The following is a 144,179-nucleotide window of genomic DNA, read 5'->3' on the forward strand; positions in this document are numbered from 1 at the left end:
TTTTTTTTTTTTTCTGAGCAGGGTTATGCTTTACTGTCTGCTTTTGTCTACAAATGTAATTCCTGGTACTGAAAAAGTATGTTTAATTTAATTTTGTTCTCTGCAGAAATATAGCTTCTTTCAAGTGTGAGCAATTGATCTAAAGCAGTTTAGCAGTTTAGCTGTTCTTAACGTATCACCATCACATTTGCCAAATGCAAAACTGATACATTTAACCTGTGTTCTTTCATATATGTTATCAAGGGAGGAGTGGTTTCTTGTGTATTTGTTCATTTATTTGCAATTGCATATACATGCACATTCTTATTTAAGTGTAATGGGATGGCACTAAGACTCCTAGGAAACATGCAGAGACAGATATATGTATAACATCGTTGATATACAATAGTAAAATTACAAACATGCAGCTAAAGCAAATGTCAGAGTAAACCCAATGTATAAAAATGTTATTTACTTGTAAATGCAGGAAAATATATGATTATTAGATGGGAATCAAACAACAAGTTTTTGGAATTGTTCATTACATTTATGGTGCCCTTATTACTGAATAGAAACTAAGAAATGGAAAGACAAAGGAAAAGAGAGATCTGGTAACTTTCACATTACTATTACTAAGGATGTCTTGCATAGCAGTGTTGTGTTTACAAAGTGTAATGACTTATATCTGCAGGTAAACTTTAACAATGTTTAAGACAGTACTAACAGAAAAATAACAAACAACGGACTGACTTAGAAAGGGGAAATCCACATAATAATTTTAGTGAAGTCAAATAAAGATATTTTCTACTACATTTATTTTCACAGTACTATATGGAAATGATACCTTTTGTCCAAATCAGAGGAGACCTGATCTACCAAAAGGCTTCTGCTTGGTTGTGTTAATACTCCATTATTGCCAAAAAGCACACTGTCTGTTCAGGCTGCTAAAAACTTGATAGGTGATCTGAAAAATGCTACCAGTAATCCATAAAGATTTGTCTCCATGGTTGTTTTACTTATTTTCATAATCATTAGATAAGCCATAGACAAGTTTGTATAAAATATAGATGTTTTATTGACATCCTTCTTAGTAATTTCATATTTTCTGTGTCGTCTTTTGTATGAATTATGTTCTATTTATAACATGTTTATGGATATTTTCTAAGTCACTATAAAATTTAAGGTTTACTGTACTAAAAACTCACTTGTAGCATCAGAACATTTGAAAGCTCAGATACATGAGTAGGAGGGCAGATGATTTATAAAAACAAAATAATTCTAGAAAATACCATCATGCACGCGCTCTGGAATAACTGCAGTGAATGAAAGAATGGGTAGTTGATTCTTTGGAGATAGCTATGTACTTACACTTTCCAATAGTTGGAAAAAAATATATGTTTGGGTTAAAATGAGATGCCAGAAACTCAAAGAACTCAAAAAATTTCCTTGTTTTGTTTTTTTTTTTTTTTTCCATCACAATAGATCAAAGTAGATTTATAACAGAAGTCAGGGCACTGCAAGGCATTGCTGAGACTGTATGGAGAATTAGAGGAAATGCTGTTATTGTCAGAGTGGGAGATGCAGTTAGTATGAACATTACTGAATGGAATGGTGTGGTAATGTTGCTTTTAGAAAAGTAACATTTTGGACTGGGTACTGCTCTGGTAATTTTTTTTTTTTTTTTTTCCTAATGCATGTACTGTGAAATATTTTGCTCTTCCTTCCTTAATGAACAACCTTTTGTTCCTACTACTGTCTATGTGTTCCTCCAGAGCACTTAGGCTGTTTGACAAGGGAGTCTCTGCATCTTTATTTCCACCACCTCTCTCTGCTATTTTCACTATTCTTACCCTATATATGTTTTGTTGTTTTTTTTTTTTTTTTACTTAATTACCTTTTTATGTTGTGCTGTCCACCCTTTCATGTCTTCATTCTGGAAAAAATGCCTCTGTGTGGGATCTGCTGTTGACATATTTTTGTCCGTGTGGTATCACGGAATGGTTGGGAGTTGTAAGAGACCTCTGGAGGTCATTTTGTTCAACCCACCCCTGCTCAAGAAAGACCACCTAGAGCCAGTTGCCCAGGACCATGTCTAGACATCTCCAAGGATGGAGACTCCACAACCTCTCTGGGCAACCTCTGCCAGTGCTCAGTCACCCTCACAGGACAAAAGTGTTTCCTGATGTTCAGAGGAATCTCCTGTGTTTCAGTTTGTGCCTGTTGCCTCTTGTCCTGTCACTGGGCACCACTGAAAAGAGCCCGGCTCTGTCTTCTTTGCACCCTCCCTTCAGGTATTTCTATACATTGATAAGATTCCCACTGAGCCTTTTCTTCTCTAGGGTAAAGAGTTCCAGCTCTCTCAGCCTTTCCTCATATGTGAGATGCTCCAGTCCCTTACTCATCCTTACAGCCCTTTGCTGGACTCTCTCCAGTATGTCTATGCCTCTCTTGTACTGGGATGCCCAGAACTGGACGCAGCACTCCAGATGTGGTCTCACCAGTGTTGAGTAGAGGGGAAGGATCCCCACCCATGCCCTGCTGGCAATACTTTGCCTAATGCAGCCCAGGATACCGTTAGCCTTCTTTTCAGCTACGGCGTATTGCTGGCTCATGTTCAGCCTGGTGTCCAGCAGAACCACCAGGTCCTTTTCTGCCTTCTGAGCAGCCCCCAGCATGTACTGGTGCCTGGGGTTGCTCCTCATCAGATGCAAGACTTTTCACTTCACCTTGTTGAACTTCACAAAGTTCCTGTCAGCCCATTTCTTCAGCCTGTTGAGGTCCCTCCGGATGGCAGAACATCAGCCACCCCACCCAGTTTTGTGTCATCTGCAAGCTTGCTGAGGGTACACTGTGCCCCATCATCCAGATTAATGAAGATGTTAAATAGAACCATACCTGATACTGATACCTCAGATATACTGCTAGCTACTGGCGTCCAACTAGACTTTGTACCTAGGCTTCTAGAACATTCATGGTCACTTAATGAATGAGTAATAAAAATTTCAATTAATGATGTCATGCAGTCATTGTAAAAGAGCACAGCTAAGATTTCAGATCCAAGTTTGCACAACTTAGGAAATGTTAAAATTATTTGCTTATCCTACCACTAACATGTGGTGCGTAAGAATCATATTTTGCTATAGTATTATATTGAAGGCATATGTTTTCTTAATTAAGAACAACTCTGCTTCACTGTCTTTATTCACTGTAGTTTATGGCTTTGTTTGAGGCACACTTCAAATCCTACTTTTGTATAACTTTTTTAAGTACTTCTGTAGTGCTTAACAGTATAATTGCTGAATGTTTTCCAAACATTACCTTATCTTCTCAGTGTCTGATACAGGGCCACAATGTTTATCCTTTTATGCAAACCAGAATTTGAGGCATAAAGAGAGACCATGGTCAGAAGTACAAGCTGACTTAGTGACAAGACACAGAGCATCAGATTTCATTGTTACAATTTTTCCTTTTATTATAGCACAGTGTGTGCTGAAACTGAGTGATCAGTACCTCTTCATATCAGACACAGCACTTCAGTCAAAAACCTAGAAATAATAGGACATAACAGGAAAACACCAATGAAAGAAATCTGATTCAAGTGACAGGTTCAGCATCATACAGGCATAGGTGGCAGAGGATTAGATATAGTCTTAGTTCAAAAGATAATGTTTTCATTGTGAAATATTCTATTTTCCTATCCATTCAGCTTCATTCACTACAAATTTTCTGGCTTCTACACCATAAAAGATAATCTTTTCCAGACAACTGTTGCTGTGCTTTGACTTACCCACAGACCAGCCTATCTTATGTAATGAGGAAGGGTATTTTTGGGAGTGTATGAAGGGATATGGAAATTAATGGAAGTTGTAGCTGCCCCCTCCTTGGAAGTGTTCAAGGCCACGTTGGTTTTGAGCAGCCTGGTCTAGTGGAAGGTGCCCCTGCCCATGGCACTGGGGTTGGAAATAAATGATCTCTAAGGTCCCTTCCAACCCAAACCACTCTATGAGTCTATGATAAAACTGGTGTAATAAGTTGGCTTATTTTCATATATGCACTATAATTATTTTTTGTTTGTTTTTAATATATAGAAATAACAATTCTGCCTTTGTTAATTTTGGAGTAGTTGGGTTTTATTGTTAGGTTTCTGTGTACAATCTTACAGAGGTTAAAAATGTATCAAACATGGAAAAACAAACAGGGAGAGACGGGATCATCAGTTTCCATACATCTCATTGCTAGGTTTAGAGTCTTTGAAAACACCACATCGATCAATATTTCATGAGCTCATGAAGCATCTAATGTGCTCTCTTACTCCATGTGGGTCAACACTGAGCAGAAAGAATTCCAGTAGGTTTGACAGACATTTGTTAATAGTAATATTTAGGAAAATGGGGTCTAATTCCCGATTTTTTCTTTCTCATCCTTCTTACACCTCATCGTCTTCCTACAAATGCAACTGTTGGCTCCTGGGATCTCTGCCAAGTTTGTAACCAGAAATGAAAAGCAAAGAAAGTATCTCTGCTGTAGTCTAAGTACATATCATGCTAGACCTATCATTTCAGAGGATGAAGCTGCCTACCATGAAGACAGAGATGGCAAAAAGCAACACAACTGTCTCTGGTAAGGTCTGTATCTCTCTTTCTGACTTGTTACCCTGTGTGCTTTGGTTTATTATTTTATTGGGGGGTGGGGGGTGGTGGGGGGTGTTCCTTTGGGGTTTTTTTTGGAGGGTGGTGGTGGTATGTGTTTTGTTTGTTTTTGTTGTTGCTTTTTCCATCCCAGGTTTCCTTGTTCAGCCTCTATGAATTTGTCTTTACCCCTATTCTGCCACTGTTTCTTCCTTCTTGCTTCTTTATCAGAAATATGTCTTTTTTTTCTTTGCTGGCCAAGAAGAATACATCCTTCAGCCTCCACTTCTGCTTCTACTACTGTTCCCTTATTTTAATGCTCCTTGACCTAATCTGTCCCCACTGGTAAGCTTCTCTGACTCAAAGGCCAGCTGTACCCTGTGGAATTTCACATTCTGCCTGCAAAGCATCAAGGTTATTTTACTCCTATGATAAAATTCCAGCTGTATAATTTTTCCTTGTTCTCTGAAATCTCAATATAATTTTGGCTGAAAAGTTTTTAAATTATTTCTGCCTGAGGCAGACCATCAGTGTAGAAAATTTAATCCTAAATAATTTGTTTGGTAAATTTATAAGCAGCTATAAAGGGACTCTTCTAATGGGAAGTATTAGGCAGTGTTAAAAATAGGTTATGATGCTACCTTGTTTTACAGTTACTGTCATGTGTATGAATAAGTAAATGGTAGAATAACAATTTAGCCTGATATCCATGTGCTATCAGTATAAATAAATACAGTCTTTTAAATAACTGACCATACTAACAGAAACAGGAGTTAGTGACAAAGTATGGCTTTTCTAGATTTAAATCTTAATTCTCAAAGTTAGTCCAATTTAAGGGTGCAAGTGTGACTTGCAGCAACTATGCCTGACTAAATTAATATACCTCTAGGACAAGATTGGTTCATTCCAGCTGAATAATACCCTAGCACAAATATACCAAAACAATCTGCAGAAAAGGAAGTAAGCACACATTCAGTGACTCTGAAGTTCTTGTTTCTGAGTACTTCCACTAGGTCATTTATTTTATTTGACTTCAGAATTTGGCTTACCTCTGTATGTATGTGTATGTGTATGTGTGTGCACATGCATAGAATAAACTTTTGTATGTATACCCAAATTGTCATTTATTTCATGGTTGCAACTTAAATAACAGAAGACAAAGTGTTTAAAAGGAACTGAAGATTTAAATTTTCAAGACTCAGTATTTTGTTCATCATCCAGAAAGCAGTCCAGCTTTAAAGAACTACTTCCCAGCCATGTATATATATTTCCACATATTTTTTTCTCCTTTCACTATAGTTTAATTAGTCAGTATTACCAAATTGACAGTGCAACTTTTATTCTAAGACAATCTTTAGCTTTCTACTATAGGGTCCAAGCCTAGATCTAATATTTTAGAAGGCAGAAGCACAGTTGATATAGCCAGAAAAGAAAGTTCCATGAAATTTACTTTCAGGTCAATGTGAGAGGATTTGCCCAAAATAAGAGAATCATGCTTCCAGTTTTGCTCTGGAATATATAGAGGTTAACTTAGAAGACAGCAAAGATATTGTGAGTTCCACATGGATCACTGGGAACCGTGAATGTATCTTTACATAGTGTAATGTTGAATGGTGGCAGAGATTAGGAAGCTTGAGTTAGATTCTACAGTCTCTTCCTTTCCTGTGAAAGGACAAAATTAAGGTCTTTGGAAACCAGGAACAGATGGACCTAAGGCAATTTTAATTTTTGTATTGATACAACAATGGGAAAGGGAGATGGAATGCAATGGAATATTTTTTACAGATGTGTTATACATTGCACTGTGTATTTTTTTTGCCCAAGTACAGCCAAAGCCAGGGAACTTCATTGTCTTTCCTTGAAAGATTAAAAATCTGTCATGGTATTTTTTTTTTTTTTTTTTTCCAAAAACAAACCATTTCATATACAGTAGTAAAAAGAGATTCCTCACCCCACCCTTTGGCATTTTGCTGCTTTGCTAATCTATCTCCAGATGATGCATTCACGTGCTAGTATAGTATGTTACTTAAATGCTGACTTGCCCATCTGCCAAAAGGTTGTGTTTAGGTGGTGGTTCATTTCTGTTCCTATAGATGGTTACATATCTGGGGAAATGACAGCAGTTGGTTACATTAGGAAGTGATACTAAGCACGAGAAGAATCTTGCCTTTCTTTTTTTATTGTCTTTTTGACTGATAGCAGCTGAAAACAAGCAAAATAGTTACTACTGAGCAGCCTAACAACAGCCAGTTATCTATCTACTCATGTATTAGATTTTCTAATAATGGAATAGTTTTGTTACTTTCTTCCTCACTCCCAAAGAAAATATTTTCCAGCTCTTCTTTAATAGAATTTCGCTTTTATTATTTTTAGGAAGACATTTTTGCAACCAGAGAAAGTCCCTTATGACAGTTTTTAGATAGAGCAATACTGACATCCATTGGTTTAATCTTACGTGACTATTTGTTAAATCTCTCCTAACTGATGTACACATAACCCTCTACAGTATCACAGTGAAAGGACTGGACTTGGTATGATCCAAGGAGGATTGTGCTATGTCCAATTTGCTGTATTAGAAACATGAAACCAACACAGATTAACTTGATGAAAAGGAACATACTGCAAAATGTGAAGTCCAAATACAGTGACTGAGATAAAATAAAATCAGGCATCACCAGTATCAACTGGGGAAAAAATATTAATGGGGGATTTGTAGTGATGCTGTGACATTATTTTTTGATAGCTTCTGGAAATATGAAAATACCTAATATTACATGAACCTGTCTTGTTTTATATTAATCATAAAACTGGTGAAGCATGAGGAAAAATGTTTCTAATCTAATAGCATAAGCAGTTCAATGAAGAAAATAACTACTCTCTGTGGTTTCATCTGAGCTCTCTGAGATCGTAATTTAACTTGGCACCATGCTATTTTTTTTTAAATGTGTATATATATATATATACATTTTATAAACATTACTGTAAGATCACTGGCGGTGTAGGAAAGTGGTTATATTTCATGAAGAAAAATACACAACAAAAAGCAGCGCTGTTTTCAGTATTTATTATTATGACAAGCTAAGCAGATGAGGCGCATTACCTTAGACTTCCAAAACAGAGAACCGTTCTGCCGGCGAAGGGAGGGCGATAGGCTTTAACAAAAAAGCTCTCCGCTTGCTGTACCCTCCCACCGCATTCACTTGCAAATCACTGTGTGCTTGGAAAAGCCGGCGCATCCCCAGCTCCAGCCTTCCCGGGGTAAGTGCTGCGGCCCCGGCAGCGGCGCCACTGCCGCGCTCGCCCTCGCGGGGAGAGGCCGTGGCCGTGGCCGTGCGTGCTGCGAGGCCGTGCGTGTGGTGGTCATGGTGCGTCTTTTTTTTTTTTTTTTTTTTTCTTTTTTTTTTTTTTTTTTTTTTTTCCAATCAGAAGCTCTGAATGAAAGCCAGTCAGAGGGAGAGCTCCCCCTTAGCTTTGGTTCCCGGCTGTCCAGAGTTAAGTGATGCTGGGAGAAGAAGCCTGAGTTAGATCCAAGTAGGATCAGTCTTAGAAAATAACAGGAGAAAACAAACAAACAAAAGGACTCTAATAGCTCGGTTTGCAGTTTGGCTGGGGTGGACACTACTTCACTTTCTCAGAAGCAGAATAAAAGGTAGGAGCCTTTCTTATTTCCTTAAGCTCTCAGTAGTTGTTGTTATTATTACTGTAGCATGAACAGTATGGTGTTTAATACAATGCACAGAATTGTTCTACTGCATACAACTTTTTACATTTTATAAATATGCTTCAGGAATAGAGAGACAAGGGATAGGAAATAACAGCTGTATATTCTCTCCTCAAAGTAAATCAATATCATTTATTCATGATTGAAAAACTAAGAATTTTTGTTTGTTTGTTTGTTCCTAGTAATCAGCCTATCTTTTGAGCAGCAGTTCCATCTGTATTCAGTTGTGCAAATTTGGGGGGGGGGGGGGGGGGGGGGGGAGGGGTGTGGAACAATACTACTTGAACTGAAAAAAGCACGATGTTTCATAGTGTAACTGTTATGAACATGGCATGAAGCATACACATATGTGCCCTCACTTTCTGTATACCAAAGCAAGTCTGCTGCAGCTTTCACTGCTATTTGTTCTGCCTTGAATTGAATTTCAGAATAATTATGCTCACTCAGAGCAAGGTTTCTTATGATGGAAATCCCTTTAGAGAGGGATAACAGGGTGAATACAGGCAATATTTCAAATATCTGTATAAAGGTATATACAAATGGGGAAAATATTGTCAGGTCTGACATTTCCATAAAGGAAGGGTGGGGGAAGAAGAGAAAAGGTGGAGGGAGGAAAAATTTCATCTGCACCTATGTGAGCATTTATTGTCAGTGCTGCAATAAAATCCATATTTGATGTGGTGTTAAATTAATGCAGCACAATGGAAGTCTAAATCCATGTTTTCAACTACTAACTATTGATGCTATTTTCAGCTGCATTAGAAATTTGCTATAGGCTAACACTGTAGATGATACTAGTTGTAGCTGTAAAAATCTAACAGTCCTTCAGTTTAAGAGAAGGCATCTGCACGTGCAATCAGTGACAAATAGCAACGAGCATTTTAAAACTGACCTATCATGTCTGTTGCTTCCACACAAATGGAGCTGTTGCCTGTAATCTTCATCTTTCATTTCAGTAAAAGCCTCTGTATTACCCCAACTGCACACCCGTTGCTTTTAAGGTATTTTTTGAATTATACAACTTGTTGTGTATGAGGGTACATATGCATGTGTGAGTGTGTGCATGGTATGAGGAAGCAGGCTTGTAAAAAATTATGTGGGTTTCTTTGCTGTTTTTTTTTGTTAAGCTAGTAGGCTTTACATTTACATGGCAATATTACTGGAGGGGTAAAGCAGGGAGTGGGAGACTGGAACGTACTTCGGAATCACTAAATCCTTTGAAATATGCCATTTAATAGGAATATTATGAGTCCAGTACAAGCATTTATTAACATCTTCCAGTTACTCAAACTTTTCTATTAATTAGTTACTTTTTGAATGTAATAGTAGTCTGTGTTATTTTAGAGGAGGAGATGAAAGAATGAACTTAGAGAACTGGGAAAGGCAAGTAGGAAAAGCAAGCTTTCTTTCTCAGGAGTTGAAAAAGAGCTTTTTAGAGTCAATATGGGTTTACATCAAGAGAGTAATACTTCTTGGATTATAAACTGGTAATCTAGTTTTTGCCTGAGGGAGTCTTCTCATATTTTTATATACTCTGTTAGATAAAAGTGTGAATGAAGAGGTCATTTCTGTAGAAGCTTCTGTTAATTTGAGTTTAACTTTATGTCCATGTTTTCATTGTGTAGCACCAAGAATATTTTGTACACTTAAATAGGTACTTTATAATGTTTGAGGAGTGTTGATTGTATACGGGTATTTAAATTTGAAACTGATAATGATTTTTTTTTTTTGTCATTTTGCATAGCATCGGAAAATATGTCTTGCTTGCTTTTACAAAGAATTATAAATACAAATTGTTGGCACTGTTAATGGAAAATAACTATGTATCTTAAGGGGACTGCACATAGAACCCTATATATTCTTAAATGGTCTCGTTGATGTTGTGTTAGAGTAAATGAGTGTAGATATACTAAAACTTTGTATTTGCATGTTCTCAATAGACAAAGGATCTGTGAAGAAACTGATGAAATACTGAAATGTGCTCACAGTAGACACTATGGTTACTGTTCTTTTCTGTGCCTAGCTGTAGCTGAAAAAGGCATAAAAATAATGTTATATGTCAAAGTCAGTGAGCTCATCATTAATTAAGTGTAGAGATGTTCACAAGATACACATCTATACATGCACACCAGTAAAAAAATTTCAGCTTTTTTTTTTTCCTTGTTAAAGAATTAAATGTAAAAGGCAGAAAAGGTTAATTTGAAAATAATATCTCCGATTCTGAGAAAGTAATTTCCTAAACTCAACATAGTTTCTCAACAAAACAAGAGAATGAAACAGAGCCTGTCTCATCTGGGTAATTCTGTGCAGGTGACTTAGTTTCTATGTCTATTAACCACATTTACAATCAGGTTGCAGGTTGAAGCAATGTAATTTTATATCACACCACTAGGATGCAGCACTAGTGCAGGGGGTCAAATTAAAATTGAAATATTGTTGAATTATATCAATGGGGTGAATTTTCTGACTGTTATCATAATATAATTTTTAATTAATTCATTATTATCACTTGAAACCAAGTTTGTAAACATCAAGGCATCTTAATTGGACTTCACAATATGTTCTTGTTCATAGATTTGAAAAAAAAACTAATGTACAGTTAATTCTTTGATATTACATGACAGAAGTAGAAGGAAACACTGATTATTTGAGCAGAGTATAAGGGTTTAAGAAACATTTTGTGAGTGCCTTAAGTGAACCACATAAATATATATTCTGTATTACCATTGTATTTGCTCTGAGCTTTTTAATAACATACTAATTGATGTATCATTTATTATGAAGGAAGAAAATTGAAATTCAGAAATAGAACTTCTTTTCTTGTAAGTAGTTTAAGTATGCCAAAATAAAATGTTATGAAGGGTGACTTCACTGAACATATGGATGACATGCTATAGCACATTTTCAATTGCTCTATGCAACTATCAATGAAAGCTCATGCAAAGTAAAGGTACACTTCACTTAAACTTTGGCTGACTGTACAGCACTGACACTGCGTATTCTGCACCGTCAAATCTACTAATGTGAACACTTGCTTTTTGAGAAACACATGCTTCCTCTACTGTCCAACTTCTGGAAAAACTTGAAAGAAAGGAACAATGAAGAAACAATGGTATTCTGAATTCTGTCTTGAACTAAATGTTCCCCACATCTCCTCTCCAGGCCAAGAGGAACTCCCATGTTGAATGTAGCTTGCTTTTATCTCCCCATATTTACAGTTCTTCAGCTTTCAGTTCTTGGCATGGCAACTTCCTTAACTTGCCTGTTTCTGTGGGTTAGCAGCTCTACAATAGAGCAATAGAAAGTAATCTTCATTTCTGGGGAGCTGAATGTGTTATCAGGCTGTATTACTATACACAGAAGAAAACAACTAGACCTGAGCACTGGTTTGTTTGTTTTTGTTTTTGGTTTGTTTTTTTTTTTTTTTTTTTTTTTTTTTTGTGGTTTGATTTTGGTTTTTGTGTTGTTTGTTTGTTTAGTTGTTTGGTTTTTTTTTTTTTTTTTCTGTTTTCATCTAGTGGGAAGCCAGAACACCACCCAACCAAACAGCCATTGAGTTTATACATTCTGTTTACTGGTTTATCTGTCTAACTTTTAGTATGTGGAGGATCTGCCAAAAATCTGCCAGTTGATGCTTTATTCACATTTCTTTGTACATTCAGTCTTACTGATTACTAAACATCAGAGCCAGTTACCTCAAGTGTGTGTGTGTGTGTACAGTAGAGGCAAAACAGGGAAAACCATTGTTTTGTACAGGGATTGCATTCTAGCAAGCAGAATACTGTACAATTTATCTCTTAATTTGTATCTGCTTATTATTACTTCACATTTTCTGTAACCTCCCACAACCATTTCTTGTCTCCACTACCTTACATGTTCATCACTTTTTTGAAAAAGAACCATGTCCAGCAGGAACCATAAAGCTCTAGTAGTATCTCAGGTACTCCGTAGTATGTACTGTGACAGGACATCAGATGTGGGATTTAAACTCAAGTCTGCTAGTTGGAAGTGTGTAGTACCATGTCTGTACCAACAGGCTTCATGACGGGAATACAAAGATTTAGGAAGTTAACTGGGTATAATGAAAAGCAACATGGCAGGTGCGCTTTTTAATATTGTTCACACATGCACATCATTCTTCACACAGTGGTGGTGGTTTTTTTTTTTTTTTTTTTTTTTTTTTTATTTGTAACTTTATTATGGCATCTCTTAATTGTAACTCAGTGATCTTTGAATCATATTTCAAACAGTAAGAAATCATGTAAAGAGAGCATATGTGTGTTTATGTAAATGTAATGATTAAAAAATGAATTGAAAATAGACGTTTCCAGAATTCTGTTGTTCAGAAGCTAGAATTGTGTGCTTCTGTGTTTTACAAAAATAAAAAAACCCTCAAGTATTTTTCTCATGAAGAACTGTATATTATGTGATGTGATTATATGTAGGTTTTATTATTTTGCTTTTAATATTCCATCACTTGCCACATGACAGATTGGATTTATTGTATTATCCTATTTCAGTGCTTTGCATTACTGTGTAAAGAACATGACACACCATCACCCAATCAAATCACGATCCCTAAAAATGAATGCAAACCTCTTAAACTGCAATGCTATAATGTCCAGAATCTTAAGACATAAAGAACAGATGCCCATATAATTTACAGCACTGTGACCAAGGCTGAAAACACAATGTTCAACAGGACCATTATTTTTTCCCTCCAAATTAACAGGAAGTAAAAATGTGTATAAGTGAACTGTTACTGTGTGCTTGTGTCCACCACATGTCAGGAGTTCACATGATAATTACAGCTGTTTAATGAATGAAAAGATTATGTTGTTAATTGTTATGCTATCCTAATAATAAGCACAAATAAAACAGATATGCCTGTGTCTAGGAAGCTTAGATGCTGTGCATTTTGTCACTGGTACCTCTAACTATCAAAAGTGTACAGTAGATTTTTGCTTCCACTGGAATCAAGAGAGTTTTATACGTAGATTTTTTTTTTTTAAATACATTTCATATCTTACACGTAAGATAAGACAAAATATATGGAAAAAAATCCTTGAGTTTTTAAATGGGAGTGAGAAAATAAAAAAGCATATGAGTTACTTAAAGGTAATATTCAGGACAGAGGGAGGATGGTCAAGTTTGTCCGGCTTCTAAGATTTATAAGAAAAATCCTGTAAATGTATAAATTCCTTTCTCTTACAAATAGTCACTTGCCATTTTCCTGATGCCATTTCTATGGTGAATCTGTATCAGTAATGTTGCTGTATGTACAGTGTTAGCATCCTTGCCTCTGTCCCCTGTCTTGTGCTGGTGACATCTCCAATGCTCCAGTAACCCTGCAGATGTCTTTGTACTGGTCCTGGTAGACACAGATGATGTTTCCTAAAAAGGGGTCTGGACACACCCTTTTCAAAATAAGTGATGAAAGATGGAAGAAAAAAGACCCCTTCCTCTTTCATGAGAATGAGATTTTCCTGACTCTGTCCACATGATTTAATAGACATCCTATTTTTTTTTTTTCTTGATATGGTTATCATTCTCATAATGTTCTTTTAACAATACTATCCCTCACTAGACCTTAAAATGATGTCAGATGTGGCCTTGACAGGGTTATAGGCTTCAATGAAGAATTGGGACTGTAGTATGTTTTGTCTACAAGTTCCTATTTTTTGAGGGAAAGACTGTGATCTTTTCTCCATATATCTTTCTATGCCTTTGGCAGAGAGAAAAAGAGAAGAAACATGTACCTAACTTTCTTGTAGTCTAGACTGAAAACTGTGGATAGTATTACTATACTTAATTTGAAATAAAATATGTCTTCTTTCAGTCTTTGGGTTGTTTTCTCTATTTTTTTAAATACATGCACTTACAATCATATTTTCATGTTTCTTTATTTGTTAGAGAAATATCTGAGCCTAAACATATCAAAGAAGGTATGAATCCAAAAGTTTCTATTTGGGTCCCTCTCTGTTTTATGGTAAGAAGATTCCTTGAAGAATCAGACACACAGCATTTTATCTGTGTGTCACCAGCAAATTAGTTAAAAGTAGACTTAAATGTCACTGTTATAGCTAAATCATGAAGATTCTAAGTAATATTCACTAGAAGTGTACATGTGCTAATTAGACGAAAAAGATTTAATTATTAAAATAACATGGAGTGTGTGGGGGTTTTTTTAATGTTGAGGCTAGCCTGAAGATGACATAGATTTTCTGTAGCAGACTGTCAGTTGTTAGAAATAATTGCAAAACAAAACCCAAGAAAAACAGAAAGAATACAAAGAAAAGAAAAAAAAAAAAAAAAGCAGAGTGTGTTTAAAACAGAAAAAAAATCCAAAACATGATGTAGCAGGAGAATGACAGTATTTCATCTGTTACTTTCTTTTGGTCTGTAAGAATAAATTTTAATAACAAATAATGCAAATAACCTTTCACAAAAATTTTATATCATGCTATAGATCACATTTTCATTATCAGTATAGATGTCTTCTAATTTTATTTTTTTTTTAATTTCATGCAGTCAGGAAGGATTTTTACATGTCAGTAAAGTAAAAGATGTAGAGCTACTAGCCTGCTCTCATAACTTTCTGCTAAAAATATCAAAATTTGTTAATAGCTCTAACTGACCTGTGGGTCATCTAGTAATGAATTACAGTTAAATATATAGTTTAAGTTTAAAACAGAAAACCAGTAGAATCTATAAACATCAGAATCTATAAAATTACCATCATAGAATAAGGGGAGTTTCAGCCGAAATCAACAGCATTCAACCATTTAATCATCAGTCTTTAATCAAAATAGTCTTGTATTAAATGGAAAGTAATAATGTAGGCCTCAAATTATGAATGAGTTACTGGAATATAACCAGTCATTTTGCAGCTATATGAAAAAAATTGCTCGTTTCTAAGATTAGGGAAGCAAGACATTTCATTATGACATGGAAGATAGATTAAAATCTTCTTAAGCATATTACATCCAAGTTTCCTAAATGTACTACTGCTTCCCACTTCCCAAGACCCTGTTTTAAATCATACTTTTGTCTCCTGTTTCCCCTTGGAATAGTTTCCACAGGCTTTTGGCAGAAATCTGTAGTGTCCATAAAAAAGTAGGACGTAGAACACTATTGTGAGTACCATTTTAGGGAAGTGTGATTTATTTTTTTTTCCCTTTGTTGGACAAAGTTTTTTTCTGTCATTAGCGTGCTGAGATGTGCTCTTTCCCTTGAGTAAGAGTATAGTGCTCATACTGAAGCTGACATCTTGATTAAAATGGGTTAACCAAGCCCCAGACATATTAAGTCCACTTGCTTCTCTCCATGACAATATCTGGAGTAGTTTTATTGACTGTGATTAAGAAGTTAACAGCATATTTGTTACCTATTTTTCCTGGTAGTTACAGCTGAATGGCAGATGTACAGATGCAGATGAATTTTCCTCTGTAACATTGTTCTTATATGAAAGATACACTTTTTTTCCTTGCTTATACAATTCCTTCAAATTTCTTAAGTGGTTTCAAATGAAGTAGTACCCTGGTTTGGCTAATTTGAGAAAATCTGTCCTAAGGTGGAATTGTATTACTTTATATTATTTAGACAGTTGTTAATCATTCTGATGATCAGAAGAAACTGACCTCTTATCTAAAGTTTAAGTATGTGTGTGGAATATGTGGACAGAATGGAAAATTAGGATCATACATTTCTTCTTTCTATCCTTGACTAGCAAGGCATCTGAACCTAGTCTGAAATACATGTTCTATTTGTGAATATATCCTAATTGTGTCTAGTTTCCTCTACCTTTTTACTTGAGGTCAGAATAATGAGAATTAGAAAAGAAAGATGAAATAAGACGTAGTGTATTATAGTAATAATCCCATTAGAGTTTTGATGAGCATAAATCTTCAAGAGAATTTAGGAATCCGTAATGTGAGTAAGAAAAGTCACTGGGATTGGGCTATTCAAAATTGGATACCTAAAAGTTTGTGACAAAGAAGGAGAAATCAATTATTTAAGTACTGAAATAGAAAGGTTTTTAAAAAGAAAGAGTATAATTATAGTTCATTACATTCAGGGGTTTAAATTATACTTGTTATGCTAGCATTTTAGAACAGAACTTAGAAATAACCATCTACAAATGCATTTTTTAGCTGCAGTTAACTTAGCTGGAGTTAAAGAAAAAATGATAAAGCTCAAAGTAGTTCAGACTTCTAAATTACAGGACCAAAAAAACCTGTGTTAACACAGCAGTGACTTCTTGTTAAATTTTGGGTTATGTACATGCAGGAGAGGGAATACCTATCTTTTCCTTCCTCCATGGCTGCAGCCATCAGGATCCAACCAGTAAGTGATTATGTACATAGAGTTGGAGGTGTTTTGCCACTTTGACAGGCTGTGAAAGGTGTAATGGGATAAAAGCAGCCTAGGTGGATCAGTCCCACAGCTGCCAGTTAAATTGTTCCAGATCAGTCTCTGGAAAAGCACCCAGATGGTCTTGTTTTACAGTATATGTGACTATGGGGTCATTTTAGTGATGTGACAGGTTGCTTGCTACTCTGGACGTGTTGATTGGAGTCCATTTCTAGCTCTAGCATATTAAAATCCTTATTTCCACTCAAAAAAGGGCATATCAGTGAAATCATGATAACTCAGCACTAAAATATGGGTTTCTGGACTAATTCAGAAGCTATTTTGTTGTTGCATTGAATTAAAACTGGACTATTGATTATCAGGACAATAACATGAAAAAAAATGTGGTGTCATAAAGGCACGGTGTCTGCAAAAAGAAAAAATATTTTAAAGAATTAAATTCAGTTGTAGTTGAGTAAATGGAATTCATCTCAATGATTCTAATGTGTAATCAAACACTGACTTCTCAAGGGCAATCCATTAGTGTTAAAATATATGAGCTAAAATGAAGTGATGCACACAAAAAATACTTGAAGGTAGTTTGATACATTTTTGAACAGTCAGAAATGCTGGCAATAAAGATCAGGATAATACTGACACAAAAATTCTTTTATAATCTTGACGTTGATCGAGATCTTTTTTCTTTAAAGGAAGAAATTGTAGTGACTTAAAGAAATTTGCTGGTGCATTAGCAGTTTTATGTTCTGAGATGTTTGGTTTCTTTCTGGCTGAAGGCTGTGAACACTTTTAAATTGTTGTTTTGCTGGATTTTTTTCTTTTTAATAGATAAATAAAATGTACTGCATTAAATAATTGCCAGTGAAGTAATTAGGATTTGAAGTTTTTCATCTCCCAGAAGGCTTTGGGATATTGTTTTTTTTTCATGCAGACAGTGCATTCTGACCTGTTGCTATGATATAATATGATTGTTTGTGAAGGATGAGGTTTTGCTGTGGGAATAGAAAATCATTCATTACACAATGAGATACTCTATTTGCTAGAAATACAGTTTCTTCAGTATTTCTCACATTATATACCACACATCTTTTTCAAGAGTTCACTAAATTTGAGATAAACTTTTTTTTTTTTTGTATTATTATTGCAATTGAGAGGGAAAATTGAGTGGAGTAAAAGAATAATTCTTGGTGTATAAGTTGTTGAACTTTACTTTGATAAATTTTTCTTTAGGGGAGACTATAAATTGTTGATAGGTTTTGAGTTATTTTATCTTGTGTTTGTTTATATTTTATTCACACATTTGTGTATGTTCTTGCTTCCCTATCTTAAAAAGGACATACATAATTCTAAATGTTCACTGCTGCTTCTTCGCAATTTGTAGGAAACCTAAGCTTTAGTGAAACAATTTTTCTCCATATTCATTAACTCTATGGAAAGTCTCCACATTACAGCAGTTTGTCAAAGCAAGAAGAACGATGTACATAACTTGCTAGCCAAATCAAAAGTCAAATGTCAATGACATTTCTTGTGCAATTCCCTGAAAAGTTTGTTCATTTTTTCAGAAGGGAACCTAGGAATGCAGATATTTTTAATCTTCTGGTGCCATCTTGTGGCAAGAGGATAATTATATGAAATCGGGAGGTACTGTCTTTTCTAGCCTACAGTTTGTACGTCTGCCAGCAAAATACCTTGTTTTGGTGATAGATACGTATGTTTGAATTTTTATAGCTACTGTAAAATAACAAGCCAAGTCATGTACAGGACAATGTTCTCCTCGGTTGCTTCTTTCTCTTGATCTTTTCAAGTGCATTACTATAAATAGTGATTTGAGAAATTTCAGAACAATTGACTATAATTACCACATAGAAATAGATTTTTAGTCTGTAATGCATTAGATCTCTGTAGAATACCTAAATGCTTAACTAGTTCAAGGCAATATTCACTTCAGCATTCTGTAAGGTTTAACAGAAAGCCAAGGTCTGTGTTGGCATTCTTTGGTTTAATTTTATTTTCTGTTTTTGGCCTGGAAAAATTCATACCAGCCTGCATCCAAAAAAAGCAATAACAGCACAGGAATGTTGTTTATTTTCCTGATATTTTCATTGGGATTCAGCAAGATGAACGGTTTTGGGCCTGTGCTAAATGAATATGAGTTTAATACCTGTTTTTTTTTTTGAAGATAGTGGTTGTAGATGTCTGCAATCGCTACAGATCACATTCTCACTCATTTTCCTAAGGAGTTTTCTATGTGATAGTCCATATTTGCTTACTTATTTATTTTTGACTTCCAGTTGTGCTTAAAGTTTCGAGATGCAAAAATATTACTCTGTCAATAAATGGAAATAAAGATGTCAGTCCTGCTTTTACTTAAGACAGTGGTTCTCATTCTTTCAAAAGTCTAGTCCAAATAACATCCAAATACCTTGTAGTTCTTGAAGATTAAGTGCAAATTATAACTTTGTGAGGTATTATAACACCCTTTTTTCACCCTTTTTCTTACCTCAGGGCTAGAAAACAGACTGAAATTTTTAATTTCAGTCCAGTACTATAGTCACAAAAGACCAAAAAAAAAAACCAAAAACAAAAAACCCACAGTATTTTTGATAATATATCCATTCCAGCTGAAGGAGGAAATGCTATCAATCAAAATGAGTACCAAATGAAAACCCTGTTTAAGATCGCACCTTTGAAACAGAAGTAGTATTCGAATGGGATATTCTTGCAGTGTGAGATACTTCCATCACTTTCTATACACATGGCCAACACTGCCTCATTGTGTATTATATGCTTTCTAAACTTACACAGAAAATAAAACTATGATAATGATGGTAATACAAGATATGTTTTCAAGTAATTATATGCTGTATATTCAAATGTTAGTCACTAGAATGTGATTTCTCAATAAGCAGTCACTAGCTGAGGTATAGTTGTATGTTGCATGAGCTCATGGCTGTGATAAATCAGTCAACAGCTGAAGCATTGCTTTTGAATGGTTAGAGATCGTGTGATTTCTCTGATTAGGGTTAGCTAGAGATAAAACTCTGTTGTCTATTGGCAGGAATGGAGAGAAGAATCATAACACTGATGTAATAAGATAAAGAATTTCAACAGTTTAATACGTGTATGTGATGATGTGTATGTGTGTTAGAATTTTTCCTTCTGGTCCCAGTAAAATTCTCTTGACAATTAACATAGTTGAATGCTTCTCTCCCTGTATCTTTTGGTGCCTTCCATAGTATACTTTGTCTACAGGATTAGAGTGGTAGGTGAATTGAAGAAAGAAAGAATTGCAATTGCTCATTCCAGTGAATTCACACGGTGTGAATTCCCTTACAAGGAAGACAAACCTAAATATGTGTCATAGTCTTCTTGATGGAAAGGTGTGAAGTGTCTTGGAAAAATAAAATAATCCAAGGGTTTAATACAACAAGTATTAGGTTAGTGTCTCCCTTGAAGTTAGAGAGGGAAGGGGAAACATGGTCATTTAAAGTGATTATTCCTATTTGTGGAGCTTCTGAAGGTGAAAAGAAAACAGAATATGTTAATGATTTTGTGTTTATAGTCAAGAACGACTGGAAATCTGTATAGTACCATTTCAGAACATGATTTTGAAAGATGTTGAATAGTTACAATTTCTTCATTTCAGTTGCCAAATTCTTTGTATGCTCTCAGCAAATTACACCTGTTGGGAGAGATTCTTCTCTCTCAATCCCAGTGTGCTTAATTTAGTTAGAATTTTAGATAGGTAAGTAAATACATTATTTATACTGGAAACTGTATATAAAGGGGAGACTGAAAAGTGTCTGTCACAGAACTTGTCTACATGATCAAAAGGAAAAAATGTTTTTTAAAACTGTTTCTGGGGTTAGTCCATCAGATAAGATTGATTACTGATCTGTGGAACTTGTATACTTAGTGTGTTCTCCTGACTGTCAACATTATTTATGTCTAGTGTGACTACCAGCTAGTCTAAGCAACATGCGCCTAGGTTGTAGCAGCGCAAGAAGAAAATTCATCCTGCTGTACAACTGCAGTAATATATAACTGACATGTTTCAGGGCTTGAATGCCTAGAGAAATTCTAAACAAGATACAAAGGTCACAAAAGCACAGGATCCCAACAACCATGGGTGCTGTTCTTACATACAATACATGGCTGTACCATCTTTTCAGAAACCTGAAGAAACAGTCTGAATGGGTTTGTTGCTATGACTTTGTTCTTTGGAGATTACAGTATTTAGGGCAAACCAGGAAGTGCTATTTAAATTGAAAAGAGAACTGCTAAAATAAGAGTAGTGACACTGATATTTCAAGTTAGGTCCCTTTGGCATTAGTTTAAAAGACCTTTCCTTTGCCAAAGTGAACTTGGTTGTTTTCTCATGAAGATCAACAGTGGAGCCTACGTAGACATTTGTTGCAAACGAAGGACTTTTTTCTTCCCTACTTTTTACAGTATAGAAAAAATGTAATCTGTCTTTGAAGTATAAATATAGAAATAGACAAAAATTGAAATTATATTTTACTGGACTGATGCAATGAAGTCTATTATTTATTTCTTCGGAAACTGTATTCTTCTGAAATGGATTTATATCCATCTCCTTTGATGCAGAGCAAACTGTGAAACACTGACATGGAGATAGCTGTCACTGTTGGGTGTTGGAAATAGAATGCAGAAAATGTAAGACAAAAGAAATTGTAGTTCCTTAAGAGTGGGAGCAAAAAGTCTTGATTTAACAAATTTTAAAGCATTATTTCCCTTTTCCTGATTTAACAATAATTTGGCAATAATCTCAAAATGTCTTGTTTAGGAAAGAATAATTTTCATAAAAACTAAAACCTTGTGTCTCTAGAACTGTCTCTCTCCTGCAGCATCCAGTCATGTTGTCCTCAGCCAAAGGAGAAAAAAAAAAATCCACATATTTTTCACTAGTGTTACAGTAGTCTTAGACCAGGCTACAGCTCTTTTGTAGCTCCTCAAGAGTTTGTGACAGCTAATTTACATGAGAAAGGAATGGTAACAATGATCCACTGTCCTGCTTTCTTTTTGTTAGTCCACATTGCTACCCACAAGAACTCCACAGTTTTTGCACTTTGAAAAGACCATGCTAGAGTCTTTGTTGCTCCTCATTTATATATAAAAAAAAAAAATCTTGAAGGAGAGTAAGTAAGGGTTAATTTACTCTGCCTCTTTCTGTGTGCTTTGGTACTCTCTCTTGACAGGCATTTTGGTTAACACTAGCAGTGGTGCTCTGTCAGCTAGGCCATGCTTGAAATACTGTGTACTTCTTCTGCGTAAGAGCCATGCATTTGAAGAACCAGAAGATCTAGTGCTGAACAGGACTGCAGAAGCTCCTCATCGTCAGTGGATTTCTGATGCCCTTTTCCTAATTAGAGGGAAAGAGTTTGCCTGGAGGGAGGATTAAAAGCCACCTCCTACTATTTACTGCAATCTTGGAGGTTGTACTGAACTACAGACATTTGAGGGACACAGAATGTTGTTAAACTAATGTGCTTTTGTGCATGGGAGACTCCAGCATTTCGCAAATGACTTAAGCTTGTGTTTAATTTCCACTGCCATTGGCAGGATTTGATCATATATATCGAAATTTTAGCACATTTAAATTGTTTTTAACACTGTGCAGATAGGTACGCACTCATGTGCTTTGGCCAATGTTGTGCTTAATCAAAACTGTGCCTTATTCTGACTTTAATTTCCTAGCAGAAAATAAGAATAAAATGGCTCTGTATTTCTGAGATTATCTGGATGTTAACTATCAAGTTTATCAGTTTTTGTCTCAGCTTCTGTTTAGCAGTACTGTGTTCAGGACTTCTAAATTTTCAGACACTTTATTGGTTTCCACCTAGATTTTAACAAAAGAGTAGTTTTCATCCCTCACATAATTCTTAGAAGGCAGTGATTTTTTTCATAACCTTTTAATTATGTCCAATAAGTATTTGTCAGGTAGTGGGTTTAATTGATTTAAAGACCAAGATGAGCATTCTGCTTTTGAGGCACAGAATCACGACTTTACAACCAGTAAGGTTATAAAGTAGGTATGTTTATTCAACACTGGGCACATGGGGAATAATTTCCTCCGAATTTGTGTGCACCAGGAGCCAAAAGGGGTTTCCTTTTATTGTATAAAACGTTACATATTCATTATCTATCCTAATACATATGCATCACTACTCCGATCCTCCCGTTGTGCTTGTGCAGTGCTCCCTGGTGGTCCTGGGCAAGGGTCTTCAGATGAAGGCTCGTAGTCTTCTTCACTGTGTTCGCTAGTTGATCCTTACTTCTGCGCAAACTCAGTTCTGTAGTTGCGTACACCTTGTCCTTCAAGTCTGGGCTAATTTTCAGCTCCTTTGTCTTTATGGCTCAGTGGTTTTATTTCCCCTCTTATCTCAAGGACAAGAGATAACAGAGATGTCCTGTCCTGTCTTCCTTCCATTCAATCACAAGGGAGTTACCATCCTTTGATATGGACCATCAGTGGCCCATCTTGTTCTTTCTCATTCCATTGCAAGGGAGTTACCATCCTTTGATGGATGGAGGCCATCTGGTGAGCATCCCCTGAAAGGGGGGGCTATCGGGTTAGTGTTTCCTCAGATCACTTTCATAATGAAATGCAGAGGACAGTTGGAATGAATGAATTATATATAGAATACATGTGATCAGAGCTTGTCCTGGAAGAGAAGTGCAAAATGAGAACCTACACATAGCTGATCATTCATATTACCTAGGAAGCGCTTAATTTCCTTTTTGCTTCTGGGTGCATTAAGCAAAAATTTTCACATTCAGAATGATATAGAGAATTATATATTTAATAAAGTATCAACATGCTATCTCACTAAAAAGGCTTCGGTGTTGTAAGTCAGACAGTACCAAGTATTCTAGAATTATTAAATCTTCAACATAAGACTATGACGTAAAATTTTAAGGGAAACCAAATAGTGAACTTTTATTTCTATGCTTTCTTTTACACACATATTTTACTCCTGAAATTTTAATATTTGTTGTGTTATCCTTTATGTGTTTCTGTTCATGATCTTTCTGAAATTATAAGCAATGTTTTTGTAATGTTTCTTACATCCTAATGTTGTCCAACTCTTACTCAGAACTTCATCACCTGTTTTCTTTCTCGGCTGTGCAGCCACTAGTATTTTGGTGTTCCTTTTATGTGTCATGTTCTTTGCTTAGGACATACTTCTTAAGTTTATTGCTTCTCACTTCATATTTCCTGAACAACAGATGTTTGACTTTCATCTGTATGATGCAATATAGCAAAATAAAAGTTGAATACTTTGAAATCCTGGTTCTTGTGAACAAGACTGGAGTTCACTGTGACAGACTAAAAGAAACCTGAATTTCTCTGTAAGGAATTTTATTATGCAGCTGAACTCTCTTTTTTTTAAACAAAATATATGAATTCTGTCTGGTCATATAAAATTTTTGTCCCAGTGGGTGGCTAAGTACTGTGTAATACCTGCTCCAGATATACTCTTTCTGGGCTGTGTCTCCAGGACCCACAAAAAATGGTTAAACTTTGATAAACCTAATTTAAGTAGCAATGCCCTGAAGAAACACGCTATGTTAGAGACGATGTGACACACTAGCAGGGAGAAACATTAAAAATTGTTCAAACATAAAACGTTCATGTGATAACTCCCTTTATATCTGTCCATAAAAATAGACTATCTCTAGGTATACGTATCCAGATATTTCTTAAATACTTTATGATACTTTGCATAACCTTGCAAATAGTTTTTTTCCTTGTGTTTCTTCAGTCTCTTACTCATTTTTAAACAGGGATTTTATGTTATACTTTTGAGCTTTTAAGAATATTAATTGCTAGCAACAGTATTCCTGATGTACAGCTTTAGTTCCTGGATAATTTTCAGTATATAATGGATATTATTTATGAAGATTTAATTAATGATAAAGAAAAGTAAGTTTTTATCTTAGATCACTTATTAGCTATTAATAAGCGTGTGGAGTACTGGCATATTTGAGTTGCAACTGTTTGTGCTTAGGCACTGTCCTCTTATCTATTTGTGTGTTGCCTGGTTGTTTGCGGAGCAGCACGGGCTTCAGCATCACTGAAGAGCTCTAGGCCTTCTTTTTGTTCATATAATACATTATAATTAATAAACACAAACCCCCCACAAACTATACCCACTCTAGTCTGTAGTCCTATTAACTCCTAGAAATCTTCTGAGTTATACATATAGTTGGGCAGCATACAAAAATTATTTACAGAAATATGAAGTAATTCATAATTCCATAACTGATGGTTTTTGGTTTGAATCCAAACTGAACTAACAATCAGTATTCAATCTAGAGATGGAGCACTGCAGTTACCACCACATACCAAGTAAAACTTAAAATCAAGTCTTCTTGATTATTTGGGATTATCAGATAATACATTGCACAGTTATAAGTGTATAGATGTTGAGAACAGCATCTCAGTTTCATCTTGGGATTTTGTCCTACTAATTGGGCTGCTTTACATATAATCACTGGGGACGTTTCTTTATCAAAACAGCCTGGTGGGTCTTGGTTATCCTGTTAAAAAACCTTCTATCTGCCTTGAAGTCCTATGCCATGATACTTGCTTATGGAAGGATTGAGAAAAAACATGGGTTCAGGGAAGAGAAGAACCAGAAAGTCTGGACTACTTACTGGGAGATAAAATATGTAACCCAGGGTACATATAATGTGTAGAGGGGCAAATGGTTCTCTAAAGATGTGCAGCTTTACCCACTTAACACTATGCAGGAGTGAACAGCAAACAAAAATATTAACGTAGTGTGTTGGGGATTCTAACATTAAATAAGACCTGTGTAAACTGTCTAGTCTAGCTGCTTGAAACTTCTTGCTCTTTTGAAACTATTTACATGGAACTCTGTATGGAAATGGTGTGACATGTTAGATAATGTCATATATAAGGCACTTACAAACTAAGTAGACAAGACTGGAAAAGGCTAGGAGGTACGAAATAGCTCACAGATTTGAAATAACTTACCCTAATTCACATTTCACATTGCTTGAAGATTTAGGAATAGAAACTCTTTCTCTCAGTTTCATCCCTGTCCACTGGCTATGTATCATATTAGTATAAGTAAAAAAACGTGAAAATACATAATAATATACATGTGGGAGAAAATTTCCTGAGACTTTTAAAGGCTGCCAAAAATGTAGTTTACCGATTTAACAAAATGTTGGTGGTTTTAATTTTATTTATTTTTAAAGATTTTTTCTCTAAATTAAAAGATACTGATTTGTTTCCTCTCTTCCTACTACAATCTCTTTAGAAGCATAAGGTTTTTATGTTTGATGATAAATGACATAGCACATTAGAGCTAAGTGTGATTTGAAATGGCTGACATATCTAAAAGAATCAAACATTATATTGGAGACAGGTTGTCCTTAATAGCAATGTGATTACTGTTTTCATACTATTTGTCCTCTTTCAGACAGCATTTCTTCTGCATACTTGGAATCATTACATCTTCCTTTCCTTGAAGACACACCAGGTATATAAGCATTAACCATCGTGTGTTCAGGCCCCTAGGCTATGTTTCCCATTTCCAGTGATGTTAAAAGGTACTTCTGAAAATCCTGTAGTCTAAAGTGACAACTCTATAAAAAAACAAGCATAAGGTGAGTTACTACTAAACAAAATATGAGTAGGCATTTAATTTTTCGAATTATGTGTAACCCTAGAGGGCTCTGGAAGCCAGCCTTCAAATATTATTTATTTTATGTTGAGTCTAGGTTAACAGACCTTTTTATTATTTTTTATTTCACAAAATAGGGTCTGTCTGATTAAGATTGGCTCAAAATTTTGGCTCTCCTACTTTATTCAGTTACTGTGTGAAAGTGAAAGATATCTGAAGGTATATATTATATAATAACCTTTTATTATGTTTTTTCTGTGTAAATAAAATAAAATTCAGGGTTGGTCTTCTGGATATAGCACTTAGAAGAATAAGAATGGATAAAGGTGGAAAGGGAAGCTAATCTCTAAGACAGTTTTAAGAGATTAATTCTACCATGTAAATGTGTGCTAGTTCTGTTTGTAGATGTAATTATCATTAAAGTTACAAAAAAATTTCATCCACCGGGCTGGGTTTTATGCTGTTTTTTTGTTTGTTTGTTTTTTTCTTTTCCCAGCTACAATTCATCTCAACCACTACTTCTTGTTATGTTCGGTAGATACAGATAACAGATTATACCCTGCCTCTTTTACAAAAGTCTTACATATTTGAAAGTTGTAACTTGTTCTCCTCTCTCACACTCTTTTCTGTGGCACCAGTTTCTTCACTTGTGCCAGGATAGTCATGACAATTCCTATTTTACTCTGACTTCTCCACACCTCTCTTCATGTGTGATGTTCAATAATAGATTTATCATTTTAGCTGAGCCCTTACCATTGTTGCCTGAGATGATATATGCTATAAAGTAAGTATTACTTCTTATATATTTGTTTATTTTTTGGTTCCAGATGGTGCTGTTAAATCATATTCAGCAATCTGTTTGCCTCAGTAGACTTAAGATGGTTGACATTTACTGATTTTTCTCTGTCCACAAGGCATGATAATTATTCAATCATAGAAAGAATTTAAAGTGGAATTGGAGTGGAAAATATACATTCAAATAAGAGAATGACAAATTATTCTGAAACTGCTTGAGCCAATTCATGTTCTATACTAGTACTAAATTCATTAGGCCCAGTGCTTTAAAAACCTGTAATTTGCAATGAACAGTATGTGGTCCTTGAGCATGCCTGATTCCCACGCTGAGGTGGTTTTATTTTATCAATATATGAATGTGCTGATACCGGGTTGCTAGGTTTTCTGCATGTCTTGTCACTGAAAGAAGAGTCCCATAACTTAACATAACTGGGTTGCCTAGGTCATAGCTGCACACCTTCTCCTGTGTCATTCCGTCCCTTTCAGGAGGAGTTCATATCACTTCCCACCAAGGAACTGTTCATGGATTTCTCCAATATCTCATGGCTCTTGGTTGCAAACCCAGCTTGTTGCACAGCTAATAGGATTGGAAAGGCTGGCCATTCTCATCTAAAATCTTCAATTAGTCTTTATCCTGACTTTTTCCAGTTTAATGTTGAGACATAACACTTTGCTGCAGATATTAATTGCATTAGTTACCCGTTCTAAATTTACTTTTAAAAAGTACTTCTGAGAAAAGACACTGCATTCTCTGACTTCCATCATTCTATCTATCAAAGCACTATTTCTCTATTGATTATTGAACGAAAGTTTTTAATCTTACTCCGGTTGCTAATGCTCTTACAGAACTATTTCATCCTAGATGTCTCTGACTCCTCATTTTGTGCTTTAACTTTGTTCATTTTACCTCTTTCTTTGACAGATATTCCTTTATACACATGCTTAGCAATACAATGTATTTTATATTTTTGACATGTTTGCTTCCCTGTGTTTTGAATGAAATGACAGTGGTTTAGCCAAAGTCTGATCTTTACTGCATTTCCTATCCATCTTTTGTACTACAAAAGCCTTTGTTTATGTCATAATTTCTTTCAAAAACTACTTCCTCTTTTGGCCTTCCTGTCTTTCTTGCATTTATTATCATAATCTTCCAGTCCCATAGAATACTTCACCAGCTCTTTATTATGTTTATTATATAATTTTTGACCTTTAAAACAAAGGACTTCGGGATTTTTTTTTTTTTTAGGTTTGCTCACTGTGCTTTTTGTATTAATGTACAGAAAAGATGTCTAGATAGATGACATTTTTAATATCTTCTTCATCCTTTCTGACTTGCTGTCACCTGTTTTTTTTATCCTCCTTACCCTTAAACTGGTTTCCAGGTATTTCCTGTTTATACCTAAATTACGTGTTTATGTTAGCATACCCATGTTTCATCTTAACTTAAAATCCTTTTTACTAAGTTAGTAACTGAACCTGCCTTCCATATTTCCCTCCAGGTCCCATAAAAAAGAACTAATTTTTATCTAATACCTCAATGAAGAATGTCCCCTCAGTGAGGAAGCCAAAGTCCAGGTGACACCATCAATCATTAATTTATTTTCAAAATATAGTTCTGTAAAACTGATGTTTCCTTTCTAATGATAACATTCTCAAAGATAATGAATAAAAGGAGCTTGCTAATGAGAAGGCTAAAACGTCATTGAAAATGTCAATACTGTGGACAAAACTTTCATACTTTGGCATGGATGAGCATTTGTAGCAGACCTCAGTGGTTTGCATAAGAGCTTCTGGGGCATAAAACTTCCAAATTAATCGGAAAAGGTTGTGGAACAGGATTTGGAAAAACACTGAGGCACAGAGGCTTTGAAGAGACTGCTGTCCAGTTGTAGACCAGAAGAAGGAACACGCATGCAGCACCTGTCAGGAATGAGGATGGAAATGACAGCAGCAGTGCTGCTGCTGTGATCTAGTTCCTCTGTGACACGACTTCATGCTGACCTCATTGTGTAAGGTGGTGTTTGACATCTTACCTCACAAATTGCCAGAAAGGTGCAAAACTTTCAGCAGTGTGAAAGTGACTTTATATCATATTCAGTTTATGCCCATTTTTTTAAACACCTGGCTGTTTTCTAGAGCTGGTGTATTCATTGTGGTTTTGTTTGGCTTTTTTCTTCACTATCATACAGCTGTATTTCTTAAAGAGTTGCCTAAGTAATGTGAGGTAGACATAGCAAATTGGAAGGTTTGTTCATAGGCACAGGAAAAATTTACACTTGAGTCCTTCAATCTTCACTCATATAACAATTATGAGAGATGATAGATCTATTTTACTTTATAATTGTGTTTAAAGGAGAGGGAGGAAATTACTGACATTTTCTCTAAGTTTAGTTAGTGTGTGTGTGTGTGTGTGTGTATATATATATATATATATATAGCATTGTAGTTTTGTGCTTCTCATCACTTAGGAAAAAATCCCCATAGTTTTTTTTTTTTTTTTAAATGGCAATATACACTTTAAATATATATCACATTGTGCTCTGAGTGACACCAGTGAGTATCTTCTGCAAGTACACTTCAGTCACTGAAGTAGCTGGATTTTTGTTGCTGATACTGTGAACAGATCCTTGACATTAGTGTACTAACATAAATATAACACTTTCATTGACATTACATTCTTATGCTTGCCTGCTTTTCACAAACAATTGTTTGGAAGAGAGCTAAAACACACCAGGGATAAAATTAAAATGTTAGGAAAATAAGGGATAGCTGTCAACATACCAATGAAAATCAATGTTCAAAATGTAGGCTAGAACAAGTAACTCATGAATGATACTGGATGGAAATTCCAAAAGTGCACAGAAGGAGTCATAAGAAAAAAAACGGTCCGTGTGATGTATTTGATGTATTACCATTTAATTTATGTAACCTTTACAGCCTGTTAAGAATAACTTTTACTTCCAGTTTGGAACCATTGTTCTTGTGGATGCTAATGAATGTAGGACCTCAAGTAACCTTCCGCCTATGTTTGTCTAAAGTCCTAAACTTCTTATAATTGTTTGCTTTGCTGTAAAGCAAGTTGGTTCTTCATTGCTTCTTCCCATGCTGACACTGGCATTGGGTCTATACATTCTTCTTGGCAGGTGCAATAAATAATGTTTGTAACAGTATGACAGATTCATCCTGATGTAAGCTTTCCAGAAGTGAGAAGCTGGATGCCATTCTGTAAAAATATCAAGTCACATTGGATAAAACAATTCTTGAGCTACTAATGAAGTCATGGTATGCTTTGAACATAAATAGATTTGCTTCCCCAGGAGCGATTTTGATCACAGATGGTCATCATTTCCTATATTGACACTTCCCAGAACATTTTTTTGCAGAAGGTATTTGAGTATATTGTATCAGTATGTGTACTCTTGTATCTATATCTTTGTGGATTTACTTCCTAGCCAGCATTTAGATGATAGCGTTAGTAGAAGATACGAGATTCACATTTTCCTGATGACTTCGCAACCCAAGAATGGTAAGGAGAGTCTATTACAAATAGTTCTGTGATCTATAGTGCTTCCTTCTCTGCAAGTGATTTGAAGGAATCTGCTGGTAAAAATGTACAGGTCATCTGGTTCTTCTTATCCTGAAAGATTACCTTTATTCAAGATAGCTTTCTGTTGGGAAAAAAAAAAAAAAAAAGATGGATGTTGGTGGTTAACCCTAGAAGGCAGCTAAGCACTGCACAGCTGCTCCCTCATTCCCCCTGCAGTGGGATGGGGGAGAGAAAGGGAAGGATAAAAGTGAGAAAACTCATAAAGACAGCATAAAAGGGAAAACAAAAGCTGCGCTCACAAGCAAAGAAAATCAAGGAATTCATTCACTACTTCACACTGCCAGGCAGATGTTTAGCCATTTCCGGGAAAGTAGGGCTCTGTCACACGTTAACTATTACCTTGAAAGACATACGCCATAACTCAGAATGTCCCCCGGCTTCCTTCTTCTTTCCCCAGCTTTTATTACCGAGTACAACATCATATGGTATGGAACATCCCTCTGGTCAGCTGAGGTCAGCTCTCCCAGCTGTGTCCCCTCCCAAATTCTTGTGCACCCCTGACCTACTCACTGGTGGGGTGGGGTGAGAAGCACAGACAAGACCTTGACGCTGTGTAAATGCTGCTCAACAACTGAAACATTCCTGTGTTATCAACACCATTTTGGTCATAAATCCAAGGGATTGCCCCAGAGGAGCTACTGTGAAGCAAATTAACTCTATCCCAGCCAAAATAAATATAATGATGAAATGAATTGGGGCATTCTAGTTTAGTACTGGTATGCATCTAGTATGATTAAGTGGGGAGATTTGTTTTTTGCTATAGCTGAGTGAATATTTAAAAGTATTAGTTGGTTTACTGAAATGTTTTGTGTCTCTCCAAGCTATTGGTTTATAGTGTCAAGAAATTCTATGTACAATATCTTAGTTATATGACACATGTATTTATATATATTTCACATAAGCAGATTTGAATGGGTTTGCCTTTAAATATGGGAGACCTATCAAATTCCTGTTGTCCTAAGAATAACACCTTTGTTCAGGACAGCTTTCTCAGGGAACTAGGTGGTATTTACATCATTATTTTTTCACTTAGGAGGATAGGATGGGATGAAAGTCTGTTCATCACCAAGTAGATGCTTTGTTTGAGTAGACTGTTGACTCTTGGAATTAGTGAATTATTTTTCTGAAGTCTCCTTGTGGTTATCTATTTGTGATCTTTACAAGAGAGATTTCTCTTCACTTGCTGTTCTACACCTTTGGTAAGTTTACAGAAAAAATATTTTGTAGAGAAAAATGTGTACATGTTGCTTAAGACAGCATCACTCATTCAGAAACAATATTAAAATGTTGCCTATAGTACAGCACAAAGTACGGATAAGCACCTGTAAAGACACTTTAAAACTTTTTGTAGAAAAAAAATTTTTGTAAGCTCTGAAGATCAATACATGATTAATCACTGATAGTTCGCTTTCAGTTTGAAAAAACATTGTTTAAAAAACCCCTCAAGTTAAACTATTAGCTGTGCATATTGTGATGAAACAGTCCCCAATTGTAAAAAGAAACAAAAACCAGAGACTAGATAACAATAGACAGACATAAAGAATTCCAGTAATCTAAATGTCTTGTATTTCTCTTGTACAGTTATTATTCAGTCACATTAAATACAAAGAAACAACATTTTTCACACAGAAGTATGTTTTGACTCCTAATTGACTTTCAGTTATAACTAAACTATAAAAACTTGGTTTCCAATTAAAATAGTAATTTATTCATATTAGATTCAAAATACAAAAAAAAAAAAAAAAAGAAAAAATGAGTGAGATAATTGGAAAACTTTATAAACACTGCATGCATCATAAAATAATTTCTTTACTTATGTAAAACCACAGAATTCACAGTAGATCAGGTATACTGATAAGAAACCAGCATAACACTAATATCTATCCAAAAATCTAATTGTATTCCTCCAGCTTTTTTTCATCTTGACCTTTTCATGTTATTGCTAGATCCTAATGAATTTAAAAATAATACAGACCATTGCTTTGCTTATATGACTGTTTTCTTCCTTTCCTTCAATCTTAGTTTTTGTCCAAAAGGAGAATTTCTCATTTCTTTTGAGCGAAAAGGATAAAAACTCTCCAGCAACTGCTGTGTATTAATTGCTGATTGCCAATTCACTATATTCATTTTCCAGCTTGGTTGGCCAAAAACTTGTAAAAACAAAAAGATAACATCTGTCACCAAACTGTTCCTTACCTAAGTTCTCACCTTCCAATCATTGTTTCATAAATACCAAAAGCCCACAGTAAAAGTAGAAAATTTCTTTTGTCTAAATTCTCTTATATTTCTTGAGTTATCTGCAAATTATATTGAAACTTCATGCTTTTTACTACAGAATCTTACAAAATACAGTTAATTTACTGTGCATATGTTACTCTATGCCATTTTGTCATCAAGAAAAACCCCAAACCCAAACTTAAAAAAGGCACCCAATGCACATTATATTCTGTTAGGTACTGTCAAACATTTAAATACAGTCTGTTGGATGATCACCTCAGAGCGATATTAACGATCACTGGGGTTGGGAAAAAGGAGGACAATCTTTTCGGTCAGAATAATCATGAACAACCTGTTCAGTTGTCCACAAGTTTAGAGCTCTTCAGTTTTGAAGTCCCTAAATAGAACAGTGAGGTTAGCCTGAAATTCATGGGCAATTGGAGCTTTTTGTCATTGTTATATGTTTGTTATATCTTGCAAGTCTCAAAATATATTTTCAAAATGTGTTAGCACCTCAGAAATTATTGATGAAAGCACTGTTTTATTCAGGTTTTTTGTATGGTTCCTAGAGATACTAATTGGTGTTGCAAGCAGAAGGCAAGAGCAGTGAGAGGTTGCCAGAATGCAGATTAGCAACAACTATAATATGATATTCTGTCTGGCTTTGATTTTTCTTCCTCTGAGGCCACCTTGGATGACATGACTACTGGGCAGCTGCCATTCTCTGTTACATTTTTTTTTTATGTTTCATCAACTATGAAAAAGTCTACAGAATTTAATAATTTCAGTGAGTGTTGTGGTTTGAGCCTACTCAGCAGCTAAATGCCACACAGTCCCCCACCCACCCTCCCCCCACTTGGGAATGGGGAGGGAATCGGAGGGGCAAAGGGAGACTCGTGGGTTGAGATAAAAACAGTTTAATAATAGTAACAGAATAATACACTGACAGCAATATCAGCAGGTAATGTACAATACAGCTGCTCACCACCTGCTGACCGACACCCATCTGCCCCCAGCCGGCAATCGCAAACACAAAGGCACCACAGCAACACTCCCAGAAGTGGCAGCCTCTCACAGCCCTCTCCTGCCTTTATATAGTGAGCATAATGTCACATGACATGGACTATCGGCCAATCCGGGCCCAGCCCTCCAGCTGTGCTCCCCCCGCCCCCGCACACAGGTGAGGGCACTAGGACCTGGGGAGCCCCTGGGGTCTCAGTGTGTTGCAGCACTACTCCAGCTACTAAAACGAACAGGAACTCTATTCCAGCCTGAACCAGGACAGTGAGAGATCCTAAAACTTGGTCAGTCTTTGGGAGAATGGCATCAGTTAACACTTCTACCTGATTAGCTGCCATCTGTACTGAATTTATGAATGATTTTGGAGCTAATGAGGTCAAACTTTGTGAGTAAATATAGTGGAGGAAAAAAAAAAAAAAAAAAACAAACACCACATACCTTTTACTTTTAGACAAATCCTTTTTTTTGAATTAACAATTTTTGAAGTTTGTATTTTACAATATTTAACCTATACATGGCACCTAATGGGCTTAATGTCATGATATAAGACAAAGTGGAGGAAAATAAATTAAAATTTAATACCACAACTGTAGGGGAAGCTTTTTATTTATTTTTTTTTTTTTAAGTGCTTGACCATGCCAATAAATTCAAAATTTAAATTAAAAACCTCAATTCCAGTAGACTTTTCTTAAGGATCTGTCTGTCATCTTTCCTCCTTTAGGCAGTCCATGCAGGCCACCAGAAAATATCTGGGAAATTTCCCGGAAATTTTCTTGTTTTCTCCCTTTTACGGCTCTTTTAAGAAAAAGTTTATCTATAATTACATTATATTATTTCAGGCTTTCTTAAATCTAATCACTGTGTCATTTCACTTTCATTTAAGCTAGAAGATCTTTACTTCCCAAGCTAAAACTAATAAATATGCACACGTAACAATATGGGATAATCATTCTTTTTAAATTGTATCATGAGTCAGAGCTACTTTCTTGCTGCCAGATCCCCTTCCTTTCAAATATTATTGCTCTGGAATATCTTCATGCTCTATGGATGCTGTTAATTCATTACTTGCTGCTAAACAAGTTTTGGAGGTGGGAGACAAAATTAAGAAATGGAGGATGCTGATTCTCTACAGTCTCTTTTTCCTCTCACTCTTCACTTTGTCCTTTTTGCCAATACATGCATTGCTTAACCATGCATTCGTCAGACACTGTGAACCATGCTTAGACCTTCCTGATACAACCACTCATCCACTAATTACCAACGACTTCCTGAATTTGCCTCGTATCTCATATCTTTTGAAGACAAGTCCTGCTCATGCTTACCCACACAATTTCACTTAATACTTCATCTGACAGATAGATTTGGGGCAGCAAAGCAGATAGTTTTTGGTCACCTGTACCTAGGAAGGGTTTACTTATTCCATCGTTTTCAGTTTTCAGCAACTTCTTTCTGGAGAACAATGTCTCTCCTGTATATCTAACAGTTCCTTACACATTGTATGATTCATTCTATTATTAATTTTCAGTCCTTGACATTTATGTTTTAAATGGACTACCAACCTCATCTTTTCATATGTAGTCTCACAAACTTTAATGACAGCCAGCACCAAGTTTTAAATTCATTTCATTCACATCTGAAAGTGACATATGGACACTTCTTGGTCTGCACATCCTCTTTTGTATAATAGCATAGATAACTTCTGTAAAACATTATTAGTCTTCCTACAGAGTAAGGAGATTCTGATTATTATTCCTTTTTCTAGTTGCTCATCAGTCCGCACTCTATTATATCAATGCTCTATTACTTGATTTATGCAGCTATAATAATTTCAGTGTATATATAGCTCATCAGAACACAGCTTTATCCTACAGGTAGGAACTTACTATTTTTTTTTTCTTGTCTACCACACACACCTCCCTCACTAGGCAGCTGAATTATTTCACTTGACTGATAGTAGTAATTCATTACTATTCATAAACTTGATGACCTCATCAAACAGGCTTGAAACAAGGTATGTAAGTACAGAATACAGAACAGAAGCCTCTCAGAAGAGGACAAATGAAAGACCACTCAGTATTGCACCTTGAGACTTCAAAAGATGCAGTTTCCCTGCTTGGCTGTCACATACTTTCTCTGCAATCTCAGGTGATCACTTTGTCTTTGCCTGAATTTCTTGTTTATATTGTCTATAATAACAGACTAAAATAATGGAGTAATACTTTATCATGGTTGTTCTGTAGCATAATTGAAAACAGTGTATTCCTTCTCTGCATCTTGGATGAAGCAGTAGTAAATGCCATAAAGACTGCTGATGTTGCTGTAACTGTAATGAACCAAAGACTTGCAGACAAGATATAACTTTATTAGAAAAGTCAAAATATTTTACTAGACTGTCTGGCTGTATTTGGAAAAAAAAAAAATACAGTCTTTCAGGCATAGATGCCCTTTTTTATATCTGAAGTAGAAGAAATAACAAAAGACTAAAAATTTGAAGACGATTTCTCTAAATAGCTATCAATTACATGAACCCTGTAAAGAAAAAAAAAATATATATACATATATATAGTTGCCACCAATGAGATAGACTGCTCTGAGAAGGGTACTGAAGAGGGAAAAAAGATATTTATCTCTCAGAGGAAAGAGAGAGTTAAGATAGGTTATAACTTGTGGACATACAGAGCTTAGAAGAGAAGGGAGAGAGACTATAAACTTCAGTAAAACCAGAAACTCATTTGAGTCCATTGTTTTTGCCTTCCAGCTGAGTTTTGAAGTTCTGTTCCAGGTTCATCTTTGAAAGGTGTTTTGTTAGTTTCCTTTGGAAATCAGGAGTGAAAGATCAGTGGTGGAATGACTCTTTTGAAAAAAATGTGTATCCTGTGACACCTGGGTGTAGTCCTTCAGTAATTACCTGTGCAAGTTCATTCCAATGCAAAGTGGGTGCTGATTTTCACCCATGTATTTATCAGAAAAGCATACAACACAGTGTGTGAAATGTGGTACATTATGGGGAAAAAACACATGTAGAATTCGGTGATCTTTTTTTCCAGAGGAGTGTTCTTGTTGAGAAGAGTTTCTCTTCATATTATTGAGGTGTTACAAATGGTATTCAGCACATGGATTTTTTTTTTGTGTTTTATTTTTTTGTTTGTTTGTTTGTTTGTTTTTTCCATTAAATAATAATTTTAAAGTATTTGTTTGGGTGGGAAAAGTAGGCACTTTATTACTGACTTTTGCCACACATTCAGTAACTCTCTTTAGACTACCTCTGTAATAGTCCTGTATTATTACTGTTTTCTCAGGTGCTATGGTCAACATCAAAAATTAAACTACAGCATACGGAAAACCAGTGAACCAACATAAACATCTCTGTGTAACCAGAAACCATGAAAGGCATGTCAAAAAAAGTTGTACTATGCAAAAATGTTCTTAAATATCATCAGATTTGCCTAGAGAATATTTCTGAAATCCACAAGTTTATCTGACTTTTACAGCTAAGTTTGCTAGTCCAATAGAATCTATTGTGTTGGCCTAGTCTCACCTTGAAGACTGAGACCCTAACAGATACTGTATAAAGCATGGAATTATACAGATACTGCATAAGGCATTCGGAACAGTCTTGACACAAGTGTGGAGCCCAGGGTCAGAATATGCATAATTCCTTTTATCTGATCAATGTCTTCCTCTATGTTCTTATACAGCTGTGCCAATATACACACAAAGGATGTTTATTGAGTGTGAAAAGCTCTCTCAGTGTCAGTATAATTACACTGCTGGAGTTTTACAGTATGCAGAAGCATTCTTAAGAGAAAATTTCCTTACCTCCAAAGTTTCTAATTGATCCATGTCCATCAACAGTTTATCATGCCCATATGCAACGCCTCATTGTAAGGCTGCTGTGCTACTCAAGAGCAGGTATCTCTTTTCAAAACTAGTCAATACACGTCCTTTTCATTAGTGAGATATGCAAAAAGTAGATTTTTATGATGTGAATTGCAGGTCTTTATAGGTAATTGTAATTTAAAACTGATTTTTAAATAGTGCTGAGTACTCTTTTAAAGCGAGTACATTTGGAAAGAAGTAGGATGTGATCTAATTAGCTCTTATCATGCATACATTGTACAAATGAGTTTCACATTGTATAGGCAATATCAAATAGTATACTGCCTAAATTGAACACCTGATGTACAGTACTTCATCTTGTTGCAATGCACTGTAGATGATAGAACATTAGACACAAAAGGCCACAGATTATTGTACAGTGTACATATATGTGGTATATTCTTAAGAGGTTTTGCATCATGATTTAATATTTAAAATAACTTACAGAAAAGTTCTATAGAAAGCTCTGTAATTCTGACTCACTAATGGTGAAGAAATTGTGATAATTTTGTCCAACCATAGCAAACCAGTATAATAAATAATATCACAGTTCCCTACATATTTTTTTTTGTCATATTTTCATATCACTTTGGCCCAATAAACTGCAGTCACCTCATAAAGAGACTTTTACTTTGCTGTATAAACTGAGAACAATACAAAGGGCTGTATCAGGATTTTTTAATACAATAAAATAATTATAAAAAAATGCAAAGTGAAGTTCCAAGCACTTTAAGAAATATTAATAGTACAAAATTTCAAATGCATTGCAAATATACCTTCTTGTCATTCAACATTTATTTTTTTAATGACAAATACATTATTTATTTGGTTTATGAATACTGAAGTGCATTTTTCAATACTTACACTTTTATTCTAATGAATGTGTGAGATACAATCATATGCTTTAATGAACTTCCTTAAACTCTGATCCTCTCTTACTTTTCAACTGTGAATTTTCATGAGAAATGGTTGTTTCCATGTCTTCTTGCCTTCTAATAAAGAATCTAATCCTTCTGCTATCATCTAATTAGCAGGAATGGGACTATCCATGCTGCAGGCCCAGGCACTAACACAAGTTTGAGGAGCCACTGTGTAGACATCAACGAACACTTTATTAAATTACACAGTTTTGTAAGCAAGCACAGTGTCTCAATGCCCCAATTCTTTATACCTTAGTGAACTGCGTCTGCTCTCTGAAGCTGTAAGGTTTCAGCCTGGGCTGAAGATATAAACTCATGATGAGATTATAGTGAGTTTCTAGATATTTGGCATGCTTCTGTGCTTATTCTATTTCTCTAATAAGGCTTAGAGTTTGCTGGCAGGTGAAAGCATTGGATAGCAAAGACTAGGAGATCTAAAATTCCACCTGCCCTGAAGAAAAACAATGTCTTTTTTTGTAACCATTCAGCATTATTCATTACAATTCACCTTGTTCAGGAAAACCCTTCAGTACAGGGAGAAAGAATATTAAGTTCCCATGTCTCGATGTTCAGTAATCTTTCAGTTTTGGCTCTTGGCAACATCCAGACAGAATTTCCTGATCTTTTATTTTCCACAAAACTTAGGGTGTTTCAGAGACGGAACGTAATGAATAAGGAAAAGAAAATGGCGTATTAACCTCTTTATCATATGATCTTGTGTCTAAATTACAGTGTTGTAGTGATGCAGATAGATTTAATTTCTGTGATAAATCACTATTTTCCTCCTACTCCATACTTCTTCAGAGAAGAAATCATTCTGGAACTTGTTATTTGCTGCTTTCCATCAGAAGGGGCCATTGTCCTCCTCTCTACTATCACTCTTTTCTCCATTTCCTCTGAGATGCATGCTAAATATCAGAACAGTTGCATGATTTTTTAAAATTGCGAGAGGTTTTTTTTTTGTTTGTTTGTTTGGTTTTTAATTAAATAAAGATAGAAAGGAAAAAGAAGGTGTAATCATATACTAAAAGCTATAACTGGTTTTGGGTTAGGTTTTGGATTTTTTTAGTACGTGAAGTAGAGGATTATCTTCTTCATAAATGAAAAAATATTGCTAGTAATGGAATGTGGATGTTTTAGAAGGTAGCATAGTCATGGGCTAAGCACAATGGGGATAATCATTAGGAAGGGGTACATGGGATGAATTCAGAGTGAGGTATGAAAGAGTTAAATTCACCCTCTGGGACAATACAGCAGGCAATTGATGGGGTAAGTGCAACTCCAAAATCTTATGGACGGAGACTCAGAGGGCTGGTAAAGATGTTACCTGAAAGGGAGGGAAGTGTGTGGCTAGGATTGTATCATTTGATGTGAAAAAGCATGCTATGCTGGCTGGTAAGCAAAAGAATTTAAGTTCCTTTCAACCCACAACGGTAAATCTACAGCTGCTTTTGAGATGAAATCAAAAATGGAAAAAGATGGGGTTGAGCTGGAATGAATTCATACATATTCATCTATAGGAGAGTAAGGTGGCCACTGGTAACAGTGGCACCAGATGTAGGAACACATAATGAGGGGAAATAATGACATGGAAAAAAATGGGATAGAGTTCTACAGGACAGAGCTTGAAAAGATCTTGAGAAATCCTCTGATCACACCAGCTGCAGGCAGCCTATTTCTGAAAGCAGTTTGCTCAGACTGTTCTAAACCTTCAGTCACATCTCATTTTGGCTGCCAACTAACCCTGTGAATACATACAAAGTTTTTCTTAATGCTTAGCCTAAATCATTGTTGTTCTCACTGCAGTCAATTGCTTATACTGTCTGTGGTGTGCATTGAGAATAATTTCTTGTTTTAAACAGTGTTTCTGAAAACTACAGTCTTACCACCTTCTTCACCCTTTTTTCTTCCTGGAGACTAGGCAAATAAGTGTAGTTGTTCCTTCCTCAAAAATAACACTTTTTTTCCTAAACATTTTGTTGTTAGCCTGATTTCTGATTGTTTACATAATGGAACTGTGATTTCAGACCTGTACACAGCTTTTGAAATGAGGCTGATTTGAGAGGAAGGATTATTTCACACTTCTTAAGAATAATATTCCTCTTCCCATATCTTATTTTCTCCTTTGTGATTTTTTTTTTTTTTTTTAAAGATCAGTGATTAAAAATCCACCATATTGATATTGATCAGAAATGTATTACTCCTATTCCTCAAATATTTTCTCTAGAACTGTGAATAAGTAATTTATTCCTGTGTTATGCAACCTACTATCATCTTGACGCTTCTTTTTTTTTTTTTTTTTTAAATCATATCCTGCACATTTCAGATAATTTCTTTAATTCTTTTGGAATAATTTGAGTTTTAATTCGGTTTGGTTTTGTTTTTGTTTGTTTCTTAAAATTCTGGTGGGGTTTTTTATGCTCTCTATAAATTTAATAAATGAGCTCTCTAATTGTTCATTCAAATTATGCAGAAAAATACTGAGTAGCTATCAAGACCTGTGAAAGTTAACTCAGTTTATACAATCAGTTAGGAAAGAGTCATTTAGAAGGGAGAATAGGGAGCATCAAGGAATGAAAAGTTATGGGACCTCACAAGGTACAGAAATTACAAAGATTTAAATAACTTTTGCATGTCTGCAAGTCACCTGCCACTTTGTCACTGCTGCATGCATAACTTCTCTCCCAGAATTTTAGGGAAAAAGGTAAATTTAAATGTCTAGGTAGAGAATTACCATAATAGTGCACTACTCTTGATGTCTTGCTGTGAGAAAAAGTGAATTCACCATATATAGAGAGCTGAGAATTATCGCAAGGTATCCAAGTAATCTAATTAATACAGAAAAGCCTCATTAATAGACAAAATTGTTATGCTAATATCTTCTGCCTTTTCTTGGGTGTTCTGCTCACCCTTTCAATGTCCTGCTATGTCTGAAGACTGAGAGCTTCAGTCTTTTGAGAGCTTCAGTCTTCCTTAAGAAGAACAAGGAGTAGTTGAGGTGAGGCATCTGAAGATCTTTACAGGGGGGAGATCTATGTTCCCTGCAGTAGGGGAACTGGGAGGAGTGAGGTGATAATGCTTTCTTCCTCCTCAGTTTACTGTCTGCTTGGGGTTATTTTATTAATTTTTTGGATATCACATTTACTAAACTACCAGTGGTAGGCAGACTGAATCTTTAATCTTCCACTTTCAAATCAATATAGTGCATGTTAACTTGTTTTTTTTTTTTTTTTTAATAACAATTAGGATTTGTACTATAAAAATATGCTTAAAAATAAGACATAAGTAATGCTTCTATGTAATCTCTCTGTTGCCTGAAATATTATTTAACACTTGTAGCAAGAATTATAATACCCAGTATTTCCTTTTCCTTTGTTTCCTCAGCTTGTTTTTCAGTCTTTCTCCCTGTGAACTGTGAAAATAATATTAAAAGCTCTCACTTGAGTGAAGTATTTTCAATGATTAGGAAATATGATTAATATTACTAAGTAAAATAAGTAATTCCTGAAATGTTAGTTGCTTTTTTTTTAGTTTAGCATCAAACTATACATACTCAGTTCAAATTCCTAAGTGGGTCAATAGTTGCAGGACTTCATAAAGAGGACTGAGTTCTGACGTTCAAAGGTATAGCTGTCTACTTTGCAAATTCATGTTATGATTTAATAACTCAAAGTGTGGTCACTGCGGTAAGTGTTTCACTGGAGGCTATGAAATAAGCATCTTATTGACAATTTACCAATTATCTCCTTAGTTCAGAACTAGGCAATTAAATTATGAACAGCTTTAGGCAACTTCATTGGGATATAATAGATGAAGCAAGGAACATAAATCCATAATACAAGAAATGATGAGATAAGAATCCATTAAGAACTGATCAATTGAAAGAGCTCATTTGTTTGCTTCAAGTACTCTTAAAAACCTTTATGAATAGTATTGTCTTCTTTATCCCTTAAGGGGTAACTTACACCTATAAGTTACACTTGAAGAGGGAAATAATTTGTTGTGTTTTGAAGAAGAGTCTCTTGCAAAGGTGTCTGTTTATACTTGCTTCATTGTACTGCATTCTAAAGCATTAGAATTTTATTTCTGGTTTTTATAAAGAGATTGCAAATAAGTTAAAACAACTAAATTAGCTGAGCTGGAGGCTCTTCTGAGGCTCATTGACAGTGCAGCTTTTTCTGCATTTAATTGTCTTCTTACTTCCACTTTTACTAGCTTGTTGCATAGTTCCCATTATTTCAAAGCCTAGCCAGAGTTTTGAATTTTGTTAATGACATCATAAGCCAGGAGTCAGAGTTCTAATGAAACAGAGAGACACCTTACCAAATTACCTACTTCAAAGAGGAAACCAAAATGGTAGCAATTGTGTTTTATGGCTGATGGCTTTAGCCACTTTCAAAGAGGGTCTGCAGCCTGTTGTGGTACCTCAATACTGCTGGCTGGACAGGGACCAAAGCTTTGAAGATACAGGGCAGAAAATATGAAGTTTCTCACTGTGAATGTATAGAAGAATAGCTGTATTGGTGTCACCTCTGCAGGGCAAGAACAAAACAAGAACAAAATATGCTCCAATGTCTTTGATTGTAATAAAATTAAAGATTGTTCTCCTCATAAAATCCCAATGTAGTTTAACCTAATTTGTCATGAAGCATCTTCGGTTCCAAAAATATCTTCCTTTTGTACAAACATAGCAAAAAAAGGACTGAAAGATGATATTAGATAACTGAACAGATAACAGCTCCTAACTGAAACAGAAATGGCAAAAACAAAAATGGCATTGCTTAAATATCTTTCTTTAAACAAGCTTTTTGCAGTGTTACAGAATAAAAATTTTAGTTCTAGTTTGGTACAGGTTAAATATGGAACAAAAATCATAAATGGCAGCTACTCCCTGTAAAACTTTTTGTTCTTCAAACTTGTTCTTCACAAGAGAGAGGTTTACGAAAATTTCTTGATTTAAAAAAGAAATAGACAAGCTTTTGATCTGTATTACTGTTTTTACTTTAAGTTTATTTCTGCTGACTTCCAAAAGCAGCTATACATTAATGGAGAAAGAGAAAATGAAGAAATCATATACTAAAGAAATAACATCTCATCTGTAAAAGATCAGCCTCTTGGAGCAACTAGTAAATGGAAGTCTGAGAAGTGCATCAGTTAAAGATATTCATGGCCCATCTTATATGTCCATTAAATCTCATTAGTTTCAAATGGTATCAAGCATGTTTTAGTAGTATTAGGGGGTTTGCATGATTGAACAAGCAAAATATTATATTTTCCAAATTTTGCAAAAATTACATTTGAAATCACATGAATACAGTTGGAGCTACATAGAAAGTTTTTTTTTTCTAAGTTCTGAGAGATATAAAAGTAATTAACCTGTGGAAAGTGAGACTAACAAATTGTTTTAAACTTGTTAGCTGAAATCTAATAGTAAAATTATTAATAGCTTCAGGGATGATGGATCCATCTCCTCCATACTAGAGATTGTTCCAAGAAAACTCATTAAAAATAATTCCAAAAAAAAACCCTGTATAAGCAAGGGCAGAGTTGGACACAATGTTCTTCTGTAGTAATGTAATTTAGAAGGATACTGTGCAGAAATATGGAACCTTGCATATATTTGATGGTTTTTAGAAAGCTTTAATTTAAAAATTTTTTTTTCTTTGTTTCTTTTCTGTTGCGGGAAAAAGCTGAGAAGTGGTCTTCTGGAAGAAGAGAGAGATTTGAGGAGAAAGACTGGTTAAAGTGTTTCATTTCAGAGTATTCAAACCTATTTTTAACTATTTTAGTTCTTTTAAAAAAATACTTGAAGCAGCAAAACTATTACAATTATGCTGAGTTCTCAGACCCTCTTCTAAGATAAGGTTTTCACAAAAATGTAGACATTTTTCCAGTTAGTTTTCCAGGAAATTAAAGAAAGAGATGATAAATTTATCTTCCTCCACTGACTGTTCCAGCTGTGTCAGGGTAGCACAGAACCTGAATATGGAATGCATTACAGAACTGGGACTTCTGTCTATTTTCTGTAGTTATATATTAAAATGTTTCCTTCATCTAATCCTCTTCAAACATTTTCTTTATCCCAGTGCTTTTTATTTAATTATTATTAGTTCACTCTGGTTTTTTATTCTTTGCTAGCTTATTTTTAAAGGTAAATATTACTGCTTTAGTGTAGATTACTATCAAACTCATTGCAGTTAAAGTAGGAAGCTGAACTCCAACCGGAGTCTCAAAGGAGGGAAAAGACCTTGCTGGTATGTACATCCATTAAGCATCCATGCTTACCAAGTCCATGTACACTAACTACTTTTGTAACTTTAACAAACTTAACCTCAGCTTTCATTCTGGTGACCTCATTTAACAAGAAGGAAATTCAATAAAAACGCCTAATATTGAAGCATTATTTCCCAAGAGGAATTTACCTCTTCTACATCAAATAGTAATGTGTGAATAATAGAGTATATATACTGATGGTGACAAGAAAGTAAAAAAAAAGAAAAAAAACTCACACCAAAATAAAATATTATATCTCCTTTTCAAAAAAACCCAAATTTTTTCCAATTTTGAGGGAAACAGATAATATCTCGAAGAGTTAATTTAAAGTTTGAAATTCCTATAGTCTTTAAGAATAAATATTTCTAAGTATCTGAGAATAAATCGTAGCCCTTCTCTCTCACTCAGTATACATTTATTTCAAAAGAACATAAATATGAGTTGTGACAAATAAAAGATGGAGGACCGCATCTCCCATTGGTACATGCCAATATAATTCAGCATATGTTATTAGTGGTTTATATTAGAACAGTTTGTTCTGGGTAGTATTCATAGTTGACAAATAAATGTCAAAGTTTTAGGAGAAAGGAAGAAGGGGTAAAAGAAATGATACATAACCTGGTGTTTATTTAGACAAATGGAAATGAATAGCTATGAGTTACTGTGAACAGTCTTGGGGCTGAAGTCCTTGAAAACAGTGGCTTTGAGAAGTCCTTTAGTTGTCCAGATATTGGAGGAGAGGGGAAAATGTTCTTCTGAGACAAATGAACTCTAAAGACAAAAGTTGGTTCCTGAACTGAATCTTCTCAGTTAACATACACACTCGTGCATGCACATGCACAGTCTTTTAACTGTAAGAAATCACGACATTTCATAGGTTTTCAACTCTAAAGCCCTGACATTTTATTGCAAACTCTTTTGACCAACACAGGTTTACTGGAAATACCTTAAGTAGCACATCAATATCAAACTGAAACACACAAAAAATTTCTGAAAGTTTTACATAGATTTAATCTAAAAAATAAACAATATTTAAGATGATAGTGAGCAATCGTATAGTGTTATTGAAACCAGAAGATACATGGGATTGCTGTGTGCAATGTTATTTATCTATCAAAATCAGAGAAGAAGAGGAAAAACAACCCAAGTTTTTTACTACTTGAGTTTTGTGCCAGATGTGGAAAAATATACAAGGAACTGCAACCATTATCCATTTTTTTTTTTTTTTTTTTTTTTTGTGTGTGCATGCTAAAAAAAAAAAAACAAAACAAAACAAAGCACTCTGATTAATATTTGCAGAAATGATACCCTGTTGAGATGACAAATCAGATGTTTTCATGATTTAGTAAAGGAAAACATTATTGAATGATCTCACTAGCAAAAAGTGTTACACTTTAAATGCTGGGATGTAAGTAAAGTGAAGAGAACCTGGTTAAACTTCTCTTGCTGAAATAACATCTCATTGTTCTGTCAGAGGGAAAAACTAAAAGAAAACAAAACAAACAAAAAAGCGGAGACAAAACAAAGATGAGTTAAGAGAGGCTTGCCTTCTTTATGCAATAACACTTCCAACAAATAAATTAATTTCAGTACTTTCCAAAGTCAGTTATTCAGACTACTTGCAAAGCAGGCCCTCATTTTTAAAATATTTCTTACAATTTAAGGCTAAATTTGCATCACTCCGCATTGCAAGATTATCTCAAGAACTTTTTCTATTTAAAAGTTTGCTTCTTGTCATGTTGTATCTCTTCGCATGCATATGATGTTCTTTTCTACCATGTAAAATACCCTGGAGGACTGGTGTTTTACCATTTCCTCATTTCTAAAACTACTTTGTGTTGACCTTTCAGATCTCTTGGTAGTAAGATTAATAAAACACTGGAATTCTTGTAAGTCATATTGGGTGGAAAACATCTGAAGCAAAGGCAGCAGTATTTAATATGTAATTTTCAGCAATATTAATCCCCTAGTCTATATAAAGAACACCCTTAGAAGTTTCTAAATTGAAAAGTTTAATGGGGAAATGATCTCAGGGCACTCTTTGTTAGGAAGAGTTTTAACATCAGCTACCTAACATATTCACAGTGTTCATCCTATCTGGATAACCTTTATATTCCTAGCCAGCCTGTTTTCTATGTTGTAATGTTTTATATCTGCAGGGTACAGTAGCAGGGATGTTGGGCGCTAGGGAGTGAATGGATTTCAACTTACATTGTCTCTTCTCTGTTTACTTTCAGGATTTGGTTACTATGTACAGTTTGGAGATGAATTGCTGGAAACTGATTGGCTGCATCAGCAAATAGAGACATAAAAAGCAAGTCAAGAAAAACAAAACTGTAGACTCCATCATTCACCAGCTTGAAGAGCATCACCAGTGGAGAACTATGACAATACAGCAAGTCCTATTACTTCTGCTGCTCTGGATGTGGCTGCCACATCCCTGTCATACAGAAATGCTGTTCAGAAGGACGCCTGATCTCAGACCCAAAAGCTTTGGAGGACGTGCATCAGGGAACGATGGAAAAACAATTCATCGCCAGAAGCGAGGCTGGATGTGGAACCAATTTTTTCTTTTAGAGGAATACACAGGATCTGATTACCAGTATGTAGGCAAGGTAGGTTTCTCACTAAGATTTCTGTATAATTATCAAGTTTTCTTACCTTTCTACAGAGTCCTAGTTTCTGTGTTTTATTCTAATGCATAAGAAGCAGACTTCCAGGCAATATTTCTATTGTTTGTCCTGCTAGAATTACTAAATTAATGTTGCTAGTTAAAGTTATTCAGAAATATTTGAATTAAACAAATGAAGATATCTTTGACAAATTTGTTTGCTTTAGCACATCATTCCTACCAGCAGCCCACTCAGTATCTCTTCTGTATTAAGAATTATTTTTCAACTGTCTCTTAAAATATTTAATGTTTCACACAAGATAATACATTCTTTTTCTGTGCTTCTGTTTGAAGAATGCAACCTATTTTGAAGAAAAAATATTCTTCCTCTTTTACTCTCCTTGAATTTCACTAAACTGCAGTGAGTAAAATTAGTTAACTGTGCAATAGAAATGAGGTGGTTAGGAAGGGAACTAGACTAGAAGTCAGCAGAACTGTAAATATGCCTGCGTAGCACACTAGATGAATACATAAAGGACATTGAAAGCGTCCTTTAAATTATTTTCAGTTGACCCTTATGTTTTGCCATGTGGTTTACTGAAAACTATGTAATGATTAATGCCACAATAATATTCAAACAGGTACAAGGAATTAATTTAAAATGGTAATTTGCTTCAAAGTGGAAGTTTGTGTCAGCAGTAATGGGTACCAGTTAGCACCAATGGTTTGATGCAGTTTGCTGGACTCTCTCCAGTAGCTCCATATCTCTGTTTTACTGGGGAGCCTAGAACTGGACACAGCACTCCAGATGTGTCTCACCAGGACAGAATAGAAAGGAAGGATTATTTTTCTTGATCTCCTGGTGGTGCTTTTCCTAATGGAGCCCTGGATGCTGCTGACTTTCTTTGCTGGAAGGGCACACTGCTGGCTCATGGTCAGCTTGCTGTCCACAAGGACCCCAAGGTCCCTCTGTAAAACTGCCTTCCAGCCAGTTGGTCCCCAGAATGTACTGGTGCATGGGATTATTATATTATAAAATGTTTCTTGAAAAGATTAAGAATGTCGAGTGGTTTGAGAAAGAAAATACTTATTAAAATTTACAAAATGTAAATACTTAATACAAATTTAAGAGTACAAGTTTACTTTTGAGTGAGCTGGCTTTTGTTTACACTTTTAATTTGTTGCTTTGAGTCTGTAATTTTAGTATTAACATTTGAATGTTACAGCCATTTCCAAAGCATATTGGGAGCCCTGTAAATAGTTCCTATATTTATTTCATACGCTTGCCAAGTGTAAAGTCCTGCCTCCCAAAGTGTTCCAAAGTATCTAGGCCAATTCCTCAGTCCAGGCCAGGCTAGTAGTTTATGAAAATTGATCTTGCCCACAAACTAAGAAGTGTCACTGTATCAAAACACTAAGATATTATATTTGGAATTGTATTGCTCCCAGAAGTCCCAGGAAATGAATAGCTTTACAAGGCACCCTGAATTTGAAATTATTTAGGCTCCTTCAGAAACCTGCTAATTACTTTTTTTTAGTGCATTATTTTTGAATATTTATGATCCCAAATCATAAAGTGTGAGTGGTGTTAATTGTGTTATTCCAGTCATGATGAGTGAAGGAAGAGTCTTTAGAAGGAAAATGGCTAATATTTTTATAGGCTAACTCATCTGCATTAGAAAAACAGTAAGTGATGTTGATAAACACCGAACTACTTTGGCTGAGAGAAAGTGTTTGCAAACGGGAAATGATAAGTAAGGATAAATAAAATGGCAAATACAGAACTAAGAAACTTGGGAAGCAGTTAAGACTGCACTTACACCATTTTTGCTCTGCTTAGAGCAAAAAAGTTGTTAATTTGAGCGAGTCAATTTAAAATTAACCTCGCTATATAAAGTTGCCCTATAGTAATTTGTTGACAAGTTTGGGAAAAGTATAGAAAACACTTGCAAAACTAAGAGTACCATAGAGGAGAGTTTTACATAACAGATTATATGTGGAGCTAAAAAAAGATTATTATGCTAATTAATGATAGTCTAAATTCTCAAATTATTAGAGAAATAATTAATTATTAAAGTCATAGTACATAAACTTTATAGTAGCTGTTTCTTTTTCCTGATATTGCACTTACCTTTCCAAAGCCTATCTGGGTTGTATGGTCAAAACATTTCTGGATGTTCCTTTTATCTAATTTTATTCAAATCCAAAACTATTTGGATAGGTGGGTCACATAAAATGCCACCTTCCTGTTAATTTATCTGAAACATGATATGTGAGATAGTAAGAGAAAAAGTTAGAACTCAGTGATTCATGGTCAATGTCTAGGAAAGAATGTCATGGAGAGGTTTCAGTCAAAAATAAGTACTACGTCTGATTTTTTAAATGAACAATAATAGTTAGAAGACAAGTGTGCCAGAGAAAGAATCAGCAGAAATTCGAAAACCGAGGGTACCAGTTTCATCTGGATTTGTGATTTACATCTGCTTGCTTTCTGAGCTCATGATTGATATATTTTTTCTTGTTTCTTATCTTGGATCTTTATATCTATCAAGGGAGCTTGAAAACTGTTGAATATCACATTACTCTTGAAACCTGTGTCTACAATTCACAAAGCAATTTATGCATTCATTTATTCACTATTTAAGTTGGCTTGAGAATTTTCTACTAGAATAATAAGATAGAAATGAGGCTCAATGAGTGAATGGGATGTGTAATCCGTAACAGCTGAAGAGTTCCTTCTTTAACTCAACCATGCTTGTGAAACGGTGACAAAATACATACTGATGGATTATGGACATTGACTGGTTGCTTCAGGTCAGTATTTATTATTATTATAAGAAAGGATGGTCATCCTTTCCTTCACGTAATTCGCAGCATGATGAGGGTAGAAATCATAACGATATAAGTGAATTTTGTATATGCAGAACCTCAAATAATAATTACCACTGTGTTTTCTAGTAAAGGTTGAAGCCATAAAAAAGATCAGTGTGGAGGGCCAGAGCTATATATGTATTACACAACTTATCTTCAAGCCATTTTAGCAAAAGTATATTAGCAGACAGTAATTCTGAGAAAAAGTACTTTCAATTTCAGAAAAAAAATGCAGGGATGTTCAAAAAGAAGCTTAAACTTCATATCAGAAAAGCCATTTTGTTCATATTTGGGGTTAGAGTTGTGGTTAATACTTCCTTTATGTCGTCTTCTGTGCAGAGTCTATGTAGCCTTTATTATTCTTTCTTATCATATGGAAAGCTGACTCATAATTTTTATTTCTTTCAAGGCTCATTTATTATTTTTCAAATAAATGATGTAATTACAAAGCATTACACATTTTCAAACATATTCTGAAAAATTTCAATTTATTTTGAGTATATTCAGAAAAAAAATTTTCTTTTAAATCTAAAAATTATACTCTCATAGTTGTCACCTAAAGGAAACACTAATGTATACCAAAACTTTCTTAATTCTTAGTCATTCAAAAATAAATTTACAAATAAATTCTTCATCCACATTAAAGATTATTTTATTATTTTGCCAGATCTTGCCATTTGTTTCATTCTTATAGATGTTTTTCCCACTTTTCTTTCTGAGATAGTGATTTTTTCCAGCAATTTTTATCACTGTAGTTTTATTGCATAAAGAGTCAACTGACAGGAATTTTTCAGTACATTTGAGAGATTGAAGTTCTTAGTTACACTGCAGTGGTTTTTAGTATCTCAAGAGATAATTTATCATATATTTGCACATAAATTTATATATAATTTTGCATGTGCCATATTAGAACTGTTACTAGAAAGGATTATCCTGACAATATTCATAATTGTATGCTTCTAAGTGCATCTGTTATCTCTGATGGTGTAAAGAGCAGAACATGTCAACCTCACTTAGTTCCTCTCCATTCGAGAACTCCAACACAGAAAGGATTCTGAGGAAAGGATTTGGAGTCTTAGCAAAATATGCACACATGACACAGTTTCAAGAACAACACTTACTGGTTTGTCTTTTTCTTTTAGTAACTATCTGTGTCTATTGATGCTGTTGATGATATACCACAGAACTGTTACCTGAAGGAGGGACCCACATATTTAACTTGACAAAGCCTGAAAGACAGCTGTCTCAAAAGTGTCATTGCTTTGAGACACATCAGCAATAGCGTAATGTGTAACAGAAGTGTGAACGGAACCCTGGACAGCTTGCTACCCAGTCATAAGGATGTAAAGTAGGGAAGCCTCACATGTTACTTGTACTCTAGTTAAATGTATATATACTGGAATTACATATATTGTTTTACATTAGTATTGACAGTATTCCTTCCTATTACTTAGTACTGCTTCATATAGCCCATAATGCAATGAGAAATATTTTACGTAGAATTTGGCAACACCACAAGTAAAATGATGCATTTTCCTCGAAGTCCACATTCTGTCAACATAAAAGGATAAAGATTAGCTAAGATTAGATGTGCATAGAGTTGTCACTATTGGAGAAACAGTCTGTTTTAGGGAAAGATTAAACAAAATTTTCTGAGATAAATAAAAGTCAGAAACCATCCTGGGCATGAATTTTGAATAGGCTTTTCTTTCTGATGAAGCATCTACCAAAGATACTGGGGTTGGAGAGGGTAATGTAAAAGTGCATGTTGTCTTGATTTCAAAGGGCTTGACATCAAGTGAAACAGAAAAAAATCCCAATTAAGTGTTCCTGTTGTAGTGGTAAGATGAAGACTTACCAAACTCTTTTAAAAACTTCTCTATTTTGCTTCCTGAAGAGTGTTTCCACTGTAGTTCTTTCTTTTGTAAAGCCATTTGGTGCCATGAGAGACTGAAGAGTAGGATTTTCAATTGAATGTGCTCATATGCAGGCTTAATATTTGGTGTGAAGATATGATTGAGCATAAAATGCCTTCCCTTTCAGGTGAAGGAGATCAGCTCTGTGGCACTGAAGTACTGTAGAGGCTGAATTTTCAGATAGAGTAGATTCTTGTGACAGGGATCAATAAAGAAGAATGGAAAGGGAGGAAAGATATTCTGCAAAATGAATAAGTTAACTGTGATCTGCTGTGTCTAAGACTCAGCTGCCAAGTTGGAAGAGAACAGCTTGTCCTTTCACAGTTTCCATTTGGGATTTTTTTTGGTGCACCTCTACTGGATGGAAAAAGCAAATTGTTCACAGCTGTGTATCTTCAAAAATCTTATCTCATTGAAGACACTGAAGTGTAGTGGAATCAACACTTGAGGGACAACAAGATTTATAAATTTATTTCTTTCTCAGCAAGACAACACATAGGTTGTGAAGAGGGTTATTTCAGTCGCCAATTTATGGTAAGGATATGAAAACTTGATTTTGGGGCTACATGTGTGGGCTCCTAGATATTTCAGCACAGGTCAAGAACGTCAGAGTGAAATACATTTCAATTTCTTTTCTTTTTGAAGGACTGGTTCTTTTCTACCTCTTCTTGTATTGTAGAACACGGGAACTATGATGGCTTCTCAAAATGCATGGTACAACTGCTGTTTTTCCATAACATCAGAGGTATCAAAAACTTCCTGAAATATTGTCCTGGAGGTTGATTCTCTGTGAGTGCTGAGAGGAAATTTTTCTTCAAACTCTCTAGGGAACCAGCTTAGTAGGGAGTTTATGACTATAACAGATTAGATTCATCATTTACTCTAAATTGAAGTGAGAAGAGGATTTATATTTTCTGTTTGCAAAAGGATTATTCCTTTGGAAACTTCTGTGGATGTTGGAGTATTTGACTTCTTGCTTAATTAAACAGCAGCAGAAGGTCCTGGTGGCAAAGAGCTGACCTAGCTGAATAGTAAGTTTTTATTCCCATAAAGAATGAATTATTTCTTAGCTACTGTACTGAACGTATCCTTACAAGACAGTGGGTTTTGCTGGATGACACAGGACAGAATTAGCAGGCAGTCGTTGAGGAATGCAAAGGCTTTATAGGATCCACCAGTCTTTTAGTGAAGACCAAAGAAGCCAGCTGTTGTGTGCCTGAATCTAAGCACAGATGTATTTGTTCAAAGGCTGCGTATTCCCATCCCTGGGCAGAAGTCCATGCATATAAATTTCTTAAAAGTGCTGCTTAGTAACAAGGGGAAAGGGGATAAATCATTTGGGTAGGGGCATACTGAGGGCATACTCAACCCAACTGCTTAAGGGGATGATCCCCAGTGTCCCAATTATCTAATGGTAATTTTGCTCAGATGTGCCAGACAGTGTAAATTAAATACCTAACCGTGCATTTCCAGTTGCCTCTTTAGGCTGGCAAATCTTGGAAAGGATGAGGAAGAGCACAGACCTAAATTGAAACTCCAGTGCTTCACAGTGAAACAGTGCTGGAATGGATTGCTGTCCTTTTAGACTTCTTTTTAAGAGTGCAGGCTGCATCCAACTGAGCTGAGGGTAGGTGTTCCAAGGCAGTTTTTCCCTTCTTAGGGAGTTCAGTGTCAGTGTTTGTTCTGTTAAGGAGAAATGCTGGATGTGTTGAATGTCTCTCTTCTTAAAATGTCCCCTTAAAGATGAAACAGACTACTTTGGGGTTGTGCTTTTTTTCTAAAATGTTGAAGTCAATAGGACTGTTCATCCAATCAGAATAACCTAGCAGTGCAAGAGACATATTTCATAAAACCATAGGGGCCTCATCAGATGCAGGTAGCTCAAACTGTTAAGCGAAGTACTAGAGGAGATACAGCACACATTGGTCAGAAAGAAATAAAGGATGGAAGGAAGAAAGGATGGATGGATGGATGGATGGATGGATGGATGGATGGATGGATGGATGGATGGATGGATGGATGGATGGATGGATGGATGGATGGATGGATATAAGCAAGAATAGCAAAATGAATCTGAAAAAACAGAAAAGATTAATAAGTAGGATAAGTAACAGTGGTGCCATTCAAACTCTAGCTTAGCAGAGAAGATCTGGTTTGACAGAACTGAAAGGCAGTGTTTCCTAGATATTTATTACTGTATGAGTTGGACACGAAGGAAATAGCTCAGAGCATGACAATGCCTGTATGAGTGCTGCCAGGGAAAAACTGTCTGGCTAACAGTGTTAATCTAGTTATATTCAAACGGATATGTCTTCTTTACTAGATGGTAAGGTGAAAAGAGAGGAAGCATCATGGTTCCAGGTTTGTGTCTGCAACAAATCTTCCCTGGTGATGAAGTCTATGCCAGTTCCAGATTCACATCACGTATCCATACACAGCTAGTTTCCAGAGGACCTTGAGTCACATGGCAAGTTATACCCTGGTAAACAGAGTGAACCATGGTCCCAAGATGACAGAAACCACTCTCTGAGACTCCAAGATTCCAAATGCAGAATCAAGCCAAACCAAATAAGAACTGTAAGACACTAAGTTGCTTAGGTGGACATGTCTGTGTCTTAGATTGACAAGTGTAAGCGTGCTTGTAGAAAACAGATTGAAGTTAAACACTAAGTTTAATCCAGGACCTTTTTCACTTCTGTGGTTACAGTTTTATACATTGCATAATTTTAAAAGTCATGATAACTGGAAGAATTATAGTGAATGAAGTGGGATATCATCTCTAAAAGTTATATATGATCAGCTTTCAAGCAGACAATAATTTGATAGTCTGTTTTTATTTCTCCTTGGCCTCTGTAGGACCATAAGTATTATATTTAATGAGTTTAACAATGCTAAACATAACTTTAATGCTGTTAATGTTCTTTAATTGGAATTCAAAACATGGAAGCTGCAATAGTTCCTGAAAAACATGAGGTGGTTTTAATCATTATTCTTTTTCCCCTTAAAGAAAACCAGCTAAAACTGCATGCCATTTCTTACAGGAGGTGCAAAGTAGAGGAAGCTGCCCATGGAAATAGGTCTTGAACCATCAAATTCTGCTGAACAAAGCTGTTAATCAGTTGAAAATTAAATGAACTTTCTAGATCTTCCTGACCAAAATGACCCATCACAGGCATTTAAAAGCTTTCTGTTTCAAGCACGGCTTTTATATACCAGTACTGGTATGTTTAACTTCTGAGGTAAAGCACTAAAATGTATTTCCTATTTACTGTCATATGTCCCAAGCAGTGTTTTGCCCGTCCTTACCCAGGCTTTCCCCGAGGCGCCGCCATCTCAGCTGAGGGGCCCAGCCGTGCCCTGCGGTGGGGCCGTTGGAGCCAGCTGGAACCGGCTGTGTCCGGCGCGGGGCAGCCCCGGCCGCTCCTCGCAGGGGCCGACCCCGCAGACCTCTCACTGCCCCCGGCGCCTGGGCACTGGCAGCCTGTATGATAACATGCTTGGCTCATGTATATTAAACCAGTTCTTTGTTATTTCCTTTTCTATGTGACAATAGGTCTCAGTATTGTAGAATCATATGCTATGTTCATACTTAGTTATCTGCTGTGAGCGCTTCACAAATAACAGTTTCAAAACGGTGTGAGGGTTTCACTTAATAATTTGCTACATCCATCTAATTGTTCTAATGTGTTTATCCTTTATGCAAATACTTTTCAAGTCTGCTCAGAACCTAATGCAGATACAAGTAGGGACTAGTAGCTGCATATTATTTCCTCTTTTTCTGTAAAGTAACTGGAAGCTACATCTTAATGGTGTTCAGTGCTACAAGGCAGTATGGTAAATGCAAGCCACTGGGAATGTATGAATATTTTAATGAAAACTTGCTAGTTTTGATACAAGAGAGAAGAAGACTATCTGACTTCTCCATTTTACTTTTTTATACATTGATATTTGAGTGCAAGACATTTATCAATTTGATGAGAGTTAGGTGAGAATGAGAGTGAGTGGTCAGTATGGTCCTACTAGTAGTCACTGGAGTAGGTTTTCTGCCACTGACTTTCTCAGTCTATGAGAAAACTATTTTAAAATGTGTGACTTTTTTTTTTTTTTTTTTTTTTTTTTTTTCCCACAATAACAGTGATCTGCCACTTTGAAACTAATTTCTAAAAGAGACAATTCCACTCTGTGCAAGCACAACGTGCAGTAGCGTCAATCAATTGTTGGGAAAATCAGTTGAGGGAAGATAGTCTAAGTTATGGGCATCCTTCCAGCAGGTGTAAAATCACCAGTAAGATGCATGTTGCTGCCTTCACAGAGAATTGTAGCGCTCTCGGGTGGTTTCCAAAATCAGAGTTTGTACCTGATTATGCATTGCACTTAAAATTGCATTGTGCTTCAAAATGGTATAAGAAACAGGGAAGTGGTTTAGTCTGAACTCTCCAGTTTCTTTCAGTTCAATTTCTCTTTCAATTTTAAAATTGCATCTGCTTGTCACAAAAAGATATTCCAAAAGGGAAAGATCTCATAAAGCCAAAACAATTTATATTCAAAGCCATAGCTCAGGAAAAGTACAGTCCACTTCATCAAAGTACATTAATTCACTCAATGAATTAAAAAACATAATAGAAAATGGAGCTTTAGAAATGTTTGACCTACACCTTGTTTGAAATGAGAAATGTATAAATAGCCAATAGTTTCAACAGCAATTCAAAGGCTGATGCTTTAGGGACTTTTTTTTTTTCCTCCTGATTTTTTTTTTTTTTTTTTTAAATCAGATGCATATGACCTTTTGAATATCCTATATACACAGATAGCAAGGAAGAGCTGGAGGGGGGGGAGATACTGAGGGAAGATTGGTGACTTGAAGCAAAATACCCATGAGGGACAGAGTTCTAAGAAGTTAAAAGTTGATGTTTACCCTTTTAAAATGTTTCCTTGCTGGAAGTTTTTCCTTATATTTATAAGAGTATTTTTGTTTTTTAAGATAATTAGAAATAATCTGAAACAAAAAGGCTGTAATGCCAAGTTCTTTTAAACCCTCCAATGCCTTCTGTATTAAGGCAGTTAGTAGCTATACAGTCAATTGCAATGCCGTTCGCTTGTTCTGTTCCTCTTTTCCTAGTGATAGGAAAGGCTTGCTCCTTCATATTGGCTTACACTGAAACTCTCTGCTTTTCTTCTATTCTTGCATCTATGGTCTTCAGTCCAGCTATGGTACCTGGATCTAACATTACTGTTTTACACGCAGTGCAGATCCACACCAAATTAACTTTTAATGAGTAATTTTTATTCAGCAAAAGTGTAGGTGCTCTGTTTCTGAGGTTTTATTCCTTCAAGCCTGCCTTTCCTTTCAACTTGCCTATATCTATATCTATATTTATCTCAAAGCAGTGGTGGGAAGACATATTGTTTCCTCTTGATGTAAAGTTCAGAGTTTTCATATTGTCCTTCATTGCCAATAATTTTGTGACTTCTGTTTTATTGCTCAAAGAATGGTTGTCCTTTCTTACTAATTCTCAGGCAAATTACATATATTAAGATAACAATGTTGGAAATAGTTTGGACTTGATGATTGGAAATATTTTAGGGTGAAACTGTGGTGGCAAAAAAAAACCAACAACAAAACAACAGACCAAACCAAACAACAAAAAAAAAACCCAAACAAAAATACAAAAAACCCCCAAAAGCCTACTTTATAGAAGAACTTGTAAGATCGCCATTCTGAATATATTGTAAAGTGGCTGCATGATAGAGATGATCATGCAGAATACTCTTCTTCATCTAAAACCAGCTGAGTAACGAAGCAACCTCTCTTTCCTCCTATTTAGTTCAATGTTATGAAAATGCTCTTCTGGGTTTTCTTCCTAAAAACTTTTAATATTTTTTTTGTAATTATATATAATTTAGAAGTACATATGCTACAATATAGTGATTAGTAGAATAAATTATACTTGATATACAAAGACTTGAAGTAGTAAAAAAGATTTGTTCTATATTAAGAACCCCGTCTTCCAATGAGAACTTTAGCATATCTATTTTTTGAGGTATGACATTTTACGTAAAATATTAATAAATTAAAATTCCTGAGTATCCATCTTTATGATTGCTAATTCCACTACAAATGGGATCTTTAGGAAGTAGAAATATTTAAGAAACATAATTTTGGAATTAATATAATAATTAACAACTCTTACTACCTAGGCAATCATGGTTATAAGTAATCTAGTTTACCTCTAAATGATAAAAATTATATTGATATTTTAAATTTTGACAGTGAGAAACATGACTACTGCAATTTTGTAAAAGGTGAAGTAAAAAATGAGAGAAATGAAAAAATGGGAGAAAAAATTAGAGTTTATAAAAGTTTTATGTTTTAATGAGTAGGAATTTAAAGGAATGTCATGGAACAATCCATTTTGAGGAAGGAAACAGAAAAGATAGATCAGGTTATGCAGTGTTCCAGGCCATGTTACTAAAATTTGGGAAACTTTTAAATGAAGTGGAGGTACTTGTGAAATGCTAAATTAATGTAACAAATAGAATATATGAGCTTCAGTAGAGGGTAAATGGGTATAGCCAAATAGCAGACAAGTACATCTATAAGGGGACAGAGCCAGGAAAGATACAGACCTTGGTATTAATACAGAAATTAATATTAATTTTTTTACTTGCAAAATTTCACAGAACTCTCCACTCCTTTTGTACTTTAAACATAACTGTCACTTGTAAGAACTGCTGTGCAGGAATATGGTCACTTTTTTATACAGTGATGCTACTGAGGATGCCAGCTCCTCAGAGGATTCCTCAGAGGACTTAGAAATACCTTTAGCAATCAGCAGGATGTCTTAGGTCATTTAAAAAGGATAATGAGTCTGCTATATAAATAAAACAGCTGGAAGATAAGGAAATGGATTGCATAATTATCTCTTTAGTTAGGTAAGGTTATGTGATAGACCATTCTCTATGTGTCAGGAATGGCATGTTGTCTAGTAAAAGCCAAGTAAAATAAATGTAATAGCTAGAGAACTACTGAGTGGTGTGAAAGGGAAAAGAGTTGCATGAGATTAATCAAGATTTATCAGTTAAGAATAATAGTAGCAATTTCAGTAATATTGATGTATTTGTTAGGAAGGGATAATGATGTGTTATAAAAAGCAGAGTTACTGAAGGAGCAAGGAATTGTTCCTATTGAAGGAACTATTTCAAGTGCCATGTAAGACTGTACCATAAAAGAGAATTAGGAAGTTTTCTATGAATAGTGTAGAATTCTTTTTACTGCCAAAAGAAGAAAGTAGAAACTAATAGTGCACGAGGCAAGAACTAAAGCTTCATAAAACTGGCCTAATTCTTGAAAAAAGAGAATGCAAAGGTTCTCTGTAGTTTTATGGACAAAACAAGAATAGAGGGTTTTGGTGTAAATAATAAAGCAGTAATTTATGCCAAACCAAGGAGACTTAAAAAAACCAAACAAACAAAACAAAAACCAAAAAACAAAAACAAACAAACAAACAAACAAACAAAAAAAAAAAAAAAAAAAAAGGGAAAATCTTACCAGACATATTTCTATCCTGAGACCATAGATTAGTATACAGAGGCTACTCATGGAAAGAGGAATATAGGTTTGCACCACATCAAGCTGAGTAGGAGGAGGACCAAAAGACCAAAGAATGTTTCTTCATTTAGTCCACTTTTTTAATGAATGGGAACCTGAATATCAGACGAAGGACAGGATTTTTTTTTCCCTTAACACAAGAATTCACTTCTGCTTATTTGTACCCAGTCATCTACAAGAGGTACTAGGCCAAGCTGCCAGAAAGTAAGGGCACTTCAGTTTCACTGACAGTTCTCTACTTTCTGTCTTTACCTCAGGTACAGACTGTATTTATTACATTAATATTGGAAGGGAACATGCATATTGACTCATGCAAGAACTCTTTGGTGTATGAAATTCAATTAGTATCTAGCTCAAGTTAGCTCAATGCTTGTGTGTCTTCTGGAGTGGAAACTGCAACAATCTAATGAAGCCGAAACTTTCTTGTTCTAGCTCTCTGAACATCAGCTAAAGACCTTGGCTTGAGGAGTAAGTTTGGTTATTGGCATGTTGACTCAGTGCATCTATATAAGACCCTCTGCTGCTCATATGATGTGTCATAAAAAAAAATAAGTCTTTCTCAGCTGAAATCCTAGAAGATTTTGTCAGTGACAGGACCATCTACTTTCTCCAGAGTGTGAATCCTCCCTTTATAATAAACTATGATAATGAGGAAAAGATGTAAGTCTGGTGATGAAAAAGTACCTTTGCTATATCATTAGCTTGTGGAAATTGAGAATCTTGGAGATATTACTTGGTAGTGAATATTTTAGGGAGCTGGGAGAATAATATTTCCAAACCTGTGGTAGACATTGCTTCACCCAGGATGTGTAAAGGAATGCTAAAAACACTAATTTTCATTTATCTCTTGCCATTTTAAAACCTTGGTAGGAACAAACAAAACCCTTGAACAGCAAAGAACTACTACAATCTTTCTTAATAGAAATAGCAACAATAATCTTTATCTTTCTTTAGGATAATGAATCAAGTGAAAGTAGACTAATATAATCTGAAAATGCACTGCAGACTAGAGTTTTTAATTTCTGTTTGCTGCTTCTTCTCAGCAAGCAAAAGAATTTCAGAGCACTCCTCATCTTTCATTACTTGTTATGCTTCTATTTTAGTTTGCTCTCCCCTTATCCTTACCAGTATTACAAAATTTTCTTTTTCAAAGGTGCATTTTCCTTTCCACCTATCTCCTTTTTTAAATAACACGCAATAGCACAGGACTGGCAAACTGACAATATAACTGAGTGAGAAAATTAAAAATGTGGCATGTCTCATTAAAACTTAGTGCAAATTCTTGCATCACTGAAGTGAGTTCCTTTAAATGTTACCTTAAGGATAAATGGAAATAAGTGAATCTCTTTGGTTAGTTAAATCTGGCTTAAAGCCATAACATTTAAACCTGGCAACTAAGAGAAGACTGCACAGGAAAGGAGCTAGTCTGAAAATCTTTTAGAATAAGTGCAGCTAATGTTAAACAACTGCATCGTTTAATAGTTCAGTTCATGGTGCTTAAAATAAATATACCCATTGTGAGAGTTCCATATCAATTATTCTCTGCAGAATTCATTTTAGATCTGCCCACTGTTGTGATTATGTTTAGAGGAACTATCATTATTTTACAAAGTGGCCAGTGAAGGTGCTAATATTATATGTGCTCTAGAAAACTTGGAGTGAAATTGTGAATGCTTCCACAGGTGTATTTTGACATCACATGGCTAATATAATTAAAGAGCCAGTAGCTTACGATTTACCCTGAAATTTGTCCTCAGTTAGGAGAAATTCAGGACTTACTTGAATAAAACCTATAAGAGCAATTCAAGAGTGTACAGAGGTCTCATTGTTACTGTGATACTTGGATGAAATTGAAATGATGAAAAATATATTGCAGAAGAAAATAGAAAAAAAAATCTAGATTATATAAATAAAAATAACTATTATAAAGTAAGAGAGTAAAAATGTGTTTAGTGAAGTAATATTGGGATAGTCTGTCATTTGGTAAAGACTACAGAAAACCGTAAACTGTACTGGAAAATCTGCTATATGTTGTAGCATAATAAATTAAGATAAAAAACCAACTTGAACTGTATCAATGTCCACAGTAAGAATTCAAACTAAAGGCTGGTTTGTTAATACAGTCATATTCTTTTCTCTAGTTATCTGAATATCAATCACTAAAAATTCATAGAAGGACTTCTGAATCTGTAATTCAAATAGCAATAGGTGTGACAAGTCTTAGTCTTTATCTGGCATTGTCATACATAATTTCATCTTCCGGATGTAGTTTATATGATAAAATGGGTCTGACTAATCTAATGTGCTCTCTGGTTTTCACATTAACATCTTCTGGCTTTTTAGTGAAAATAGGATTAACACTTTGTACACTATTAGAAAAAAGTCCATGACCTTTTTATTCAATTAGATTTTGGACTTGGGAGGAATTCATAGAGGGAAAGAAAGAAAACACACACTTCTGTAATTGGCAGGTTTTATCTGAATCCTTGGAAGTCAGTTAACATAGAATTCCCATGTTGTAATTTTCAGGTAATTTTTGAAGCAGAATTATTATTTTCTTCATCTAAATTCTTCTGAAATATATTTAACAAAGACCTTTTACAGATCTAAAAAGATATTGAGCTGAATTTGATTGTGGCATATTTCCATTAACTCATTTTATTTATGGTTACATTTACCTCGAAGAAAAAAGTAATATATATTAATTATGTTTTTATTGTAATTGAAGAAAAAAGAAATCCATCTTTTAACTTACGTTTTTTTCTCTGTCTTAGATTGGTAACTCAGTTTCTTTTTTAAGTACTTACATAACAGTCCACTTTGTTACCTTCTCACTATATTATTTATCTTCTATTTAGCAATACTTTCCTTTTTCATTTATATGAAATCCTTCTCTATTTAAAAGTTTGTTCAACCAGTTTAGATAGATGACCAAATATGCAAAATTGTCTTTCACAGTAATTGCAATTACTGTATGATGAAACAGGGTTATATAAAATAAAACCAACAGACATTCTGATTTTCTATACAGTGATAAAAATTATATATAAAGTACACATACCACTGACAGCTGAAAAGGGAAGTATTTCTGTGGAAGAACAGCAAGAAATTTACTGAAACAAGAGTTTGCAAAATATCAGTGACAGATATGAAAACAAAACCACATCTTCACAGCTGATCATTTTATGCAATAAAATTGCTAAATGAAACAGATGTCTTTCCATTTCTCAGTTTGGCTGACATGAATCACAGATGCCCATTAGCCAAAATAACTATAGGAAACACTTCACACTAAAAGTAGCAGAGAAATATTTTGCAGAACTTTTTTTAATACTAGAGTAAAATGAAAAAACTTTGCAGTGCTGATTGACACACTGTTCATACATTTCAGAGCTGGGTAAAGATTCAGTGTTCAAGGCTGTCAAGCACATAGGGTGGTCTTTAGCCATCTTGACTCCTCTAATAACATCTGGATTGAATCAAGAACTAAGAAGGTGAAATAAGAGCTATTCTCTTTCCTTTCTTATATATAATACACATTTTCACTCCTTTAATTATGTCTGGAAGCCTTGTTCATTATATCTATAGCTTTGTGTTTCCTGATCACCCAAGAAGGCCTTCTGAAATGTCATTCTGAATTTCAACTTTTTCTACAATAACTGTGTACTGTTATATGTATACATAAAATTTAAATTGGATTGCCAATTCAAAGTTAAATTATTAACTTTTTTTTTTTTTTTTTTTTTTTTTTTTAGAAAATGCAATGTATTATATCTTAAAGTATTCCTCTAAACTATGCGGGTTGGTATTTATTATAAATATGTTACTCTGAAGTGCAACTATCCGCTCCCTAAAAGCTTTTATGTGGATGTCTCAAAATCTTAAATTCAATTTCGTCTCCAGTGTTTTGGCTAATATAGGTGGGGAAAAAAATCTATGAAGTTTGTGTTTGTTGGAAGTAAGAGGTTAATGATTTTGTGAGTGGTGTAAAGATAATATTTTGCATTTCCAAATCAGCTCAGTAAGAATTTTTGACACACACATAGTTACAGGAGGAGCAATGAAAAACCATCAACACCAATAGTACCTTATATATTAGACAAATAAGTATGTTAAAATATCTTTACATTCTGAATTGGATCTAAATATAGTTGCTCAAAAGCTTCATATTTTGTAGTGTGGGGGCTTTCTTAATTTTCTCATTCAGTTCTGTTCACTGTGCTGTGTCTGTTCTTCTAGTGCCAAGCAACATTCTCAGGCACCAGGATGTGGTTACTGGGATTGCTAAATTAATTTACAAGTTCCTAGCTTCCTTTTGCTAAATATCATTCTCCAAAACAATTTCCATGCATGATTCGTGAGTTAAATTTGTCCAGATAGTACTCCTGGGAACGGTGTGCATGGGATTGTACTATTGTGGAGATAGAGAATTTATTATAATGGATTTTGCTGGACTCTGCTAACTGATTTCTGAGTTAAAGAACAGGCACCACAGCTTTGTAATACCAGATCTGACTTTGGAAAGCATATGGGAAAACTGCAATGAAACTATTTAAAGATTCTTTTTCTGCCTCACAATCTTTTGTGAGCAAACATGCCTTTATTTTGTATTTGTTGTGCACATGTCTAAGACAAGCCTCCTATTACTGCTCTTCATCACTCTGCTGTGAAAATATTGTATCTAGTGCTTATGGACTACCAGTGAGCTCTTAAGACCAAAACGTTTTTGGAGATAAGGTGGTATCTTAGGAAGACCTGGAGAAGAAAACACTTAAAAGATTTTTGAGGACTAGTTACACTAAATGATTACTACACTAAATTACAAAACAGGCCACAACCTGCAATATACTGTCTAGTCCCCTAAAAAAAAGTTAGCTAGAAGGGTGAAAGAGCACAACTTTAATGGGCTGTCGAGAGAGGAGAATGAGAGATTAAAGTTCACAGTAAAAATTCATTCCCCAAAAGGGGAGTAAGAAAGGCTTGAAACCTTCAGTTTGAAGTCAGCAAGAGAAAAAGAAGGAAAATAAAGAATAGGATTTATTTGCAAAAGACTTCTTTTAACATTTACTTTCCTACTCTTCCTGTTTGGTGGAACTTCCTATTTATTTATTATAGAATGAAATAAAGTAGTAAGAAAATGTATATTTGGAAAAGTAAACATACACATATGTAATGTAAGCAAAGTTTAATTTGTCATTCTTTCATAAATGTTCACAGTGTTTCTCAAGGTTTATTTCTGATCTGAATGAAAACAGGAAAACCTTTGTATAGAAAGTCAAAGTTCAGAACAATGGTAGTTTTCTAAATTTTTACCATAAAGGCTTTGATCCAAGATCCTACATGAGCTCCCTCTGTTCCATATACGGCAAGTCTGTGGGAAACATTCAGTGTTTGAAAATGTTTCACAGCAGAGTTCGCTGTTTAACTTCAGCTTATCCCATCAGTCCATTGTGTATGTTTGGTTTCAGCAAAAAAGGCAAATAAAGCCACATTCAAAACCCTAACAGCTGAATATTCTACCTCTGATACTGACTTAAAATGGATGCTATGGAAGACAGTGTGAGGGCACCGTAGACAAAAAAAGATAAATACTTCCATGACTGCATGCCAGGGAGGGTATTTATACTACACTACATGTATAATGTTTTTCATGATCTGAAATGCGAGCTTAAATGAACAAAAACCCCTCATATGACTAAATATGATCTTACTGCAGTTCTAATTGATGTTGTTAATGTGTGTTTAAATAACTATTTTTAAAAAGGAAAGAAATGCACTAGTTCTATCTTTAAATTTTTAGAATGTTCTGATATTTTCTGAGTGTGATTTTTAAAAAGTCTTTTTATTTGCACTTCATTTTTGTAATCAGTTACTACTTGATTTGATCCTTCTGCTGAACCCCAAAATCAAAAAAGTGTACATTTCATGGTGAAAATCAATTTGAATGACAGATTCTTTCAATTAATTATGAAATCAATGAGATTGGAAGGAACTTTCCAGCAAGGTGATAAGAGAAATTATGGTATCTACAAAAGATCAAGTGAGCCAACCACATTACTGAACAAAGCAACTTAATTGAATATTTTTTTTTTTTTTTGTTATGGATGTACTAAAGTCCATCAGTACAACAGGTCTTTAATAGATGAAGGTAAGCTTTATATTACATATAATGGGTATTAAATCAATACTGAATGCTTAATACTTTTGTTTCTTTCTTTTATGCTATTTACGTTAGTTGATGGGGTGAAAATTATGACTTAAAATGAAATGTTCTCTAATTTAGGAAAAATATAAATAATATGAAATAAAATTTTAAATAAATTAGTGTAACATGGAACCAGTTGTTCTATTTTCCTTAATTGTCATGTAGTCTGCCACGTTCTTTATCTGCTTACTGGATTTACAACTAGCAGAGCAGGTTATGATTTTTTAATAAGATCTCTTCAAGGAAGGAAAAGGTCAGTTTTTACATAAAGATCTTCTTTAATAATTGTGGTGCAAAGGTTTCTTAGCAGAGAACAGGTGTTGCTGCAAAACTAAAATCTGCCACAAGAGTCAGGTTAAAAGATTCTTGGAGCCAAGTTTTGAAACAGTTGCCTCAGTATGACACCATAACTACCAGTCAATGGTGAATGAAAATTACTTTGATTTGTTGGTATTAATATGTTTGTTGCAAACAGAATTATTTGATATATAACAATTATTTAAAAAAAAAAAAAAAACAACAAAAAAAAAAAACAAACAAACACCTTTTTCATTACTTCTAAATAAAAAGCTCTTATCTTTGTCCCTTTTCAGCTTCATTCTGACCAGGACAAGGGAGATGGATCCCTCAAATACATTTTGTCAGGAGATGGTGCTGGTACTCTTTTTATAATTGATGAGAAAACAGGTGACATTCATGCTACTCGGAGAATTGACAGAGAAGAAAAAGCCTTTTACACCCTGCGTGCCCAAGCTATTAACAGAAGAACTCTGAGACCAGTGGAACCTGAATCTGAGTTTGTCATCAAAATCCATGACATCAATGACAATGAACCAACATTTCCAGAAGAAATTTACACTGCTAGTGTTCCTGAAATGTCAGTAGTGGGTGAGTGCTTTATACTGAGACACAAATGCCAGTTCTGTGTTCTTGATGAATAATTTCCCCATCCTCTGAAAAGTCAGTCATGTTCAGAATTCTTCCTGATGGGTTAAGTATTTTCACTTTGATTTGTTTGTTTGTTCAAATATTGGAATTGCATCCAGGAACAGATTTTTGTGATTTAAGATCTATTTCTACTTAGAATATTCAAACTATTAATTTACAATGATTTGGAATATAAATAGTAGTTAACGGTGAATCACCCTCCTCCATCAGAACTGTTAGAATAAGATCACTAAATTAGCCGTTGAAAGCTCAATTATTTATTTCTTTCATTTTCACTGGATGTCCCCAGTGGTGGTAGGCACTGAATGGAGAGTTGTCTCCACTTTCACCCTTCCTGTGGCTGAGGAGAGTAGGTAGACACCCTCTTTATTGTCTTTGTTTTCAGTTTTTTAGTATATGGACAAATCCCCTTGTGCTCTCAGTTCCTCCTTTAACTCACTCATGAATGTCAGGTTTAAGAATCTTAAACAGTTGTTTGGATTAATCTTTCTTCTGTTTGCAATGCATTTTCAGTTCCTTTTTTAACTACAAAGTTGTGGTATGGATCATGCCAGCTGGTCCGATTCATAAACAATAGCATTTTGGAATATGAGCTATTATTAATTATTGCATACAATTCTTTAGGAAGAATTTATAAAAACTTAAAAATATATAGAGTCTTATAAAAAATAATATTTATTCATTGTATAACTGTAGATATAATACTAATTTTTAGATATCTGGAAAACACACAATAACTTCAGTACCCCTTTTGGCTATTATTGCTATTTTAATTACTATCACTGCCTGAACTAGATCAAACAGTGTTTTGAGGTGTTTTATTTATACAGATATTGAAAATTTAGTTCTTACTTTCCTGGGGTTAGGAAAACATTAAAAGAGCAAGAAAATACATAATTACTGAAAGAAAATGGCCTCAACAAAGCTGTGCAGCAATGTGTGGAAGCATAGCACTAATAATTTTCAATTCTTAACAAAATATTTCAATCTACTTTTAGTTTGTGATTGAATAATTTTTAAAAGTCCTTACATATAGCAAGCAGTTTTTAGTATAAAGTAAAATAAAACAAGAAAGAGGAAGAAATCTGTGAGATGATTGCATTGGGCTGTACTGGAATCCCATCAAACTGCTTCACATAAAGAGGACTACTGAAAAGTCTTCTTTCTTTACTGTTCCAAAATAGAACAAAATGTAATACTGATATATTAATTTACTGATGAGTTCCCTGTAATCATGTATTTCAGTAAATATATATAGCTTTAGGCAGAACGTATAGAAAGAGCATTGCCGCACTTTCTAGACAAGCACATGACAAGATTACAGTAGGGTTGAAAAAGTTGTCTTAGAGCTTCCACTTGATTTTTCATGTTTTTTCTATAAATTCCTTATAATATTCTTAGAAAGATTTTGTGAAAATGATTCAGTATTTTCATTGATTATGCTATTATATAACATTCAATAATAATCTATCGATTCCTAATTTTGTCAGTCCTAATTCCATACAGATCATCTTTTTCTTAAGTGTTCTCAAACATCCAAGACATTATTTCAAAAATTCTAAAATATTCAGGATGCGAGGTTCCAATATATCTGTACATCTACATGGATCATACAGATTTTGGAAGTGCAAATTTTGCTGCACTGCACCGAAATAAAATCATGATAAATAAAAAAGATAAAATGATAGGAAAAATATAAAAAAAAATACACTGATGGGTAAAAAAGAATAATACAAACAAAAAAGCTTGGATATATTTAGAGTATTAAACCTGTATCTTGCACAAATAGTTGTGGTGAAATTAATAGCCTTTATTCTGTCAATAAAATGACCGCAATTTAGAGAATTGTAACTAGGTTAAAACCTATCGTGTTCCTGGATTTTGTAAATGTAGTCATTCAGCTGCTAGACTACTGACTACCTGATAGGTAAAATTTGCTTCTAACTTTATGACTTTCAGCTTCATAGATGATCCCTGGAGGCATATGTTCATCTGTGGTCCCTGTGTGGATGATATGATTTTATAAATTATTCCTCAAAATTGATTAATTTCTTCATAACACTAATTTAACTCTCCAACATAAACAAATCTACTCTGTAATCTCAAAACTAAAAGCTGAATGGAGAAGGGGAGGTTTTTAAAAGAACAAGTTTCAGAAAACTTTTGAGGCAAATAGAATTAATTAGAAATTTTAAAGTCAGTATGTTGAGAAGTCTTCTTCTATTTGTGTAATAATTAAACATATCACATAATTAATTACAAAATAATTTAAAATCAGTATCTTTGTTTTTCAGGGATCATACAATTCAAGCATTTTTAGTACAGCAACTTACATGAGAAATTTAGGAAAAAACCCCATGTGAATAGCACATTACTTGCCCAGTACTTTTGGCTATGGGCTAAGGAAGTGTCAGGCTTGTTGATGTAAGCAATGCAAAGAAAAATTGCCATCTTGGATGTAATTGTACTGTTGCATTCAATCTGTGTCCTTCTGTGGTACTCACCTTTGTGAGCATATAAAAACACTTTCTATAAGTGTCTGAAAACATTAAGTAGGGTTTAGAATACAAATATTGTCTCAGGCAGAGAAATTACAAAGCCAAAATACTGTGGGTCTTACCTGGGCAAGTAGACAGGAGTTATATTAATCTGTAAAAATACTATGCTATCAGGACTGCAGTATTTTCACTATCTAGTCCAGCACAGTCAACACAGCATGGCATTCCACTATATTGGGAGTCTGAAAGAGAGATAGACTGCTGGAATCCTACCCTAACTTCCCTGGAACAGGCCCAGTAGGCAGACAGAACACATGATACAGAGGATTCCCTATCCTCTTTCCACCTTGGTGAAGGTGGTGACTTATGGGATAGGGGGCAATGGTGACAAGTTCCTGCCCAGAGAAGCAGGCGTGTCTCCTCCCATGACTACTCCACCACCCCAGGTGCCCTTGCATAATAGGTACAAGGCTCTGCAGGTAGAACCAAACAATGACGAGGACAATGGTTCATCTAGGTTGGAGGTGTGACTGAAGTTAAGTCTATGCCCTGCATATAAACCACTTTATCATGAGACTCTCTTCTGAGAGGAACAGAAGGCCCAATATGCTGACCTGACCCACCCCTTAGGAAAGTCTGCTGCTTCCCTGGGACCTGGGTTAAAGATGTGACAAGAAAATTTCCTACCCTGGTAGGGCACTCAGTTTGTTATCCATTATTGCTTTTTCATGTAGGTGGCAATGAAGTTGCATTAATAAGACTAAGGGCAATCAAGAGACATTTCAGGGCCTTGGGATGACTGGATAAAGGATCAGGAGCCCAAATAGTATTCTACTTTAACCAACCAGTTGCATGGAATGATGAGGGAAGAAACAGGAAGACCTATCAGGTCAATATCTGGCTCTGAGTCTGGTGTCACTGGAAGAATTTGGAGGGGTTTTGATCATGGATTTATCTGCATGGCACCAGACCTGCTGGCGACAGGTGGGGTACCCCTTTCTCAGAGGGAGTAAAGGATCTTTGCATAAGAATTAGTAAGGCTCATGAAAAGAGCTTTAGACCAGATTGGAAGGGGGAAAGGGATAAAACCAGCCTTCATAGGTATAAGCCTGGGGGCAGCACACCAGCGTTTGAGGGACGATCTGCTAGCAACGGCCTTCAGTCTGCTCCATGATGTGCTGAGTACCCTGGAGCACATTTGAAATATCTTTATATTAATGTGCTGTATGTAAAGGAGGGGTTGTGTTGTATAGCACTTACAGTTCATGATGACATGATTGGAAGTCTCTGGGTAAGGATGAAGGCAAAAGCAGATAACACGGATGTTGTTGTGGGAGTCTATTAACCACCCAGCCAGGATGATGACACTGATGAATTATTCTACAAGAAATTAAGGGATATGTCTGGATTAACTGCTGTTCCTTATGCATGATTTTAACTTCCCAAACATCAACTGGGGATACCATACAGTGGACACAAACATATGCAGGAAATTTCTGAAATTTGCTGAAGACAACTTCTTGGTGCAGCTACTAAGGGAGCCAACTAGGAAAGGTGCCCTCCTAGTTTTGTTATTTGTAAACAGAGAGGGTATTGTGATCGAAGTAGTGATTTTTCGCTGTCTTGGTCACAGTGACTGTGAAGTAGTTGAGTTTCAAAATGTTGGAGATAGGAGAATAACTGCCAGCAAAACTTCAACCCTTGAAATGGGGAGAGCAGACTTTGGGCTGCTGAAGGAGGTAGTCAGTAAGGTCCCCTGGGAATCTGCTTTTGAAGATGTTTGGGTTCATAGATACCGGTTGCTTTTCGAGAGCCATCTCCTAAGAGCTCAGGAGCCCGCAATTGCAGAAGTTAAGCAAGTGGGGCAGAAGGCCAGCTTGGATGAGCAGGGATCTTCTTCTAGAACTTATATGATAAAGGAAAATGTATGGACATTAAAAGCAAGGACAGGCGACATGAGAAGACTACAGAGATGTTATTCACCACTGCAGGAAGAAAATTCATGTGGCCAAAGCTCAATTAGAGTTCAAGTTGGCCAGCACTGTGAGGGACAACAAAAAGGGCTTTTTAAAATATATTAACATCAAAAGGAGGATCAGAGATAACATTGGTCTATCACTTGATGAGGTTAATCATCTCACAAAGAGGGATGTAGACAGAGCAGATCTGTTTATTGCCTTCTTCACCTCTGTCTGCAACACCAGTGATGGGCTCTGGGCCCCTGGATCCCTGTGTTGGAAGACTGTGACTGGCAGGATGATAAACTCCCAGCTGAGTCTGAATTTATTCGAGACTTACTGCTCCAGCTGCATGTGCATAAATGTATGGGGCCCAATGGGATTCATCCCAGGGTACCAAAAGACCTAGATGATGTCATCGTGGGACCTCTGTCCATTAGTTTTCAGTGGTCTTGGGAGTCTGGAGACGTCCCAGTCAACTGGAAGCTGACAAATGTTGTCCCAGGTTTCAGGAAGGGAAAGAAGGAAGGCCCTGGTAATTACAGGCCTGTCAGTCTCACTCCAGTGGCTGATAAAATTATGGAGAAGGTTATTCTGGGAGTTAATGAAAACCACTTGAGAGACAAAACAGTCCTTGATCATAGCCAGCACGGGTTCATGAGGGGAAAATCCTGTTTAGACATTAATTTCCTTTTATGGCAAGGTGACCTATCTAGTTGACCAAGGGAAACCCGTAGATGTGGTGGGTTTGGATTTTAGCAAAGCTTTAGATACTGTCTCTCTATATCCTTCTGGATAAAGTGTCCAGCACAGCTGGACAAGCCCATAATATGTTGGGTGAACAACTGGCCAATGGGTTGAACTCAGAAGGTTACAGTAACCATATAGGGTTACATCAGGCTGGTGGCCAGCCACCAGTGGGATTCCCCAGGACTCTATTTTAAGGCTAGTGCTCTTTAATATTTTTACACATGATCTGGATACAAGAATCAAAGGTACATTAAGTAAGTTTGCTGATGATACTAAAATAGGAAGAGCTGTGGAGTCTGGAACAATACTTTTTGTTCATTGGTTCCAGTTCTTGTAGGGGTTGTCATCATCTTCTATATCATCTAGTTATCTTCTCTATATTTTCACCATACAAGTGATGTTTTAGAGATGTTAGGTATTTGTTCTTTTTTCTCTTTGTTGTACTTTAAATCCAAGTCAGTCTGTAATATGACCAGTATCTTTCAACTTGTATTTATGACTTTAGGGCCTCTGGTATGTTATTTTTGGACTACATTCTCAAGACCTGTGCTATCATTCAGTGCCTGCACCCTCAATCCCAGTAGTGAATATTATTGTTTCAAATGAATGAGCTTAATCTTATCTTTACTTTAAGAAGTATCCAAAAAGTGCTCAATTAATCTACGGTTTTACAACTCCTGTCTGTTTATACACATCTGTACTGCAACCACAGTAATTAAATGTTTATATCAACTCTGTATGCACTCATTTGAATATCAGAAAGAAGACATACATGGTAGTAATCATACTATGTTTACTCATATGCCTCATTACTTTTAGAGCTATAATGTAGGTAGCAGCTAGAATTCAGAGCTATTGTGTTTTCTTCATACATTTTAAGTTTTCAGCAAGATTGCATATATGCTTCATTTCATCTGTATACCGCATATCTCTGTTACTTAAAAACCCTTAAGGTATCAAATCGTGATATAGTCATACACCAGCTTCTTTAAGATCAGAAACAGCAGTTTTAATTTCTTCTTTGGACTGTGGTATTAGCCAGATGGGTGCCTGAGAATGTGTCTATTTCTATTATCAAATACAGTGTCTTGACAAAGACCCATAAATTCTTTGTTGTTTCGTTCATCTTTCTCCCTCTGCTCATTAATCATAGTAAAGACAGAGATAAATGGGACAACTTCAGGATCTTGCACTTGGGTCAATATCCTAGAAGAGAACTTATTCTCCTGAAGTCTTTGTACTAATTACAAAGTAAATTTACTCTTCCATTTTTTCCTTCCTTACTTTCAAAGTTTATGACTCAGAATATTCTTACAGTTTTGATGACAATCTTCTGTTCACTGTACTCTTCACCTATCTAGCTCTTTCTGCTCATTTGAAGGCTTCTTTTTAGAACTGCAGATGACTCTGTTTTCCTTTATACAGCTTTTCCTGTGGATTTCGCCTATTGGCATCTTTTGGACAAGCTTTCAGAACTTTCTGCTATTTAGACCTTTTTTTTTCCCTCTGTCATCACATCCTTTATTTTATTCATTGATGTTTCTCTATTCATTTATTGTAGCCTAAATATTCTATAATCATTCATTTTCCTTATGTCCTGGGTTTGAGTGAGTGGTGGGGTTTCTTGGTAGCAGAGGAGAGGGCTATAGGGGCAGCCCCCTGTGAGAAGCTTCTCGAAGCTCCCCCAGCTCCATGGCAGCTCCACCTCTGCACCAAAACTGAGCCAATCAGCTGTGCCTCTGTGATTGCGTATTTAAGAAGGGATGTGGTGATGAGCAGTTGGACTTGTGAGGAGCAGTTGCTGCAGCTGCATGAACACCAAGGTCAGTGGAGGAATGGAGGAAGAAAGAACGGGGGAGGTGTGCCGGAGCAGAGACCCCCCTGTATCCTGTGGTGAGATGGCAGGGCAGGCCCCCCCCTGCCACCCATGAAGATCTACGGTGGAGAAGACACTGATTTATGGCCTGTGTTTTTCACATGGATGATCAAGGTGCTGTGCCTGAAGAAGGCCGGGGTCTTGTGGGAAAAGGTAGCCCCCCACTGTTTTAGTTCAGTGCTGGAAGGATTGAAGCATCTGGGGATGTCCCACACCGGAGCAGCTTGAGAAGGGCTACAGCCCATGGGAGGGACTCCAGTTGGAGAAAGTTGGTGACACACGCCAGAGCAGTGTGGGGAACGCTGCAGCCCATGGGAGGGACTCATGTCAGAGAAAGTTTGTGGAGGACTGTCTCCTGTGAGAGGGGGACCACAATGGAGCAGGGGGAAAAAGTTCCAGAAGCTCCCCCCACTGAAGATGCATGAAGTGGCAGTACTGACTGCACCCCCCATTCCCTGACCCTGTGCCACTGTGGCGAGGAGGTAGAGATATCGGGAGCAGAACTGAGCCCGGGAAGAAGGGAGGGGTGGAGGGAAGGTGTTCTCAAGATGTGACAGTGCTTCTTACTGTCCTACTCTGTTAAGTGTTGTTAGTGTTGTAATAAATGTATGTTCTTTTTTTTTTCTTCCCCTAATGAGTCTGCCTTCTGCTCCTGACCATAAAGGGTGATTTTTCCCCATCCCAGTCCTATCTCAAAACCCAAGCCTGGCTCTTTGTCCCTTCTTATTGCTGGAAGAGAAGGGAGAGAGAGTGGCTGCATGGTGTTTGGCTGCCAACCAGGCTCAAACCACAACACCTTGTCTCATCCTATATGTGTAGTACTGTTTCTATTAAATATCATGCTGGTCTTTCATGCTTCTGAATTAAGGATATCAATATATGAAGCATAAGATGGTAACCTCTCTCTGGGTTTACATGTGAACTACATGTGGGGTGTCCCACAGTTAGCCTGTCACCTGTGTTTATCTTTTTGTCTTTCTCTTCAGACAGCATTTAGAGCTACTATTACTAGACTTTCTCCTAGGCTTTTTGTACACTCCCTCATTACTGCTGTTTCACCAATTCACAATGCTTAGTCCTCTCTGCCATTTATCTTATAACACTTACTTCTTGTTTCCTATTAACAAAAATTTTAATTTTTTTTATAGTTCTTTCATCAAACCCTTTTACATTTTCTGACATATAATTTTATAATATCAATAATGATAGATTTTGAAACCCCAAAATATTATATTACATTTTTAGATGTTTTACAAACTCTGATTTCACTCTGCACACAAATCCTGCCACAAGGAGAGGAAACAAAAAAAAGGAAAATACCAAACCAAAGAAAACCAAACCAAACAAAACAAAATATCCCAAGATTAAATATTATTTTACTTTAAAAGGGACATCTTAAACAAATTGGAAATATCTACTGCTGTGCTTGATTTCAGCTTATTGTTTTCCAAGTTACAGGAGTACTATGTAGCCAAAGACCTTTCTGACATTGACTTCTGTGAATATGCAGACCTTTCCACTTCTTCCCTGTTATTCTGCTGCATTAAATAGTTTATTTCAGGGGAGAACATGTGTCATTATTTCCTCTCTTTTCTGCTAGAAATAGCAGAAAATTTCTGTTAATTTGACTTGTTATTTGTATGGATAATTTACTAGGGAGGATACTTACTGTAGTTAAATAACACATAACTCGGGAGTAAGGAAGAGGAAATATAAGTTTCAAATTCAGCTCTACAATGGATATTCTATGGGTTCTTTTTCCTAGCTAATTATCTTCAGTGATTCCTATCCAATACATCTACATCATGAATACATTGTGAGGTCAAAGTCATTAATACTTATATGGTGTTTGAAGATTCTTGCAAGGAACACATTAAAAAGGGCCAAATATATTAATTACTGTTATAGTACAAGACCCTAGGGAGATTCAAGTGTTATAATTAAAATTATGATAAAATATGCCTTCTGAGAATTACAATAGTCTGACAAATTATTTATTTCTGGGCCCACCACTGTATAATTATAGTTTATTGTGTAATAAAATTTTCAAGTATGCAAAGAGAAATTCACAGAATATATATATCTTATTAATAACATAGTTGGTGCCATATTCTCCAGTATATTATCACTGTCTCCTTTATGACCTTCAGTAAAGTTCAGATTAGCTTTAGATCCTAAAGGCCAAAGACTCCTACCAACTTCATCAGAAGGAATCTGTCTCTATATAAAAGACAGAGTGAGGCCCAGACCAAATAGTGCTGACTAAGTCACCCACAGGGACACTACACCATGGCTTTTAAACCCCAGCATGACTTGTCTTCAGTGCCTCAGGTTTTCCAGTCCAGGTTTCAGATCAGAGCAAACAATATATTTGTACTATGAGCATCAGTGGTCTTCAGTGACTTCATTGAACTGAAGCAAAGCAAAAGAAACTGATGGTTTGACAGCTGATGTGCACAACATTACTGGTACACTGATATACTCGTGTTCACTTCTTTGCATAGCTTCTATCAGGTTTTTGTGCTGAGTTTGTGTGGTAGGGATTTTTGTTATCAAGGGAGAGGGCTATAGCAGTGGCCCCTGTGAGAAGCTTCTTGAAGGCTCCCCCAGTTCCAAGTCAGACCCTCTTCTGGGCAAGGCTTAAGCAATTAGCAACAGTGGCTGCACCTCTGCTGTAATGTATTTAAGAAGGGGAAACTGAGAAAGGGTTGGAACTTGTGAGGAGGAGTTACGAGAAGGACACCTATGCAAACAGCGAGGCCAGTGAAAGGAAGGAGAAGGAAGCTGGGGACATGTACTGGAGCAGAGACCCCTGTAGCCCGTGGTGAGATGGGAGGGTCACCCACCCTGCTACCCATGGAGGTCTGCAGTGGAGCAGATGCCAACCTGCAGGCTGTGGAGGAGCCCACACCAGAGCAGGTAACTGCACCCAAAGAAGGCTGTGACTCTGAGGGAAGAAGCAGCCCCCGCTGTTGTAGTTAGGTGCTGGGAGGAATGCAACACATGGGGGTGACCCACACTGGGGCAGTAGGGGAATGGCTGCAGCCTATGGGGAGGACTCATGCTGGAGAAAGTTCATGGAGGACAGTCTGCAGTGAGGAGGGAGCCATGTGGAGCAGGGGAGAAATGTGTGGCATTCCCTCCACCTCCTGAGAAGGAAGAAGCAGCGAGTTGACTGTAACCCCTATCCCCTTCCCCCTGCACCGCTGGAGGGAGAAGGTAGAAAGATCAGGAGCAGAGCTGAACCTGGGAAGAAGGGGCAGGGGGTTGTGGTGGGGGAAGGTGTTATTTTGGATGTAGTGGAGCTTCTCACTGTCCCACTTTCTCTGTTAAGTGTTGTTTTTATTAATGTTTGAAATAAGGTGATGTTCTTTCTCTTTCCCTAAAAAGTCTGTCTTTTGCCCGTGACCATGATGGGTGAGCCACCCCTCCCTGTCCTTATCTCAATTCCTCAGCCTTTTTTCTTCATTTTCTCCTTCCCAGCACTGGGAGTGAAAGGGTGAGTGAATGGCTGCATGGTGTTCAGTTGCCCTCTGGGCTTAAACCATGACAATTTTTTATAGGAATCATTGCCCCCTTGGTGGAAGCCTAGAGAGCATGTCCTTCTTCCTCTTATGAGCAAAGGTCACGATCAAAGTGGTGACTCCTGCATCCTGAAAGGCAGGCAGAAGTGTAGTGGTGCCCTTGCATGTTTCCTGCCAGGTACCTGACTGGTGGCTGGCCAGCAAAAGCCAAAGAGCTGAGACAACTGTAAAAAGTATAGTTCATTCTTACTGCTTTTGGGTAATGGGATGTAAATTATCCTGAGCACAGCCCACTGAGTAAATCGTACTGTGTGACAGTGATGAAATTAAGGAGTCCAAGACTCTTCCCACAGACTGTAAAGGGAACAGGATCAAATCTACAGTTTACAGAGGTGTCTGATAGATTTTATTTGGTGTATAAACAGCCATACTCATTGCAGCTAGAGAGAAGGATAGTTCGTATAATTTGTTCTGTTTCATGTGTATGGGTATTCAGCTAGCATTAATTAATGTTTTATATGTGCATTATGATGCTCATAACTGAGGCAGCAGAACTATTAGACACATATTATTACATTGCAAATTGATTTTTTTAACTCTATTTTAAAGCTATTAAACACATTCTTCAGTTTTCTTCCAAATTATCCTTCAAAGTTGATTCTGCATGATTTTTAAAATTAAAATAAATTAAAATCTTATACAATTGACCTATTAATAAATACTACTAGTTTGAACATATGAAAGAAATGTGAACATTAGAAATAATAACTCAATTACATGTAATAGAGTCAAAATACCACCTTTCATGGGTTTGCAATGTAGACTTTTCTGGTTAATACATTGTGCTGTTGTGATAGATGCCTTGATGATGACTGTTACCTGTTTTTACAGATATAAAATGGAGGTTTTATAAACCTTACTTGGATAGTACCCTGTTGATTTGTGTACTTTGTGGTTTGATTTTTTTCTGTTGCCTTTGTCTTTTATTTACTCATAGCACTTAAGTTGCTGAACATGATTTATTGCAATCTTTCTTTTACACAGCACCTCTTCGCTATTTCAGAGCAAATATTCTATAGGAGCAACCACTACAGATTGCTACACACTAGGATGGTCCAATAAGTGCATTTCAGAATCAAGGCAATATTCCTCAGAACTTAAATACATTCAACAAAAAGGCCTATGTATCTTTTGACAGAATGGTTTTATAAACATATCTACAACTGCAATTCAGTGTGGCCAGAAATCAGTAAAGTGACAGTGTGCATCAAACAGATTGTTTTAGGACAGCCTTACCACCCCTACGTTCTTATATTTTAAATGCGTTCAGATTTTGAGTTTCAGCTCTAGTCTAGATGATCACTATCACAATTGTAAGTACAGCTGAAAATATTAATAATTTTTATCTTATGTTTTCATTATACTTGTTTAGCTATTTTTTATCTTTTTAAATTTTATTTTGTATTTGAGGCTTTGTGCTGTTAAATCAGTGATGCATTTCATTTTAATATCAGTAATAATATTATCAGGAATTTGCCTATTATGCCTTCTTTATAAGATGCAAGTACTTTTAGGGACTCACCAAAACAAGTATCTGTTTTAAAACAGTTGAAAACTGAACATTTCTGAGAACTCATCTCTGATTCAGCATTTAGGCACATGCTCATTCCATTGATATTGGCACAACTGTTCATGAGATTGAACAATTGGTTTGTCAAAAGCAGATTTGTTGTCATCTTGTGAAATCCCAAACATATAGAGGAAACTTAGCATTTACTTCTATTTGCCATTCTATGTATGTTAGAACAAATACGTAATGTGGTGTCATGGTTTGAGCCCAGTCGGCAGCCAAACACCACGCAGCCACTCTCTGCCCCTTCTCTTCTGGCAGTGAGAAGGGACAGATGAACCAGGTTTAGGGTTTGAAATAGGACCTGGAGGGGAAAATCACCCTTTTATGTTCATGAGCAAAATCTGTTCTATGAAATAGAAATCAGATATTTATTGTAATAAAAGCAAATAAGTCTTCTGAAAAGAGGAAGTGAATAAATAAGTATGAAATGATTGTAACTGGATAAGAATAATAATTCAACTCAACCATATGTATTGTTTACCTTTGCTAATCAGATCTTAATCACATGAGATTAGGAAAGTTTCAATTGAATTTCTGTAGAATGAGATCCTGAAATAGGGAAGAATGAACCTGAAACTGATTATAATATCATAAGTATATGTGAAAAGTCCAATAAATATTAGCTGAAATATTCTTTAGGGTCTGCTTGGATGAAAATTTATGTTCTTGGACCTCCACCTAGTACCATGTGAAACCAAGTTGACTTTGGATGTTTCAGGTACTTCTGTGGTGCAAGTTACAGCTACTGATGCTGATGACCCTTCATATGGAAACAGTGCCAGAGTAATCTACAGCATACTTCAGGGACAACCATATTTCTCTGTGGAACCAGAAACAGGTCAGGAAAATTGTCATCATTTCCATTTATCATAAACTGTAGACTTTTCATTTTAAAAATCTTAGATCACATAAAAGTGATTTTTAAAAACTAACTGAAATGAAATATTTCTTGCTTTTTTTTTTCCTCATAATTTATAATTCTTATAATAAATATAAAAATTTAGAGTTATTACAGATGACGCTATGAAGCATAAATACTTTTCCAGTAGTACTATTGATAGCTTAAGTATTTAAGTAACAACATTTTTGATAAAGGCAAGAATAAAGGTTTGTGTCATAGAAAATGTTGTTCTTTTTTTCTTAATGGTTCTACTTGGTCTAATAAAAAGTGTTCTTTCTAATCATAAACCTTGTGCATAAAAATCTTGAATCATTTTTAGTATGAAATGTAAACTGCTGTACTGGGTTTGCGTGGCAAGGTTTCTGGCAGCAGGGGGGCTACAGGGCCAGCTTCTGTGAGAAGCTGCTAGAAGCTTCCCCTATGTGAGATAGAACCAATACCAGCTGGCTCCAGAATGGACTGGCCACTGGCCAAGGCTGAGCCCATCAACAAGGGTGGTAGTGCCTCTGTGATAACAGAGTTAAGAAGGGGAAAAAAAAAAAAAAAAAAAAAAAAAAAGGTTGCACAACAGCAATTGCAGCTGGAGAGAGAGGAATGAGAATATGAAAGACACAGCTGTGCAGACACCAAGGTTACTGAGGAAGGAGGGGGAGGAGGTGCTCCAGGTGATGAAGCAGAGATTCCCCTGTAGCCTGTGATAAAGACCATGGTGAGGCAGGTTGTCCCTGTGGAGGTCCACAGTGGAGCACATATCCACCTGCAGCCTATGGAGGAGCCCATGCTGAAGCAGGCAAATGCCCGAACGAGGCTGTGACCCTGTGGGAAGCCTGCACTGGAGCAGGTTCCTCACAGGACTTGTGACCCCAGGGGGGACCCACTCTTGAGCAGTCTGTTCCTGAAGGACTGCACCCAGTGGAAGGGGCTGATGCGGGAGCAGTTTGTGAAGAGCTGAAGCCCATGGGAAGGACTCGCATTGGAGAAGTTCATGGAGGATTGTCTCCTGTGGGAGAAGCCCCATACTAGAGCAGGGAAAGGATGTGAGGAGTCATCCCCTTGAGGAGGAAGGAGTGGCAGAGGCAACGTATGATGAACTGACCACAACCCCCATTACCCATTTCTCTGAGCTGTTTGGGGGGAGGGGATAGAGAAAATCAGGAGTAAAGTTGAACCCAAGAAGAAGGGAGAGGTGGGGGGAATTTATTTTAAGATTTTATTTCTCATTATCCTACTCTGATTTAATTGGCAATAAATTTAATTTTCCCAAGTTGAGTCTGTTTTGTCCATGTTGGTAATTGGTGAGTGATCTCTCCCTGTCCTTATCTTGATCCATGGCCCCTTCATTATAATTTCTCTCCCCTGTCCAGCTGAGGAAGGGGAGGAGTGATAAGGCAGCTTTGGTGGTCATCTGGCATCCAGCCAGGGGCAACACACCACAATGGGACAGGGAGATATGATGTAGAACTAAGGTTTGTTCAACAACCAGATAGCCTGTACTGAAGACTATTTATAAAGGTTATGAACAGAAATTTGTACTTTAAAACATTAAATGAATATTTTAGAAATATATTTCACAGACTAATACAAAAAAGATGCAGTAGATTGCTGTACATCAAAAATGAAGATATTATTAACAATTTTTGTTTATTTATTTTAGGCATCATCAGGACTGCTTTGCCAAACATGAACAGAGAGAACAGGGAGCAATACCAAGTAGTTATCCAGGCAAAGGACATGGGAGGCCAGATGGGTGGATTATCAGGGACCACCACAGTGAACATCACTTTGACTGATGTCAACGACAATCCACCTCGATTCCCTCAGAGTAAGCTGCATTTAATAGCTGTCCTGCACAGTGAGAGCTTCAAACTAAAGAGTTAAGCAATCACCGTGTCGTTTAATTTAGAGTAAATCTAGATTATGCGGCACACATGAACAAAAGGCTTATGTACTGATTTATTCACTATTGTTAGAGCAGTATATTAAATGTTACAGCATTTATTTGTTAGAAAAACAGTCACATGGTCAAATATAACTGCAACAAACCTGGAATACTTTCCAGTACTATGGGAGGGGGTAGTAGGTGGACTCATAAGAGCATTAGAACAATGTTTTTCTTTTCCTTTATCTACTGCTTAAATCCTACATACTCCTCCACTGGAAAATAAAACATGTAATAATTCTAGATATGCAGAAATGTTTGAATTGTAGTATCTGCTTAAATATTTAATCATGAAGAACGTGGAAAAGAAATTACTTGAAGGGAATCAAACAGATTTGTACTTTTCCAGTTACAGTGCTACAAAACCTAATCGAAAATGTCCAAAAGTAAATGACATTTTATTTTTTTACAGCTTGAGTTTACCAAAGATTTTATAATGCTTTTAAGTTTCTAATGGTACAACTAGCAAGACTTCATGTCCTCAAACTAAAATATAAAAACATTCTCGGTTTCTATGTAATATGGAAATATTAAACTATGTAACATCAAACTTGTTAAAAGTTAAGCACTTTAAATACATTTGAAGCCTTTTGAAAATAATGAAGTTGTAATATTTGTAAGATGGTTTGGACGTACTTAATAGCTGAATGATTTAGAGTGTCCTGACTACCCATTTTTTATTCTGTATAACTACTGAATCCAGTAGTTACTGCTGATCAGCTGTCAGGCTCAAAATAACAGTCACCTTCAAATGATCCCGATTTTAACATGCTCTGTGGCACAAATGGAGTACATAAATTTGTTCAATTTAATAATGTAGTTAATATATATGTGTTTAGCTCAGATTTTTATCAGCATGTGATTTCATATACACACTCAAAATAGAAAAAGCATGGACAATTAAGTACTTACAGTTTGCAAATTTCCACACAGTCTCTATTCTGGACAGAATTTATTCTTAATTTATTTTTTTATGTTCTTTCTATTTTCACAACTTTTTTATTTATCATTTTTCTTGTTTCCATTTATATGTAGAGGATTATAGTAATTCCAGTGCTGTGTAGGTGAGGAATGCTGTATTACTCCTATCTGGACCTATTGAGGAAGAATATTTTTAAGAGGTGTAATGGCCAAAGCTTTATGGGAAGGCTAATTTCAACAGTTAAATTAAAGACAGCATATAAACATCAAACATGCATATTTATGTGATTCTTTTTTTTTACCTCTTGTTTCTTAAACACCGTGTTGTCTTAATACTTAGAAAAAATGGAAACAACTTTCTAGATCATTTTTATATGATGCATCTGGCAGTCCAACATCATATTTGAGTCTGATGAGGATCTGATGTAGCATCCCAGAAATATGTCTACATTTTTCTATTAATATCAGTGTAAATCAGATGTGACCTTTACATTAAAGAAACTTGGTTTTACTCTCATGGGGTTTTTTTTGCTTGTTGTTTTATTTTGTTTTTCTCTCTACTTTCTTTCTGCCAATAGCTTTTCTAGATATAAATGTATGTTTCACTGGAAATGAAAACTAAAACATTTATAAAGCTGACTGATTTTACTAGATATATGAAAGTAAAAATAGCTATTGACTTTTTAAAAAAATCTTTAATCTCAAAATGCAAATAGACAGTGAAATGATTCCTGATTTTAATAGAGTTCAATGAGACTACCAGAACTGATACTGGTTAAGTTAAATTATTTTTATTCTGTTCCATTAATAAAGAATAGATATGTATGAGGTTCATGAGACAACCATATTCATATCATATTTATAAATTTTCAGGAAAAATATTAAAGGGTCTATTATGTTTTCAGAGGACTTGGCATATTACAACAATATACTTCAACAAAATATCTCATAACAGATTAAATTTCTCCCACAAGAAACTCAGAATTGTGGAAAATTCTACGTACTTTATTTTATCATACTTTTTTTTTAAAAAAAAAAAAAAAAAAAAAAAAAAAAGAAGAGCCATTAATTCCTCTGTTATTTAGAGTACATAGCAAGGACTCTTCAGAATACTTTACTCCTTTTAAAGATCTCCTGAATATCATATACATAGCAGTGACTGTTCTTCTTAGGAAACATAGTAAATTTTAAAATGTTATCAGGGTTCTGCACAGAAAAGTCATCAAAAACCTCAGATATTGAATCTCTGTTTCAACAATAATATCTCCAAGTTTTCTCAGAAGTAAGGAGATGGTGTTGACCAATGATAAATTGAAAAAGTTGTTTATGGAATTAGGAGCCTGAGTCTGACTGAAACTCAGTGCATCTGAGTGATGGCAGCCAATGTCTCCTGTGAGACTGTAGCCTATATTACTCTATAAAAACATTTTCCTTTACATTATGTGCCTATTCAGGAGTAAATGGGAAGAAGGGTAAACATGGATAAGATTGTTTTTTCATTCTTTATGACTGACTGAAGTATTTCCAGACACAAATATGTAGATTTTAACCTTCCAGCTGATTTCCACTTGCCTTAGTATATGGAAAAGCTTTTTCTTTCCTTGGTCCTCCCATTTTTACTCCTGACAGACAAATGAAAGCACATCACTCACTGGAGTAAATGCAAACAGTAAATTACTCTCCTTGATGAAGAAGAGAAATAAGAGAAAAAGGATTGACAGAGTTTTGAAAGAATAATTCTAGTTTGGTGTAGTTTGTGTTCTTATACAGTGTATAAAGTTGGACTGCATCCCATACTTAGTCAATACATTAAATGTCTTCAGTAACAAAAAGTAATAAAAGTGTCTCAGACTATGGTGGAGATTTCTATAAATAGTTAGGTTAGACATAAAGTTATCTTTCAGATGGTATCTTTCTGGTTATGTCCACTCTCTGTTTCCACTGCGTTATTAGCAATTGAAGACAGAAGCTTTTACCCCTTTGTAGACTAAATGAATGAGTTGGGTATTGCAGTAGAAGTCAAGTAGTGTCCAGAAGGCATAGCTTGGGGGGATGTAGTTTTAAACATATCAGAAAAAAATGGGAATAGTTGACACACCATAAAATTAATTATAAGTATTAGTTGAGGAAAAAGTGATCTTTCAGCATAGTCTCATATAGTATTGAATAAATACTAAATAGGAGCAGAGGCTAATTATTCTTCTGTTTTTTAACCATTAGGTGATTACAGAGAGATTATATAGTAACATAGCAAAGTACACAGATTTATATATTACATAAAGGTAATGAAAATGTCAGAGCAAATGCAAGATAAATCACTAGATTGAAATACTAAAATGTAACTAAGCAAAAATAAATTCATATAAATGGAATGTGGAGTATATATGGCCATAAAGTATTAATTCTGCTGCTGTACAACAGTTTCATATCAAAAGCTAAGTAAAATTACATGAAGAAACTCAATTTCAATATTTTTAATTCAACATTTCATTGCAAACTAGATTTGAATGTGTTTTTTTTTTTTTTAATTTTTGCTGGGTTTTTTTTGTTTTGTTTTGTTTTGTTTTGTTTTTTATAAGGTTTGGCAAACTGTAACATAATGGAACAGAAAAAAACTAGTTCTGTAGAATGAGAGAAAGTCTGAAATGTCTCAATGAAAAATAGGTTTTTTTTTTCAGTGAATGTTCCCCAAACCAAAACCAGTTCCTTTGTCACTCTGTAGCTGGCTTGTAATATACTTTGTTAAGAGACACTGATAACTGTCATCTCACCTGTGCATTCCTGAAGATTTGATAAAATCATGTTGCCAGTGCCCTTCCCATACTGCCTTGCTACTGCTCTCTCCCCCACAATTCTTTCTGATCACATAAAACTAATGTCCCTTTATGGACTTTTCTGTACTTCTTATTTCTAATGAGGTATATATGTGCTGCCTTTTGGATAATCTGTTCAACTTTTTCCTGTTGTTATTGCTGGCCTTTACCACTTTCACTTTTGTGTTACTGTTAAATGAACAATCTTTCTAAGTCACTTCCCTTACCTTAAGGAATCTCTAAGTAAGCCATCAAATCTTGAAACACTTAACTAAAGCCAGAGAATAAAATGTTTTTCAGTAGAGGTTTGATAACTTAACTTTCATCTTTGGAATGACAGCTGTATTTGCATTCATTTTAAAATCTTCTTCTGAGAATTCTGCATAGTGCATTATGTATCCCACATGTTTTCTTACTGTGTGTTCTAACAGATGGGACCAGAGATCTCAACCCTTATTTACAGTTTTCACCATAAGGCTAGGGTATAGAATACTAAAACGTATGGTAAGGTATTTATTTCAATTTATTGCAGCATGTCTGAATGATGACAGTTTTATTCCTATGGGGTTTTTTATCAGCTGTATGACACCACAATAAAGGGATACAACTGAGCTAGAAAAAGTATAATAAAACCAAAATTGCAATGTTCATAAGCCCTATTTAAGTATGAATTAACTGCTTTAACAAGAATAGTCACACCTTCTGCTTCTGGATTTTCAAAAACCTATCCCTGCATTAAGATGTCATTCAAGTTTATTTAATACTGCATCTGACTATCTAATTCTGAAAGCTGAAATTGCTTAGAATTAGCCAGCAAAGTCAGGGGGTTCTGTTCTTTGTATTGCTTCCATGAGAAAACAGATGCAACGTGTATCCCAAAAGATTCACCTTAGATATTAAGGGGAAAAAAGCAGAGTGAAGGCTGAAAAGAACCCAGAGCAGTCTTTCCAGATGATATTTCAGGAATGACATAGACAAGAAAAGTACAGATGTAGATTCTTCTTTGAGATAGAAGAATAGATGTCCTTTTCAAACTTATTTTTCTATGATTTTGTTTTTTAATTACTTTGTTTTTCTAATTTTTTTTTCAGTCTTCTAGTTCCTGCATAGTTCTCTGCCTCACATTTTGCCCATACTCCCAGTATTAAATGACAAGTTCTCTAGAATAAAAAATACACAAAGATATGTAATCAACTATTGTGTGACACAATGTTACTTAACACGTGTAATGGTTTATGGGGCTCCTGAGTGGCTCTTTGTCTCTTTGACAGGTACCATCCACCTCCGCATTCCTGAGTCCTCCCCAGTTGGGACAGCCATTGGTAGTGTCAAAGCCACAGATGCAGACACTGGAAAAAATGCAGAAGTAGAATACAGAATTATTGATGGCGATGGGACAGATATGTTTGATATTGTGACACAGAAGGACACACAGGAAGGAATCATAACTGTGCGAAAGGTGTCTATTAACATTGACTAAATGATTTTGGTGTCGATGTTATGCCACAAATGTTCATGGGAAAAAAGTGCTTAGACCATGACATGACATGTTCTAACTTCTTAATACTTGCAAACATCCTTCATCAGTGAATGAACAGTACTGTCTCCTTTTAAGATGAACTGGAAATAACAGGTGGTAATAATATCTGAGAAGCAGCATAGGTTTAAAGCATTATTGCCAGCAAAGTATGTAAAAAATGGATCATCTTCAACACATCAGTATTAATTATCTCTGTGATTTCAAATACGGATTTCTTTAGTGTTCATGTATCCTATTTTCTTAATCAAACAATATGCAGTTCACTTACTACTGAGAAATAGGTTTTTATTATCTAGGAGATTCTCATCAACTCAGGTGGCTACTGTATGCCAGAACACAAACATGCTCATGGAAGCAGAGTTGCAAGCTATTTTGTTTTCTTTCTGTTTCCAGTGTGTCAACTGGTTAACACATGAGCAGTGAATAATGATGGTGTTGCTGTTTCGGAGTTAGCTTTTGTTCTGCCCTCTGTCTTGAATGTCAGAGCACTTTCAGAAGTGTAAGATCTCGCACTTAGAAATGCCATTCTCCTGTTCCTTAACAATTTCCCTTCCAGAAGTCCCTCAGCCTTTTCTTTAGCATTTTGAGATGTGTTTCTAAAGAGTTCAGGCAGCATTTCTAGCATAAAGCACTGTTCATAGTGACTTCTAAAACAAATCTACTTAAGCATAGAATAACAAATTAAACATTACTGTAAAATATAGCTCCACATGTCTTGATAATGACAATCAAGGAAAATATGAGTTCTGCAAAGATCAGCCTGCGTTCTTTTTTAATCTTTATGTTCTATGTTCATAATCAGCATTGTAGTTTATCTGGGAAGGAATGAAAATACAAAGTTTGGGGCCCAATATTTTTCCTTTTCCTATAAGTTTATTAAGGCTTCTCCTGAGATGCTCTTTTCTTGTGTGCTTCAGATTTTTCACACAGACTGCTATTACATTAAATCAATACAGTCTTGAAAAAACAGTCTAATAACTGGATCAAGCATAATAAATTTATAAGTTATAACACAGCAGCTCCAAAAATGTCACCAATAAATGCTAATGAACCACGTCTTCTTATTTTGTCATTAGCAATCCAACTCATTTTGTAATTTTCAGGATGTTTTCTCATATTGATAAATCAGATATTTGGATATCACTGACAACAACATTAACTAGCAAGACAGAAGATATGTTCACTTTGTTCATTTATGAAAAAAATATTTTTTTTTTTTATTTTTTAGCCATGTTGATTGCTATTTCTCTTTTCAGTGGTGGATAACTGGAAATAGCTGGTGTTTCTTTACTGAGCCCTTAAGTTACTAAATCTGAATTTAATACTTGCTGCAAAGAACTTGTTTTTCTATGCAAGTTCTCACAGACAAAATAATTGCTTTGTTACAATTTCATATATTTAGGCAAAAGTTATGCTCATTACTGATTATATGTTGGAATACCTGTATAATCCACACATTTCATATCCATGTTCTGCAGCATAGCCTGGAGATGTCAAGACTGGATGTGAATGTACTAGTATCAAGTTAACTACATCTGCATGGCACACCTTCTGGCAAATTAAGCCAGCTAACTAGAAAAAAGCAGGACTAACATGGCTTCTTTGCTTCTAGGCTTAATGCCAGCACCCCTTCACAGGAGCGTGCTGCACTCTGTAGACACAGTAGTCTCAGATCTAGCTTAAATAGCAGCAGTGTATTACATTTCACAAGTATATTCATAGATATTCTCCCTTCTGCTCTAACTACTTTTTAAAAAGAAGTTTGGGTCAGTGGGGAAACTCATTCTTTTACTGGACTGCATCTTTCTGGTCTTAAATATTTAAGTTCCTAGGCTGTCACCCTGGAAAATTCCATGAACATTACTTTGTATTTAAAAGCAATTAGGCAGAAAAACCAAGTCTTCTATCACTCATTTTGATGAATGAAAGCCACCAGTTTGATATCTCCCTGAGATTTTGGAGAAGTTAATGAAGTCCTCTTTGTGTCAGAAAGGTAAATTCTCAGCTTGCTTATTTCCTCAATATCATTAATTAGCTAACACTTTTCATCTATGACAGTTAGAAAAATTTGAAATAAGTTATTTTCTATCCAAAATGTTTTCTAATTATAACCCCGACCCTTTCCTCCTTCCATTTTAAAAAGGAACTGCTGACAAAAATGTCAAATGTATTTTGCAAAAAAAATCTCTGATGTTGGATTCATTAAATTAAATGAAAAGGAACAAGATTAAGCTCTTACTGTTTCTCTAGATATAGAAAACTTTGACACACACCTCCTCCTTGAAAGAAACCCAAAACATTCCTGATACTTAAGGCCAGCTACATTTGTTTGACAATAAGGATACTCACGCCATTTTGAGTATCCAACAGTTTATAGTATTTCCTGAGAAATATTAGTGTTAAGTACTCTGTTCTGAAATGTCAGTATTTCAAGTCTGTATTTCAGGTATTTTAAATTCTTACATGATTGTTTAAAATCCATATTCTTGTGAAAGAGCTGCAAAATTCACTAAATAATTGGTAAATTTGCACCGAAAATCTTTTTGTCATTGGTGTTATTATAATTCAAATAATACATGGGAAGAGAAACTTCCTCTAAAAACAGTGGAAATTTCTTACTAGAGAAAGTGGCCCCTATGCTGTGGAAAATTTGAACTGTGTTGGGGTTCCCCCAACCCAGGGCAAGATCTGACAAGTCTTGAGTTTCTTCAGTTTCTATTATTTATATAGGACAGCATCTATCAATATATAATGTATTTTAATAAACTTTATCATCTTCATTTTTAGCCACTGGACTATGAGACAAGACGACTTTATACCTTGAAAGTAGAAGCTGAGAATACCCATGTGGATCCACGCTTCTATTACCTTGGGCCTTTCAAAGATACAACTATTGTGAAAATCTCTGTAGAAGATGTAGATGAACCTCCCATTTTCAGCAGGTCTTCTTACCTTTTTGAGGTGCATGAAGATATTGAGTTGGGGACGATAATTGGAACAGTAATGGCACGGGATCCAGATTCAGCATCAAGTCCAATAAGGTAATACTCCAGTCTCTGTAAACAGATAATCACATAATTTGTTAAAGAAATTAAGAGAAATAATAATACAACATGAATTTTGTGGACATGAAGAAGATGCCAGTGTTTTTTTCTGTTATTTATTAGTGTCCCAGAGATAGACAGAATTAAGAATGATGCTATCTGTAAGCCTTAGAACACTACAGGGAACAGCCTTTGACTTGCACACAAGAGATAGTGGAAATGTTTTCTAGTACTTCAAATCTCAGAAAACTTACAAAATTGCACATCGATTTCAGGTAGGCTCTTCAGGACTACTTCTTGCTTCACACTGTGAAAAACTGACAAACCAGTTTATGGCCCAGGAAGGATATAGAGCTTTCTAGTGCTTCCTCTGGTCAGTCCTGGAAAGTATGCAGTGTCTATCTCACCTGCTCTGGCTGGTGCCTCCTGCTTTGTAGGCTTGCCAGCATGATTGCTATAGAGGATAAAATTATCTTTGCGTGTGCTCAAACACATCAAAAAATTAGACATTGAAATATTAATATCTTTAAAAAATTTTCCTGTGTGTACTACTAGATGCTACATGGTACACTGCAGCTAGCTGAATGTAGTAAACTACATTTTGGTGTGGGGTTTTTTGTTTATTTTTTTTATAATGCATAAACTTTAAGAAACAGGCAAGAAAATGCTGTCCAAGTTGGCTGTGTGTTATCTGAAATAACAAACCAAGTACAAAAATTACATTCTGGCAAAGGAGTCTTATTTACTGACTTTGAAGTGAATTGCCACATACTTCTTAATGAGGCCCAGGTGGTAAAACTGGATTAGGAAATGAAACTGAATCTAATTTTCTCCCATGGTGATCAGTGTATGTGTAAAAGATAGGAGATAACACCAAGCCTCTAAACTTTAAAAATATATAAATAACTTAGCATTGCATCTTCATCTACTCTAATTGCATGAGACAACTGACAATTTTAGTAGTTATATTTTCTTAATCTTGACTGCAAAAAGAACAAACTTGGAGCTTGGGCTCACTGTTTCTGACACAACTTGATGACTTGAAGAACTGTGGCAGGTATTTCCCTAATCACTATTATTTACACATAGTAACAATCTAAAGAAAATTCTGTATAATTATTCTATGTCCTATTGATGTTTCTTTCATTCTCCCATAGAAAATATATTAGAAGAGGCAGGTGGAACAAACCAATATTAATAAGGGTAAAGAAATTTCTAAAAAATCGAAAGGAATTGTTGAATCTAGATTCAGTTCACTTGAAGAAAAACATCAAAAATATATGTTATAATGCTCTTCATAGTACAATCATTTTTTTTATCTTTCATTTAATGCTGTCTATTTGAAGACAAGAACTTTAAAACAAATGCATAGTGTATTTTAAATTCTCTTCAGTATTTGCTCCGTTCCTCAACTTCCAAAGCAACCTTGTATATTCATTCAAACAATAAATACCTAGGATAAGTTTTTACAGGCTTTTACTTCTTACAATACCAATGTTAAATACAAAATACTATGTATCTACCCCAGAAGTGAACAGCTCTACATTTAAAGCATTCTGAAAGTTGTCATATTTTGAAACTAGGGCAGTTTGTATAATACTTTAATACTTCTATACAAAAAAAATAAAAAAAAAAAAAAATTACAACTTCAGGTTGTAGAATTGACTCCTTTTTTGTGTTTTATTTTATCCGTTTATTTTAAAATATTAGTTTCTTTTTATTAAAATTATATATAAGTTAGGCTTCTTATAAATTGGATACCAATAGCTTCCTGTTGCACTAATTTCTATTTCTGTTCAATTAATATGAAGGTATTTTCTGAAAGTAATGATTTTGGTGGTGTTCCAGGCCACTAGAAGTAATATGATGAGGTAAAAGTATGTGCTTATCTCATGGCTGTTATCAGAAGGTACAGATTTTTTAATGAAACAATGTGGAATAGATCATTAGCTAGAGCAGTGATTATTGCTGATTGAAAAACTGTTAGCTATAGTGCTGTCAAAATTAATTCTTTTCATCATTAAAACTCCATCCATGGATGCAGTAGAATCAAATGCTTGTCATATAAGCCAAATAGTCTTAAATGTAATTTCTCCGAAAAATAACAGGGTTTTGTTTAATTTAAAGTAACAGTTATAGTTAGCTAGTAGTAATAACAATAATTTGAGCAAATCTTTCTTGCACTTTCAGAAATCGTTTTTGGCTGTTCTAATTTCCTTTGTTTTGTTTTTTTTTTTTGTATTCATTTTGGTGTCGGCTTGTCTGCTGGGGTTCTGTTTGTTTGTTTTACATATTTATGTTATTGTGTGTGGTGGAGTGACCAAACAAAACCAACAAAAATGTTATAGACATTATTTTCATATTACAACTTCTTTTAATTTGGCTCAATTTAGCTAAGTACTGTAAGTAAAAACAGATACACTTGATGAACTGTTTAGATGACTGATAAAAAAATCATAGAAACATGAACAATTATTTCTATTGCACTGTACAAGCGTCCTGGCAGACTTAATTTAGCCCAGTTCTGCTAGGTAGTCAGATAAATGTTCTGTACCTCACAAAATCCTCCATTTAATTCCACATCAAAGGTTCAATGCTAACTTTGAAGGCAGTGTTAAATATTAGAAAAAATGGAGGAAAGAGCAATTTTGTGATTCGAGTTTGACATTCTGCCATATTCTGTTAGTAGAAGTTTTGCCTGTAGAAGTATAGCAACCATAGCAACATATAAGGTCCTTTAACATCAGCATATTCATGAAAGCAAAAGTTCTGCATGTGAACTTATTTTTATATTCTTAACTTGACCTCTAGTAAATTAATGTATCCTAAAATGTGGCAGCTGAGCTTATAAAAAAGAGTTTTGAAAAGTTCATAAATTATCTGTCAGTCTCAGTCTGAAGGAAAAGTATATCAAAGACAATTTTCCTTTCAGGATTAAAACAATTCTTTAATTACTATATTGAAATGCTGTCATTTTCCATGATCCTCATTTATGTACATAAAATCTCAGATGATCAAATATTATACTATTGTATCATATTTATTAAATTATTGAAATTTTTATTCCTCATTCTATGGAACTAACCTTGTGAAATTTTGTAAGGGTCTGTAGAAACTAAATGTATGCTTTCTCAAAAATAACCTTTGTAGTGTAACATATAGAACCTAAAAGCTATATTGACTTGTTGTGAAACATATGATTTCTTCCATTTTCTATCATTTTGACAGTACTTTTTCTTTCTTTATCATATTTAGGTTTTCTCTTGATCGTCACACTGACCTCGACAGGATATTTAATATTCATTCTGGAAATGGGTCCATCTATACTTCTAAGCCACTTGACCGTGAGATATCACAGTGGCACAACCTTAGTGTTATAGCAGCTGAGATCAGTAAGTTAGTTTGGTCTCTTTTTCCTTTCAGTTTTCCTTAGCCTTCGAAGTTACAGCTGTGACTTCATGAGAAAAAAAACTCCCTTCCTTCCCACCCACCCCTTTCTATTAGATATTCTGAGAAAGTGAACTGGGGGGTAGTTAACATCAGCTGTCTCCTTCTTGCTTTTTTCCTCACCTACTTCCACCACTGACCTTTAATGTCCAAGTTACTTCTGAAATGTTACCCAATTAGATAATAACACTGGAGTAATTCTGTTTCATTCCTTTTCTCTGAGGACAATGGCATGATTTTGCTGTTAAGGTAGCAGAGTTCAAGATGGTAATCTATGGTTTCGTCTATCATTTTCTTAACTTCCTTAGAAATAATTTTCATTATCTCTTCATATGATATCTACATCTACAGCTCTTGGAATCAATACGTCTTAAAAGTCAGGTTCAATTTGATCCCGCAGCTGTAGCATTTGTTGGAATCAATACAACTTACAAGTTAGGTTCAAATTGATCCCTAAACTGTAGCAGTTTTTGGACTATTGAAAACAGCTGTCTAGATATTTTCACTTTGAAAGTACAAAGAGGAAAGCAGAGATCTTCCGACAAAGGTCTGATCTTTTGAAATCAGCTAATGAGGATCATTTGCTTTCAAATACATTGGGTTCTTAGGGTTAATTTTGTATCAGTCAGAAAAAAGGAATAAAATTGCTGGTCAGCAGTGAAACACAGCTGGCAAGAACTATGCTGCAGAGAGCTAAATGGAACATCGTGTCCAGTCATTTAACCACTCTTAGCCTGCCTGTCCCCATTTTTGTAGTCCAGAGTAATAGGCTGGTTGTATTGAGCACACCCGGTAGCTGTACTTTATTTTTTAAACTTTTTTTTTTTTTACCCTTGTGATGCATGGTCCTGAGCTTACAGTTCTTCACAGTGCTGTCTAATGTTGTAAGAACACTTTTCAGAAGTACTTATATAATGAAAAAATTTAGTGTCCTTTTATGCTTATATCATAGTGCTAAACTTATTTCCTTGTCAGGATACTTTGAGAATATTTACATTCTGGACCTAGTTGGAGTAGTCAGCATTCTCCAAAAAGGCACATTAGTTTTGGAAAAAGAAGTGGAGTGGGACATTTCGGTCTTTAAATCTTTGAAAATGTTACCTGCGAAGCATGACACAACAGGAAAGCAATGTTAAGAATAGAACATACTTGAAAAGTTAGTACAAAAATGCAGAAGGTTATTAAAAGCAGTGCCTTAAACCTGACATTTTAAACAATTCAGGATGTCAAAAAGATCCATATCACACTCTTTAGCAAAGATGTTATTAACAAGTGAGCTTAATGCCATCTACTCCTAGATGTTTACTGTTTTATTTGAAGCAGCTTAAAAAAAAAAAAAAACAACAGCACACAACTCTAATTTTGAATCATCTCTACTGTTACTTATTTCATTCCATTAAAGTTGCAAAATCATATAGTATTTAGCTACCATCTAGCAGAACTCCAAGTAGTGGCTGCACTTTTTCACTCCCAGGCATTATTTCAGATTCTTGGTATGGCAACTAGATCAGCAAAGTGAGAACATGGACTCTTGTATTCCTGAATTAACCTATAATAATAAGAGAGTGCTCTAAATAATACTAGCGGTTTGGCATTGGGCAAGGGGAAGGTTACTATAATCCTGTTTCTTAGCCCAAGGTCTGAAAATCTACCTTCATATTTTTTTAAGGCAATTTAAATGTAAAACCTCCGATTCAAAGAAATTCCTTACCAGATTTTTTGGGGATGCTTTCACTGGTTTTGTTAGAATTTCTCCCTATGTATTAAGGCACAAGAGAGGAAAGCCAGGCTTGAAAAAGTTTCAAAATATGTATGCACAAAGTAAATAATGTATTTTCTCTGTAAAACAAAACATATCACAAATAATTTTAAAATTAAAAAATCAAAACCTTGCATCAGAATCATACTCTTGAGCCTACCCAATAATGAAATTTGTCATTATAGTAGTGGGCATACTTTTCATATACTATATTTGCATAGATTATTAACAGTTGCAGCCCCTATTTTCATGTAAAATCTTAATTGCTTACTAGGTACCAATACTTTATTATTTACTTTAAGCAAAACATCTCCTTATTTTTCAGGAATCCTGATTGTTACCTGGTATCAGTTTGTACAATAAATTTTGACCAGTTTGATACCTAATCTTGCCTATCTATTGCTTACAAAATCCAAAGAAAATTTAAAACTTTTAGCAGGAAAATAATCATTATTCTTCTTTCTTCTCCTGTCAGACAATCCCAAAGATACTACTCGTGTTCCTGTCTATGTAAGAATTTTGGATGTGAATGACAATGCCCCACAGTTTGCTGTATTCTATGATACTTTTGTCTGTGAAAATGCAAGAGCTGGACAGGTATGCCTTTGCTAAACACTTCCCACTACCCAGTTTTGCTACGGCACTCAGCTGTGGATTATTCTTGCTTGGAAAAATCATGTCGGAAATAGCTTTTGAAATGTGACAAATGAAAGCAAAGTAGCTCTATAGGTGAGGCTTAAAGGGAAATATCTATATTAAAAATGTGTGAATTACCACTTTTCTTTACCTAACCCTGTACTACTGTTAGATTCTGACTAGATATGTCCAAGAGACATGGTCATAATTAATTTTGCTATTATCTTCACAAAGTAAAATGTTATATGTAACTACTAAAAAGTTTGATCTATATTTTCAATTACTGTCAAATAGCAAAATTCAGATCTATTTCAATCCATGCTGGTGGTGATTACAGACATCTACATCTGTCACTTTTTTTTTTTTTTTTTTTTTGTTTTGCAATCATTAGACTTATCTTTTGTTATCACAGCAATAACTTTTGAAAAGAAAATACAAAACATACATTTTTTTTGAGCTGGTAACCTAATATTTTGGTTCACGTTTTAGAAGCTACAGAACGTGTACTTCAATTTCAGTGAAATGACTGTACTGCTTAATATCTAGTTCCTAACAGCCAACCGCTTATTAGAACTGTTAAAAAACTGTTTTCCTATTACAGCACAGCATGTCCCAAAGCACAGTAAGCCAATAATACATCCTTTAAAATGGTAGCAGTAGTACCTCAGTGCAATCATTTTAGCACCTTTGAATAGAATGTGGGAGAAGTGCCAGCTTGCCTTAACTGTTTGAGTCCTACAGGTATGCCATACAGGTTGTATTACAAATTTCACAATCAAGTTGCCATTCTTCTTTAAAAATAACATCAGCTGGAAACTAGAACAGAGGATTTAAGGCCCAAATTTATAATGCATAAAATATCTAAAGGTACTGAGCAAGAGCATTTGTCTGCTACAAGAGTTATAATTCAAGCTGTTAGATAAATACAAACCACTGGTTAAACAAGTAGGATTTCTGACAGTTTCAATGTCTTCTATAAATGCTAAAAAAATATTTTAATAATTTTCAATATGAGATAAGAATTAAGAAATGAAAAAGTAGAGCACTGAATTGCCTCTTCCAGTTTCACAAAAAAAGACCCTGGGTAAAAAAAAAAAAAAAATAATTCTAAATGCACTAATCTATAAATCTTATTTTGTTTGAGGATTTAGAATCAGTTCTGTCCAAGATACAAACTCTGGAGGGTACAGGAGATGCTTAATAGAACAGTTATATTTTCATGTAAACATATTTTGAGGAATATTCTGAACTCTCTAGAATATTGAGGTCAGTATAGTTTAAAAGTAAATATAAAAGTTATTTCTGCATTACACTGTTTTTCTGTTCACATTCAGAAAAAGCTGTCAGTTAAAAAGTTGAAAAAACCCACACTACACATTTGTAACTAATAGATGAGAAGCTAAATAAGTGTATACATATTCATAAATGTATATCTAAATTTTTATAGAGTTCAGTAGTGTCTCTTTTATCAGAAAAAAGTGTCAAGCTTATTACAAAGGTTTTAAATGCAATTTTTATTTTAAAAATTCTGAGTTGCAAATGATCATTTAAAGAAAATAATTAAAAGGAAGAGAAAAAAATGTAGTGCAGTATAACATGAATAATCCATTTGAACGTAATTACATTCCTCTTTCTCACTGGCAGATCATAAGTAAGACTTGTTATTTTGGAATTCGGTCCATCCTGAGAGATTGAATCTGTACTGAACATGGTTCTCTAAGTTTGATTCCTCCCACATTTATGTTAATTCTTGTTCAAGTTTATCATAATAACGTTTGATCCATGATCAAATTTAAAGCTTCCATTATATCACTGAAACTATTAGGATATTTCATCACTCACAAATTCTGTGGTGTTCATTTAAATATTTCTTATCTCCTACTGACAAACATTTTAATGAATATTGTAGTTTTCCAGTTTCTTTACTTTCCCTTAAAATTTCCAGTTTCTTAATTTATATAGAACTATATATAAAATAGATATATACAAATACATATACATATATAGAGACACACTAGATATAAAATATAATGTATAATATATGATGTATGTATGTGTGTATATACATATACATATATATACACATATATGCATATATATAGAAAGAGGGGGAGAGTATTTTTTATGAAATGTGATTTTTGGAGTCTGAGTGACTCAAAGGGCCTGTGATTGTTTTCCTGCTTGCTGTCACTGCTGATGTCAGATCATAGCATAACCTTCCAAACAATGGGAATAGCCTGTTCCAAAAAGCTCAAGCTACAAACAAGCAGCACCTGTGGCAGAATGCCATTTTGATAGTTGTTATCCTTTCAAACCCCCCCAAAATGAAGGCAGTCTTGGTGTGATGGCATAAAGGAGATGGAAGCATTCATGTGAGCTATACAAGGGTGACTCAGCAGGAGTTGAAGGGAAAAATGGAGCGAAATGCTTGGACTGCTGCAGCCCTGTACACAAAGAATTTCAGCTATCCTCCACACAAAGGTGAGAATAGCCAGGAGCTGGGCATCTGGGCAGATGGATTCCCACTGGTTTTGACAGTTCCCAGCTGCCACACATCTGGCATCTGGCAGCTCAGGACCCAGCCTCCAAAGGTCCTCTAATTAAAGGGCAGGAATCAGTGTAGAAAGCGGAAGGCAGTCCTACTTTAGAGCAATTTTTCATGGAAGCTGAGTATATTTTTTCTACATATTCATTTTCCCTATAGTAACGGTCAGAAGAGAGGCCCTTCTCCCTTTGTAAATGATCTGCAAAAGAAGGGAAGGCATGAGTTGACCTTGGACAGCAGCTAGGTGCTCACTCAGCCACTCCCTCCCTCCTCAACAGAACAGGGAGTGAAAATAAGATGGAAGAGAAAATGGGTTGAGACAAAGACAGGGAGATCACTTACCAAATACCATCACTGACAAAACAGACAACTTGGGGAAAAATAATTTAATTTACTGCCAGTTAAAAATAAGGTAGGATGGTGAGAAACAAAGACAAAAGAATTAAAACACCTCTCCATCCCCTGTTCTTCCCAGGTTCACCTGCACCCCTTCATTCCTGACTCAACTACTTCCCCCTCTCTTCTGCTCCTTCCTTCTCACACTCTTCCCTGCTTCAGTGTGGGTATTCCCCATGGGCTGCAGTCCTTCAGGGTAAATCTGTTCCAGCCCGGGGCCTCTCCCGGGGCCGCAGGGAAACACCTGCCCCAGGGGGTCTCTCTCTGCCGGGGGGGGGGGGCTCCTCGAGCACCTCCTGCCCTCCTCCCGCTCTCCCCTTGGGGCTCGCAGGGCTGTTTCTCCCCCTGTTCCCCTCAGCCCTGGCTGCCGGGCAGCGTTTTGCCCGTCCTTACCCAGGCTTTCCCCGAGGCGCCGCCATCTCAGCTGAGGGGCTCAGCCGTGCCCTGCGGTGGGGCCGTTGGAGCCGGCTGGAACCGGCTGTGTCCGGCGCGGGGCAGCCCCGGCCGCTCCTCGCAGGGGCCGACCCCGCAGCCCCCTCGCTGCTGCTGCTGCTGCCACCAGCACCTGGGCACCTGCAGCTGGCACAAGTATGTTGTGATGTTTCAATGGGAAACTGCTTCTTTTTATTTCTTTTCGGCCATCCACCATCTTCTACTCTGGTCATTGTAATACATATATATGTGTGTGTCTGGGGGGCTTATATGCATGAAATTTAAAAATACTGAGTAACAAACATACCAAATCACATAGCCCTTGCATTAGCAGACCTATACCTTCATGGGTGCCTAGTGGCGTTCTGGTCTTTTCAAATATCATGTCCTTTCCCTGAAGGACTACCTGCCTGAGCCAGACATAGAAAGTTGGTAAACTGCATGTTTCCCTGCAGCTTTCAAAGCCTCAAAAGTAATAAGGAAAATTGTATTTCGTCTGTTTGGGTCTCCAACCATGCTTGTTACAATTTTGCTGTTATTAGCCTTCATTTTACCAAATCTGTACATGCCCACTCCCTTTTCACATGTCTCAATGTTATTTAAATCAGTCTAGCTCATCACGGATTCTCTTTCAGTGACATTTTAAAATATGAATGATTTATTCTTTTTTTTTTTTTTTTTTTCCCCTATATTTTAGCTCAGCCTAAATTATATAAATAAACAAGGTTTCTTGAACCAATTCTTTATATGTTGCTCTTCATCTTGTCAACTCATTTGACCCATATAAAAAGCTTTATCAGGGATATTCTTCCCACTGTAACCTTACTTAAACATGTTTTTTCATATCTTTATATTTCCAGCCATTTCCTTATTATATTCACCAGTTGTCTTTCTAATCATTATTCCTTTTATTGAAAAAATAACTAAGATACATATCTATTGGAAAACTAAATTCCTTGTGGTTTCATTTTCTAGCATTCAATTTTCCCTCCCTTTTTTTTAGATGTATTTCTAGAACTTTCTTTTATTACTTGATTCTTAAGTGTTACTTTATAACTTTTTTTGCATCTACCTCATTTCTTTTGTCATACTACAATTTGTGGTCAATTTACTTGAATATTTTTTTTTTCTCTTCCTTTTCCATCTCTTCTGATTTATTCTTTAGTTTCTTCAGTATATTTCCATAGATCTTATACCTTCCAGTGTTTTTAGTAGTATCATAGTTTTCTTCATGCCTTATTTTTTTCTAAAACTCTCAAATTTTTACTTTGTTTTACTCTGCTAAGAGATTGGTTTTGTAATGCAAATCAATACAGGGTTTCTAAATAGTTGTGGGTTTTTTTCTTAATAGCACATTATATTTTCTGTTCTTTATACAGGATTTAAAAGCAGGACTAACACTGATATGCTTTTGGACACATTGCCTAGAGCAAAGGAATACTAACTAAGCTTATCTCTTGTCAAAATTCCAACATTAAATAAGTTTGTACAAGTATCATATATATACTGGTATATGTAACGTCATATAATAACCCCCTTAGATTATAACTACTGTTTTGTGTCAGTACAATTACCAATATAACTGCTGTAGCTATAAAGGCTATGGAGAATAATTTTATGACAATTCCAGGGAAGCAAAAGTCTTCTTAGATTTCCATGTTTGGAATAGTATTGATAACTTCTAAACTTCTTCAGACAACTAGCCATCTCCTGATAATCTGTCACTTGATCTGTTGGAATATATACATGGCCTCATTTGAAAAGGAGCTAGTAATGCACTTCCAGTGTGAATTTCCAGTAATACCCTTACTTGCAAAAAAAAGAAAAAAAAAAAAAAAATTTACAAAGATTAGGTTCCAACTGAGAATAGCAAAGCAAATAATGTTTTTGTTTGTGATGTGTTTTGCATTTTAATCTAGAGGTGCTGCAAATATGACAGTGTATCTAAACACATTGTTTCACTGGGATCATCATTAAAACTTTGCCTTTTAAAGAAACATAGAATCATAGAATGCGAGGTTGGAAAGGACTTAAAGTATTATCTGCTCCAACAATTCTTGGCAAAAGCCCGGTCTAGACAAGATGGCCCAGCAGCCTTTCTAGATGAATCTTAAAAGTGTCCAATGTTGGGGAATCCACCACTTCCCTGGGGAGATTATTCTAGTGGCTGATTGTTCTCACTGTGAAACAGTTTCCTCTTGTGTCCAGTCAGAACCTCCCCAGGGAATTTTACCCTTTAGCTCTCATCTTTTCCATGTGATTCCTCGTAAAAAAGGGAGTCTCCATCATCTCTGTAGCCACTCTTTAAATACTGGAACATGGTGGTAAGGTCTTCCCTAAGCCTTCTCTTCTCAAGACTGAACAAACCCAGTTCTCTTAGCCCTTCCTCATGTGGCACACTTCTCAGACACTTAATCATCTTTGTGGCCCTCCTCTGGACCCTCTCCAGCCTGCCCACCTGTATAGAGGGGACCAAAACTGAACACAATATTCCGGGTGAGGCCTGACAAGTGCTTAGTAGAGTGGGATAATGACGACTTTGTCTCTGCCGGTGATGCCCTTGTTGATGCAACCCAGCATCCTGCTGATGTGCTTTGCCACTGTAGCACACTGCTCACTAATATTGAGCTTGGTTTTACACCAGGACTGCCAGGACCCTTTCTACAGAGCTACTCCCCAGCCAGGTAGATACCAGCCTGTGCTGCACTCCTGGATTATGTTTACCCCATTGCAAGACCTTACATTGGTCCTTGTTGAACTTCATAAGGTTCTTGTTAGCCTACTCCAGCCTATCCAGATCTTCCTGCAGGGAGGTTCTCCCTTCTGAATTATCCATTTCCCCACTCAGTTTGGTATCATCTGCAAACTTCATCAGGGTATATTTGATCCCATCATCCAGATCACTTATGAAACTATTAAACAGCAAGTAACTTGAAACTGCGTAATATTTAGTCAGCCAAATGTTTGCTGGATTTTTTAAAATTATCCTTACATTTTAATATCGGAATGATGCTTGCAACAAGAAAACACAAGTTTTTTTTGTTTCCTATGTAAGCAAATTAGCTGAATTTGCTTTACAAAAATTATCATAAGGGTAAACATGGTCAGTATTTGAACAGAGAAGTTCTCAGAGAACTTCAATTCCTACAACAAATTATGAATAATGGAGATAATAGGCGATCTTTTCTTGCTGTCTGTTGCTCTGCTAAAGGACAGTGGTACGTAGTGGCATAGTAGGTGCATAATCCCTGTAAACCATTAAAGATTTTAGGCTATAAAAAATTCTACACACCCATTTTAAACTATGAGTATGCACACACAGAAGTGGAGGAGTTGATTTCCATCAGTTTAACACCAAAAACTGACTACATTCATGGTATCCTGTTGTGAAGTACTGGTACATATACTACTGTTTTCTTGACTTAATTTGGCAAATCCCTAAAGATTTGTTTGCTAATTGCTCACTAAATAATTAAAAGTTTAATTCTTTAAAAACAAATAATATTCTTGTACTGTCTGTTTTGTTCATCTAGTAGGTTATTGAATGTTTGTGTGAGAAAACAAATTTAAAGACAAAACTCCAGTTGAGAAAATAAGCAAGCTGCTGCATTAAAATAAATTAAATCCTTGCCTCATAAATAAATTTATTACTGTATTCTGAATGGACAAGAGGGAAGTTGGGGGTGAATTATGCATCTGTTAAGGCAAATAGGAGTACATTGCAATTGCTGATGTTAAAGATGATCAGTCCCAACAAAAGCTGTGATATGAAAAGAAATGTCTGTGTTTGGAAGAACTGGAAGAGGAAAAGGAGAGGGTTTAACAAGTATGCCACGAGGAAGGAGAGTGTCAAAAAATTAGATGTAATTCCATGCTTGAAAAAACACTGATTTAAATAAATCATAGAATAAAAAATGACCTAGGCTCTAGAGTAACCTATTTTTGGAAGTTAAACTTAAGAACATAACTGAACATTACACATGCATGCACAAAATTTCAGCTATAGGTACAGTTTTTATTGCTATGGTATTAAAAACACCCACTCTGAAATAAAGCAATAAATATGTCAAAAATAGTATTTTGTTTGGAAAATGACATTTGCCACCCTTAGGTATAGAAACTTCAGAAAAAAAAAAGCCACACATTTATTTACCTGACAGGTAAACAAATGCTGATAAAGGGCTTGCCATTACTTGCCCAAAAAATATAAAAACTTTTTTGTAAGCACTGCAGAAAGCGCTCAATCCAAGTATTGAACTGACCTGATGCAGTTTACTCTGAGAACTGTGACACCACATTCTCATCCCACACTGAGGGGACACATCTGTAGAGTATACTACAGTGTTTTGCAAGAGTTTAAATATATATATTAATCTAACTGGCATTTTAATCTCAGGAATTTTATTGGTGTATTTTGCTATACCAATAAATAAAAAAATCTTGGTTTAGAAACCTATGTTTTTATTTTGAAATTTAATTTGAAACTTTAACTTCCTTATCAGAAACATCTATTTGATAAAATACCATTTTTACATCAAAAATATAAAACATCATCTGAATTCCTGTTTTAGGTGTTGATTTTAATTTAAAATGATGGCTCAGAGATTAAGATTAAAAATAACCTAGGCTACAGATAAAACTATTTTTGGCAAGTTTTGTCTTCTATATAGTTAGAAAAATATATAAATACGCATTGAAAAAAACAAACAGAGGAGGACTAAAATGGGAGCTGTCCATTTTATATGTGTACGTGTGCCACCACATGAAACGTGCATGGATGCTGTTGGAAACATTTATACGATATGCTTGTTTAACATTTGTTCAGTTAGTATGTTCTACAGATTAAGTAAGTTATTAAGTCACTATGTGTATAGTTTGAATATGAAGTTGTCTTCTTAAAGTAATCAGACAACTGTATCAAAAACCTAGGTGTATTTGGGTTTTTTTGTTGTTTGTTTGCTTGCTTTTTTCCCTGCAGCTTATTCAAACCATAAGTGCCATAGACAAAGATGACCCTCTTGGTGGACAAAAATTTTTCTTCAGTTTAGCTGCTGTTAACCCTAACTTCACTGTTCAGGATAATGAAGGTAAAATTCATGCCTGTTCCAGGGAAGGAGTGGTATCTTTGCTGTCTGGCATACATTCCTGAAATATATTTGCTTTTGATGTCTATCAGTATGTAGAGATGACATCGAGACTACTGCTAGCAAGAATCATAATTTAACCTGAATGTTTGTGGTTCAGGACTTCTACATTTTTATCTGTATAAAGGGGCAAAAATGAGCATGGCAAAAATGTAATAAAACAAATTATAATGAAAATCAGAAGTGTAGGGGTTTGAGGTGAGTAGCCATATGAAATGTTTGACTGAAGGATAAAAAAAGTTTTAAAAATGGCTTCACCTTACAAGTTCAGATATTTAATTTTATCAGTATGACTGAGAGGGCTCTAAATTACAGAAGAAATAAATGAGGGGGGACATGGTATCAGCCATCAAATTTGCTAGAGACATAAAGGCAATGGGACTATCCCTCTTGCCCTGATGAAGAATTCAGGAATTAATAGGCTGCAAACAACATGAAGAATTTTGCCTTAGATAGAGAAAAAATTCTAACAGTAAGGAAAGTCAAGAATTAAAATCGAATTGTTTGGGTACCTTATAAAATCCCCAGCAGCAGAGGTATTCAAAGATCCATCAGACGCATAGTTTGTGATGTTGAATGAACACAAATAGCATACAGATACCCAAAACCAGTGAAGAGATGCAATAAAGGAAAACTTTCTGTTTCACATCACAGAGGCTATGAAAAAATTATTTAATATTTTAAGCAAAATTATATCCTGGTGACTAGATCTTGAGCAAATAGAGGTACAGACTCTGCTATTTCTTTTCTATCTGTAATTATTTTCTTTGTTTTTGCACATGGGTTATTTTAATTCAGCCTGAAGTTGCCTGACAAGATAGATAAATACTTCCCTCAAAAGATCCACAAGTATGATGAAAATTAAATTTTCCTTCTAGTGGAGACTAAATCTGTATTTTCTCTTATTTGGACGAAAAAGTTAGCAACTGTAGTGCTGGCTCACACTCTAGTGTTGTAGCCCAGACTATAGAAGAAATAGTCTGTCCCTTTGCCTCACCTTGCCTTCCCTTGCCTTCCCATTGCCTTCCCCTTGCCTTCCCTTGCCTTGCCTTGCCTTGCCTTGCCTTGCCTTGCCTTGCCTTGCCTTGCCTTGCCTTGCCTTCCCTTCCCTTCCCTTCCCTTCCCACCACTCAGTGAACAGCTTTTGATGCTGAAATATACTGCATACAACTAAGATTTATCTGTTACAAATACAGGTTAGTAAATTCACTTCTCAAAACTGTGCAGGGATACCTACTGTGTTTCACATTTTCTGGATTCCTAAGACAATTTTTACCCAAAAAAATCTACTTCATGTGCTAAGGTACATAATTCGTTGATCTACAGTATGTTGAAAGTGTTTTGGTGTGGAAAATCTCATACTGAGTTTACAGATAGCATTCCCATGAGTGTTGTCACAAAAAGTCCATAGGAAGAATCTTTCAGAACAGAGTGCTTGTTAAACAGCATGAAGTGGAAGGTTATTTTTTCTCAGTTGGCCACTTCATTTCAGGGCTTCAGCCCAGAACTGGAACTGTGTCATGCACTGCATACATTAATCTACAGAACATTTTAGGCTTTGAGAAATCCTCTTTTCAAATCACCCTCGAAGATGGTGCTGAAGCACAGAGAAGTGGGCCAGATATACATAAAATATTCTGAATAGCTTTCTAACCAAATGGAAATGTCATTATCAGGAGAGACATATCACTGTGATATCAGGAACAGCTTCAAAATGCTACTAGTGATGTAAAATATGATGGTTTGCATGTACTATAAATGATACATTTTATATTCATATACTCTACAACAGTATATTTTAATCAATCTAGATAACACTGCCAGAATTTTGACAAGAAGGAATGGCTTTAGTCGACATGAAATAAGTACTTACCTTCTACCAGTGGTGATATCAGACAATGACTACCCTATCCAGAGCAGCACTGGCACGCTGACCATTCGAGTGTGTGCCTGTGACAGCCGGGGGAACATGCAGTCCTGCAACGCCGAGGCCTTGCTCCTCCCTGCTGGCCTCAGCACAGGGGCACTGGTTGCCATTCTCCTCTGCATCATTATCCTGCTGGGTAAGAAAAAGGAGTGCATCTTTCCCCCTATGAATAAATGCTTCAGGCCTGACTCATTTTACAAAACTATGCAGGTTGATAAAATTAATGATCATGCGTTTTGCAAGAAGAATTCAACTGCAACTTAAAAGAAAAAATAAAAAAGGCAAACCCCATTTGTCTGGGAATTGGACACTGTAAATAAGAATTCAAGTCCCAGACTGTTAAAACTATCAGTGTGCAACAGGAAGCTCATTTTTGTTCTTAAATTGGCCAAAAAAAAAGATCAGAGAGAAGGAATAACACAATCAAAAATCACTTTCTTTAGTTTAAAATTTTTTTTGAGGTAATGTCTCTTTTTTATTTAAATAACTATCTGATGTCAACATGCTGTACATATTTCACACAGAATATGGCAGTAAATAGTATTTTTACTATAATAAAACTCTGTTTATCCAGAGATTTCTGTACCGTAATAAAAAAATGTCACTTTTGTTAAACCTCTATTTTGTGGTTTTCAGAATATTACTAATGACCTATAACTCACCTCAAAACCAGTTTTTAACAGTATACTTTGAGCTTAAAAAGGGGAAGATATCTTTAGAGTATACCTGGCTATGTTAAAACTCATTAAAGTTACAGAAGGAGCATGTAGACAGTCTCATGATTCTGTAAAGCAAAGTGCACAGTGTGTATGCAGAAGAGCACGTTTTGATATAGATCTTACTGTGCTACTGTAATACAGATGGAGATGTTTATCCATTTATCAGACAGAAATGAATTGCTGAAATGTAGCTGATATAAACCTTTTGTACCTGGTGGATTTGGTACTAAGAAACTGTTAGAGACCTTTACCAATCCTTTGCTTCTCTCTTTAAGTTATAGTGGTGCTGTTTGCTGCTCTAAAGAGGCAACGAAAGAAGGAGCCTTTGATCCTCTCTAAAGAGGACATCAGAGACAACATTGTGAGTTATAATGATGAAGGTGGTGGAGAGGAAGACACCCAAGCCTTTGATATTGGCACACTGAGGAATCCTGCAGTTATCGAAGATAAGAAGCTTCGACGAGACATTATCCCTGAAACGTTCTTTGTACCACGGAGGACTCCCTCAGCACCAGATAACACAGATGTCCGAGATTTCATTAACCAAAGGCTAAAAGAGCACGATACTGATCCTTCTGCACCGCCGTATGACTCGCTTGCAACCTATGCCTATGAAGGAAATGATTCAATAGCTGAATCCTTGAGCTCCTTAGAGTCGGGTACCACTGAAGGAGACCAAAACTATGATTACCTACGAGAATGGGGCCCTCGGTTTAATAAGCTAGCTGAAATGTATGGTGGAGGAGAAAGTGACAAAGACACTTCTTAATCTACAGTAGGCTACATTTTTGTTTCCTTTGAGCGGAAGTAATTTTACAGACACCTTCTGCACTCAAAAGTATTTAACATTCAGGAAGATTTTCCTGCCACTCAGCACAACGGTTTCCTTTTAAAATTTGTTTTTAATTTGTCCATTAATGTCATTCATTCTTTCTAGTAGGATGCCACTTGGAATATATACAGCATTTTATTTAATTACCTTCCAAGAGCCAAAGCTATGGAAATTCAGTGTTGTCCATTTTAGTAAGAAAAATAAACAATACCTTACCTTCAGAAATTTGAACAGGGTGATAATCCCTTAAGCAACCTCATATACAAGTCGCTTCTGTTAGGTACATGTCCTATCCTTGCAAGTGCAGCTTTTAAGATGGCAAAGAAGAAAAATCCAGTATGTCCTGTTCTGTACATTAAAATTAAAACAAAATGTACATGTGGTGTTAATAAGTGTAATATGCAGCTGGTTGAAAAAAAAAGTTTGTGCAACTTCATTTCATCAAATTATATCTGCCAATGTTTTATATTTATATTTTTGTATTTATTTTTAAGAAATAAACCAGGTTTTACAACTATTTTGATGCTTGCCTGCCTGTTCTGGCTATCAATTTCAGGCTTGAAGAGAACATGAAGTTTCTCCAATGACAGGACAGCAATCTACTAGTACATCTATGTTGCAGTATTCTCCATACATTTAACACAATTTGAAGTACTTGTGCTCACAGGGAGAGGATCAAGTTATGGACCTATTTGCTTGCTCAAAAGTGCTACTTCCTACTGTGGTCATGTTTAAGAGAATTTTATTTATTTATTTATTTTTGAGCTGAACTAATTATATTATATTCTATTCTAGAAAGATGATTTACTATTTTGTCTCCACTTGAATTACCTTATACTAAAAATATGGTGGTACAACTAATCCATCCAAACACAAAAAATGTGTTTCAGAAACTGAGTTTATTTGCTCTATAGTTCTCCATTTTGAACCATAATTGCATCATCATTGGTGATCTGTACCTGCAATGGATAAAGTGTTAAAAGGTGTTTGAACAACGATTTTTAAGCACCATCCTTTTCCAAAGGCAAATCATCTGATGACAAAACAGTGTGCGTTGTACTGCAACCATCTGAAGGTAATCTAATCTTTAAAGCTCTCAGGCTGAAGGCTGACAAAGTGTCAGTAAAACTAACACACCCCACACCCAATTTACTGAGCTTTCTGATAGCTTGGAAAAGTCTAGTAAAAAGAAACCTGAGCAACTAGCCAACTGTAACAGAAATCCTACTTTAGCTATCACAAAACAAAGTAGGTATCTGAAGACATTTTAAGATGTCTTTTTTTTTCTTTCAGTCTTTAGATTACACAAATCCATTTAGTCAACAAGCATTGAATTTTTGAAACATTCAGAAAGTGCAATGTTGCATTCTTACTTGATCAGTTATTTCTTCTCTTTAATGGAGTTATTAAAACCAATGAAGTTGAAAGCTGAGTACAATGCCATTATGCAAGCTATTTTGGTGCAATGGAGACCAAATTTTTATTGACTTGATATCAAATTAAACTATTTGATCTATTAAGAAACTGTGAGGATTATGGATTTTTCTTATTTTCACTCAATAATTATTTAATGAAGTAAGGAGTTTTTATATATTCCTTAATAGAAAATAATTCTGAGAATATTAAGAAACAGCTAATCAGCAGTACAAAGCTTTGTAGAAGTCTTACAGGCTGTAGAAATAGCTGATCTTCTTTATGATTATCCAGTGAAATGGATCTAATTTTTTTATCCTTTATAATCTCCATTTGCCCTTCAACAGCATATAATAGGAAGAAACAAACAAATTTCATTCATTAAATACATCAGTGACACCCTACATATTTAACTGAGTATATATGAGGATATAAGATAAAATAAGCTGTAATACAGCTTTTTTTTTTTTTTTTTACCTCCGTTAAAAACAATATTTTGGTTAGACAGATCCAGCCAACACTTTTACATATAACTCAGTAAGAATCTCTGTTTCCAGAATGAAAACCCAAACACACACACTTCTTTCACTCCTTAAACTTATCAGCAAATGTCAAATAAGACTTATTATTTTGATTTGAATTACAGTACTTATTTTTGAATGATAATGATATGGAAATATTTGTCTATCACTATATTTAAGGAAGTTACTTTATAATTGCTCAGCATAATCCAAACCTAATATTTAGAATTTAATCCTGTATGTTTTATTAAATAAAATATTAGTATACATTGTGGAAGTATATAAATATAAAGTGGAAGTATATAAACATAAACATACTACTAAAATTATTATAGAAATAGTATAAATGAAGATCTGTTTTACCCCTTGCCATATCTTTGGATTTTTATTTCCCAGTACATTTTAGGAAAAAAAAAAAAAAAAAAAAAAAAACAAAAAAAAAAAAAAAAAACCAAAAAAACAACATTTCAGCACTATAGATGTTACTGTGCAGATAATATTAAACTGTTCAAATATTTACCATTTTACTGTACAATATCTCATCCCAGTGGAAGTGTGAATAGGAACATGCAGTCACCTATGCAGAGAAATCATATAAAAGCATTCAGGAAGTCATAAGTCATTGTCATATCTAATTTATTTTAGTAACTGGATGAGTTAGGCATCTGCTTACAGTCCTTAATATTACCTGTAGTCACAGAATAGCCCACTAACAATGTGCAATTATGTGCCACAGATGAATCGTAACAGCTTATTCAAATGGAAGGCCATATAGTAAAAGATAAAAGCCTAAGTATCAGATGTCATGGAAAGGGAGAAGAAAGGCAGCAAGAGCACTATCCCAATGTCTTTCTTACACCCTTACAATAGCGAGGATTGGAAAGTGAAACTCACAGGCAATTCAAAGTGGAGAAATGTGAAAAGGATACCGGCTTCCCAAGTAGTACCTACTAAGCCTAGCCACAAGAAAGTGCATGACACTTAACAAGATGTAACAAATAGTAAACGAGCTCCTTATATTGTTTAGTGTGAATGCATTTTCTATACCTTCTTTTGACAAAATTGCCACAGGACTATACTAAACAAAGAAAATACATTAATTTTGCATTTCAAGTGGAACCAGCAAATGGCTTACTAGATAGACCTTATGAATGTTTAAAAATACAGAAACATATCAAAACTATTGCAGCCACTGGACCCCCAAGAAATGGTGAGTTTTTAGAGTCTGTTGTAACATTTTATTTTTTTTTTTTTATTAATTTTATGAAACAAGGTGTCTACATGATCTTATGTTAACAACAACAAAAATAGCAATATTTCACAGGCCTTCAGGGAAAGGTTGATGGTAAAAACTGTCTAATCAGACTTTAAAAAACCCAGAGAATAAAGCAATCAGCTAAATCAACACAATCCTCATACTGCATATCATCAGGTCAATACCCACCAGCTGCCAGCCCTGCATATGTAGATGTTTTTCTCTCATTCACTGTTACAAGGTGTCACATTTCCAACATTTGTCCTTGAACTGCGTGTAACACTATTCCCAGGCCAAATTATTTATCAATTATATTATTATCTGCCAAGAGTCTACCTTTCATTCCTCTCACTCATTGTCTGGTGTAACTCTACTGCCCTTGAAACAGATTTAGTATTGTGGATTTTTAAAATCCTTTCTATGCTACCTATCACATGATTGGAAGAAAAAGAACAAAATTTGCTACATCCTTCTCTTTCAGACCTCTTATAATTTGCTCCTACTGAACTAACTACAAAAATACTTAAGGGCTACAGAGATGCTCACTATGCTAATCATAAATGATGAAAACAATTCAATCATTTCTTCAGGTTGTTTCAGACTGGTTTGCCTTTATTCTAAGAGAAGTCAAATTATTTTACAGTGTTCCTCTAGGTTTATTCAACGTTTGGGAAAAAGTAAATACTTGCTTTTGGTCCATCAGTAACTACTTAAAAATCAATGGCATTTTTAAGAAGCTTGTTAGTAACATATTTCTGACACAAACATATCAACAAAAGAGTTTGGGCTTCCTTACTTTGTCTCAAATGGGTCGGCTAGTGATATGATTATAAAAGTTGCCATAAGCCTTCAAACACTGTATTGCCATTATCAGACTCACTTGATCAGCACAGAAATTGCCCAACAGTAATCTCTTCACAGCAAGATGAGCAGATAGATGTTCAAGCTAAAACAATTTCACTTATGCAAAACAGTGTTATCTATTATGTCCAAAAATATTATGCAAATTCTAAACATAAGGAGACAATAGTAAATATAAGGAGATGTAAATACAATTATTTTTCCAAGAATTGTCATGGGCTTCTCTATTGTTTCTCCAGTTTTTCAGAGATTTATTCAAACTCTATTCTAATATGGTTGAACCGTCTGAGAATTCACTTTCCACATAACTGAAGATGTAAAATTTAGTAAAAGTAACATGGGAATCTATAAATACAATAAGCCATATAGATAGAATTAATTTTTTTAAAAAAATGTCTTGTTTTCTTTAAAGATATATTTGTTTTCCTTTTAAAGGACTATAGTCAATTATGAAATCAAAATGACAGTTTTTAAACTAGTGTTTTTTTCTGAATGCATGTTTCTCTTTTTTTTTTTTTTTTTTAAATTCAAACCAAACATTTACATTTTGAGAAAACTTCATTGTTTTTAAGTTGATGTCAACCTCAGTAAACAATTAAAAAAAAATCTTTTAAAATAAATATGACAAATACTATTTCTTTAATTTTTGGCTTAAGACCAGAGATCAGATATATTTTGAACATATACTTGGCAAAAACTGCTGAAAATTTCCATTAATGTTTGTAAAACAATATTTTGATTATTGATTAATCATTGGAAGGAAAATATTTTATAAATATAACTGCACCCATGTTTAGGTACTGTGTGTGGAAACTTTCAGAAAGCTTCTCTTTTATCTGTCCTTTTGAGGCAAACAGAACAAATTCTAATTATATAATAGTCATAAAAATGCCAGAGGAAAGCCAACAGTTAAATCTAGAAAGTATCTTTTATGCTCCAAACAGACTATCGGATGACAAAGTAGCACGTCTTGCAGCTGTACTATCACAAAAAGTACAACAAATCCAAGCAATTAATTGATCAATAACTCCTGAAAAGTTTTGGAAGTCATGAAAGTGTTGACAAACTTTAATTTTTGAAGAAACTTTAGCATATTTACCAATGGTGAATAAAAAATATCTCCATCATAATGCATACTTGTATACGTCTCCCCTCATGAATTTCACCATTACAAAGCATTACAGAAGTAATGAACATTTGTGATTTGGGCTGGTTTCTGGATAGTATGATAATCTGCTTGTTCATGAGGACAGAAAGTCAGGAGATCTGATCACCTTCAGGAACTTCAGGTACTTGCTATGAAACAAGATAGTCACAGTTTTTACATGTAGAGAAGGGAACTCCAGATTTCATAGTCTGCTTACATATCCAAAAGGTGTTTCACAGGTCTCTGATGAAAACACCTGAAGAAATTAAGCTGCCATAGTATAAAATGGAAAGTCCTCACATGGGCAAAAGACAGAAAATCAGTGATAGGAATAATATTCAATAATTTTATGAAGGCCAAAAGTGGAATCCCTCATGATCTGATCTTCTGATCTGGAAAAGGAGATGAATAATGGGATAAGAGAGCTTATCTGTGATTGTTACTAAGTTTAAGACCCAAAAATAAAAGGGCCAGTCATAAGAAATGAAGGGGCTTGTTGCAACTGTAAATGTCTGGACAATAAATTAGCAGATAAAATCACTATGGATTAATGTGAAGTGATGCAGTGATGGGACATGTTTATTCACAAATGAGATCTTCTGGTTATAATAGCTAATTGTGGGAAAATATTAGCTCAGTATTAAGTAAATAAAGGAAATAAAATACTCAGAATGATTAGAAAATAACAGAAAAATTGTTATGCTACTGTCACATCCTTGAATGTTTTATTTTAGTCCTTACCACATTCTCTCTCAAACAAGATATTTTAAACCTAGAAAAGATAAAGAAGAGGTTGAGGTATCATCAAAGGCAGAAAATGGTTTCTCTGTGAGGAACAATGAGGCAGGTTAGGATTCTTCAGCTGATAGTAGATATAACAGTTGCCTACGAAAATCTGAATGATGTAGAGTATCTACTATTCACTGCATTTTTCAAGAAAAGAAACAGGAATCATCTAATAAAATCAATAAATATCAGGTTAAAAAATAAGAAAAATAAGTTTTTTTTTTTTTTCTGACACAAAACACACCTAAAACTGTGGAGTTAACTTGCTGCAAGATTTTTGTAGATGCGAATAGCTTACATGTATTACAAAACTGTTGAAGAAAAGGTTTCAAAAGCTTCTCAATATAAGTTATAGTCATACAAGAAGCCCTGGAATTTTATGTTTCCAGAGACGATAAAAGTACGTGGAAGTATCACTACATGCTAACTTTATACTTTCACTCTTCCCAACCACCCACAGCTGGCAACCATCAAAGACAGGCTCTGTAGACCCTTGGATTTCTGATACAATGATGCATATTTTCTCATTTTTTATGACATTCCCTTTGCCCCCAGAAACAAATCCCACCCTGTGGGAGTTCTTTACTATTAAAGTCAAACCATGAATTCTGACTTTCTCAAACATGCACTGCTATGTAAGCTATTGTTCAAGGCTTGATTGTGTATAAACTGTTTTCCTTTTCTCCTGATCATTTACTTGATTTTGGCTAAGAATTGGACAGATATGATCAAATCTACAAACATACAATGCTAGCATAGAGGAAAATATGAAATGTTCATATAAAAAATTTCTTTCAAACTTATTTTTCCCAAACCATAATACTCTTGTGGAAGGCTTTATTTAATTTGTGACTAAACACAATGCCACCCAAACAGATGGACAAAGAACATTGGTGACCAGAGACCATACACACACATCTGTCACTGAGTGGGGTTCAAGTTTTTTTGTTGCTGTTTTTTGAGAAAGGGGGTGGGGAGGGGATTGACGAACAGCATTTACAGCCAGCAGTGTGAAAATTGGCTCATTATTATTTATGCATAAATTATATGTTTTAAGACACTAAATTGCAGACAGTTTGTTTTTTAATGTAAACCAAAACAAAACAAATATATGTTGCAACATTGCCAGTTGTCAATTTTTAGAATAGATATTTGGAAACATTTGTTTTCTAGTTAAACAAAACTTCAGTTTTGTTTACAACTGAAAATGCTCCATCTTTCTGGACTGCTCTTGTTTTTTTACTGAAGAGTCATTGTTAATTCTTGATACAAACACACTTTATGCAAGTATGAAACACAGGTAACTCAGTAATTAAACTGACCAAGTCAACTTGGTGGTCTTTAAACTGTTCAGGTTCCAGGTGTGAGTCATCTCTCTCCAACCCCTGTTTTCACACCATCCTGCTTTTCAGAGTGTCAGCACCCTTTCGGCAGAGAGGGGATACAACAATACTTAGCTATATAAGTAATGGATAATTGCCATATGGTGATGGTGTTCCTTTTAGATGTAACAACTTAGCGTTCACATGCCACTTCATAGAATCACAGAATGGTTTGAGTTGGAAGAGACCTTAAAGATCATCTAGTTCCAAGTCCCCTGCCCTGGGCAGGGACACCTTCCACTAGATCAGGCTGCTGAAAGCCTCATTCAACCTGGCCTTGAACCCTTCCAGGGAGGGGTGTGCTGGGTTCCTGTGGTGCAATCTTCGGTAGCAGGTGAGGAGACTAAAGCAGTAGTCCTCTGTGAGAAGCTTCTCAAAAGCTCCCCTTGCTCCAAGTCGGACCTGCCTCTGGCCAGGGTCAAGCCAATCAGCGACAGTGGTTGAGCCTCTGTGAGAACGTATTTAAGAAGGGGAACCTGGGAGGGGGTTGAGACTTTTGAGGAGGAGTTAAAAGACAAACACCCATGTCAGTGGAAGGAAGGAGGAGGAAGGAAGGACAAAGAGGGAGGAGAATGAAGGAAGTGGGGGAGATGCGCCAGAGCAGAGAACCCTGTATCCCATGGAGGAGGTGGCAGGGCCACTCACCCTGCCACCTATGGAGGTCCAAAGTGGAGTAGAGGCCAAGCTGCAGTCTGTGGGGGAGCCCACACCAGGACAGGCATCTGAGCTTAAAGGAAGCTGGGATTCTGAGGGGAGAAATGGCCTCTGCTGTTGTAGTTCAGCACTGGGAGGGCTGCAACATGTGGGGGTGATCCATGCCAGAGCAGCTCCGAATGGCTGCAGCCCATGGGGAGGACTCATGCCAGAGCAAGTTCATGGATAACTGTCTGGAGTGAGAGAGGGGCCACATGGAGCGGGGGAGGAATGTGCGGCATTCACCCCACCTCCCGAGAAGGAAGGAGTGGCAGACTGACTGTAACCCCCATCCCCTGCCCCCTGAACCTCTGGGGGAGGAGGTAGAGAGCTTGGGAGCAGAGCTGAGCCCAGGAAGAAGGGAGGGGTGGTGGGACATGTAGCCTGTCCTCATAAGGAAGGTGCTCCAGCCCCCTGATCATCTTCGTGGCCTCCTCTGGACCCACTCTAACAGATCTATGTCTTTCTTGTGCCAGGCACCCCAGATCTGGACACAGTACTCCAGGTAGGGTCTCACAAGTGCAGAGTAAACAAGGAGAATCACCTCCCATGACCTGCTGTCCACTCTTCTCTTGATGCAGCCCAGGATATGGATGGCTTTCTGGACTGTGAGTGCACTTTGTCAGCTTATAGTCAGTTTTCCATCCACAAATACCCCCAAGTCCTTCTCCACAGGGCTGCCCTCAATCCCCTCCACTCAACCTGTATTTGTGCTTGGGATTGCCTTGACCTATGTGCATGACCTTGCACTTGGCCTTGCTGGACTTCATGATGTTTGCATGGGTACACCTCTCAAGCTTTTCAAGGTCATTCACTCCAGTGTCAACCACACCACACCACACAGCTTGGTGTCATCAGCAAACTGAGGGTACACCTGTGCATGTTTGTGTCTCCAACAAAGTTGTTTAATAGCACCAATCCCAATACTGACCCCTGAAGAATCCTACTGTTTTCTGCTCTCCACTTGGACATCAAAAGTTGACCACAACTCTTCAAGTGAAACCATCCAGCCAATTCCTTATCCAACTAGTGGTTCATCCTTTAACCCCATGTCTCTCTAATTTAGAGACAAGGATGTCATGCAGGACAGTGTCAAAAGCTTTGCAACAGTCCAGGTAGATGATGTAAGTTGCTCTTCCCTTGTCTTCCAATGTTGTAATCCTGTCATAGAAGGCCACCAAATTTGTCAAGCACGATTTGCCCTTAGTGAAGCCATGTTGACTGTCACTAGTCACCTCTTTATTTTCCGTGTGCCCTCGCATAGTTTCCAGGAGCATCCACTCCATGATCTTGCTGGGCACAGAGGTGAGACTGACTGGCCTATAGTTCCCCAAGTCTTCCTTATTTCTATTTTTAAAAGCGGAGGTTATGCTTACCCTTTTCCAGTTACTGGGAACTTCACCAGACTGCCATGACTTCTCAGATATGATGGATAGTGACTTAGACACTTGATCCACCAGTTCCCTCCATGGATACATCTCATCAGGTCCCATGGACTTGTCCACCTTCAGGTTCCTTAGATGGTCCTGAACGTGATCTTCTCCTACAGTTCATACACAAATTTTGCATAGATTGAAAAAAAAGTATGGTGATAACTTGCAACCTTCTTTAGTATCTTTTCAGGGATCAGGTCTCAGAATTGTCTTAGATAATTTTCAGCTGACAATAACATCTTACTCAAGGCTCCTAGAGACAATCCTGACCGGTCATGCCCTATGAGTTTTCTTAGGTCTTTATAGATTGCTTCTGTCAATAACATTCTCAGCTTTTCCAATTACCTTTGGAAAATGCCTACCTCTTAATTTGGCCAGACGTGTTAACAACTTCTTCAAAATTGACCAAATGCCAACTTATTAACCTTAAAAATGTCTCCGGGAAGTATGAAATAAAGCCTTCATATATGTATTAAACTTGGCAAGAATATGTGAAATCAAATCCATGTGGATGATAAACATTGATACTTGACTGACTTCTGAGACTGCCTAAACTTTTATTAGCTGCATTTTCTCCTTTTTCTCCCTATACAGTCACCTCTGTCTAAAAAAAAAAAAAAAAAAAAAAAAGTAAAACACAATTTAGCTTTAGTTAACTGTCTATTAACAGCACAATTAGATAAATAGAAACTAGCAAATATAATTGAATTTTTCATTAAACAACTGGATCAGGTAGTTGCGCATGGATTTTGAATAGGACTAGCTTCTACTCCTTCTTCTCCTTCACTGCAACCTCTTCCCTCAACGTTCTTCTTTTACTGTCACTCTTCATGAGATGGTCAGACACAAATAGAAATCAGAACTCTGGAAAATAAGGAAAATGAGGCAAGTTTTTTTTTAGTTTGGTTGTTGGGTTTGTTTTGTTTTGTTTTGTCTTTTTTTTTTTTTAACATAGACTCCATAATTTGAATTACATTATGGTACAGTATCATTGCACAGCTGGAGGTGAAAATGCTTTTGTTGTGCTAAATGAGTCCAAATGAGCTTGTGGAGACATTAACCTTTCGGGAGAATGACAGTGATAATGAACTTAGGCAGGATGTCAATTTAAATATCTTTATCTGTTACCAAGACAAAAAGGCAAAGTACTGAATTAGTTGGTGGGTGGGTTTCCTCTGATGAAGTCAAAGGTGCATATATGAGAGCATTTTCAACTCATAGGTAGAACAAACCAGAAGCTTGAACCACACCACAAATATTTATTTGAATAAGGATACTGAAATCACTGCCTAGCAAACAGGGACATGGCTAAACTATACAGATGAGTCAATTTAGCAGCTTGTTGACACCAAAACCAGAGGTTTTATCCTTCTCAAGGTTCTCCTGTGGAACTCCTGAATTTCTGCAACATTCTGCCACCTCCTAGATGCTAACTCTGATACTTCTTAAATTGACTGTTGAGGAATTGACCAAAAGGCTAGTGAATTCATGTCAGCAGCACAGCATAAAACTTTTTTTTTTTTTTTCTAATTGGATCAGAAAAAGATCAGAGAATCAATAGAGCAATTAAAAAGGAAGCAACAGAAGCACATACTTTGCTTTTGTTCGAGGGAATCTTTGGTAGCAGCAAGATTGTATCAGAAAACAGTTATTTTAAGATTGCTCACATGAACTCAGGATCTTACCTAGTAGTTCAGCACAAGATGTAATGTAATGTACAAATATCTAGGAAATGTTTGAGATATGTGTAATAGCCAGAATGTGACCCATTTGGAGGAGAAGCTAACTTCTCAAGAAAAATATTAAAAGGAGTCATGATCTTGAATTATGCTTTTTGTCATTTTGAGTATTTAATTTTTCTCTCCAAAAAATAGATATGACAAAAGTTTGCAGAAAATGTTTAAGCACAAAGAAACCAGGTGAATTGGAATAACAGCATAGAAGGTGGCAGACGTGATTAGGATGCTTTGACTTAGTCCAAGGTTTATCAGAAGAGGTTGGAGAAGTTTTTGGAAGATTAATGTATCTGTATCATTGGAAATCTGTCATTACCCCTTGTAACTCTGGTGGAGAAAACTCTAATTTTGATATATAGAAAATTAGCATGTGTTAGCTCAGTACACAATCTATTTTAATTATCACATAATGAACAGCTATACTTCATTTTTAACTCTTTTTATATATATGTATACATAAATATATATATATGTTTGTATATATACATGTATCAGAGAAATTCAAGTACTCTTCTATATATAATATTTATACATTCTGTGTTGATGGCACAATTCCTTTAGAAGCTGCTTTTTCTGGTCTAATACCCTTTCCTTTCCACTCCACCACTTCAGGTATTCACTAAACCACAGCACTCATTTCCAAGCAGTGTAGAAGCAATTATTACATGGCAAAGAATTTTCAGTTTTTCACTTAAATCCAGTAGTTTAAAATTAGCAGCATCTAAATATTTCCTTGAAGCATTAATCTTAGTATGGACAATATATATAATTAGAACAGCCAAAAGAGCTTTGAATTTTCATCTGATTGTTACACATTAGCTGAGTGAGAATTAACTTTAATGCTGAGTGAGAATTAACTTTAATTTTCCTTTTAAATACATGCAATCTTTTGAACTATTTGAGCCTTTAATTTCCAATTCTTTAATTGCTTGAAGCTAAGTGTACCAGAGTATATCTTTATCAGGCTGTTCTTTGAAATAATATCTAAAGACTTAGGATATGATTTCGCTTACCTTTATGTTACTGTATATGAGGATTAATTCTGCTGAAGCTAATAAAAAACAGTAGTATAAACTTGTTGCAAGAGAAATCAGCTCCTTAGAATTCTGCTTGAGTTTTCTTCCTGTGACCTAGGTCCTGAATTTTCTTCTTCATCAAGATTTTTCTATCACTGTACAAAACAATTTCTAGAACTTCAGAAAAAATAGAAGGTGCATAGGTTTGATTTAACAGTCAGTGGCAGTCTGAATATCTCTGTTGGCATAGTTCACTGCAATATGTATACATTATTCTGAACAAAATAGATAAATTAAGGAGTGCTATAGAACAAAGTAAAGTACTTAAAGTGGTCAACATAGGATTTTCCAGCCCCATTTAGAAGGACAAAAAATGCTAAAACCAAGCTCCAGAGTAATCCATCTTCAGTTTTCTAATGTTATTGAAAATCGAAAAAGACAACAAATTTATTCAAATACATATGTCTATGAGCAAACACATTTAGGAACAACAAACAAATTTTACTAGAATAATAGTAAATATACATACAACCCTCACAAGGGGTCAGAAGTCTGTTCTGTCCCATGAAGATCACCTCACATAATATTTTGACAGGATCTAAACAGAATAAAATGGACATAGAATTGATATGAAAAGGTCCCAGTTTTCAGTCTGGCAAAAGCCTAGGAAATACCACATACTTGCATGTTACAACTGTGAATAATGATTAAATGAAGCAAACAGACAAGCAAGCTAAATAAAACACCACCAAAACTTGAGATTTCATGTACATTATTTCCAGGTAGGGTGTTCATTTTGACATCCTGTAGTTCAGGAGTGAATTCCATACACTTTGGCCCATTTAATATATATACGGAGGAAAAGACTGACAAAATAAAATGCCCTAAAGTATTTAATGGATTATCGAGTTAGTGAAAACTAACTTTTTTTGTCAACCTCATCGAGTAAATACAAGCCCTCTCAAATGACTATTCACAAAAAGTTATCATGTAGGGAAACTAAATGGTAACAATTAATTACAGGAGCAGCTTGACGATCAATGTAAATTTCACATTAAATACAAAGAAAGAAAAGCCACTAGTTTTTCATTTATGAGATAGGGTATAAATATAACAGTCACAACACAAATGGAAGAGTTCTCCATGTTTTTCCACCCTTCCAGAGACATTTTCTTTACAGTTAAGGTTATAATTTTTCCTCCTTTCCTGCATCCATTCTACACTCCCTATATCAACTAGTAGAGAAGTAGCAAGCTCACAGAATTGATTAGTCTGCCACATGTTCATGGGGTAGCTCCAGGTAACATCATACACACTGTAAGAATACAGATATCTTAAGGCATTTCTGTACCAGTTCTGTCACAATAAGATAAATGTAACAGTACTGCCCCCAGGGCTTGTACGTATTTCATAGTACCTGAATAATTAATATCAGTTGATTAGCTAGCACAAAGCATTCTAAGTAAAATGTGAGAGAAAAAGTGGGCTAAGATCATACCTTACTTAAGATCATCTCAGCGTTTTTTTTTTTTTTTTTTTTTTTTAAATTAGATTCATTTATTATCTTCTAGGTCAGTTTCTGCAACTATCCATTCATAGAGTCCCTACTATCCCTTGTTTGACAAAAATATATTTCATATAGTTTGCAAATGTCAGAATATCAGTATATATGAGTGGGAAGATTACACTTTCCTTAGTATTATTAGAAAATTAATATTTTAGATCAAAAATAAAACATTCACTAACTCAATCTCCCCAGTACTATCAGGTAGTACTCAATTACCTGTAAGCACTTTTCAATACATCTTTATATTCTGTCAACCTGTATAAGTATTAAATATGAAGTCAGTCCAAAATATTACTTATTCTTTCCCTGTATGGAATATGCTTCTCCACTTCTCATCTCTTCCATGTATGTTCTAAAATTTTACATGGAAAAGATTATTTGAATTGACTGTCCATGTACAAAATCACCTGGCATTCCCCGTACAGCCAGTCTTGGATGTACAGCATGTACTAAAGTTATGCTAGTTATGTGATATCTGAACAAATGACAGTGTTTCCTCGGCAGCCGAGGTCGAATATACTGCTTCAAAGGGTTACTTGTTATCCTGGCTTTTGGCTAAGCAACACTACAGGACTACCCAAACTGGTAAACTATAGTACATTATCCATAAAAGTTGCCACCTATCAACAAAATTTGTGGCCAGTGAGAGTGCCCCTCTCTACTAGAGACTTGGAGTTTGTGTAGTTTGGAGAAAAAGAGACTGAGGGGCAACTCCATTGCCCTCTACATCTTCCCAAGGAGGGGGAGTGGAGAGGGACATGATCTCTTCTCTCTGGGATCCAGTGGTAGGACGCAGGGGAATGGTTCGAAGCTGGTCTTAGACTGGGCGTTAGGAAACATTTCTTTATTGAGAGGGTGGTCAAACACTAGAACAGGCCTTCTAGAGAGATGGTCAATGCCCCAAGCCTGCCAGCGTTTAAGAGGCATTTGGATAACACCCTTAATAATGTGCTTTAATTTTTAGTCAGCTCTGAAGTGGTCAAGGAAGTTGGACTAGATGATCATTGTAGGTCCCCTCCAACTAAAACAGTCTAGTTCTCCTCCCCTCCCCTCCTCTCCCTTCTCCTCTCCCCTCTTCTCCTCTCCCCCCTCTCTCCCCTCCCCTCCCCTCCCCTCCCCTCCCCTCCCCTCCCCTCCCCTCCCCTCCCCTCCCCTCCCCTCCCCTCCCCTCCCCTCCCCTCCCCCCCCCCTCCCCTCCCCTCCCCTCCCCTCCCCTCCCCTCCCCTCCTCTCCTCTCCTCTCCCCTTCTCTTCCCTCCCCTTTCCTCTCCTCTCCCCTTCTCTTCCCTTTTCTCTTTTCTTCTCTTCAGAAAGTTGGGGACAGAGCTTTTAATAGGGCTTGTTGTGATAGGAAAAGGGGTAATGGTTTTAAATTAAAAGAAGGTAGATTCAGTCTAAATGTAAAGAATAATTTTTTTATGGTTGCCCACAGAGGTTATATATGCCTCATCCCTGAAAACATTCATGGTCCTGTTGGACAGGGCTTTGAACAACCTTATATAGTTGAAGATGTCCCTGCTCATTGCAGGGGGAATTGGACTGGATGACAGTCTGGCAATAACAACTATAATCCATTAAATAAACAAATGAGTTGTGGTGAATAGTTAAATCCGGTTGGTGGTTGGTCACAAGTAGTGTTCCCCAGGGAAACCAGGGCTGGTTCTGTTTAATATCTTTATCAATGATCTGGATGAGGGGATCGATGCACCCTCAGTAAATTTGCAGATGTCATCAAGCTGGGAAGTAGTGTTGATCTGCTTGAGGATAGGAAGGCTCTACAAAGGGATCCGGACAGTCTGGATCAATGGTCTGAGGCCAACTGTATGAGATTCAACAAGGCTAAGTGTCGAGTCCTGCACTTGGGTCACAACAACCCCATGCAACGCCACAGGCTTGAGTCAGAATGGCTGGAAAGCTGCCTGGTGAAAAAGGACCTGGGGGGGTGTTGGTCAACAGCTGGCTGAATGGTAGCCAGCAGTGTGCCCAGGTAGCCAAGAAGGCCAATGGCATCCTGGCTTGTATCAGAAATAGCGTGGCCAGCAGGACTAGGGAAGTGATTGTCCCCCTGTACTCAGAATTGGTGAGGCCATGCCCCAAATACTGTGTTCAGTTTTGGGCTCCTCACTACAAGAAAGACATCAAGGTGCTGAAGTGTGTCCAAAGAAGAGCCGCTAAACTGGTGAACAGTCTAGAGCACAAGTCTTATGAGAAGTGGCTGAGGGAACTAGGGTTGTTTAGCCTGAAGAAAAGGAGGCTCAGGGGAGACCTTATTGCTCTCTACAACTACTTGAAAGGAGGTTGTAGCGAGGTGAGGGTCAGTGTCTTCTCCCAAGTAACGAGAGATGAAACAAAAGGAAATGGCCTCAAGTTGCACCAGCAGAGGTTTAGACTGGATGTTAGGAAAAATTTCCTCACTGAAAGGGTTGTCAAACACTGGAACAGGCTGCCCAGGGACAAGTGATTCAATCACCATCTCCAGAGGTATTTTAAAGACATATAGATGTGGTACTTAGGGACATGGTTTATCGGGGCATTGGCAATGTCAGTTTTATGGATGGACTTGATGATCTTAAAAGCCTTTCCAACTTAAATGATTCTATAATTCTATTAAATGTTCTCAATGATTAATCAATCTAGATGTGAATATGTTTACCTAAGCATAGCATGCATCTTTAGAGAACTTTTTATTTTTGTTAAATATTAGGAATTCTTTTGAACTATTATTTCACATTACATCAAAAAGTATGTCTACTGTATTTATTGATCAATATACTCTTTTTATTTTAACATTACAATAATTGTACTGTGCATGTAAGATACTAGGACTGTATATTAAAATTACATCTTTATACTCTTATATCAATAATAAAACAGTTTAGTGATTATTTCTATATTAATAAGATATATATATGATGTTTCTAATGTTTATTGTAATATTCATAAGATATATACAACGTTTATGTAATGGTTACTGCATTTTAATAAGATATATAGAAGATGTTTATAGGATGGAAGAGTATTGAATACTTTCTTGACCACAGAATAAATTGTTACAATGCACAATGTAAGGCATAGCAGAGACATGTCAGTGATTATGTGTAACAAAGAAGAGCTATATAGCATCCTTATAGTGGTTGAATATTTATACTACAAGATAGCTTAGGTTATTAATTTTAAAATAATTTCCTTTAAAAATATCCATGTTTTATTCATGATAATAACAAAATACTGTAACATTTTGTCTGGTCTCCAATGCAGCACTAAATTCTTTTCTATAAAGAAGTAATATGATAAAATATGTTTTTAGGATAAAAAAAAAAAAAAAAAAAAAAAAAAAGCAAGCATTTGAAAACAAGACATATGGAGAACAATGAATGAGAAGAAAATAAAAACAACTAAAAGTGCAGTCTCAGAAACTGTAGTTATTTATTGAGGGTAATCTAAAACTAAAATGTTGAGAAACATTTCTCAATTATATCGTCTATTATTTTGTTAGATTTCAGGAATTTTCAGACTCCAGCTTTCTAAGTGTGAAGTAAAAATAACTCTTTACTAATTTGTTATGTGGACTGTGGCAGTTTTTAGAGGCTTCTATCAGATCTACAGTTCTTACACTATAGAACTCATCAGTAAGGTAGTTATGAAAAACAGCATAGACAGAAAAATGTAGCTAATGAATATGTAAGATGGAAATCTTTAAACAAATCAGTGTTTTTCAAGATGCTCACAGTTGAATTTTGCAGATTCTTTATGTTAGATTTCTCTGTCCAAAAGGTTTAAATAACAAAGTGTACAAACATACAAATGCAAGAATGTAGCAGAAAGGACAAGAAAGACTTCACACAGCTTTAGTTTCAGTGCCTTGTTTTTCAGAAGAAAAGGCAAAATTAGATGCACAAAGTAGGAGGTTGTTTGTGGAGAGAATGATACCCCTCTAGAAGACAGTTTAGAACTTTTATATTGCCTCCTTCACCTTTGGATAGAAATCTAAAGAGTATATGAAGGATCACACAAGTCCTTTGATTTTTTTTCATTTGACAGCTCACATCTTGATTTATTTTAGCATTATGAAAATGATACACCAAAAGATCAAACAGTGTCCAACACAAAGGAATAACACACTATATATACCTTCCAACCGGAAACCCCCAAATGAGGGATGCAATCTTCAGGAAGTGTAGGTCTTCAAACCCTGTTTCAGTGTTCACAACCCCTGGTCTTGTCCAAATCTTTCAGGTTGTGAATTAATGTGTAGCCATTGCTCAGTCTCCTTACTTACCTATCTTCTTTTAAGGGCTGGAGCCTTGCCCATCTTTCAGTACCAGACTTCACCTGCTGTCATCTACATGCCTTAATATTACAAGAAGTTTAAGACCAAAGTACTGCAGGTCTAAGTTTCATACCTATCCCAAAATCCATGCTTTGTTGGTTGGTACCATGAGAAGCTGAAAAACCCAAGTATGCATAAAGCAATCCTACCCTTCGCATAAGGATTTCCTTTTACAATACCACTTTGTAAAATATAGTAATATAGTGTCATACAGTGTGAGAGCCTCCCTGCTGAATTTATCCTTCTGAAGGGATGGGTAGGAAATTGTTCACTGTGCTTGTAGAGGCAAAATGGGTGACTGACTAGTGAGTGCACAGTTCTAAGCCTTGTTGAACAGTTTTCCACACAGCACAGCCTACGTGACTTCCTTTCTACAATTCCTTTTCTAAAGGAAAGATCAGAGGTGGTAATTTCCCTAAGAACAGAATACATTCTGCACTTGGATTGACCAAAACACTTACCTGATGACTATTCAAGGCATACTCTGTTCAAAGCTATCCTCCAAAGGAACCTTTTTGTCCAGTAATTGTTTAGAAAACCAGTTTGTTGATGAAAGGACATTTATTCCCATTACACATTCAGCAAATGTACAGCTATGACAGATAGAAATTAAATTACTTGAAAACTAAAACACAGTCATCAGAGTGGGAATAAAATTGACAGATTCAGAGCTTCCTTAAGTATCTCATTTGTATGTATGCCTTCTTCACGGACATATATGTGGAATAGTTTGACTTCATCTTAATTATGACCAAAGACTATATAGCCAGTAAAATCACAATCAGTCTAAGCTCCTTACTCTTTTTTTGTTCATTTCCCTTCATACCTATTCATACAGTGGTTTGCTTCTCTCTGTACTAACCTTTAAGTACACACAAAAATACAATATAGAAATATATACAAAACACAGGTTACAGAAATATTGACGTTCTGTGAGATCTTTTCATCCACTCAGGGAAGTTAATTAGGTGAGACTGAACCACAGTAGTATATTTTATCAACCTACCACATTATTTATTGCCATGGACACAAAAACACTGCACTAGAAAACAGTAGGTATGAAGCTTAGACCTCCAGCAATTTTAAGAACAAACTTCTATTGTTTGTATTGCACATCATTTAATAATGTAGTACTTCTGATATGTTTTTTTTTTGGTTGGTTGCTTTTTTTCCTGATGAGATTTATGAAAGATGTTACACAGCTTTATGGACTGATTAATAATAAAGTGACCAGATACAATGACCCTAGCAATGTTTTCAGTACTTTATTCTTTTTTTACATATTGAAATCTCACATAATTTATTTTCCCTTCCCATTTATGTTTCAAACAGCACTTCAAAATTATAGCTTTTTAGCTTACAGTATTACTTAGACTGACAATCTGACAACTACTTAATTATTTAATATTTTTATTAAAAATAAATAATCAGAAAGGAAACATTTTAAAGATAGTTGTTAAGCAGAGCTGTAGGTAATATAATGTACAACAATGTTTCTTGGGAATAATCCACCAATTAAAGAATCCTAATTGCTAAACAAGACAATTTTAGAATGAACATAACAGCAAAACATGGTTCATTAGACAGTTACCAATCTTATAAATTATCTCATGACAATGACTGAAAAGAAGAAAAGTCTTACCTGTAATCTCTCAGTTTCCTCTATGCTGTTTTCTCTGACTTTACCCTCCTTCACCCCAAGAAAGAAGAAACATGTATTTCAAAGGTTGTATTTAGTAACTGCTGAGAACTAAGCCCTTTTACAGCATCTAGAATTGGTTGTTAAAATAATAAAGATCATAATAACAGTAATCACTGCTGAAAATCTTGGTTGGAAACCCAGGATTATAAAATCATTCAAATGGAATGTAAGTTACCTGTCTTATTAAAGTGACATTGTGACAGACTTCACATTTCATGTGAATGATTATTTTTTTCCTAACAATAAACAATCTGTTCCAAGGGCAAATGAAATAACAAAACTTAATTTCCTAGAGATGACAAACCTACCTATAATTCTTTTCTTCATTTTGCAGAGACCTTGTCCCTCCTACTCGTATTTTCTATATTTCTTCCACCACTTTTTCACTCATTTTTATCAAAGTGCCCACATTTTCTTTCCTGATCAAGAGACATTTATTAACAGGCCAGGCATTGCTCTTGAGGTCACATATGGGTCTCTGTCTTCTATTTGTCTTCCAACTTTCTCACTTATATGAAGTTAATTCTAAGACTTTTACATCTTTGAGAAATTTGGTTGTAACTGTTCATGGATTCAAAAGCTGCAATGTGAACTGAAAGGTAGAAGTCAGACACTGATCTCTTAATTCATGTTGCTTTAGAAAATCATCAAAGATTTCTGATGACAGAGCTCTCCCAACAAAAGTTAATTTGAAACCATCCTAAACTGAATTTAGAACAAATTGTAATCTCTTTGTTTAAACCATCCAATTTCTGGATCTAAGCTGCTCTGTTTATCTTTCAGATATATGGGACCCATCCAACTAATTCATATCTTATAATGTTTTCTACCTTAACTAAAGCAAATTTATTTCAAAACCAACATGCTTCTACCCTGTATAATCTTTTACACAATAACAGTTATACTTTCCTAAGTTAAATATGACAAGAAAGTTATCTTTATCAAGAGAGCTGTTAGCTTCCTGGATTTGTTGGTGAGAGGATTCACTCAATTTTCTTGACTCCTGATGACAGGAGTTCACTTCCTAATCAAGAGAGCAACAGGAAAAATTCTAAGTTTCTAAAGAACTTTTACATTGTTCATCATACTCCAGTATATTTAGCAATAAGAGTCACAGAACTTAATCAGCCCCTGGATTTCCATTCATGTTGGCTTCTACATCTCACCTTCAGACCTGCTCTTGAAAAAAAATGAAGTTTAATTGAAGCAAGGTCTGCATGACATAGTTGCCATTGTACATTTCCCAGTAGGAACAGTTGTGACAATCCAATCAGGGGTCATATGGAGCATCCCTTTTTCAGACTCTTCAGAAGAAAATATAGATAAACCTTTGACCAAATAGAAATAGGAAGACAACAGTCATGTTGCAGCACCTACCAAATGTAAAAAAATAGACTTATATCTCTCAGATAATACTCTTTTTCTTCCCATTTATATATTCACAGCAGGAAAAGATTTCTGTGAATCTGGCTGTTATTGTCATCAACACCAATATATAACCTCAATTTTGTGTTTCCTAACTCTTTTGCCTCAGAACTAGCCCTATATCTCTTATGCCTTATATTTGGCTAAAAGTACCTCTGTTACCCTAAAACTCTTTTAAATCTTCTGGGAAGAGAACAAGTGATAGAAATCTTACTGTTCACCTAGTTACAAGTGTCTGACTACTTGTAATGATTTCCCAAATGCTTTTATTTCCTTCACAGGGACAACAAACCAAACTGAAATAAAGATTTTGCATTACTGAAATAAAAACAGTGTTACTGAAAAAGATATTCATATAAATTGTTTCAAGTAATGAGCACCATTACAGAGAAGAATTTAATGTCACAGCAGAAATATTAAGTAATCTGAATGTAATGAAACTGGACTACAGTAGAAAACAGATTCAGACCTATCATGTTCAAGTCCAGGCATAAATGCTTTGCAGAATAAGAAACACTCTGGGTTCAAACTTAGCTACAAGACCAAATCTTTAAATACTAAATGGTATTATAGTAATGATATTTTAAAATGTAAAGGACTAGAGAGAAAAACGTATGTAAGATGAATTAACATACCAAAATCAAGTCTGGAATATACTCTGAAGCTTTAGTATAGATTGGCTGTGAAATATAAATTTAACAATTAAATGTAAACATGTTTCATTAGTCTTCCAGAAGTACACATTGTTTCCTATGCTATTTTTCCCTTACAGACTAGTTTTACTGTGCCAGACATAGAATCAAATAACTAAAGGGCATTCACAGATCATGGTAAGAGTTATAAAGGGATGGGGCAAAAGAAATAAAAATGAAAAAAGAAGCAATGTTTCACACTCCCACAAAGATCCTTGACAGAGGCTACACTGAAGAAATGAATCATGAACATGATGAACTAACATTAGTATCCTCAAAGTACACCATATTGCCACTTGAGATTATAAAATTACCCTGATTTCTCTATGAATGCTATTTAAAATATTTTGTTTTAAAAAATATTAAGAATTTAGCAAAGGCCCATGAGCATAAAAACTCAAAATGAAATTAAAAGTCTCTCTATGGACATAAGCAATATGCTAAAAGAGCAGATTTATTTTACATAACAAAATTTTACTAATTATTTATGTAAAGAAAGACAGGAGAAGAATTCATGTGGCAAAAAAATAATGAGAAATTACAAACCTGTTTGAGAAAGGAAATGTAAGAAAAAAATCAAGTTTTGATCAGTTTTTATCCCTAACCTACAAGCAGTTACATACAAATACCTCCATGGCACTAAAACTTTTTATTATTATTTTTGAATATATCTTATTAACTGTATGCATTTTTGCAGGGCCAAGACCTAATCTTTAATCTAAAGCATAAATACTTTATTTTAAATATATGGACACCAAATGAATTTACCTCAGGATTTAAAATGTATTGGTATATAAAGCTAAGATATTAACAAAGGGGAGAATTCATATTGTTATAAGGCAGGAAAGCATTATTTTATTCAAATACAGACTGTTTCTATTAAGTCATAAGGTTGTTGCTTGAAAATAAAATTCATCACTCAGCTAAAATAAGCAAATATCTCTGAATTTTAGAGGGTTCTGATAAAGTAAAATAGCCATAAAATTAACGTTTTTGCAGATCACCATGCTAGCAATCTCAATGCTGCTAATAAAAGCTGAACTGCTAGCTCCTTTGTAGTCCTTTATTCTTAATCCCAGAAGAGCCAAAATGAGCTGGAATACTTTCTATAAATTCATGAAACTTAATGTGTGTCACCAAATAATTACTTTGAACTGTTCTGTGCCAATAAAGTCCTAACATTAATCTGATATTTATAAAAGCTTGCTGACATTCTGGCATACATCGTCATTAATAGGCCTGATCCGTTTCCTCAATTCAACCACCCTACCTTTTGAGGTGAAGAAAATTAAAGTTCTCATTGCATGGCTGGCCAAAACTTGTGGGAAGAACAGTGGATATAAAGCAAAGCAAGAAGGAAAGAATGAAAGTGATGTATTTTCAGCACGTATATCCTCTATGTAAAACAAGGAAACAGGTCATGCAGGTACAATGTCAATAAGTTTACTGTATAGTTATCTCAGTCTCTAACTTTTCAGAGCAGCTGTCTTCCTCCCAACAAAATGCCTGTTACCAGTTGCCTGACTGGTCTGCTCCAAATTTTGTGAGGGGTATCTCTTACTGTAGGTTATTTGAAAAGAACTGTTAGACATCTGCAAGAAAGATTACATATGAAAAGAAAGTATTTTCATTCTATTTATCAGTGTGATACACCTTATATGGCCTACATGAATAATTAAAGTCTGTTTTACAAGGACCTGCCTGTGAAATCTGAAGGAATGTCCCTACTATATCTTACTGCATTCCAAGAAAATAAATAAAATATTCACATTTTTAAGTTGCTTTTTTTCAGTTTCTAAAACAAAATTACTTTCAATATATCAATAAAATAAAAGGCCTTTAATGTCTGTTATTAAGATTAAGCTTCAGGCTTTGTATTATTCCCTTTTTATATCCATATATTTTGGAAACAGTCTGAGGATGGACCTACTCCACAAGTGCATCGCAAGCTGGGTATTTACAGGAGCCTTTTGGTCTCCTTGAGGAGGTAGAATAGATATTGCCGTAGGACTGGACAACATTTAGATGCAATTGTTGAAATACATCATTTGAAGCCTCCAAGACAAAATTTTTGATCTTAAAGCAGAGATTTAATTCAATTCCTTTCCTTGTGATAAAGAAGTAGTAATCATGTATCTTAGAACTATACCAAGTATTCAACACTGAATGAATTTTCTCAAAATACATTTAAAAATAAAGTCTTCATAAATGCAGAAGTACAAAAAAAAAATCCCTTCTAAAATGTAGAATTACAAAACAATACTTCTTAAATACAGAATGAAAAACTCACTTCAGAATAATGGGCCACATTACTATCTGCAAACTAGCCATCTCAAGACATCCATTTATCTGCCTAACACAGGAGTTGTAGTATTTAAACCACAGGCTTCACACATGCCTTCATCATGGTGGTTCAGGTCTGTTAAACTAGGAGCCTCTAGTTTAGGCAATAGGCAATGGCAACTGACATGTCTCTAAGGAGTGATTCAGTGTCTAATTGAAGTATGTTTGACATTCTTCCTTAGCTATATAAAAGCTTTTGTGTTCTCTGAGGCAAATTTAGTACTTCTACATTGTACCATGGCACACGGTTTCCTACAAGGACTATCAGACAAGCAAAACAGCTTGAACAGAAGCCTGAGTTGGGCTTTCACAAGTAATCACTGTATTTGCATAGGATATGGAACACTACATCAGGAACAGACAACCTTTTTGTGATTGCAGTGCTTGTCTAGGAAACAAGACCAGACTTCACTGACTTTTGGAACAGTTGGGAATGAGATCGCTTCTCCTCCCTGCCTGGTAAAACTTGATCATGGTGCAGATAGAAATGTAAGATGTATCTGGTTTGAAAAAAGTAATTTTTGTAACTCACTGCTGAAGATACTCACCTTGAGGGGAAGACATATATTTTATTTCCTGATCCCAGTGTTTTTATGCATTTTATCCAATAAATCTGAAATAAAAATTACATGCATTACCAAACTTCTGTGCAGATATCAAGTAGCTGTAGGCCTTAAAATGACAGACACAAATTTATTTCAGATATTTTTTTAAAAAAGACAAACTTCTACAGGAAGTTCACATCAACATACTAAACCAGAGAGGAAATTGAAAAATCTTAATTTTTAATTGATACAGAGCTCCTCTTTGAGAGCTTGTTCTCTGAAGATTTTTGTCACCAGCCTTCTCTTACAGATGACTGATTAAAAAGGAGTGTGAACAAGCATTCAAGATATATTTTAGGAGTTTACCTGCATGCAGATGACAGAAATGTTGAACGAAAGAGCAGTAATACAAGAGTAAGTGCACGTGAATGTGTTAAAAAGTTAGGCAAAGTTCAAGATGCATACTGCATCTGACAAAATAAAATGACTTTGAACTGAAGTTAATGTGCCAGAATGTTCTGTTAAGAGTAGTATAAAAAATTTGCATTATTAATGTAGCCATTGAAACTTAGTATTTCACACAATTGAAATGAGCATAAGGTAAGTTTTTCTTGAACTTTCTTAATTGTGTGTGGAATGGTTATTTGTTCTTAAAAAATGAAGAAGTTCAGACTCAATCAATATAGTATAAGCAACAGCAACTTGATATAAAATACTAGCAATGATATTTTACCTGGCATTGTAAACCTGGGAAATTTGAGATAATTTTCAAATAACAGACAAGAAATATTTAGAAAAGGGAAATGCAGAACACCCAGTATTTGTAATTGTAGATTAAGTTGCACCACAGAGAGAAAGAATATATCTAATATATTTTTTAAATATAGCCTCTTGTCTAAAACATCCATAATCTCTGACATGCATTATTCACTATCAAAACCATATTTTTGACATTATCACATACATAAGTTTGTGTAGTTAACTGAATTACACAAAAAGGGGCTAGGAACAGTAACATTTTATAACAAATTTTTATAAAAAAATTGAAAGTAAATAACTATCACAATGCTTACTTAGTCCATATTTACAACTGGGTATATAGGTGTTGGTTATGCAATTGATAGTACTGGCTAGGCACCCATTCAACAGAATACAGAAGTGAAAGAAACACTTTTGATAGAGCTCTTTGTTTCATGTTTTACTCTTTCAATGTATTGACATTTATCCAAACACAAGTGGCAGAGCCCACAATAGCTGAAAATTTTTCCACAGCTTTCATGCTTGTAGGATACTTGTTGGCTTCTTAAAAGGTCTGTAAAAATACTTTCACACTGTCATTTGAAGTGATCAGTTTAGTGGCAACAGACAAACAAAATGACCTAACTAAATTTTTTGGAAAAAAAAAAAAAAATAAAGGAATTAATAAGGAAATTTTCATTGTTCATAAAATAGAAGCATGTACCAATAAACTCATATCTTTGTTTTGGGGTGGTTTTGCTCTTCCTAGACATATCTAATGTCATAATTTTTAGGTATACTAATGGACATTAGTTTACAAAAGCATGAAAATGCGTGACGTGTTGTATGCCTACTCCACTTTCTACCTTCCTCGGTGGAATAATGTTTTTATTACATGTGATTCTGCACTATTTAACAGAAATTAAATGTATCATATGATTTACATAACTCTAAAAAAACATAAATCTATGGGTTCACTGCTCCATGCAGTTTATTTTCAATCTTCTCTGTAATTTGAATATTATGATTATTATGACTATTGCAATTTAAATGTTACACCTGACTGCGGCTGGAAGCATAGAAATTCATGGTTTCTTAATTTAAGAAAAGTTTTCAGAGTACAGACCTCATACTTGTTTCCTGATAATGCACGTATCATAGATCAGTCAGATGTAGAACAGCAATGCTGCATTAATATTCCATCTCAAGAGCTATTCATGTTCTGTGTCTTGTTATATGTACATATTATAATTCAAGGTGGTGAAATATTGTATTAAGGGGAAAAATTTATGAAGAAACCTGTCACAAAGTATAAAGTGTTTGATTTTTCATCTCTAACTTGCTTGCAAGCTGGGATCCAAATCATTGATCACTGATTTGTAAAATAAATAGCTGTAATATTTTAAACCCATTATAATCACAGTAGGAAGCAATGATATAGTGGCACTTCAGAATGAGTATTTTGTCATTATTTTCTACCTTTCTTATTATAATAAATTAAGAACAGATTAAAACTTATTTTGAAATAGTATAACTGATGTTGATCATAATAAATGCACATTTAGTAATAGTAAAAAATAAGGAAAATTAAAACTAGATAAATTTTTAACTTCTTTTAAAATCTTAATAAATGTAATAAAGTTTAAAAATAAGCACAGGACATATTTCTAAAACAGAGCATCATAGAATTGTTTGTGTTGGAAGGGCCCTTAAACATCATCTAGTTCCAACCTCTCTGCCATGGAAAGGGACACCTTCCACTAGACCAAGTTTCTCATATTATAGTTCAATACATGGACATTCTGCAAAGACGTTGGGGTGAAGTTTTAGGGACTATGTTACCATTGTGATCATTTTGTCTGCCTTCCGAATGGTATAAAAACATTTTTTTTTTGTTGTTTAATATTCATATCATTAAGTGGAAACATTGTAATTTTACAATAGTCAAAGTATAGTCTAATTTACATAAATTCAACTGAATTATAAAGACTAGATTTCATTTATTGCACTCACCTAGGTAGCAACACAGAACGACAACAATGGGTTGTCTGCAATTACGTGTTTTCTGATCTTCTATTTCTACATGTTCTTGCAAGTTATTCTGAATATTTATAACATTAAAGGTTACATAAACTTAGGGGTATATTCAGTATTTCTCAGGAAGCACTCAGAGATGATCATATGATGTCTTTCTCTGATTCTTTTGACCATCCTATGAAATTTGTATTCATTAACATTTGACCATGGGAGTCCCACCTCTGTCCATTAATAGCTGGTATACTAAAAACAATCATAACTAAGCTGCAGAACTTTCCTATCTCACATAAGAACTTTGCATTACACTCTTCATAATACATCTGTACTATTCCAGTATCTTTAAGTAAAATAACATTCTACACAAATATTTTTTTTTCCTTCATAATAGAGGAGACTTTAAACAGTGTATAACAGTTCCATATTAATCTATCAAAATCCAGTAGTTTAGTTCATTGTTTGGAGAACCTTATGAATTAAAGGAAAATTAGACATTCCTTCATTCTCCACCCTTAACACAATATCAAAATCTTTCTGATTCATTTAGGGTACAAAATTAGGAAGATGAAGATTCAGGCCTCATATGGGGTATAAATCAACTTCCAATTAATGTAAAGATTTTATAAGAGCATTTCCAAACTAAAAATCCTGACATTTACACAATAATACATGCATAGTTTCCCCCTTGTATGTCATCCTTGACATCATTCTTGAGATGAAGGTAATTTTAAAACACAGGGTCAGAGAAGTATCTGTCAATGTCACTAATAAAAATAAAGGAAAAAGGCTGAGAACAATCATAGAAAGCAATTTAACATTTTTCTAGTCTGCATAACATTTAGTACCTGTTCATTTTCACACAGAATCAGGAAAAGAGGTAACAATTCCTTCAATATGATAATGATAAATTCTAGGTAGAGGAACTTTTTCACTGATTTAATGACTGCCATTGCTCATTGGCCAACAAAACAGTTGGAGCCACTCTTGCATGACCACAATATCATCTATATCTTATAGATGGTATGATCAGAACAACCTCAGTCACAGCAGGAAAGACACTGAACAAACTGTCAGCATGATTTACATTCAAGTTGTTAACAGCATCTGGGTTGCTGTGCAGAAGAATGATGGACAACAGATGTTTCTAGAAATGTTCCTATCTGTCCTATCTGAATATACATCCCCCGTGAAACAGTAGGTTTCAAAGGCTGCAAGAGATCATCTCACTCCGATTTTTCAACTTTGATCCTCCTTCCTATAACACAAAATCTCTCCCAAAGTATAACATAGCAAACATACAGTTACCTGCTGAGTTATTACTGAGTTATGTTCAGTCTTATTACTGCTACAGAAAATTTTGGAAGAGCATCCAAAGATTGTTGAATCAAGAGGTCATTAGTACCATATGGACTATGCTACTTTCAGGGGTATAAATGATATTTTCAAGTGTAAATGTGCTTTTGACCTTTTAACCAAATCTTGCTTAAACTAATAAATACATAGCAAGTAACTAATTAATATACTTAACAACTCTCTGACTCTAAAATATCTTTTTGAAAGAAAAAAAAATAGAAAAAATAATTTTCATGTTAGCCCATTTTCATTTCCTCAGAAGAAAAACTTGATGCTTTTTCCAAAATTAACTGTTCCTTATAATATAAATATATAACTATTGGTAAAAAAAAAAAAAAAAAAAAATCAAACTCTTACTGTGTATTTTATATATGTATATATTTACTTATATGTGTGCATTTCTATACACATATACATATATATGCATATACATGTATACGTATGCACACAGAAAGAAAAAGAATCCAGCTCACAAAAACTATTGTTATCATAGCTCATACTTGGTAGTCATAGAGAGAATGGAGAAAAATATGTGATGGTGAAAAAAAAATCAATCATCACTATCTTTTTGCAATATGGCCTATTATGTCTTTCTTACAGTCCTAATTACCGCTTAAAGTTTCTCTAAATTGATTAATATTGTGTGCTGCCATATAACAGATATATAGACAGATATTTTTATGTATATAGCAAACTAAAATGTCATGTGATAAAAATACTACAGTATTCAAGAAAGAAACATCTGAAATTAAGAATTTATGAAAATACTATCTGAAGATAATAACTCTATGGAACTATTTATATTATATGTTTTCTTTGGCAACAGAGGTGATATTGAAAACTGCCACCAGCTATCTGTTCCTGTTCAATCAATCCTAACTATAAACAGTTCATGAAGCCCTGTCCATAAAGTTCTGGTAAGTTGTTAAACATAAAGGGGAAGGAGGGAGAATGGTATGTCACTGAAAGATATTGTGGTGCAAAAACTAAACATTTTCATTAAGAGGACCTTTAATGGAAGTAAAAGACAATAAAAGTAAACAGGCATCAAAAAAGCTAGTTATGGCTAATTGTCACTAAAAATAGAATTTATATTAGATAAAATGATTCAAATATTCTACAGATTATATTTTTATTTACCTGTATTTTTATTTATTCTAAATGGTAAAGTTTGTGGGGTTTTTCTATTAAATCTACAATCATAAATTACAAGTGTCTATTTTTATTATATCTAAGTATATATCCCTCAGACTGTATGAAATTACTCTTTAAATTAAACAATTCATATACACAAAAGCAATGATATACCTCTGTGCATTAAAATGAAAAAATGGCTAGTGTAACAGTATAGAAAGAGCTGCGTATGCTTCACATTTCCAAGGGTCCACAAAACATTTGCATTCAATATTGATAAAATATGGCACCCCCCCAAAAAATAAAATAATTTATTTTTATAGTAAAGCTGGGATGGCAGGCAGTAACATCAGCTATAAATTAGATCCTACAGTTGCAGATGATGGGAAAATAGACATAAGTGGGTAAAAAACTGTCACTTCCTTCCGAAGATTATTTCACCTCCTCCTGTCAGCTGCATTTCCTGCTAAAATATCTCTTGCCCACTTATTATACACTTAGTTTGACTACTCACTATATGACAAATCAATGCAAATTACACTTTTTCTGGCTATACCACTATTTATGATCTGTCAGAATATTATTCCAGGGTTGAGATGACTGTTGCACTTATTCAGTTGATGATATGTTTGGTGCATATTGGTCTACAGATCCTAGAATAACAGGAAGTCTAAAAGGGAGATAGATAAGAACTCACAGTGAAAGGAACTGTAAGATGAGATAGGAAATGTGTGCAGGAAAAAATGTTATCTCTAAGAATTAAAACAAAGAAGGCAGCAGCTTAAGACAGCCTAAACCAGAGATAATTATAACAGACTTTCAACATATGTAGCACCACTGTCACTTATCTAAACCAAGCATCCACCTTGTATTAGCTGGAAACCTAATGAATAAAGGTACAAGATTAAAAGGGTAAATATGGTTGAGTATCTCACAGTAGCCATTTGATGGGCTGTTAGTAAAGAATGCAACATACTTATTCTCTTCTACACAATAGCAAAAATGCAAAACCCTTTCATGACAAAGGCCTTCATGCTCAGTAGTGTATGCACTGGTGTGACTATTTTAGAGATCCCTCCCCCATGTCTGGTTCTGGATGCAGAAAGTCTTCCTCAGCCTTAACCATTGAACACGACTGAAAATCAAACAGCTTGGCTTCAATTCCTTTTTGCCTTTCCTCCTGCTCTGCTTGATGGGAAACCTGATTGGAATACTTACTGGAACTAATCAATTTGTCAACAGTCTCCCTTTGACAAACTATTTTTTACTTAAATGGGGCCAGCTTGTTGCTTAGAAAAATTACAGGTCAGCAATGGAGACTTTAAAGCAATAGCCCTCTTTCTGCTAGCTCTGAACTACCACCTTTCTGAGCTGCTTCTGAAGACTAGGCTGAAAAAAGCATCAAAGAAGCGAAAGGTTTCATGTATGAACTGCAAATATCAACCTGGTATCAATCCAATCAAAACATTAATAATCGAAATTAATAAACAGAATTCTGTATTTTATCACAATATATTTAACTGGTATCAATAAATATAAAATAAAGAACGAAAGACACAGAGAAATGTAAAGATCTGCTGAATCCATGGAAAGGCTGAGATAGTTTAAGCAGGCACTTCATTGCATCCTGATACACTTTCCTCTCTCAAAAATATATTGTTGATTTTCAGTTTTTTAAATAAGAGTTAAAATAAATCCCTAGTGACTTTTGAACATGTGGAATAGAAACATTTCTGACATTTCAATTTACAAATGAAGTAAATCATAATGCACAAAGTATTGTAATGCATTGTTAAGTTGCTCATTTACCTCCATTTGATAGACAACAAAAACATTTAAAATGATAGACTAGCACATAACATTATTAAGTCTAAAAGCATAATTTCATAGATTGCATTTTACATGCAGGTTTAAAATCTGTTGTGTCTTAATTGTCAGTGACCTACCCAATGGAGCAAAGAATGAGATGACTAAGGTGGGCATGGGAAGCTGCATAGCTGCTTTTATATATATATATATAATTTTATATATACATATATATATAATTATATATACATTTAATATATATATTATAAGTCTTTTGATCTCTACATTGAACAGTGCAAGGAGATTTATTTACTTTTATTTACACTAAGTCTATCTCAAGTTTGACTGGTGAACTTGAAACCAAAGACAAATACATCATTCATTTACATTTTAATCCAAGCAGGGGCAGGGTGTCAGGAGTAAATCATCCTTCAGAAGAGATAATATTAATAGAGGTAGTGCAGAGAAATTAGGCAAAATTGGTAGATTAAAAAAAAAAAAAAAAAAAAAAGAGTACAGAATATGGCTAAACTCTGAGATGTTGACCCTTCTACTAAATTCCACTGTCAAATGTCAGTCTTTCAACATAACCAAAAATGAATGTTTATCTATTTCTATCTTGAAGTAGATAACAAAATTATAATGTTGAAGATTCTTCTGCAAATTCCAGGTACATGCTATCTCAAAGTGTTTTAGGTTTTCTTTATTTTCTTTTATAAAATGATCTCTGAGGTACACTTAACTTTTTTAATAAGTTTGCATTAAGCACTTAAGATGGGAACAGACAATGAACAGTTACACAGAGTAACATTATTTCATGGAAGAAGAATTAAATTTTTGTACAGTATGAGATGTTCAGTTCTCAAAGTGACCAAGAGTAGAAATTTATGGATTTATGTAGCTGTGCAATAGTGCTGTTGTAAAGTTTGTTAGAGATTACTAACTCTAGTGATTTGAACCAATGGCTTATTCCTATACAGTTGGCTTAAATATACATATATATAAAAGCCTGAGTAAATGTGGAATTACATCCCATGATCAGCCAGCATAAAAATGGATTTGAATGGCTGAACTCTCAAAAGGAATGGGGGCTTGCACAAGCAGTGGGCCAAAGCAAGCTGTGCAAAATCAATATGATAGGATATGGAAATCTAGAAAAATATATTCCAAAAACATTTGAATCCACTGTGCACAACTTTCAGATTCAAAAGTAAATAAACCTACAGTGATATGAAAAAAATATAAAACCTGGCATTCGTGAAATAAAATTCACTATGCCAACCTAAATATGAAAACTAAAAAGGGGTTTTTTATTAATTTTAAAACAAAATTAAAATACATTGTGCTTGGATTCATTTAGTAACAATATTCAGCCATTTTATCAGGTTTACAATTGCATATTCATATAGTCCAGATTTCTGAGTATGAGAGCAATAACAGCTTTTGTACAGACAAGAAAGCTATAGAGGGACTTTTTACAAGGGCATGTAGTGATAGAACAAGGGTTAATGTCTTTAAATTGAAAGAGTAAATTTAGATTATATGCAAGGAAGAAGTTCTTCACTGTGAGGGTGGTGAGACACTGGAAGAGGTTGCCCATAGAAGCTGTGGCTGCCCCCTCCCTGGAAGGGTTTCAAGGCGAGGTTGGACGGGACTTGGAGCAACCTGGTCTAGTGGGAGGTGTCCCTGCCCATGGCAGGGGAGTTGGAACTAGATGATCTTTAAGGTCCTTTCCAACCCAAGCCATTCTATGATACTATGATTCCATGGCCCAAAATACCAAGATTCACTTAATGTTATATATAACCTCCACAGTAATTATATGAACCTAAAATTTCTATTCTGCCATGACTATTGACTACTCCAGATCTTGAAATACTACATATTTATGCCAAATTAAGGATCAAAAATTATTTTAGTTTTTTTTTAAAGAAAGTTGTGACAATCTTTTGCACTGTATAGTCATCTGCATTATTATGAATGTTAAAGCTATCATAAGTGACAGAACAAAATATAAAACTTGTAATGCAGCAAACTCCAGTTGCAGCAGCTGGTAAATTGCACAGTCCCAAAGAAATAGTTACTATCTATTCCTCTTATTTATTTTTAATATTTATATTTTTCACCTCATATTTAATTTAATTTAAACAATCAACTTTTAAAGTCAGAATTCAGTAAATATTATTGGTTTTATTTTACTCCAGCAGTAAAGTAATCCTAAATCAAATTCAATAGATTTCCTCAGAGGTGAGCAAAGATTTAGGTTTTAGGATTCAGTGTTACCTTTAATAGGTATATTATATATATCATACTATCTTTTTTTTCTTTTCCATTAGGGTTTTACATATTTAAATGTACCAATAACAAGAACCACAGAAGAATAAAAATAGCCTCTGATATTCTTAGAAGTCCTTGTATTCTATCATGCCAGACCTTAATATGAGTTACCAAAATATTAGAAGCCTTTAAGAAATCTAACAGAAAAGGGAAAATCATATGAAGAGTAACTGAACTTCCTTCACAAGATCAAAACCAACAATAATAATGATTGCATTTGATTCACATTATGATATTATGAATTAAAAGTGAACACAGGTGTGTATGTCTCACCTACATTTCACCATTTTTCATATAGGTTGAGAACCGCAGCCTAAACTCTTGACAGTGCTGTGGACACCAGACCACATAGGGGAAAAGAAAAAATTCCTGTGTTTGGTAGTTAATCTGTTAGAAATTACAAAAACAACAGGATTGGCAATGAGAGTACTTGATTGTGTGATGCACTTAGCAATGTGGCACAGCTGTGCGATCACAGATCAGGTATTTCCAGTGAAGAGAAGGGGGAGCAATGTTCATATCTAACAAAAGCCATCATACACATTTCACCTGTAATGAAGAAATATAGTCTCAGACTGGAACAAACACAAAGATGGGATACTAACAAGACTGTGGAAAATGGACATCTTACTATTGAAAAGAAAAGAAGAGTAGTTTTGATCTAAGAAAATTAAGTCCAACAAAGGATCTAGTTGCTTTTCTTAAAATTATCAGGATGTGGCCATTAGGAAGCAGCAAACTCTATTAAAACTTAAGGCCAGATGTTGGCTCAAGGACCAACATGAATATATTTAAGATAGGAATTAGGCTGACTAACAACACGTCCAGAATGTACTGTTCTGTCAGCAGGAATAGTGGGAAAAAGAAAACAAAGTGGTTTTGAAACAATGCTTGGTAAAATCATGGCTATCTGTAATGATAAAGCACTGGATTTTTTTTTTTTTTTTTTTTTTTTTAATCCAGAAATTGCCTTCCACTTCTATAGTTCTGTGAGAACATCCTACGTTTTGTGAGTATGTTGTGGGTTAACCTTGACTGGACGTCAGGTGCTCACCAAGCTGCTCTAGCATTCCCCTTCCTAAACAGGTCAGGGGGGAGAAAATATAGCAAAAAGCTGCTCCCCTAGTCTATCATGGGGTCCCTCCCACAGGATGCAGTCGTTTATTAATTTCTTCTGCACGGACCTTCCCCAGAGGTTTCAGATCTTCAAGAAGTGCTCCAGCATGGATCCTTTTCATGGGATACAGTCCCTCAGGAACAGACTGCTTCAGTACAGGTCCCCCACAGACCACAGTTCTTGCCAGAAAACCTTCTCCTGCTTGGGCTTCTCTCCATGGGTGCAGCATCTACCAGGAACTTGCTCCAGTTTGGGCTCTCTGTGGACTACACTCCCTTCAGGGCACATCCACCTACTGTGGCATGGGGTCCTCTGTGGGCTGCAGGTGGCT

The 144,179-nt window shown here is 35.3% G+C and overlaps 1 protein-coding gene across 5 annotated transcripts; it reads left to right on the plus strand.

Moving 5' to 3' along the window:
* The first annotated feature begins 7,994 nt into the window (after positions 1–7,994).
* CDH10 (cadherin 10) lies at positions 7,995–108,679 on the plus strand. 5 transcript variants are annotated; one of them, XM_032991949.2, is made up of 14 exons: positions 7,995–8,256; positions 26,175–26,361; positions 44,507–44,555; positions 47,327–47,704; positions 66,895–67,189; positions 80,207–80,326; positions 82,044–82,211; positions 87,334–87,521; positions 90,390–90,643; positions 93,902–94,038; positions 96,328–96,449; positions 104,840–104,948; positions 106,817–107,068; positions 107,927–108,679. In XM_032991949.2, exons 4-14 carry the CDS (start codon positions 47,474–47,476, stop codon positions 108,418–108,420), a joined length of 2,370 nt encoding a protein of 789 aa, XP_032847840.1. In that variant the 5' UTR covers positions 7,995–8,256; positions 26,175–26,361; positions 44,507–44,555; positions 47,327–47,473; the 3' UTR covers positions 108,421–108,679. The 5 variants fall into 5 exon arrangements, with proteins under 5 accessions (XP_032847840.1, XP_032847841.1, XP_042662719.1 ...); XM_032991950.2 differs by lacking the exon at positions 44,507–44,555; XM_042806785.1 differs by lacking the exon at positions 26,175–26,361.
* The last annotated feature ends 35,500 nt before the right edge of the window (positions 108,680–144,179 follow it).

The sequence above is a fragment of the Tyto alba genome, unplaced genomic scaffold, assembly GCF_018691265.1.
Source record: "Tyto alba isolate M040663 unplaced genomic scaffold, T.alba_DEE_v4.0 Super-Scaffold_48, whole genome shotgun sequence".
In the NCBI taxonomy this organism is placed as follows: Eukaryota; Metazoa; Chordata; class Aves; order Strigiformes; family Tytonidae; genus Tyto; species Tyto alba.

Excerpts from the sequence above, each read along its gene's own strand:
- CDH10 (XM_032991949.2), top strand. The coding sequence starts at position 47,474 with ATGACAATACAGCAAGTCCTATTACTTCTGCTGCTCTGGATGTGGCTG. Across the intron at positions 80,327-82,043 it reads CTCTGTGGAACCAGAAACAG|GCATCATCAGGACTGCTTTG; the intron begins GTCAGGAAAATT and ends TATTTATTTTAG. Across the intron at positions 90,644-93,901 it reads TCAGCATCAAGTCCAATAAG|GTTTTCTCTTGATCGTCACA; the intron begins GTAATACTCCAG and ends TATCATATTTAG.